At 35.0% G+C, this 120,607-nt stretch overlaps 7 protein-coding genes across 12 annotated transcripts; 4 read left to right on the forward strand and 3 right to left on the reverse strand.

The window, feature by feature from the left end:
* Nucleotides 1-436: 436 nt before the first annotated feature.
* Nucleotides 437-9,631, forward strand: LOC123527959 (solute carrier family 49 member A3-like). The gene is made up of 10 exons (XM_053523987.1): nucleotides 437-859; nucleotides 2,197-2,355; nucleotides 2,818-3,034; nucleotides 3,288-3,364; nucleotides 3,660-3,794; nucleotides 4,926-5,042; nucleotides 5,679-5,831; nucleotides 6,683-6,840; nucleotides 7,300-7,424; nucleotides 8,117-9,631. Exons 1-10 carry the CDS (start codon nucleotides 437-439, stop codon nucleotides 8,293-8,295), a joined length of 1,743 nt encoding a protein of 580 aa, XP_053379962.1. The 3' UTR covers nucleotides 8,296-9,631.
* Nucleotides 9,632-13,751: 4,120 nt separating this feature from the next.
* Nucleotides 13,752-42,018, reverse strand: LOC123527982 (heat shock 70 kDa protein 12A-like). Of its 5 annotated transcripts, XM_053522840.1 has the most exons (6): nucleotides 41,688-42,016; nucleotides 40,399-40,483; nucleotides 37,420-37,710; nucleotides 36,854-37,093; nucleotides 15,692-15,839; nucleotides 13,756-14,922 (listed from the first exon to the last, which is right to left on the reverse strand). In XM_053522840.1, exons 3-6 carry the CDS (start codon nucleotides 37,702-37,704, stop codon nucleotides 14,345-14,347), a joined length of 1,251 nt encoding a protein of 416 aa, XP_053378815.1. In that variant the 5' UTR covers nucleotides 37,705-37,710; nucleotides 40,399-40,483; nucleotides 41,688-42,016; the 3' UTR covers nucleotides 13,756-14,344. The 5 variants fall into 5 exon arrangements, with proteins under 5 accessions (XP_045163661.2, XP_045163660.2, XP_053378816.1 ...); XM_045307726.2 differs by lacking the exons at nucleotides 36,854-37,093; nucleotides 37,420-37,710; nucleotides 40,399-40,483; nucleotides 41,688-42,016 and adding exons at nucleotides 18,342-18,581; nucleotides 18,910-19,200; nucleotides 30,679-30,831 and having other exon boundaries at nucleotides 13,752-14,922; XM_045307725.2 differs by lacking the exons at nucleotides 36,854-37,093; nucleotides 37,420-37,710; nucleotides 40,399-40,483; nucleotides 41,688-42,016 and adding exons at nucleotides 18,342-18,581; nucleotides 18,910-19,200; nucleotides 20,871-21,030 and having other exon boundaries at nucleotides 13,752-14,922.
* Nucleotides 42,019-45,967: 3,949 nt separating this feature from the next.
* Nucleotides 45,968-54,856, reverse strand: LOC123526163 (heat shock 70 kDa protein 12A-like). Its single transcript, XM_045305200.2, has 5 exons — nucleotides 54,726-54,856; nucleotides 49,299-49,589; nucleotides 48,746-48,985; nucleotides 47,892-48,039; nucleotides 45,968-47,325 (listed from the first exon to the last, which is right to left on the reverse strand). The coding sequence occupies exons 2-5, from the start codon at nucleotides 49,581-49,583 to the stop codon at nucleotides 46,274-46,276; spliced, it is 1,725 nt and encodes a 574-aa protein (XP_045161135.2). The 5' UTR covers nucleotides 49,584-49,589; nucleotides 54,726-54,856; the 3' UTR covers nucleotides 45,968-46,273.
* Nucleotides 54,857-58,385: 3,529 nt separating this feature from the next.
* LOC123528173 (translation initiation factor IF-2-like) lies at nucleotides 58,386-63,940 on the reverse strand. Its single transcript, XM_053522729.1, has 4 exons — nucleotides 62,599-63,940; nucleotides 61,237-61,405; nucleotides 59,083-59,195; nucleotides 58,386-58,492 (listed from the first exon to the last, which is right to left on the reverse strand). Exons 1-4 carry the CDS (start codon nucleotides 62,666-62,668, stop codon nucleotides 58,482-58,484), a joined length of 363 nt encoding a protein of 120 aa, XP_053378704.1. The 5' UTR covers nucleotides 62,669-63,940; the 3' UTR covers nucleotides 58,386-58,481.
* Nucleotides 63,941-65,866: 1,926 nt separating this feature from the next.
* On the forward strand, nucleotides 65,867-80,069 carry LOC123526166 (thymidine kinase 2, mitochondrial-like). The gene is made up of 10 exons (XM_045305205.2): nucleotides 65,867-65,979; nucleotides 68,338-68,390; nucleotides 69,671-69,745; nucleotides 70,565-70,618; nucleotides 71,855-71,944; nucleotides 73,763-73,836; nucleotides 75,837-75,925; nucleotides 76,424-76,503; nucleotides 76,808-76,888; nucleotides 78,947-80,069. The coding sequence occupies exons 1-10, from the start codon at nucleotides 65,952-65,954 to the stop codon at nucleotides 79,034-79,036; spliced, it is 714 nt and encodes a 237-aa protein (XP_045161140.1). The 5' UTR covers nucleotides 65,867-65,951; the 3' UTR covers nucleotides 79,037-80,069.
* A 9,162-nt stretch (nucleotides 80,070-89,231) lies between these two features.
* On the forward strand, nucleotides 89,232-98,700 carry LOC123527976 (endoglucanase E-4-like). 2 transcript variants are annotated; one of them, XM_045307718.2, is made up of 13 exons: nucleotides 89,232-89,325; nucleotides 89,712-89,883; nucleotides 90,700-90,856; nucleotides 91,618-91,665; nucleotides 92,688-92,876; nucleotides 93,755-93,942; nucleotides 94,412-94,577; nucleotides 94,946-95,057; nucleotides 95,457-95,607; nucleotides 96,349-96,493; nucleotides 97,230-97,401; nucleotides 97,690-97,871; nucleotides 98,611-98,700. In XM_045307718.2, the coding sequence occupies exons 2-13, from the start codon at nucleotides 89,713-89,715 to the stop codon at nucleotides 98,667-98,669; spliced, it is 1,740 nt and encodes a 579-aa protein (XP_045163653.2). In that variant the 5' UTR covers nucleotides 89,232-89,325; nucleotide 89,712; the 3' UTR covers nucleotides 98,670-98,700. The 2 variants fall into 2 exon arrangements, with proteins under 2 accessions (XP_045163653.2, XP_053378705.1); XM_053522730.1 differs by having other exon boundaries at nucleotides 92,709-92,876.
* Nucleotides 98,701-106,030: 7,330 nt separating this feature from the next.
* Nucleotides 106,031-118,992, forward strand: LOC123526167 (endoglucanase E-4-like). The gene is made up of 13 exons (XM_045305206.2): nucleotides 106,031-106,188; nucleotides 106,694-106,868; nucleotides 107,050-107,203; nucleotides 107,689-107,748; nucleotides 108,488-108,655; nucleotides 108,953-109,140; nucleotides 109,761-109,926; nucleotides 112,349-112,460; nucleotides 114,405-114,555; nucleotides 116,256-116,400; nucleotides 117,193-117,364; nucleotides 118,109-118,290; nucleotides 118,850-118,992. Exons 2-13 carry the CDS (start codon nucleotides 106,698-106,700, stop codon nucleotides 118,906-118,908), a joined length of 1,728 nt encoding a protein of 575 aa, XP_045161141.2. The 5' UTR covers nucleotides 106,031-106,188; nucleotides 106,694-106,697; the 3' UTR covers nucleotides 118,909-118,992.
* The last annotated feature ends 1,615 nt before the right edge of the window (nucleotides 118,993-120,607 follow it).

The following is a 120,607-nucleotide window of genomic DNA, read 5'->3' on the forward strand; positions in this document are numbered from 1 at the left end:
ACATGTACAGTTAGTAGTTATTCACGCATGAAAGACTAATTTCATACAGCAGGTTAAGTTAATTTCCGTGACATCGTGAACTGTTCATCTTTTGATACATCTCTTTCATACGATACAATGCTTATAATCATTATTATGTTTTTCTATTCACAAATGATCGTTCTTTGGACTTAGATATGAACCACATTAGAAATGAAACAAAAGGATGTATTTTCTTTACTTAATTAACCCAATTACCTGTTTTGGTACATGCTTTTTACATGACAATAAGAAAAACAATAGCAAACACAGTTTGTAAAAATTATAAGTGCTAACTACTGAACATAAAAAAAGAAAACGATTCTTAGAATTTCTTGGAGTGTCACCGAGTTCCGACTATCTCAAAGATGCCAGACTATACAAAAGATGGACTTTATATACGTAAATAGCTGAATCGATGGCTGCGGAAAATGGGTCGCCTGCGGTGAAATACCTCAGTACTGACGACGCATACTCGAGGTTTTCATCAGAAAAGATAGACTCCAGACGGAGACACATGGTTGGAGAGGTTGTCCACGAGAATACACAGTCTATAAGGAAGCGGGTTTCCACTGAAGGTTCGATAATTTCGACATTAAATGAGGAGAAATCATACAAGTTGTACCCATCTAGATGGGTCTTACTGTTTATTGCTAGCAGTCTGAACCTGTCAACTTCGATGGCAAGTATTCTTAAACTGTATATTTTTACTCTGATAATTTACAAGGAATGCTTATGTGAGTCCATACTCTATCGGAGTCCAGTCGTACCGAACGAATGCCTAGTACAAGTACGACTGGGAAAATACTCTTCATTATCTGGACTTCATGCAGGAATACCGGTATGAAGAGAAGAACTTGTAAATGGGTAACTTTGCAAGAAATTTTAAATTTTTTAATATTGATAATTGAAGTAAGTGAGAAAATCACATTTTACCTTTTTGTTGTTTTTTTTTTTTTGTTGTGTTTATAACGAAAAATCAAGCAATATAATCGCAGATGGTTTACGTGTAACCATGTCAAAATATATAACTCCTACCCAGGAAACGTTATATATTAGGTTGATATTGGGTCATTGTATGCATCCAGGCCCGTGCCCCCCCCCCCCCCCCCCCCCCCCCCCTCCCCCCGCAGTTGGCTGAGAAGTGACCTATACTCATCAAAAAATCACTTTACTATTTTGGCAAAGGAATATTTTTTCTCAAAATTTTGAGCACCAGAGGCCATCATTTCATACCTGTATTTCAAAATTTCCAGGGGGAGAACCCCTGACCAACCAATCAAGAGGGGAGTAACGCACCCCTACAGTACCTAAAAATTTAGACCTAAAATGCACCAGAGGCCACCATTTCATGCCTGTATTTCGAAAATTTCCAGACAGCCCCCTGACCCCCTAATATGAGGGGAGTACACCCACCAATAAATGCACCTGAGGATACCATTTTATACCTGTATTTCAAAACGATTTCAGGAATCCCTACCCTGAATCTTTTAACATGGGCAAAGGCACTCCCTCCAATACCTTGCTGTGCGCCTCGACGGTGACGTCTTCGTTCAAGACTAGTGCCCCCACCCCCACCCAACGAAAAGAAAAGCCAAACAATTCTGGCTCCAGTATTGTTTCATACAGATAGCGGTTAATTTTGTCATATGCCATCTGTTGAAGGTAAAAGATCTGTGTATGCCATACCAATGTTCGTTGGGCCACGTCCTTGCTACTACAATGAACCTCCAGCTACTATACACTCATACGCGAGTACAAACTACAGAAGCCCGCCCGCTTAGCTCAGTAGGTAGAGCGTCGGTCTACGGATCGCGGGGTCGTGAGTTCGATCCTCGGGCGGGGCGTATGTTCTCCGTGACTATTTGATAAACGACATTGTGCCTGAAATCATTAGTCCTCCACCTCTGATTCATGTGGGGAAGTTGGCAGTTACTTGCGGAGAACAGGTTTGTACTGGTACAGAATCCAGGAACACTGGTTAGGTTAACTGCCCGCCGTTACATGACTGAAATACTGTTGAAAAACGGCGTTAAACCCAAAACAAACAAACAAACAAACAAACAAACTACAGAACCATGTAGAACCATGTTATAATATCTGGTTCCTTCAGCAGAAACATTTTCTAGAAGTTATTTGATTGGGTTACTTACTTATCATGCGTATTATATATTTTAGAACTGGATCACTTTTGCTGCGGCTGCTGACACTTCAGTAGAATTTTACAAAATTTCCACTCTTCAACTGAATCTACTGTCCATGTGTTTTGTGCTTGTTACAATACCATTTGGTCTGACGGCTGCCTGGGTAACGGACACATTTGGGCTTCGGGCAACGGTAAGTCATTTCGAATATTTATACATTAATCGTTTATAGAACATGTACATGTATGGTCTAGATAACATGTGAACTTTTAATGTTTCTTGCATAAATTTTTGTACTGCAGAATTGTAATGATAAAGTATTACGTAATAATTTGAGGTGTCCATAGCCGAATGGTTAATGTCGCTGACTTTGAATCACGTGAACTTTACCGATGTGGGCTGGAAAAGTTGCTTGAGTATAGTATTCTTCAAGTCAGTCCTGGTGGCTTACAGAAGGCCCATAGTTCTAATCGGATGCCCGTACATCTCCGAAACTTTGCGCGGAGGGGCACCTTAGCGTCTTCCTGTACTCGCCCCTCCCCCTCCCCACCCCCAAAGACACTATATGGCATAAATTATGTCAGTTTGACTCTCCTATCTTGAAAAATGTTTAAACGGTTTAACAGCCTTTGATTTGAATAGTTTTCATTTACAGTTTATGATTGCGGCATGGTCAAATGGTGTCGGGTCTCTCCTCAGGAATATCAGCGCAATGGATATAGTGCCACTCGGGTCTAAATATAGCGTGGTTCTGATTGGTCAGATTCTAGTCGCGTGTGGGGAGAAGTTTGTTATAATGATTCCAACAAAACTAGCAGCACTTTGGTTTCCAGAAAACCGAAGAGCACTCGCAAACATGATTGCAGGAATGAGTAAGTGAGGGATTTCTGCATGCTGAGATTAAGGTAGTTAAGTTTGTATGAATTTATTGAATTGTGTGATAAACTTGAAAACTCAGAATTACAGTTTTAGAAATCATATCCCAAACGTCATGAAGATAATGAATTATGCTGAAACTTATGGCTAGTCTTATAAAGAGATCACATTTTCTTTAACTATTTAATGGAAAAGTAACGTTGCTAAATCTTAATTTTGTCTAGCTTGAACATTTTTCTTTATTTATAGCTGATGCGTTGGGTAATATGGTTGCATTTATCGTTGTCCCTCTGATGGTAGAGGTTGAATCAGACATTCCATCAATGGTAAGTCGTTGGTGATGTTTGCACATGGTTTGCTGTCTTGCCTTTGCGTGTTCAGTTAAGAGTAATTTCAGTACCTACCTACCTAACTCCCTTCTCGTAACAGCCTACTAGTCTACATGGATAATGTCTGCACCTACAATTTTTTCTTCTCTGTATTTATTATAGTTACGGTTAATGTCAGTAATCAGTTATTAGAAATGTAATTCACATGTTCATTATTGTCTTCTCCGTGTGTTCTTTTTAATTTTGTGTAATGTCAGCCCATATATGATCATCATCTCTGTGCATTTTTCAGCTATGGGTCATGTCAGCACCTGCATTTCTTCTTGCCTTGATAACGACGTTTTGTGTTAAAAGATCAATACCTCCAACTCCACCATCAGCAAGCGCAGCTAAGATAAGTAAAGCGTTCTTCCCAGGATTAAAAACAGTAAATATTTTCATTCTCTCTGTTTAAGATATACATCATGATTATTATTTTGTTTAAGAAATAATTTATGGCAAAAGAGTGTTTTAATACTTATTTATGAACGATGGGCGGTTATACGTCGGGCATACTAATTTCACGAGGGCGCCCGACATATAACCGCCCGAGTGTATAAATAGTGTTATAATACGGTTTTGGCATAAATTATTTCGATTCTAATATGCCCTTAATTTAAATAGTAGATAAATATAGTAGCGCTCTTTCTTGGCCGCAACAAAAACATTGACGTCACTGCACGTTAACGTGACTTCATTTTAGCGTAAAAGTGTTTTAACAGAGAAAAACATATTAGAATTTCGCTAACACGGACCAAAGGTTCAATTAATGTGGATGGACTGGCATTTCTTGTCCGTCGTCCATGTTTTACTTTATGAATGTACATCAAATTTAAAGTACGCATCACTGCTTTCTTAGAAGTTATACAAAAAGTTAAGCTTGACCGCAGTAAAGGCTGCCAGAGTTTAGAATAGAAATAACCTAAAAAGACTACTTCCAACTTGATGGATTGTCAAATGGTTTCACGTGATTGCTTCCTTCTTGTCTATGTCGGAATGAAAATTCAAGGTCAGATGAACGACGTAGAGCCATGATGACACATTTAAAAAAAAACCCAGACAACACTGCTTATAAGATATTAGTTGTATACCATTTTCTGTTTGCCAGAGAATCCCAAAACTTTCGAAATGAGAATCATTGTTTGTACTTCCTGTAAAGGTGGAAAACATAATCTGATTACGTAATTGTGTCTGACTGTGATACGTCCGTTAGATGCCTTAACATGCCACAGAATGATATGAAAATGGAGCAAAGCTGACATTGTAATATATTTATGTAAAAAAAAATGGCATTTAAGATCCCGGTTTTAAGTTGTATTGCACGTTGGGTAACAAAAAAATAAAAACAGCAAACACACGTTAAAGTAAGAAATAATGTATCATTTTAACTACGTTCATAAGTACAGTGAGTCTGCTTTAAAAGCCGTATTATAAGAATGAATATGTGGTGTTTCGAAAATAGTTTTCTAAAGTTGTAACGACATGCATTAATTGTAATTTCTCACGTTTGTATTTGTAGCTATTTAAAGAAAAGAACTACCTGATTTTAAATTTGACATTTGGCGCTGGGTTTGGAGTTTATATTTCACATCTTGTTTTGCTTGAGCAGTCACTGTGTCCACGAGGATATTCCGATGTAAGTGTTTTGCTTCTTAATGCACTTTTAAATGTTATAAAAGGGATAGAAATATACAAAATTTAACAAAGCAATATTAAAGATATAGAAAGTATTGGGCGACTGCCCTAAGCTTGACATTCCAGCAACTATGTCTGAAAACAATTTTTGAAATAATATTAAATATGAAAAGGGAACCCTTATCCCTTTCCTCTTCTGGAAGCCAACCAAATTATAAAAGAAACACAGCATGAACGTTTTTCCCCCCGTCCTGTTTGTTTCTTTTAATTAACGTCGGCAGTAGTAATCAAAAGTGCAATTTCGTTCGTAAGCTTTTAGTTGGGTTTAACGTCAAATCAACTCAATTATTGGTCATATGGCGACTGTCCAGCTTCGAATAGTGAAGACCCAGGTGCCCCTCTTCAGGCGTAAATGGGCAGTTTGGTAGAACCACCGATATTCCAAAAGCTAGCAGGATACTTTCCTCAAATAAAATAATTCTAAAACCTTAACTTCTCAGCCACAGAGGTCCCAGTTAGCTTTTACAACAGTTGTTTTTATCATTTGATTAAAATAAGTGTCTGCACGTTTCAAATGTAATTTATGAAGTATTGCCCCTTTTTTTGAAAATATACATTGAAACTGTGTTTACTTCAGGAGTTTGCTGGACTGTGCGGAGCTTTGATGATTGTTACAGGTACCGTGTTTGCAGCGCTGGGTTCTATCTATGTAGACAGGACAAAGAAATTTGATGAAGTCCTTAAAATATCTTTCGGCCTAGCTTGTCTGGCAGTAATTGCTTTTACACAGGTATATAAATAGATTTAAATCCGCGTAATGATTACGAGACTAGAACGTGTACTTCGTAAGCATACATGCACGGCTGTCCAAATATAAACTGTTAAACTTTAATTTATTTTTTGTCAACTGGAATATATATTTAATATGTTGATCCCTACACTGTTTTGAAACTAACAAATATATGTAAAATCAGGAACACGTTTGAGTTTATTTAGCCTGAAACGAGATCGTCATAATAATTGAGCCTTACCATGAAAAAACCAACATAGTGCATTTGTGAACAGCATGGATCTATGCTGTTCGCTTTTAAAGCATACTGCAATTAGAGAAACCGTTAGCGAACAGCATGGATCCTGACCAGACTGTGCGGATGCGCAGGCTGGTCTGGATCCATGCTGGTCGCAAATGCACTATGTTGCTTTTCTCATGGTAAGGCTCAATAATATTTGTCGAAATTCTGTGCTAGATGTTTGAATTAGAATTTGTCATTTCACATTCCTGTCATTCTGGTAGATTTTAATAAGTCAAATTATGAAATATAAAGATGGCTTCCTGTCAGATCACGAGCCGACCCCCTATTACTATTTGCCAGATTTGATTAAAGCAATGGATGCCCCAAGACTCAGTAATATTGATACTGAATAATTAACCTTTACCATGCTGAATTTCTAAACTGGACTGGTCCATCATTTAGTTTGGTCAGTACAACCTCCTATTCAAAAGGGTGTTCACAGAAAACTTTACAGACTGAAGTTATTTCGACAAGATATGGATTTCATTAATATCATGTATCCCTAATCTGGTCAATATTAAACCTTGTGATATATCTAGCATTAAAGAAGACTCATTCCTTTACCCAGGTTACACGACAACGTGACCAGCATATCTGGGTGGCCGTTACTTCAGCTTTGTTTGGGGGCTTTGCCCTTGTTATATATCCTGTCAGTCTGGAATTAGCTGTAGAGGTCACGTTTCCAGTAGCAGCGGCAACCAGTTCAGGCCTCTGTATTATCACTGGGTAAGTAGCTGTTTTATTTGTTTTGCCGAAACAATGTTTAGTATATCGGACACAAATGTAGCTAGTTTAGTTAAAATATGAAGTACGTAACCGAGCGACTAAAGCCAGCCTCTGGGCTTTGTCATAATATTCAAATCTCTACGAAGATGAGGCATGGATCGGTTGCTGCTCTCGAAAAGGACATCTGTGAGGTCATATATTTCACTGTATAGCCATTGTCCTGCTCTTATTAGCCTTACGATTTGGTGGCATTTTGCAGTTGCCATTCTGTATTCTATTTACAAGTGTTGAAAATAGAACAATTCAAAATTTCGCGCTCGCCCCACGTACAGAATGCAGAGTCCGGTGTATCCTTGTAACGCCATTCAAGTCAAGTGATAATTATTTAATGGTTGACTTCTTTGCTAGTGTGCACTAGAAGGTGACTCTAAAATGTAATATATTCCCGTATATTTACAGATCTACTCAAGGAATCGGCATAATGTTCGCAATGCAGTTTTTGGCGCGACCTTTGCCTAACTGGGAGCGCAATTTGGAATCAGGTTGTCTACAGGATGGCGCCTTTAACCCACAAGATTTTACATGTGAATCACTTTAATAATATTTTCTTTCGAGTTGTTTCATAAGCTTGTTACAGTAAACTTTCTGTTTCCAGAAACAAATTAAAACACAAGATTAACTTGTAGAAAAAATGAAGATTTAGAGGACGTGTTTCTCTGTTTTATGTCAATGACCGCGTGTCTTTACGCTACATACCGAGAGTTCATTGACATTTTTGTATGTTATCAAATACCGTGCCACTTGTTCAAAATATAATTTGATTAAACTTTACAGAGGATATATTATCTCTCAGGAACAGAGCATTTTCGACAAAGAGAATAAAGGAACCGTGTTGCAGCGATATATCCATACGTCCACCTGATGTATATGACACTAAAATTGCCTTATAAATAACTCCGATACTTTTGTAATAAATAAAAGCTAAATTTCAAGAATTACCATAAACTGCTTCAAGTAAAAAAATGTAAGCAATAAACGGGAAACTTTACTTACCATTGATAACTCATTTTCGCTATGTTCATGAATAGAACTATTTTCTGTAGTTCATGCACTTCTTTTAGATGCTGTGAGGCTTATTTTAAGAATACTTATGTAGCAGGTAAACCCGCCACAACCAGTTACAAACGGACTGTTCGGCGAGATACACGAATTATTGTTACGTAATATTATTTATATTTGAATGATAATAACCTTGTTTTCTGTTTTCTTTTCGCAGATTCTTACCTTTGGATGTCAAATTGTGTGGTAGTTACAGCATTTGTGATACTAGTATTGTTTTTCCGTCCAAAATATAAACGTTTGATGGAGGAGAGAAAAGTGAAAGCAAAAACTGTTGTATACATAATAAATACAGAAAACATTGAAAGCAGTTCCATCCAGATTACAAAACTGTGATCTTAAAAATGAAGGTTACTTTGCACATCCCTAATTTTTTCATGGTTTTCATACTTCTCCACAGGTTTGCATCTAAACAATAATGCTACAATGGTACAAGGTTTAAAATTGAATTTGATTGCTCAGATGTTTTATATATGAATACAAATCAGAAAAATCTATAATAATCAAGGTCAAATATTTTTGTCAGCTCTATACACGGGAAACTCAGGCATGACCGGTATACTTAACCAGTGTTGTAATTGAAAACATTACTTTGCGATTATCCCTGTTGACATTTGACAATAGGTATCCAGTGTTATAACAATTTAAAACATTACTTTGAGATGTTTTCCTTTTGATATTTTACAATTGCAGACCTATATAAGTAGCCAGTGTTGTAACAATTTAAAAACAAGGATGATTATCCAACGGGGAAAGCTACGTTCTAAAAACGCAGCTTCCCCAAACGTAAACCCAGCCCTCGGACGCGCACACGACCAACACACACTCACACAAAAGCAAACACGCAAAGATAAACGAATATATAAAGGAACACAGTGGGGGCAAAGCTTTGGAGCGGTCAGTGGCAAAACCACAACTTGGGAGCTTAAATCAGTTAATGGTGCACCTAGCCTCACCATTACCCCTTCCAAAGTCACAGGAAAGTGTAAATACATTTAAAAGTTACAGGCCAAACCCTAACATATGCAAAGACAACAGAAGGCATGCAATGTAAAACATAAAAATGCTCTTGTATATTTATGCAAATGCAATTCTTAAGAATCCAAAACTCTTGTACTCGATGCCTTTGCAGAAGACAGAGTAACAAGGGAAACACCCTTAAGGGCTTGACGAAACATTACTTTGAGATTCTTCCTATTGAAATTTGACATTTGCTGACCTGTAGAGGTAACTAGTATTGTAACAACTGAAAACATCACTTTGAGATTATCCCATTTGGCAATGACTAACCTGAAAATAGAACCGAAACATTGCTTAGATGTCTATTTATTATGAAGTTAGTCTAACTGGAAACATGTTTGCTTTTAGTATCATGTGACAAGCATTAACCGCAGTATTTGCACCAGGAGAACCTAGCATTAGTAGCAAATTACTTTATTCTGTTTGTAGACAGACATGTATCTTATTTTATCTCGATCTTATAATACCATTTTCTATAAAAAATGTTTAGAAAATGAGTATAAAATATAATTCAATAAATCATCTGTCAAGGGTTATAATGAATTAAGGTCATAAATAACCTTTCCGAAAGTTTTAAGATGTGCTTGATTGAAATAAATAATTGAAACATAGTTCCCTTTTTTGGTCATCTCAAGTAGACGATTTGTGTTGATTCAGGATACTTCATGATATAAATTTTGTTAAATACTGTTGTTATGCTTTCTTCACAAAAAGTCTTTTTACACTCAGTTGTAACATTAAATAAAGATACGTATATACAGTAACTATCTGATTCCACTGGTTTTAGTATGTATGTTGAGAATTGTGAGTATTTAGGATCACAAGTTGTGTATTTGTCAATACCAAATGGTTGTCAGTCCACGTCAGTGATACGTTATCCAAATTTAAGTTATATAAGAAATTACTGTACAAATATATTTCCATTTAAAGGAAACAATAAGTTTTCAATATGTTCTACTTCCCTTTTTAAAATCACTTTAAAAGAAAGTACCAGGGCTGATAGAGCGTGTCTCCTCTTACAGGATTTGAGAAACCTTAAAGTTATTTCACGTAAATTTTGGTGTTTTCCACAAAAACGAGAACATCTTTACCATACTAGTATTTTATTTCATACCCTATGCAATAATAATGGAAAAGTTTAACATGTTTGTAGATGTATGTATTTGCAAATTAATTTACATTGCTGCCACCAGCCATATGCAATTATTTTATTAACCTCCTTCAAGTTTTGCTAATATTAGTTGGTGAAAACATTCTGTTTTTTATCAATAACTAAAGAACACTATGGCCTACCGTAGTCGAACTAAATAGAATGCAGGTCTGAGGTTTGTTGTCTTTACGTTTAGGCAAGAATGACACTGAAACGGTTTAAGATCACATGTTTGTTTCATGCATTCTCTGTTACAAAATTATAAAATTCATGACATTATCTTGAGAAAACTGGGGCCTTAAGTGGTCAAATGTCAAAGGAAGATTGCCGATAGTTACTAGACGACCGTTATTATTTAGGGATAAGGAATCAAGTGTCACGGCTTGAAACGTCCCTCGAGGTGTAGAATTCTAAAATTGGAGGTTAGATGCCCACACATGCCTGAAATATTGTCTTCCTCTACTGTTTAAGGCTGGAAAGTCATTTGACCTAAAATTGCGCTAGCGTGATGTTAAATTGACAAAGTTGTTGCTATTGTTTTAGAGGACAATAGGTCAGCAGTCAAGGTCACAGTGACCTTTAGACAAAACTATTCCTGACCAATAGTTAGAAAATGATAGGGAGAAAATCTATCAAACTTTATAACATGATTATCTAGTGTAAGTAAGTGACATCATTTTTAGCTCGACTATTCGAAGAATAGGGGAGCAATCCTACTTGCCCCGGCGTCGGCGTGAGCGTGAGCGTCACACAAATGTTGTTTGCGTACCACCTCAAATATTTTCAAAGTCCATTGAGATATTGCTTTCATATTTTGCATACTTGTTTACCATCATGACCCCAGTCTGTAAAAAGGAGGAGGCAACTCTATCAAGCATTTTGATTGAATTATGGCCCCTTTTCGACTTAGAATATGCTTATTGTAATGTTAAAGTTTTACTCATAGCTTATATTATGCTATCAAGCACTGAGAATAGTCGAGTGCGCTGTCAACTGACAGCTCTTGTTATTTGTGTCAGGAGGTCGAAGACAAATATTAACTTGCTAGAGAGAAGAATGGTTTATGGGTGGGCCGTTTGTCTAGTAGTAACAAGGTCCGGGGTTCGAATCACGGTCCAGGCACTGGAAATTTCTGAGATGCTATTGAGTTTCTCCCACCTAACTTAGAGGCTTGTACTGGTTCTTCTCAGGAAAGACGGCTTCGCGTGTATATGTGCTATACACCGGACACGTTAAAGAACCTGACTGTCTATTCGCAAAGAGCTTGGCTAAGTTAGCCGGACAAGTCTGTATCTAAAAAGGATTTCTCTCTATCTGCTCTAGGGGTTTAATCTCACTCTGTCCCTCTGGTCGGATCGCTCTGTGTCTGCACTAGTAGAGGATGAATTTTGCGCCCTGTGTGGCTGCGTTTGCTACATGTAAAGCCCCTTTGAATGTATATATCAGGAAAAGGGCGCTATGTAAATCTGGTATAATATATAATGGTTAAGGATCTATAGCTGGAGAACACTTTAGACTGCGATCATCAAATTTAAAAGGCTGATTGTGGATATGCAGTTGAATATCCCTATTGTTTTGGGTTATGCGGTTAAAGGTCAAGTCACAGTATTATTGAGACTAAAAATGACAAACCTAAATAGTTTAAACTAGCCACCATGAGATTTTTTTATAACAAACAGCTCTTGTTTAAACTGGTTTTATACCCAGCAGCTCGTAAAATGTAAACAATGGCGTGACAAATATTGATTGTACCAGTTTTTGCGTTCTTATGGCCAAACAGTTTTTACCTACAGCTATATATTTGTTACGATAGCTCATAGCAGTAATTGGATAACATATTTTCTGTCTAGTGTACAAATTATTTAGAAGAATGGTCACTTATGCCTGGATATTAATCCATCCCAAAAGCCTTTTTAGCTCACCTGAGCACGAAGTGATCGCCCTGTGTCCGTCGTCAGTCGTCCGTCCGTCAGTCTTCAACAATTTGACTGTGGGGTCAAAAACTAGGTCACCAGGTCAAATTAAAGAAAAAGCGTGTTAACACTAGAGGCCACATTTATGACTGTATCTTCATGAAACTTAATCAGAGTGTTAATCATGATGAGCTCAAGGTCCAGTTTGAATCTGGGTCATGAAGGGTCAAAAACTAGGTCACTAGGTCAAATAAAAGGAAAAGCTAGTTAACACTCTAGAGTCCACATTTATGACTGTATCTTCATGAAACTTATATATAGTCCGAATGTTAATCTTGATGATCTTTAGGCCAATTTCGAATCTGGGTTATGTGGGGTCAAAAACTAGGTCACCGGGTCAAATCAAAGGAAATGTTAATTAACACTTTAGAGGCCACATTTATGACCATATCTTAATGAAACTATCTTGATGATCTTTAGGTCAATAGGTCAGGTGAGCGATACAGGGCTTTCATGGCCCTCTTGTTTTTTGTTTACAGGTCTATTTCAAGAATCTCTTCCTGTGCCCATTAGCTTACGATCATCGTTCGAATTAGTTGTTTCAAAGAAGGCTTAAATAAACGGAAATTGTAGTATTTTTGTGAAGAGAAAACTGCTGTCCTACGTACGTTATATCTGCCTCAAACATGTCATCCTTTCCCTCAAAAATGTATTTGACTATTCAAACTGTTTTTGGTAGTAGAAAATAAGAGATCCACTGGAAGCGTAGAACGCAACCAATCAACATAAGCAGATACGGGGAGACTTTTTACAACTGCCAAGCGGCACTTTAACACAACCAAACAATATAATAGCACATTCGCTTTAATTTAGTCTGTTCGTCAGACGTCATGAAATGTGCAACGTCCCTCATGCCTCCTAGCAACGGCTTTAAATTATCCCATTATCCTAAAAGTCAAGAAAATATAACAACATTGACTTCCTGATCTTAAAATATCAACTCACAAGGTCTTCGATTTACCATCTGTATAACGGACAACATTTCAGATTTATATCTTTAATAATTTTAAAATTGTGTACGTTCTGTAAATCAACTAGGGATCGGTAACTGTCCACTAGCATAATTGTGGCATGCAGACAAATATGAATGCAATTAAGATCTTGTTCTCGGACAAGATCCTTTCACCAGATGAAAGTTTCGTCAACATTTTGATTTCTGCATTTTTCGTTTACTAGAACCTTCAATCGGTTGTTATTTACTATCCGTGCTTTTTTTTGGCGAAATTTAACCCATGTACAATTCATTGAAGTGGCCGATTTTGAATTTTGTTCTAAAATTCCGACAGCGCGGACGCGTTAGTCTTGTGTCAATTTTTTTAATAGGACTTTCGTCAGTGATGCCTAAAGTGTTTATGAAAATGTGCATATTGGTGCACGTGCCCTGCACGTGCAAAATATGCTATATTGGTCAAAACGCTTAATGCGGTTACGTTGGCCGTGAGTCGTCCAAAAATAAATCAATAATTAGCTGTAGTACCTATACAAATGTCAGTATGTGATATTTCTTATAAATACGCGCATTATTAACAAAATAGTAACACAATATGAACTGACCGGTTAGGAATTTTATCGAGTGTATTCCTGGTAAGAAAACTAGATCACGATGTTTAGCTGTGAACATGTTCAAATGGGAGACAACTTGGTTTAAACATATTTTTATTTACCAATATGTACATTTTAAATAATAAGGTACAAACATGCATTTTGGATAAGACTGGAATGCACTTGTCTTCTTCTTCAGTTTGGTATGTTTGTATACTTTGTAACATTACATGAAGTCAAAGTGCTTTGTTTCGGACTTTCCCGATTTGACGTGTTTTATCTCGATAGACATGTCGGTATCTTTGATGATAAGCACAGTCTCAACCGCCAAGTCATCGGGAGTCAATCTGGTCCTCACTGTACCGTATTTTTTACATTCTGGTTCGTCAACGTACATTGGGTGTGGCTTGGTGCAAAGGTACATCTCATATGTCATGAAATTATGCTCATCCAGAGGCGGTTGACTCTGTATGGCTACTTCCTGTCCGTTTATCACTGTATCACCCTTTTTCACAAGGATCTGAAAAAGTTTTTCGCACATAGGTTTCCCGTTGATGTTCGTCCGGTACTTCTTTGTGTGTTTACTTACGTCAAAGTCGTCTGTGTACTCCAATCCATATGTAAATTTAGCTATTCTGCTGGCAATGATCTGTGGTTTATGCCCGTATAAAACTGCGCCTTTAAGTACAGCAAGACTTGGCTAAGGAGGAAAGATTAGAAAAACGTCTGTGAAATTCTTTTTCAATGCCTCTCGTACAACAGGTGAATCTGAAAACCCGCCTACGACGAGTATGTGTTCCACGCCTGCTGCTTTTGGGTTGCTCAAAATTTTGCGCATTTTCGTGCACATACCATCAACGGAGTAGGCAAACATTTCCCTTGCTTTGTTTGCATCAATTCTCAGTTTATCCTTTTCAACAGACAGACCTTCGTTTTGGAAAGCTTTGATACTTTTCAGTAAGGAATTCATAAACGCAGACTTATTTGCATCTCGGGAAATGTCACGTAACGATTCCGGCAGGCGAATTTTCAGTTTTCCGTCTAACTTTGGATCTGTTGTTCTCTTAACCATTTCAAACTGACGTAAAAGGTCGAACAAATCTGCCATACATTCTCTCTTGAAACGTTCTACAGCTGCTTTCCCCATTAGACCTTCCAACATACGAAGGAATTCTTCATCAACCTTGGTGCCTCCCCAGTCTCCCCCACTTGCCCAGCACAACTCACGAAGATTTCCATCAGACTGTTTTTCATGGACAGTGATGTCGGCGGTCCCACCTATAATGACATCGAGTGATGGATTCTAAATTATTTTACCAACTTTATTGATATTTCTTTAATATTCCTATGATACAGATACAGACTCAAATGTGAAATGTGGCTTTGTATAGCTATTGGCCAATAGGATATTAAGACAGCTATTACTGTTTTCTTTGATTTCTAACCAAAAGTCACTTCGCACATAGATACCGTGACCATGGCCTTGGAATTTTGACCAAAGCTCTGAAAAGTGCTCTCGGCAATAAAGTAACAACTGCATCCAAACCTGCCAGCTAAGTGGATTTTATCAAGCTGATTATGGCTGAAAAATACTAGAAAGATACGCTCTTTATTCAGTGTCGAGCTCAACGGACACTTATAGTCACGTACACATATGACATATCCATGTAGGCCTAAATATGTCGAGCTTGCCCGCTTAGCTCAGTAGGTAAGAGCGTTGGTCTACGGATCGCGGGGTCGCGAGTTCGATCCTCGGGCGGGGCGTATGTTCTCCGTGACTATTTGATAAACGACATTGTGTCTGGAATCATTAGTCCTCCACCTCTGATAATTCATGTGGGGAAGTTGGCAGTTACTTGCGGAGAACAGGTTTGTACTGGTAGGTTAACTGCCCGCCGTTACATGACTGAAATACTGTTGAAAAACGGTGTTAAACACAAACCAAACAAATAAATATGTCGAATAAAAAATTGGAAAAGGATATCTCCTTATACTCGACCACTAGCGTTAACCAAGAAAACTAGCATGAAGGAATAGAGCGATATACCTCCTATGTCTACGACCATATATTTCGCTCCAATAGTTGACAGGTCGTTATTCTGTCCTTTGCTGACTACAAGAGGAATATTCTGACACCAGATGGATGCCGCTTCAGATTCCAAAGCTAGTCCAAGGTTGGCCTCGGGAATACCTGCCTTTGATTAGAAAAATGAAACAAAAACATGAAATAAAATTATAGACGTCACTCATAATTCGATATAACATGTCTTTAAAATTAACGTAACATTATTCACGTGCTATCTAAGGCCAGTACATACATAACAAAACGATGCAGGGCAAACATTACCAGCTTCCAGCTTAGTTGGTATCAATGACCGTCTAAAACAGTGATGGTTATGGTAACTTATGGAACGCCCTAGCTGTCTTCTGATTTTGATACAGCATTTAATGTTGTACATATATTGGTATATGAAATGCCGCTACCCATATATACAGTATTCATACATGTATATAAAGAGCTTAACACTGTATAGGCGGTGCTTTCATCTGTATTTGTAGTGATTTTAACTGTGTATATGGTTGTTTTATCTGTATATGTGGTGCATTTAATAGTACATGCGATGATTCCATCAGCATTTGTGGTCATTTTAGCTTTATATGCAGTTCTTTCTACTGTATATGTGGTGCATTCAATAATTGTATATGTGGTGCTTTCAACTGCATATGCTGTGTGTATGACTTTGTATCGGAATTCCTTTGTGTGCGGTGTTTCAACTTTCATCTGTATATGAGGCACCTGCAACTGTATGTGCATTTCTTTTAAATTACATGCGATGATTTAAAGTTCAAATGTTGCTCATTGTATCGTACATGTGGTGCTTTTACGTTTTAACTGTATATACGGTTCGTTTAATTGTATATGCTTTACCTTTATATTTATCTCCGGTGCTTTCAACTGTATATGCGGTGCAAATATCATTATGTGCAAACTACATTATGAGATCGGAATATTACGAAAGTTAACGAATATTGCCAAAAACTTCCGACATGGGATATTATTTGAGGACATTCTGCCTCTTCTATACATGGTAGGCATAAAGTGCGAAAGTAAGGTTATCGGTTAAGGTAAGTTGGTAACGAAAGTAACTAAATAAGCTATAATGAACAGCAAATACTTATGATGTGTGCGTCAAAATCGCTAACGAAAATAAATTTTTATATGCAAAAATCAGCTATATACGAGGGAAGGTCAAAAAGTTCGAGAGATAGACTGATGGTTTCGATATTATTTCTAGCTCGACTATTCATAGAATAGAAGAGCTATTGGACTCGTCCGTGCGTCGGCGACTTACCTTAAGTTCATCGACTTTGATTCATTACAAGTCCCTCAACATGATCAATCAAAGCGTCTTAGCCCTCTCGACCAAATGCGTCCACAAAACATATTATTTAAGGTCATTTTATTTGCTAATTCCTGTTTAGCAGACACAACTCTTTCAAGTGATACCAAAAACACATGAGGTCACCATGAATCGAAATATTACCTATTTGTGGATCGGATACCTTAAGTGCGAAAATAAGCCATTTGCTGTTTAATTTCCTATATTTTTTTGCATTTTCTCCTAACTTAAAGACAATGTTGACAAACGTTTATAAATTTTAAAAAAGTACCCTTGTATGAAATCCTATGTCAGATGTTTTCTGCGATGCTCGTTGTTTTTCGTAATAAACTGGATCTCACAATATTGTTTAATCATAATGAAGTTTGCACCGCTTATACTCTTGAAATCACAGCAAATAAAGTTGAAATTACCGAATAGGAAAATCGAACCACTACACGTAATGAAAAGAGGACCAACGAAAGGTGAAAGCATCGCTTATAAAGTCAAAAGCAAAACACGTAAAGTGAAAATCACCGTATATACAGATAAGAGCACCCTGTATACAGTTAAATCCGCATATAGTTAAAAGCACAGTATACATAGTTAAAAACTGTTAAACACAGTACGTGTGTATACAGATAAAAGCGACGCACATAAAGTTGAAAACACCACATAAATAGTTGAAACGATCACATACAAGTTAGATATACCGCACAATCAAATGAAAACATGCATAAGCTCTGCACATACAAGTAGAATCAATCATATACTGATATATATACAGCATAAAGTGCTATATCATCACCAGAAGACAGCTATGGCTTTTCATAGTAATTGCTTAGTTTTTGCTAATGGTAACTTTATTCCTTAACTGTGTTATTATGAAACTAAAATCCTTTTTCTTTGTATTGGTTTACTTGTACATAATCAGGGATGTATCACTACATTGAGTTTATACGATACAACTCGGCCTCTTAATCTAAAAGTGATCAGTGTTTAAGAAAATAAGATAGTTCAAAATTAAATTTGATAGTTGGTCTTTGATAAAAAAACGTTACCAAATACTTATAAGAGCAGTAAATAATAAATTCTATAAAAGCATAAAACGCAACCAAGCAAAATAATAGCAGGTTCGGTTTGGCTAAGTCTGTCCATAAGACATAGGTTTGGCTAAGTCTGTCCATAGGACTTGTAAGTAATTTTCATGAAAAGTGATTACTTACGGATAAGTTACCAAAACCCTAAGACCTGCAATGAGGTTCTAAGATAGTCGTTGTATGGATGACACATTAAATTTTGTTCAGTTATACTTACACGCACAGCGGCTTTTCTCATAAAAAGTCGCGCACTATCATCCCATATTGCAGGAACGGTAAGAATAAAGAAAATATCTGATTCTGTAATATTCTGTCCTTCCTTTCCGGTATTCATTGGATCTTTCACCGTATCAGTTGCATGGTCTTTCAAGAATTTGATAGCCATCGAGAAAATGTCCATTGCCGGCATGTTGACAGTACCTGTGACGTCCCATATTTCTGTGTGCTCTGACAACTCCTGCAAAGGTCCAGGTTCAACGAATATAGAAATGTGTTTATTATATCAGCTTGATCTGAAAGAGTTAAAATGCATTAGACCAGAATTCTTGGCCATGCCCCTTATCAGTATGACATTAAAATGCGCAGGACTACTTGCCATCACAAGCTACTTATGATCTATCGCATTTTACTTGATAAAGAAAAATAAAGGTTATCTAACAAGATCGACAATTAATAGCATATATTGCCGGCAGGGTATAATTCATTTTTCAATAAAACGTACCAAGTGTATTTAATGTAATGTGGAAGATTCCTGAACAGTATTTTACAAGAAAGAAATATGCTACCTTTTCCCTGTATAAGACCATCTTGATTCTTCTAAATAGTGCCCAGTTTTCTGCCTTGTCATCTTCTAACAATTCTGCATAGTGTTCTTCGGCGTCGTATCCGAATGAGTGGAGTTTTCGTTCTGGTGTCAAGAGAATACTTGTAGGTGTTTTTTGGGAGTCTAATTTACTTGGCCATTTGTTAGCCGTTTTAACATTCGTCGTGTCTGATTTCAACGAGTATGCATAACCGCTGTAAGTCGTTCCAAAGTCTATAGCTACAACAAGTGTATTGGACGACGCCATTTTTTACTGCAATATATAACAAGATAGATATAACGTTAGAATACTACAGACAACATTTGGTAAAAGTCAATCAAATGCTTCTTATAAGAAGAAGATTTTATTTTTGTTTACAGCTGTAGTGGCAGTCGAGTTACATTGAGAGACGTCCATGCAAAGATGCTTCAGGCCAAATTTAGTGAAGATCTTTTAAAGTGGTTTATTAAAAGAATTTAATGCTAACGACGATAGATGGACGACGGATCATCCACATATTCTTATAGTTGTGATAAATATGCAAAAGTTGTTCAGATAATACGAAAAACTTTGCAATACTTTGTGTGTATGTCTGATACCGGTAAAGTATCTATTTCAGGAACATGTAAAGTGTCTGTGTCAGGTACGTGTAAAGTAGCTGTGTCAGGTATGTGTAAAGTGTCTATGTCAGGTACCTGTAATATGTCTGTGTCAGGTACATGTAAAGTGTCTGTGCCAGATATGAAAATTGTCTGTGTCAGGTACTTGTAAATTGTCTATTTAGGTACGTGTAAAGTGGCTGTATCAGGTGCGTGTAAGTGCCTGTCGTCAGGTACCTGTAAAATATCTGTGTCAATGTCCCCACCCCCTATTGTCCTATTTCATGGGGTCCCCACCGTCCGAACATCCCCCTGATAGACGAAATGCATAGCTGGTGGGCCAGATATGCGTTGTGTGGGTTAATAATGATAAAAATGCTATTTTACTATACCAGAAACACGTTACTTAGGCTAGAATCTAAAAAAATCGTATGCGTGTATATAGACTTTTATGCTTTTATGTGTCCTCACCGTAACATTTTTGAACGGAACGGCTTAAATGATAGTGATGATGCATAAGTATGAGTATAAATCATATAAGAGAGAAGACGGTTTCTGGTTTAGAGTTAATGAATAAATAACCTATATGAAAATATCTTTGTTTGATGTATGGTGGCCTCCGTGACCGAGTGGTTAAGATCACTTGCCCCTCATCGATGTAGGTTCGAGCCTCACTCTGGGAATTGAATTTTTCATGTGAAGAATCCATCCAAAAGGCTTACGGAAGGTCGTTGGTTCTACCCAGGTGCCCGCTCGTGATGAAATAATGCACGCACGGGGTGGCACCTGGAGTCTACCTCCACCATCAAAGCTGGAAAGTCGCCATATGACCTATAACTGTGTCGGCGCGACGTTAAACCCAACACATTTATATCTACTTTGACAGAATACAATAGCGTAGTAGATAGCAGTGTGGACGGATGACATTTGTAGGCACTTTATGCAAATAATCCGCTATTATTGCATCGCGTTATTTTTTTTTTAACTTAATGTGAACGTTAAAGGAATTCAACTGAATGTTAAAAGAAAGTCAATTTGTATTTTAACGAGGGATAGATTCTACTACGAAATCGGATTGGAAGTCAATCGCCGACTCATGTACTTTTTCACATTCTCACCTTTGTACATACAGAAATGATAAAAGAAGTGGAAACATACATACAACACATCAAAATGGTGAAAGTAAGTGTTTACTTAATTCGAACGCGTTTATTGGTTCTAAATAGTAAACTATTATGTCAAGTAACTGATGTTAATACCATAAAACTTATTAACAATGTAATATAACATACGGTTAGAGACTTTTATAAAGATGGAAAGAAAAAAGAAATAAAATATAATTACCTAATATTTTGTTAACATATCCAAAAGAAAAACGATAAGGTACTGTTCATATTGATCTCCCAGGTTAATAATTTTCTGTTTGTCTTCCAAGAACGCGGAAGTAAATCAAACTGATCAATCTTTGTAACATTTCAAATTTTATAAGTATCTTATCTACGCTACTTAAAGGCTCATAGTACCTTTGTTGATAATGTGGCTGCCACAATTTTTGTTATGAACAGGTATTATATAAATTACTTGTCTTGTTAAATCCTAATGTTGGTAGTTGTTTTCTCCAGTATATGTCAAAGGTTTGAATATTGAGTAATATGGTGAATCTATTGTTTTGGTTATCTCCCTTTAAGGTTACGCCATTTGCAGGAATTAAAGTAGTGCTTTTCTAACCAAGTAATTATGCATAACATCTATGTAGATACCTGATTCATCAGGTTTTAACACGAGATTAAGGTGACCAAAAAGGTTCCTTCTAGCGCATATACAATGATTTGTCTTTAAAGAAAATCTGATTATAGCATCATATTACAGATGTTTAAATATGACAGTGATGCAAGTCTGTTAATTTATTTAATGTTCAACATTAAAATCTTCGAAATTCTGTGCAGAAGTAGCACTACCCCGTATGTTTTCGTCACATGATTAACACAAGTGAGTACCTGCATATCATATACACAAAAAAATTCTCATATTTATTTACGAAAAATTAGAAAGTTATCTAGACAGGTTAGAAAATTAAAAGAAGCATTTGCAAACCTGAACTACAGCATTTGCTAATTGCATAGATATATCTGAAGTTATAAAACATCACAAAATTATTTGGCAGTACTCTATACGTATTATTGTTCCTTGTCAGCCTGCTGTTAATAACATGCATTTCACATTAGATTTACGTAAAGACCTACGAACATACTTTGGCATAGAGGTTTTTTGTAATGAATATGCATGAGTACAAGATGGCGGCGTCCTACTGTCATTCGGATACCTTTGACATTACCCTTGTAATCAAATAAACCTGCTCAGTCAAGTGTGAAATGTTGACCGTAAGTGTTTTCAGTTTTAATAGAAGGAACAATAAACTTAAAGCCTTATGGAACTTTAACTAGTCTACAACCTTTGATAGTGATACTAAAACGTTTACTATTTATGTGTACTTTCCATTTATTAATTTGGTTGCATGCATTTCCACTACCGTCCATGAACAGGCTCAATCAAACCGAGCCTGTGACATTTTCGTTTTTGTCGTGTTGAGCGACCTGTGAAGTTTCCACTTTTCACAGCAGTGTTGTTTGTGCTGTGTGGCGGCCGTAAAAAGCCTCCCCGTACATTCAATCAGGGGTGTTATATTTCGATCTTCTCAGATTGTTCAGCACGACTTTTATTTCGTGTTATTGGTACTGTTTATTTTCTCAGCATGACCATTTCGGCCTGGGTGGTTCCAATACTACAGCTTTCATAGCCTTGGGTATTGTTTAATCACCCCTTGGATATGGTGACTGTTTTTTAATTTTGTCTTTTGACAGTTCCTGTGATACGCAGGCTCCATAACCTCAGATCCCCTTCCTAAATTCCAGTTTTGTTTTAGTTCTGCCCATTGTTTTCTCGTTTGGGGCAAACCCTTTACTTTATCTGGGGACCAAACGCCTCAACACGTGTATCATTGAAGAAATCATTGAAGAATCAATGTTCACCGCCGTTTGAATACATCTGCGGATGTCTCTAAATTGCTTTTTGTACTTATAGCATGTGTAAATGTTGAGTTCTGCTCAACCCGGGAGAGGGTGTGGACGGTAGCATGCATTTCCACTACCGTCCATGAACAGGCTCAATCAAACCGAGCCAGCAACATTTTCGTTTTTTTTTTTGTTGTGTTGAGCGACCTGTGAAGTTTCCACTTTTCTCTATTTTCATAGAGAACTTCAATCAAAGGAATTGATATTTTATAAATTCCTTCTTCAGCTATCTGGAAAGAATTTCGATTTTGCATTTATCTAAGAATAGGTATAAGATCCGATTTTATGATGATTTTGTTTACAAATTTCGTTAAATATTTGGTTGTAGCAATTTCCCTTTTTTCTTAGGAAAAAATGTCAACTTTGCCTTTAAAGAGACTATAACTGTACAATTTTGTGACACTGCATCAATGAAAATTGTTTTCTGTCGCGTTTCTTCTGTCCATTAATGGGTTTCCCTTATTAGTCATTCGCAACTCGTAATTATTTGCATGATCATATTCAGTTTAAACATATTTTTATTCAGAAAATCATGAAATATTTACAATATAACATTCCAGGAATTGGACAGAAAGCTTTATTAGCTTACAGTTGTCCTCTCCTATGATTATATTTGTAGTTTACAAAATAACGGAGATGAGATACTTAAATGCCTCATTTGGCCCGTTGTAACAGTGTGGCGCATTTATTTTCATCTGTTGTACGTAGTAATTGCACGGCCCATCAGGGCCGGGCATATAGAAGTGGTTTTAGAATGTGCAATGGGTTCGGATTTGACAATTTTTTCCCTTCGAGTCTTATTTCTGTTAAATTTTCGTTTGACACTCAGAAAGTGAATATTCTAACGTGTAATCGCAACAATAATGGAATTAATATTATTTAATTTTGTTCCTTCTGGTTTATATTTTGCAATATTTGCAGAATTTGCATTATATTGAATCGGATTTGATCAATTTCAGCCTTTCAAGTTATTCGCGCAGGCCATTCGCGAATGCGCAGTAAATTTATGTCATTCTTGCTGTACATAAAGTGTAGTCAGTGTAACGTCCTTTTTTATTAAAATATTTTGAAGTGGATTTTGTCAAGAACAAGGTAAGTTGTTACCAACAATAATGTTTTTGATAACAATGCATTTTGAGTGCCAATTCACATGCGTTGATCTAAATTTTAGAATAAACCAAACTCATAGCGAGTCACCCTAACTAAGTGATGACCTACTTACACTATCAATAGGAAACATAAATAAATAACATGCTTTAGAAGACTTTTTGCTTAGTTACGCATTTTTATAGGTTTATAGAGGTGAGTTGCAGTCAAAGTATCATTTTTTAATTGCATAAATGTGAAGTTTTTGAAGACGGAATAATGTAAACAATAGGCCACGTGATTTTTGGCGCGATTTTACTACACATACATGTACATATGCTACTTTTGGCAGGTGGCGCTGCGAAGGTTTTTTCCAATTATTAAATGAAGCTATTTATAAACATATCCCAATGTCTGAAACAGTTACTGAAACATTAGGCATTTTAATTTATCAATTTGAGACCGCGTCAGAACTTTCGACTCGGTGTCTTGGAGAGAATTTTCTCTTGTACTGTACATACTTCCTGATAACTGGAACAACTGATACGTATTAGACCTTCCTGCTGATAACAAGAGGCGCGAAGCAGTATGAAGAGATAGGTAGTCGAAATAATCCGATGTGTAAAGAGATAACAGGTCTAGGATTTTGTATGTTCTGTAAAATCATAAATAGAAAAATCTTTGAAATCATGGATGGTCCATATATGTACAGTACAGTATATATTTTAAAACGAAGAAATCCTAGAATAGACCATGTGACTTACGGCGCGAATTTACTACACATGTACATATGTTACACTCGGCAGGTGGCGCTGTTCAAGGTTTTTCCAATTATTAAAGCAAACTATTGTTAAACAATCCAATGTCCTGCACAAGGGGGCATTTCGTCATATTATAAGGTCCAATGATAGTCCAGATAATGGGCGATTTGAGACCTCGTGAAAATTTTTGACTCGCTGTCTTCTGGTACATACATGTATTTCCTGATGATAAATAACAACAACTACTTTTCTGCTAGTTTTGATTACAAGACGAAAATTGTGTTTTGGACTCCGAGTTTGTAAGTGTATGAATGTATTGAATGACAAATCAATGCTTTTGACATAAAATTAAAGTGATAAAGATTTATATAGGTCCTAGATTATGACACTAACACATTTTTCAGTTTTTTTCTGCATGAGTGACAGCAGCTATAATTGCATATTTTGTGCTACATTTATTTGATTTATTTGAAGATATCCCCAGTTTTTAACAACTGCCCTGACCTCCCAGTTATGATCAGAAGTTAATTGTTGAATGTTGGGAGTATTTCCGTAAATGTAGATATGGATTTATAGGGAGATTACGCACCCACTCGATGAAAAATGAAAATGTAATTTTAGTCCCATTCAAATACACTTAGGTGCTTTCACTTTGAAAAACAGTGTATAATTTCCAATCTGCACACTTTCCCGTCTTAAAAATCATATAGTATTTAAGATACCCTTATGACTACAATTTAGGTATACATGTATGTAAGGCAAAAAAATGTTTCCAGTAACGTGCTAAAGAAAAATAGGTAGGTAGCTGGTCAGTAATTTAAAAAAAAAATTCTGGATTTTATTATCAAGTGGGACCTTTTGGAAACTATTTTTAAAAATACGAATAAGGTACGTGTTATTCCTTTAGAGCATCAGTAAAAGGGATATAAACTAGCTATTTTTATTTAGGGGCCAAGACTGTCAAAAACAAATGTTTAACATTAGGTATATAGGCATTTTCTCCAACAATTTAGGGTCCCATCCCAAAATCTAGGAACCATGGGCTACTGGGCCCCTGCTAGGGGTGTAACAATATGCTAGACTCACGATACAATATGTATCGTGATACATATGCAACGATATGGTACATATCGCGATACGAATTGAGTATCGTAAGTAAGCATTTATGTGACAAAATAAAAATTAATCAATTTCTTTAGTTACTATCTTTAACACTGATTGTATGAAAGATATCATGCAATATTTCTAGTTTTCACTTATCGTTTCTGTATTGTGAAACAGACCTATGATTTGATACACGTATCGCCAAACTGATGTATCATGATGTATCATGATAAAATGAATTTCGAAATAATAGGTCTATGATACGATATGCGTATCGCCAAACTGATGCATCATGATAAAATGAATTCCGATGTATCGTTACACCCTTAGCCCCTGCTGACTTTTCCTTGAGTAAGTTGATTTTTAACATCACTGACTATGTTTAAAACATAAAAAGTGCAGTTTTTCAGCTTTTTGTTAAAACATTAAATTAAAAAAAAACTTCTCCGAGGCAATGAAATAGAATTAGGGTCCGGAATTAAGGGTTGATCGGGATACCGGAAACAAACTTTTTTCTAACCTAATTTGTATTTATTTGTGACAATGCTTGTTTTAAATATTTAAAGAGGATTTTAATTAATAATTTTTGAGAGAATTTCAGCAGGCTCAATAGAAAAAAACGGTGGTAAATCAGCTTATATACAGAGTTGACTTGGTAGAAAACTTGAATGATTACTAATATCCCCATTACCATTTTTTCACATTTTCATGCTCCCTTTCAGCTTTAAAAACCGCAGATCGAAACATTTATTGCTAGGATATTGCAGTTTCTCTGGTCAGATAGCTCAACTGGCATAGCAACCCAAAATTGAGGAAATTACGTATGGTAATTTGTGTTTTGGGGAGGTTCAAGGTTCGAATCCTGGTCTGGCTGTGCAGACTGTCGCGTTGTGAAGTTAACTTTTTCCAGTTTTTTATAGACGATCTACAGGTAAAATATAAAAATGCATTTTATTTACTTATACTGCTGTAATACTGTATTTACCTTGAAATAAATTTATTCCCCACTATTTTGTTTACTCTTGGGGGCATATTTGTACTCTTTGGTTTTTTTAACCTCTTGTGATCACTCGATGTCCGGAGTCTGTCGTCTGTCGCCTTTTAGCTTGTGTATGCGATAGAGGCTTTATTTTTCAACTGATCTTCATGAAATTTTGTCAGAATGATTATCTTGATGAAATCCAGGCCAAGTTCGAAAACGGTTTTTCTGGGGTCTAAAACTAGGAAACTATGTCAAATCAAAGAAAAGCCTTGTGTATGTGATAGAGGCTGTATTTTTCAATTGTTCTTCATAAAATTATGTCAGAATGATTGCCTTGTTGAAATCTAGGTCGAGTTTGAATATGGGTCATCTGGGGCCAAAATGTAGGTCATAGGTCAAATCAAAGTAAAACCTTGTGTATGCGATAGAGACAGTACTTTTCAATTGATCTTCATGAAATTTAGTCAGAATTATTGCCTTGATAAAATCTAGGTCAAGTTTTGAATATGGGTCAAACACTTTGTTTTTTGGGCCGTGCGACCATGTATTTGCTTTTTTACTTGTATAAGCTTGATGTATTTCAACAGTTAACGAGTGTATAACGCTAGAAGTCCTTCGGTATTGGACTTCTTTGATGAGTATCGTTGTTTAACTACCAGGTGAACGAGATAGATCATAGACAAAAGTACCTTCACAGATATATGTCCAAATGCAGAAAAGGTTTCTGTCCAAGGCTAAACGAAATGATCAGGCATCAAAATACATCATACATGGTTTAACTCGTTCTTTGGTAATTTTTCTTTGTCGCAATCTTATCAACTCTTTATGTCTGAATATTTATTTCTTTTCAATGAAATTTTGCATAAAATTTCAAGTATTTATGATACCAGATAATAAGTCATTATGTTGAGTGTACATTATACCGAGAATTTAATCTCGCCGTTACATAACTGAAATACTGTTGAAAAACGGCGTTAAACCCAAAAAACAAACAAAACCGAGAATTTAATGTTATTTTCATTTTTCCAGCGCCAGTTATGAGCTAGAAATAAAATTTTGTTCTAATTTTACTAAAAAAAAATTAAAATGTGAACTTCGTTTTGTTTGTTTAGCTAGGATTTAAAACATTCTCAATTAAGTCTGATGACAGCTATCCAAGCTTAGTAGAGATAAAACGTTACTATTTGTTATTTAGAGTACTTTTCCCAAGTTGAAAGCAATAAACACTGTGGCAATTACTTAAAACGGATTTTCTGCAACACTTATGTTTGAACAAAACTACCGACACTTGTCCGTATATAACAAACAAACTTGCTAACTGTTGAGATAGAAATGTACTTAAAATGTCCGTTTATGGGACAAAAGCTGACGAGCCTGCCTCCATAATGATGACGGAAGGGCCTTCTCAAGAGGCGGTAACATCTACCTGCGTACTTCTCACCACGCCAACAGTATCTGAAATCATTCGTTATGTACAAGTCATTCCCCATTATGCTTCATACTACTATTTGTATACCTGACGAGGAGTTCGAGCAAAGGGTTGTGTTCGAATTATCCGAGTTTGAGCTAACGAAATTCAACTGTACCTAAGAGTAAAGTCGAAGTATATACTACCTCACATGAATCTGGAACTTGCATAATGTTTACTGGTCCGCTTGAATGCAGTCTTTGATATAACCACCGGGTTTATTACCTTAACATTAATATTAATTTTCGCGATGAACATGAATAGAGCCATTTTTGTAGCACATGCACTTCTTTTAGATGTTGTTAGGCTTATTAGACTGATACTTTTGTAGCGGGTAAACCCACCACAACTGGTCACAAACGGACTGTTCTGTGAGATACACTACTTATTGTTATATTATAATATTACAAATTTGAATGGCAATAAATAACCTTGTTTTCTGTTTTCTTTTTGCAGGTTCTTTCCTGTGAATGTCAGATTGTGTGGTAGTGACAGCATTTGTGATACTAGTATTGTTTTTCCGTCCAAAATATAAACGTTTGATGGAGGAGAGAAAAGTGAAGTCACAAACTGTTGTATACGTTATGATTACAGAAAAACGCTAAAAACAGTTCAATCCAGGCTACAAAAACTGCGGTCTTAAAACTGAAAGTAATTTATAACTGAGCACATCGCTAGTTTTCATACTTCTTCACCGGATTGCACCTAAATCATAATGCTACAATGGTACAAGGTTTAAGTTTGAATTTGATTGCTCATGTGTTTTATAATTATATGAATACAAATCAGACAAATCTATAGAAATATCAAGGTCAAATATTTTTGCCAGATCTATACAAGGGAAAGTCAGGCATGCCGGTATATTTAACCAGTGTTGTAACTGAAAACATTACCATGCGATTAACCCTGTTGATATTTGACAATTGCTGACCTGTATAGGTAGTCAGTGTTGTAAAAATTTTAAACATTACTTTGAGACAGTCCCTATTGACATTTGACAATTGCTGACCTGTATAGTTAGCAAGTGTTGTAACAATTTTAAAACGTTAAAAGCAGTTCCATTCAGACTACAAAACTGTGATCTTAAAACTAAAAGTAATTTATAATAGTCCAGAGTTATTTATTCATAGTTTTCATACTACTTAACAGGATTGCACCTAAACAATAATGGTAAAAATTTTAGTTTAAATTTGATTGCTCAGGTGTTTTATATAGGAATACAAATAAGGCAACTCTATAGAAATCAAGGTCAAATATTTGGTCCGATCTGAACACGTGAAAGTCAGACATGACTGGTATGCGTAACCAATGTTGCAAAACTAGTAACTAAAAACATTACTTCGATATTTTCCTTATTGACATTGACAACTGCTGACCTGTGTAGGTGGCCAGTGCTGACATTACTTTGGGATTATACCCCTACTGACATTTGACAATATTGCTGACATGTATATGTAGCTAGGTTTGTAATAATAGAAAACATTGCTTTGAGATGATCCCAATTGATATTTGAAAATTGCTTGTCAGTATTATAAAAATTGGAAATATTTCTTTGAGATTATCCCTAATGAAAGTGGCAGACCTGAAATTAGAAACGAGACATTCCCAAGGAGATGTTTATTTACTATAATTTAAAAGGAAGCTAGTCTAATTGGAAAGCAAACGTTTGCTATTTGTATCATGTAACAAGTATTAGGTTCCAATACTCCCGCTATCATAGCCTTGGGTATTATATGATCACCCCTTGGATATGGTGCCTGCTTTTTAATTTTGTCTGTTGACAGTTCATAGCATGCATTTTCACTATCGTCAATGAACAGGCTCAATCAAACCGAGCCTGCAACATTTTCGTGTTGAGCGACATGTGAAGTTTCCACTTTTTCTATTTTAAACGCATATTAGCAACAGGAAAACATGACATCAGCAAGTTATCTAGTTCTATCTCGATTTTTTGATACTTTCTTGTGTTATTTATATATATCTTATGTGTATAAAAAATGTAATTGAATAAATTATCTGTCAAGAGTTGCAATGGTTTAAGGTCATAAATTAACTTTTTTTTGCTAATGTCCGCTAGTATACAGGTAGGGTTTGTTATCAATAACTAAAGAACACTTTGTCCTACCGTACTTCATTGGATACATGTCTGAGGTATGTTTTAAGGAAGAAAAGACACTGAGACTGGAAACGGTTTCCGATCACATGTTTGTCTCAAACATTTTCAGTTTGCAAAATTATATAAATACATGACTGTATCTGGAAAACACTTGGGCCTAAAGTGTTCAAATGTGAAAGGATGATTGTCATTGGTTACTAGATGATCGCCATAATTTAGGGGTAAGAAGATGAAAAGTCAAGGTTACAATGACCTCTCAACTGAAAAACGGTTTCCAATTAGTGCCTTGATAAAGCTTTGTCCTAGTAATGTGAAACATTAAGTTTCTTTTGAGTCAGTAGGTGAAAAGTCAAGTCGTAGTGAATTTAAGGCTGAACCAAGGTGTCTGATCGTTAGATCTACCACTCTCTACATGGCATTATTGTTTACGGTCAGTCACTGGTCTATACTGATTTGAGGGTCAGCAGATTAGAATGATATTGTCATTGAGACTTGCAGAATTTTGTGATAAATAATGAGATAATTCACTAGCATAGAGAGTGTCTAAGTTCAGAGGGTAATTACCTGTGGTCAGTAAATGGCCATTGTAAGTGCTCCGTAATAATGGTTTAGGTCGCTGACTTCGATCCAGTAGTCTATCACCGCTGTCGGCTTGAAACGTCCTTTGAGGTGAACATTTCTTTCATATGAGTGCGCTGACGTACGGAGGATCGGTAATGTTACTAAGATGTCTGTACATGTCTAAAACATTGTCTTCCTCTACTGTTGATAACTGAAAAGCCGACATATAACCTATGATTATGTTGATGTGACGTTAAACTTAATTGCTGCAATTGGTTTAGAGGACAATATGTTAACGATCAAGGTCACAATGATCAATAGATAGAGAATGACTGAGACAAAAGCTATTAAACATAATTGCCCATGGTAAGTAAGTGACATCTTTTGTTATGAATGTGTCAGGAGGTCAAAGCCTAATATTAGAGTTTCTTTGAGAAGTAATTGGTTTACGCCATCCAGCGGGCTTACGGAAGGTTGGTGGTTCTACCCAGGTAACCACCCGTAATGAAATAATGCCCGGAGAGGCATCTGGGATCTTTCTCCGTCATGAAACCTGGAAAGTCACCTTATAGCCTAAACCATGTCGGTGCAACGTTGAACCCAACAAAAATAAAATGGCTTAGGATCTACAGCTAGAGAACGCTCGAGCCTGTGATCATAAGACTTTGAACGGCCGATTGACGATAGTCAGGTGATTACCCCTATTGTTTAAGGGTTATTAGGTCAAAAGTCAAGCTCATAATTTTATTAAGACTGAAAATAGCCATTGCACCCAGCTAGTTCTAACAGGGGCATATGTGTTCTACAAACAGTTTTTGTTTTAAACTGATTAAAAACCCGACATAGTAAGTTTTTGCAAACTTAACAAGGACGTGGCAAACACTAATTATTCCAGTTTTTGCATTCTTGCGACCAGACAGATTTTACCTACAGTTATGTATGTGTTATGATAGCTCATAGCAGTAATTATAAATTATAACTTATTTCCTGTACAACATGTCCAAATTATTTAGAAGAATGATCACTTCAGCCTGGGTTTTAATCCATCCCAAAAGTCTGTTTTTTATTTACAGGCCTATTTCAGGAATCTGCTTATGCCCCTTAGCTTATGATCATCGTTCGAATTAGCTGTTTCGAAGAAGGTTTAAATAAACGGAAATCAAATTATTTTTCGAAGATAAAGCTGCTGTCCTATGCTGTCTATTAGTGAAATAAGATGTCTAACAATCCACTGGAATAATAGAACGCAACCAGTCAACATAAGCAGAGTCGGTTTGGTTGACTCTGTTCATTAGGGGTTATGGAAATCGCAACGTCCCCCACCCCAAGCATCGGCATACATTAAAATGTACCACATACATTAAAATGTACCAGATAGACTTGTGTGGAGGCAGATATTCTCTGGTTGGTTATAGAAAAAGAACGATCTGGGAGTGCAATTTTGTGATAATGACATTTTAAGAATACACGTAAAATACAGAGAAAAAAATAATTCTGAAGTTTGAAGCCATTAGAGAGTTTCGAAGGGTACAGACAACATATAAAGTCTAACCGAATCGGTGTGAGCTAAGGAAAAACTGAACATCAAAATTTCTATTCCATTTATATGAAGTAAACATGAATCAACTTCCTTACAATTACAACAATTTTTTTTTCTCAAAAAAATATTTCAACGTAATGCCTACATATTATGGGTTGGTGCAATCAGGTTTTTTTCTTCACTTATTTTTTTTAGCTCCACTATTCGGAGAATAGGGGGACTATACTACTCGCCCCGGCGTCGGCGTCTGCGTCGGCGTGACCCTTCTTGGTTAAAGTTTTTCGGCAACCTTTGTTTTTCTGTCATATCTTTACTACTATTGCTTATATCTTACTGTAACTTCACATAAACATTGTCCAGTATACAAACAATGTATGTGTAGGGGCTTAGTCCATTATACCCAAGGTCAAGGTCACCAAGCTGTTATACTTAAGTTATTTTTAAGGTTAAAGTTTTTCGGCAACCTTTGTTTTTCTGTCATATCTTTGACAATATTGCTTATATCTTAATGTAACTTCACATAAACATTGTTCAGTATACAAACAATGTATGTGTAGGGGCTTAGTCCATTATACCCAAGGTCAAGATCACCAAGGTGTTATACTTAGGTTATTTCTAAGGTTAAAGTTTTTCGGCAACCTTTGTTTTTCTGTCATAACTTTGTTACTTTTGCTTATATCTTACCGTAAGTTCTCGTAAACATTTGTCCAGTATACAAACATAGTATATGCAGGGGCTGGGTCCATTATACCCAAGGTCAAAGTCACAAAGGAGTTATACTTGGAATTATTTTCATGTTAATTTTTTTCGAAAGCTTTATTAAGAGACCTATCTTTGGTACTTTAAAAGATAATGACTTGAAATTAAAAATATTTGTTTATAATCATCATCTGCATGTGTGGTTACATACCCCATAACTCTAATTGTATTTTTGACAGAATTATGTCCCTTATGTACTTAAACATCTTTTTGCAATCTTCGCTTTCTGGATATTACTTTAATGCAATATAAGACAGAGACTTGCCATCAACTGTATGTGTGGTAACAATCCCCATAACTCTGATTTGTATTTTTGACCAAATTATGCCCCTTGTATACTTAAACTGTTTTCTGGACATACTTTTGGTACTTTATAAGATAATGACTCGAAACTCAAAATATATCTTTACCATCATCATCTGCATTTGTTGTAATAATCCTAATAACTCTAATTTGTGTATTTGATGGAATTATGTCCCTTGGTGTATCTTCCTTTTATAGTAGAGGTCTCTTATTCAGACATATATTCATTTTACTGTCAAATCTCCGAATAGTGGACCGCGATGTCTTACGGACAGCTCTTGCAATTAGTCGTTTCAGGTTAATGAGCGTCAGTCGAATGAATGATATTATATAGTTCGTAAAACATGTAACTGAGCAAGTGACCGGTACATCATTCCTTATTTTTTTTTGATATTGTAACACGAAGGCCATGCTGGAAATATGGTTACATGCCATCATTTGTTATAGACACTTTATATATCACTTTCACTTAAATACAGACTGATTATAATCATTTAAATCTGACAATAATTCTTAAATTCAAGATACATGTATATAGTCTTAACTGTCCGGTTTAACAATGCCTTTGATATTGTATTTTGAGTACATTAGCAGATGTATAAGTAGGTGTTATTACGGAAATTAAGGTAAAACGCACTTTTCAAGAACTGTATCTCTTTTGTGACTGCTACAGGAAAGTCTCTGGTATCAAGCTGCCATTTTCTGTCCACGTTATTTATATTCGAAACAAATTTTGTTGAACTGGCTGCAATATGAGCTATGACGCATCCGATCAAGAAGTATCAGCTAGTTTCAGAGCGAAAATAGTGCAGTGTTACGGTAAACATCAAACAATAATTGTGTCTGCGGATTACTTCTTCAAAACCTATGACAAAAGGTATAAAGCTGATTTTTTAATCAGTTCCTAATATATATCATTACAGTATTACACAAGACAACAACCTATTCTGAGTCGTTACAACATTAACTGTTTCCTGTGGTCTGGCATTAGTTTTCCTGTTCAGTGATGTATTATGTTTATCTTGTATATTCTTCATATTCTTCTATAATGAGTAATACAATTCTAATGTTGCCGTATAAGTTATTCGTGTTATGAAAACTATATCAACTACATCAAGATGCTTAATTGTGTTCAAAAGGAGACATCTTGTCTTCTTCACCAGTTTTGGTACGATTATAAACTTCAAAACATTACATGAAGTCAAAGCGTTCTGTTTGAGACTTTCTCGATTTGACGTGTTTCAGCTCGATAATCATGTCGGTATCTTTGACTATAAGCACAGCCTCAACCTCCATGTCACCGGGAATCAGCTGGGTCCTCACTGCGCCATGTTTTTTGCATTCTGGCTCGTCAACATACATTGGATTCCGTTTGGTGCAAAGGTACAATTTATATGTCAAGACATTATGGTCATCCGGCATTGGCTGGTTCTGTATGGCTACTTTCTGTTTGTTTAGTACTGTATCACCCTTTTTGACAAGGATTTGGAAAAGCTTTTCGCACATAGGTTTCCCGTTGATGCTCCTCCGGTACTTCTTTTTGTGTTTACTTTCGTCAAAATCTTCTTCGTGCTTCAACCCATATGTAAATTTAGCTATTCTGCTGGCAATGATTTGTGGTTTATGTCCGTATAAAACTGCGCCTTTCAGTACAGCAAGACTTGGCTCAGGCGGAAAGATTAGGGAAACGTCTCTGAAGTTCTTTTTCAATGCCTCGCGTACAACAGGTGAATCTGAAAACCCGCCTACGACAAGTATGTGTCTCACGCCCGCTGCTTTTGGGTTGCTCAAAATTTTGCGCATTTTCATGCACATACCATCAACGGAGTAGGCAAACATTTCCCTTGCTTTGTTTGCATCAATTCTTAGTTTATCTTTTTCAACAGACAGACCTTCGTTTTGCAAAGCTTGGATACTTTTCAGTAAGGTATTCATAAAGGCAGACCTATTTGCATTTCGGGAAATGTCACGTAACGATTCCGGCAGGCGAATTTTCAGTTTTCCGTCTAACTTTGGATCTGTCGTTCTTTTAACCGTTTCAAACTGACGTAAAAGGTCGAACAAATCTGCCATACATTCTCTCTTGAAACGTTCTACAGCTGCTTTCCCCATTAGACCTTCCAACATACGAAGGAATTCTTCATCAACCTTGGTGCCTCCCCAGTCTCCCCCACTTGCCCAGCACAATTCACGAAGATTTCCATCAGACTGTTTTTCATGGACAGTGATGCCGGCGGTCCCACCTGTAATGACATTGGATTAATCTCTTCAATGGATTCTTAACTATTTTGCCAGCTTTATTGATATTTTTAATACTCCTATGATACGGATACAGAATCAAATGTGAAATGTGGTTGTGTATAGCTACTGACCAGGATATTAAGATAGTTATTACTGTTTTATTTGATTTCCGACCAAATGTCATTTCACAAAGAGCTGAAAAGTGTCCACGGCAATAAAGTGACAACTGCACCCCAACCTGCCAGCTAAGTGGAGTTTATGATATCGGCTAGAATACTAGAAAGATACACTGTCATGCTAAACGGACACTAATAGTCACGTACACATACGACAGGTCCATGTAGACTTAAATAGGTCGAATGGAAAGTTGGGAAACGGACATCTCCTTATACCAGACCCCTAGCGTCGGACGCAGGTAGAGCCTACAGTAATATATGAGCAACTGCATAATTCCCTTTTCCATATGTCAATTAGCTTAATGTAGATAACTAAAACCAAGGAATAGATTAATATACCTCCTATGTCTACGACCATATATTTCGCTCCAATAGTTGACAGGTCGTTATTCTGTCCTTTGCTGACTACAAGAGGAATGTTCTGACACCAGATGGATGCCGCCTCAGATTCCAAAGCTAGTCCCAGCTTGGCTTCGGGTGTGGTAAGAAAGATGAAAAAATCAACATGAAATAAGATGTATTATAATAAAACGTCACTTTCATAATTCGATATAACATGTCTTTTGAAATTAACGTACCATTATTCACATGCCAGTACTCGCAAAACAAAACAATGCAAGGCAAACTTTGCCAGCTTACTTGGTATCAATGACCGTTTAGAAGCAATGATTGGTATGGTAATTGTTTTGCTTTTGCTAATGGTAATTGTATTAAATATTTGAATGGAGATAATATAAAGCTAAGTCTTCGTATAGGTTTATTTGTACATATTCAGTGATATATGACTACATTGAATTTATACGATACAATTCGACCTCTTAATCTAAATAAACAAATCATGAGTCATAATTTTTTTTAGTAGATGGAAATAAGATACTTCAAGATTAAATTTGATAGTTGGTCTTTTGTACAAAAAAGAGTTACCAAATACTCACATGAGCAGTAAATAATAAATTTTATAAAGAAGATCCTTTGAAAGCCTAGAACGCAACCAAACAAAATAATAGCAAGCTATGTTTGGTTGAGTCTGTCCATCGGACTTGTAATTAATTTTCATGGGAAGTGCTTACTTACTGAAAAGTTACCAAAACTCAAAGACCTGCAATCTAGGTATAAGAAAGTCTTTGCATGGACGGCATATTTGTTCAGTTATACTTACACGCACAGCGGCTTTTCTCATAAAAAGTCGTGCGCTATCATCCCATATTGCAGGAACGGTGAGAATAAAGTAAATGTCTGATTCTGTAAGATTCTTTCCTTCCTTTCCGGTATTTCTTGGATCTTTTATCGCCTCAGTTGCATGGTCTTTCAAGAATTTGATAGCCATCGAGAAAATTTCCATTGCCGGCATGTTGACAGTATCTGTGACGTCCCATATTTCAGTTTGCTCTGACAACTCCTGCAAAGGTCCAGTTTCAACGAATACGGAAATGTGTTTAATATATTAGCTTGATATTAAAAATTTTAATTACTTAAGGCCACTATTCTTGGCCATGTCCCTTATCAGTATGAAATTAATGCACACGAATACTCGCCTTCACAAGCTACTTATGATCTATCGCTTTTTATTTGAATAAGAAAAATAAAGGTTATCTAGCAAGATCAACATTTAATCTTATATATTGCTGGCGGGGTATAATTCATTTTTCGAGAAAGCGTACCAAGTGTATTTAATGCAGTGTGGAAGATACCTGAATAATGTTTTATAAGGAAGTACTTTGCTACCTTTTCCCCGTATAACACCATCTTGATTCTTCTAAATAGTGCCCAGTTTTCTGCCTTGTCATCTTCTAACAATTCTGCATAGTGTTCCTCCGCGTCGTATCCAAATGAGTGAAGTTTTCTCGCTGGAGTCAAAAGAACACTTGTAGGTGTTTTTTGAGAGTCTAGTTTACTTGACCATTTGTTGACCGTTTTAACATTCGTCGTGTCTGATTTAAATGAGTATGCATAACCGCTGTAAGTCGTTCCAAAGTCTATAGCTACAACAAGTGTATTGGACGACGCCATATTTTCCTGCAATATAGAACAAAATGGTCATGATGTTAGATTGCTACAAACAACATCTGGTATAAGTCAATCAAATGGTTCTTACGAAGAAGCCGGTCAAAGATTTTATTTTTGATTTCAGCTGTGGTGGCAGTCGAATGACATTGGGAGGCATCCATGCAACGATGCTTCAGGCCAAATTAAGTGAAGATGATTTAAGTAGTTTAATATAAAAAAAATTAATACTTACGACGTCATAAATTTGCGAAAGATGTTAAGATGATATGAAGTACTTTGCCATAACTTAACGAATAATGTATAATTAATATTTTTAGATTCATATTATTTTGACAGATATGTCAATTTTGAAATTGTCAGTGTCAGAAAAGCGTAAAATATCCGTGTCAGGCATTTGTTAAGTGTTCTGAGGTACCTGTGAAGTGTCTGTGTCATGTACATATAAAGTCTTTGTGTCATTTAAATGTAAAGTATCTATGTCAGGTAACTTTAAAATGTCTATGTCAAGTACCTGTTAAGTGTCTATGTCAAACACATGTTAAATTTCTTTGTCAGGTACCTGTAAAATGTCTGTGTCAGGTACGTGTTAAGTGTACATGTCAGGTACATGTAAAGTGTCTGTGTCATGTATATATAAAGTGTCTATGTCCAGTACATATCAAATGTTTATGTCAGGTACAAGTAAAGTGTCTGTGTCAAATACGTCTAAGTCAGGAATGTGTAAAGTGTCTATATCAGGCATGTGTTAAGTGTCTGTGTCAGGTACCTATAAAAGTGTCTATATCAGGCATGTGTTAAGTGTCTGTGTCAGGTACCTATAAAGTGTCTCTGTCAGATACATATAAAGAGTATATGTCAGGTACATGCAAAATGTATGTCAGGTGCGTGTAAAATGTCTGTGTCAGGAATATGTAAAATGTCTATGTCAAGTACATGTAAAGAGCGTGTAATTTTTCTATGTTTGATACTTGAAAAGTGTCTGTATCAGATAATGTAATGTGTATATTTCAGGTATGTGTTAAGTGTCTATGTCAGATACATGTGAAGTGTCTCTGTCAGGTACATGTAAAATGTCTTTGCCAGGTACATGTAGTGTCTATGTCAGGCCTGTGTAAAGTGTCTCTGTCAGATACCTGTAAAATGTCTGTGTCAGGTATATGTAAACTGTCTTTGTCATGTACGGGTGAAGTGTCTTGTATCAAGTACATGTAAAGTGTTTGTGTCATATACATATAAAGTGTCTGTGTCAGGTACATGTTAAGTGTCTGTGTCAAATACTTCTAAGTCAGGTATGTGTAAAGTGTCTATGTCAGGCATGTGTTAAGTGTCTGTGTCAGGTACCTATAAAGTGTCTCTGTCAGATAAATGTAAAATATATACGCCAGGTGCATGCAACATTTATGTCAGGTACGTGTACAGTTTTTGTTTCAGGAATTTGTAAAGTGTCTGTATAATGTACATGTAAATACGTGTAACGTTTCTACGTCAGGTACTTTCAAAGTGTCTCTGTCAGATACATGTAAAGTGTCTATATCAGATACATGTGAAGTGTCTGTTTCAAGTACATGTTAAGTGCCTATGTCAGGTACGTATAAAATGTCTGTGTCAGGTATATGTAAAGAGTCTCTGTCAAGTACATGTAAAGTGTCTGTGTCAGGTACAAGTCAAATGTCTTCTTCAGATACATCTTAAGTGTCTGTGTCAGGTACATGTAAAGTGTGTAGGTCAAGTACATGTAAAATGTCTATGTCAGATATGTAAAGTGTCTGTGTCATGTACATGTAAAGTGTCTTTTTCAGGTACGCGTTATGTGTCTGTGTCAGGTACGTGTAAAGTGTCTGTGTTAAGTATGTGTAAAGTGTCTATGCTTAGATGACTGTAAAGTGTTTCTGTCAAGTACATATTTTTTATTTTTTTGGGTTTAACGTCACACCGACACTTTTATAGGTCATATGGCCACTTTCCAGCTTTGATGGTGGAGGAAGACCCCCAGGTTCCCCTCCGTGCATTATTCTATCACGAGCGGACACAAGGGTAGAACCACCGACCTTCCGTAAGCCAGCTGGATAGCTTCCTCACATGAAAAATTCAACGTCCCGAGTGAGGCTCGAACCCACATCGATGAGGGGCAAGTCATTTGAAGTCTCCGACCATAACCACTCAGCCCCCCGTCAAGTACATATAAAGTGTCTATTTGGGATACGTGTAAAGTGTCTGTGTCAGGTACCTGTAAAGTGTCTTTGTCAGGTACATGTAACTAGTATGTGTCAGATATTTGTAAAGCGTGGTGTTAAGTACGTGTAAAGTGTCTTTGTCAAGTACCTATAAAGTGTGTTGTAAAGTACCTGTAAAAAAGCTATGTAAGGTACATATAAATCTGTCTGTGTAAGGTACGTGTAAAGTATGGTGTCAAGTACATACATTGTGTCTGTGCCAGATACCTGTAAAGTGGCTGTATCAGGTACATGTATAGTGTCTGTATCAAGTACGTGTATAAAAGGTCAACAATGGCAAGAAATGACAATTTGTTTAGAACCTCAAAGCAATTCGATTTCACATTAAAAAGTTTATAATAATTTTAAAGATAGTTTTAGACAAAAAGATGAATATGAGGTAAAAAGTGTTAAAGGTCCATCCATTTGAAACTACTAAATTATCGTAAATCTATCTTTAGAAGTGTATCATTCAAATACTTACGTTAAAAAGAGATTTATTCCGAAAGTTTAGTCACTTAAAACCGACGACTTGCTGCTAAATGCTGATAACTTTACTGTCTTTACTTCTAAAAAACAGAAAAGGTTAATGTTAATCCTACGAGGAAGAAAATTACGTTTGTCGCGTGAAAAAGCATTAGATATGGTAGGTTAACCTTAGATACAAGGTTGGGTCAAATTATAAAATGTATATATAGAATCAAATTAAGAAGAATTCGTTGATATGTGCAATACTACACCTAAGATGTTTTATTTCGTATGTTGTAATGAAATACTTTTTGACCTTAAACTGAATATTGATATTTTAATATGTAATCTAATACATTAACTTTAAATACTGCAGGAACAATTATACTAAACCAGGATAACAACACTGATAATATAGTAACGCTTTTACATACGTAACAACAACAATATCTTAATGGTGAGCGTATTTGTAAATTCTAGCCATGCTAAAATTATGTTGCTATGTGATACAAGAATTTTGTTTCATTTCAGATAGTGAATATGCATACTCCTTTAATTCAGTAGAGACAACGGATAAAAAGCAGGTAAAGGAGACTCGCACCAGCGCGAAAATTCCATTAATTTTGAAATGACGGACAGGAAAACTAGTACTTGAAGAACGGTTGTGAACATATTATAGAACCCCTTACTTCCGATAGTTTGACATGGAAGTATAAATCCTAAATAAGAGAAGTCGTTGTCTGGTTCAGATTTAATGAATAATTAACGTATATATAAATATCCTTTTCAGGTGCATTGTGTTTTATGTCTATTTATATTTATTTTGATAAAATACAATAGTGCAGTCATCTTTTATATAACTCTGTGGATTGGAATGCTGTATGGGTGCCATTTGTAGGCAGTTTATGTGAATTAGCCGCTGTTATGATAATACACTAGTGTAATAAAGCTTTGACGTCGACGTCGTTAATAGTATGGGAGACGTTGGTCAAATTGACTTGTTTATATGGCAAAAGAAAGTAGAATTTTTGATGTTTCGACAGGATAGGCTAACATGTGATAAAAAGAATATGACATTTGTGACTTTCCACATTTAATTTATTCAACCCGTTTAATAAATTCAACATGAAAAGACACTCATATGATGTCCTCTATATATGAAACACTTCCAAATGGTAAAAATAAAGTGTATACGTAATTCAAACGCATTTATTGATTCTAATATGTGAAATAACTGTTGTTAATACCAAAGACCTATTAACAGTATAATATATAGTTAGATGGAAAGAAATAAGATATAATTACCCACTACTCTGTTAACATATCCAAGAGAAAAGCGATAATTACTGTACTTATTGATCTCCTAGGTTAATAATTTTCTGTTTGTCTTCCAAGAATGCGAAGAAGGAAGTAAATCAAACTTCTCAATCTTTGTAACATTTGAAATTTTATAAATATTTTATCTGCGTTGCCGTTAAAAACATTTGATAGTGATACTAAAACGTTTATTTACGTGTACTTTCCATTTAGTAAGTAGAGAACTTCTATCAACGGAATGACTATTTTGTAAATTCCTTCTTCAGCTATCTGGAAAAAAATTCGATTTTGCAGTAATCTAAAGGTAGGTTTATCACGACCCGATCTTATGGCAATTTTGTTTACAAATTTCGTTATATTTTTGGTTGTGGCAGTTTTGTGGCAATTTTCCTTTTTTTCTTTGGAAAAATTGTCAAATGTATCTTTAATGAGACTATAACCTTACAATATTGTGACACTGAATAAATTAAAATTGTCTTCTGTCGCGTTTCTTCTGTCCATTAATGGGTTTCCGTTGGTTTTCATATTGCACCAAACAATAATGCTACAAGGTTTTAGTTTGAGTTTTATATATGAATACATATAAGACAAATCCATAGTAATATCAAGGTCAAATATTTGTTCATATCCATACAAGGGGAAGTTAGACACGACCGGTATATATATCCAATGTTGTTATAACGGAAAATATTACTTTGAGATTATCCCCATTTTTGTCACATCATGTAACAATTGAAAACATTACTTTAAGGGGACGCATATTGCTACATTCACAGTTCATACAGGAATGCGGAAGGGGTGCATATTCAAGAAATAGATGGTGGGAAAATAAAAAATCATATTCCTAAACTGATATAATACTGATGGACACCTGTAATATTCAGTATTTTGTGGATAAGGATGTGGTACTATGAATGTAATAGGAAAACAGAGGTCTTTGTGAAAGTACATTCAACACAAAATATTAAGCTTTTGTATAAGGAAAAAACAGGTTTTTTACAATAACAGTATTCCAAATAATGTTGAAGGGCTGAGATTTTCTTTCTAACACACCAGGTTTGCTTAAACATGTAAATATTTAACGCCACGTCATTTCAGCTCGGGATGGACGCCATATTTCTCATTGATAAAAATGTAAACAAAAAAAATCAGAGTGGGATTAGCATTGCAAGGGCATAACATCACATTCTACACTATGAATACCTTAGAACAGATATCTAAGATGCTACACAGGTCAGGCGGGTTAAATGCATAATGGCGATCACTTGAAATTCATCTTGAAAAGGTGGTTAATTTCAGTTTGTTTACATGATTTTTAATTTTCCCACGACTTCTCGGCGATTCACTGCAAATGTATTACTGCGCCGGACGAAAGATAACTCTTATAAACAACGGGAGACAACTTAGGTGTCAGCACGTGTACGATTTTTTAAAAAAACATGTCGATGATTATAATTTCTTATCAAATAATAAATCCTAGTCAGATATTCGTCTTTAATATTAGAAAATTATTAATTTCTGTGGACATTTGTCAAAAAATATTACTTACATTGGACTACTTTGCGCATCAAACTGGTTTCCGCTTCAGTTGTGAGGCACTTCCGTTATACTTTTTGACAACAATAACAAAACACAAAATGAATCAATAAAGTCACTTATAAACCGACTGCTACTTAAATCAGTGTAAGTAAAGTTGTTGTTACAACATTATACATGTTCGTTACGTTATGAGATAAAGTTTATCTTGAACTGCATAATCCATTAATTACGTTTAGATGATATTGCATTTACAACTTATTTGACCCCATTTTTTACGTGAATGGCATTCTCGTGCAACTCGTGCAAAAGAGTTATGAAAAGTATGGTGGAGAATTCAAGGACAAATTATAAATGACATTAAAGTGAGGATAACTGTATATTCGTCCAGTTTTGATCATTGACATGCTTGCTGTGTATTAGTAACTTTTGTGAACAAGATTAGAATGTTACTTTTGCACATATACACATTGATTGGACCTCTCAACCAAATTTCATACCTTATTTTAGGAATTTTAAGACAATACATTTTCAAAAGTTTGTTGAATGTGTTTTGATATTTAAGTGCATTGTAGTTCATGAATACCAAGTTAAAAATTAATAATGGCAACATTTCTAGGCCCTTATTGTAAGCCACTAGACTTCTGTAATGATAAATGTTTAATGTATTAATGGGAATATACTCTTTTAGTTTTGGAATATGGCATTCCTTGACCACCGTATCTTTTCTTATGCACTACTTTGTAAACAAACTAAATAATGTGTTTTAGCTTACATATGCGAAATGAAAAGCAAGACAGTGACCATATTTCACATTCTTTCTTTAAATTAGAATCTGTAGGACATTGATAAATGTTTGGACAAGGTGAAGCACTATTATTTTCGCACCAAAAAGTCTTAATTTTTGACTTTGAATGTACACAATAAGTCTTATGTAATTCAACAATAACTTTCTTGTTTCAGTTTTCTCATTTTTATTTTAGTGAGCAATCCTTTGTGTACTTATAACAGTTGAAACAGTATCCATTTCATGTACCAAAACCTTGTACTTTTTTGCAGGTAAATTTTATCATACCCCACCCACTTTTTTCTAATTTCAAAGTATGCGTCCCCTTAAGATTATCTATTGCTTAAACGCATTATAAAATTGAAAACATTACTTTATATTTTAATACTATTTCTTTTTATTTTTGTAATTAACCTTTTAGATTTTTAAAAATATATGTTTAATTGAAGTAAAGAAAACATAATTCCCTGTCGGGGTATCATTTTAGGGTAATTCAAGTTGACGATTCGTGTGTGCAATCCTGTTTTGATTAAGTGAATACATGTAAAAATATACTTCATAACAGTTAAATACAAATGTTCATGCTTTCTTCACACACACACACACACACACACACACACACACAAAATCTTTTCAAACCCAGTTATAACATTAAATAGATACGTATACTAGTAGACAGTACTTTCACTTTCTCCGTTAAATAGATGACAATATCTGGAAAACACTCGGGCTTAAAGTGGTGGAATGTGAAAGAATGATTGCCTTTAGTTACTAGATAATAGCAATTACTTTGGGGTAAAGAGGTCAAAAGTCGACGTCACAGTAACCTGTATACTGAAAACGATCTCCAACCAGTACCAACGGTATACTGGTATTGATAAAGCTTTATGTAAGGAATGTGAAACGTTGTAGGATGATTGCTTGTCATAACAACGTGCCCGAAAGTTGCTGATCGTTACATCTACCGCTCTCTACACAGCATTACTGTAAATAGATAGTTCATATTGTTTTAAAGGTCAGCAGTTCTAAGTGACAGTGACATTGACACTTGCAGTAATTTCTTATCAATAACGAGAGAATTCACTTTCATAGAGACTGTCAAAGTTCAGAGGTTAATTGCCTGAGGCCAGTAAATGGCCATTGTAAGTGTTCCGTAACAATGTTTAAGGCCGTTGACTCTGAAACACTAGTCCATCACCGCTATTGATTTGAAACGTCCCTTGAGTTGTAGAACTCTTTCATGTGAGGAAGCTGGCTTACAGAAGATCGGTAATGTTATTTAGATGCCCGCACGTGCCTTAAATATTGTCGTCCTCTGGCGTTGAAAGCTGGAAAACCGTCATATGACCTATAATTATGTTGATGTGACGTTAAACTAAATTGACGCAATTGTTTAAGAGGACAATAGGTTAACGGCCAAGGTCACAGTGACCTTGAGACAAAATAGTTACAGATCAATAGCTAGAGAATGATTAGGACAAAGGACATCAAATATTATTGTCCATGGTAAGTAAGGGACATCTTTTGTTATGTGTGTGTCAGGAGGTCAAAGGTCAATATCACAGTTTCCTAGAGAATAGAATGGTTTAGGCCATCCAGCTGGCTTACAGAAGGTCGTTGGTGTACATAGGTAACCGCCTGTGATGGAATAATGCACGGAGGGGCACATGGGGTCTTTCTCTACCATCAAAGCTGGAAAGTCGCAATATAGCCTAAACTATGTCGGTGCGACGGTGCGACGTTAACCTTAACAATAATAAAATGGTTTAGGGTCTATAGCTAGTAAATGCTTGAGCCTGCGATCACCAAACTTTAAAAGGTTGATTATCGATAGTCAGTTGATTATCCCTACTTAGGTGTTATTAGATCAAATTTCAAGCTCACAACATTATTGAAACTGAAAGAATAATACACCAAGCTGAGGAACACTACTTCAAAACATATGATAAGTAGTATAACGTTTATTTTGGAATTAGTTCCTAAAACATATCATATGAGTGTTATACAATACATATACAACTAATCTTGAGTCAGTAACACCATGAACTGTGTCCTGTGGTCTGACTTTAGTTTTCCTGTTCAGTGCTGCATTATGGTGACTTTGGATATTCTTGCATGGTGAGTAAAAAAGGCTTGATGTAATCTTGAGAAGTCCTGGTATGATTGCTTAAACACGATGCTTTAACTGTGTTCGAAAGGGAGACAACTTGTCTTTTTCATCAGTTTTGGTACGATTATAAACTTCAAAACATTACATGAAGTCAAAGCGTTCTATTTTGGACTTTTCCGATTTGACGTGTTTCAGCTCGATAAACATATCGGTATCTTTGATTATAAGCACGGCCTTAACCTCCCTGTCACCGGGAATCAGTCGGGTCCTCACTGTCCCATGCTTTTTACATTCTGGTTCGTCAACGTACATCGGGTGTGGTTTGGTGCAAAGGTACATCTCATATGTCATAAAGTTATGTTCATCCAGGGGTGAATGGTTCTCTATGGCTACTCTCTGTCCGTTTATCACTGTTTCACCCTTTTTCACAAGGATTTGGAAAAGGTTTTTGCACATAGGTTTTCCGTTGATGTTCGTCCGGTACTTCTTTTTGTGTTTACTTTCGTCAAAGTCGTCAGTGTGCTTCAAGCCATATGTAAATTTCGCTATTCTGCTGGCAATGATTTGCGGTTTATGACCGTATAAAACTGCGCCTTTCAGTACAGCAAGACTTGGCTCAGGTGGAAAGATTAGAGAAACGTCGCTGAAATTCTTTTTCAGTGCCTCGCGTACAACAGGTGAATCTGAAAACCCGCCTACGACGAGTATGTGTCTCAATCCCGCTGCTTTTGGGTTGCTCAATTTGTTGCGCATTTTCGTGCACATACCATCAACGGAGTAGGCAAACATTTCCCTTGCTTTGTTTGCATCAATTCTTAGTTTATCTTTTTCAACAGACAGGCCTTCGTTTTGCAAAGCTTTGATACTTTTCAGTAAGGAATTCATAAAGGCAGACCTATTTGCATTTCGGGAAATATCACGTAACGATTCCGGCAGGCGTATTTTCAGTTTTCCGTCTAACTTTGGATCTGTCGTTCTCTTAACCATTTCAAACTGACGTAAAAGGTCGAACAAATCTGCCATACATTCTCTCTTGAAACGTTCTACAGCTGCTTTCCCCATGAGGCCTTCCAACATACGAAGGAATTCTTCATCGACCTTGGTGCCTCCCCAGTCTCCCCCACTTGCCCAGCACAATTCACGAAGCTTTCCATCTGACTGTTTTTCATGGACAGTGATGTCGGCAGTCCCACCTGTAATGATATTGGATTAAACTCTTCAAATGATGGATTCTTAAATATTGTGCCAGCTTTACTGATACTAGTATATCATTAATACTCCTATGATGCGGATACAGACTCAGATATATGAAAAGTGGCTGTGTATAGATGTTGACCATGATATTAAGATAGCTATTACTGTATTATTTGATTTCTGACCAAAAGTCACTTCACATACAGGTACTGTGACAATGTTCTTTGAATTTTGACCAAAACTCTGAAAAGTGCTCTCGGCAATAAAGTGACAACTGCACCCTAACCTGCCAGCTAAGTAGATTTTATGATATTGGCTAAAATACTGCAAAGATACACTGCTTATCCAAATGTGTCATGCTAAACAGACACTTATAGTCACGTACACATATGACAGGTCCATGTAGACCTAAATATGTCGGATGAAAAATTGGGAAACGGATATCTCCTTATACCAGACCCCTAGCGTCGGACGCAGATAGAGCCTACAGTAATATAACAGCAGCTTTTTCAGTTGTTAATTAGCTAAATATAGATTATTAACAAGAAGGAATAGACTAATATACCTCCTATGTCTACGACCATATATTTGGCTCCAATAGTTGACAGGTCGTTATTCTGTCCTTTGCTGACTACAAGAGGAATATTCTGACACCAGATAGATGCCGCCTCAGATTCCAAAGCTAGTCCCAGCTTGGCTTCGGGAATACCTGCCTGTGGTTAGATAGATGAAAAAAATCAACATTAAATAAAAATTTTAAAGACGTCACTTTCATAATTCGATATAACATGTCTTTTTAAAATTAACGTACCATTATTCACATGCCAGTACTCGCAAAACAAAACGATGCAAGGCAAACATTGCCAGCTTACTTGGTATCAATGACCGTTTAGAAACAGTGATGGGTATGGTTCATTTATAATTCTTTAGTTTTTGCTAATGGTAATTGTATTCAATATTTGAACTGAGTTAATGTAAAACTACGTTTTCGTATAGATTTAATTGTACATAATCAGGGATATAGCACTAAACTGAGTTTATACGACACAATTTGACCTCTTAATCTAATTAATAAATAAATCACAAGTCATAAATTTGTATTAGTAAATTGATCAGTGTTTAAGAAAATAAGATACTTCAAGATTAAATTTGATAGTTGGTATCTGACATAAAAAAGAGTCACCAAATACTCATATGAGCAGTAAATGATAAATTTGATAAAGAATATCCATTGAAAGCACAGAACGCAACCAAGCAAAATAATAGCAAGCTATGTTTGGCCGAGTCTGTCCATCGGACTTGAAAGTAATTTTCATGTGAAGTGCTTACTTACTGAAATGTTACCAAAAACTCTAAGACCTGCAATGTAGTTCTAAGGAAGTATTTGCATGGACAGCACATTTATTCAGTTATACTTACACGCACAGCGGCTTTCCTCATAAAAAGTCGTGCGCTATCATCCCATATTGCAGGAACGGTGAGAATAAAGTAAATGTCTGATTCTGTGAGATTCTTTCCTTCCTTTCCGGTGTTTCTTGGATTTTTCACCGTCTCAATTGCGTGGTCTTTCAAGAATTTGATAGCCATCGAGAAAATTTCCATTGCCGGCATGTTGACAGTATCTGTGACGTCCCATATTTCAGTTTGCTCTGACAACTCCTGCAAAGGTTCAGTTTCAACGAATATGGAAATGTGTTTATTATATCAACTTGATCTCAAAGATTTAAATTACATAGGACCACAAACCTTGGCCATGCCCTTTATCAGTATGGAATTAAAATGCGCACGAATACTAGCCGTCACATACTTTTTATGTTCTGTCACGTTTTATTTGAATAAGCAAAATAAAGGTTATCTAACAAGATCAACATTTTATAGCATATATTGCCAACCGGGTATAATTAGTAGCAAGTGTATTTAATGTAATGTGGAAGATACTTGAAAAATGTTTTACAAGGAAGGAATATACTACCTTTTTCCCATACAACACCATCTTGATCCTTCTAAATAGTGCCCAGTTTTCTGCCTCGTCATCTTCTAACAAATCTGCATAGTGTTCCTCCGCGTCGTATCCAAATGAGTGGAGTTTTCGCTCTGGTGTCAAAAGAACACTTGTAGGTGTTTTTTGGGAGTCTAGTTTACTTGACCATTTGTTGACCGTTTTAACATTTGTCGTGTCTGATTTAAACGAGTATGCATAACCGCTGTAAGTCGTTCCAAAGTCTATAGCTACAACAAGTGTATTGGACGACGCCATATTTTCCTGCAATTTATAACAAGAGGGCCATGATGTTAAATGGCTACATATAACATTTGGTTAAAGTCAATCAAATGATTCTTAAGAAGTCGGTTAAAGATATTATTTTTGTTTTCAGTTGTGGTGGCAGTCGGATGACATTGAGAGACATCCATGCAACGATGCTTCGGGCCAAATTAAGTGAAGATCATTTAAGTGGTTCATTAAAAGAATTTAATGCTAACGAAGATAGATTGACGCCGGATTATCCACATATTCTTATAGTTGAGATAAATATGCGAAAGCTGTTAAGAAAATATGAAGAACTTTGCCATGACTTAATAACTAATTAATGAAGATATATTTTAATTCATACTATTTTGACAAGTGTGTCAATTTTGAAATTGTCTTTGTCAGGAATGTGTAAAGTGTGTGTGTGTCAAGTACCTGTAGAGTGTCTCTGTCAGACACAAGTAAAATGACTTCGTCAGATACCCGTAAAGTATCTGTGTCAGGTACGTGTAAAGTGTCTATGTCAGGTACATGTAAAGTGTCTGTGTCAGGTACATGTAAAGTTTGTCAAGTACATATAAAGTGTCTTAGTGATGTACATGTAAATTGTCTATGTCAGGGATATATAAAATATCTATGTCAGGTAGATTTATAGTGTCTGTGTCAGATACATGTCAATGTTATGTATGTGTAAAGTGTCTACGTCAGGTATGTGTAAAGTGTCTGTGTCAGCTTCCTATAAAGTGTATGTGTCAGATACATGTAAAGTATATATGTCGGGTACATGCAAAGTGGCTTTGTCAGTTACGTGTAAAGTGTCTATGTCAGGTACGTATAAAGTGTCTGTGTCAGGTATGTGTAAAATGTCTACGTCAGGTTCCTATAAAGTGTCTGTGTCAGATACATGTTAAGTGTATATGTCAGGTACATGCAAAGTGTCTATGTCAGTTACGTGTAAAGTTTGTGTGTCAGGAATGTGTAAAGTGTCTATGTCAGGTACGTGTAAAGTGACTGTGTCAGATACATGTAAAGTGTCTGTTTCAGTTATGTATTCAGTGTCTATGTCAGATACATATAAAGTGTCTGTGTCAGGTACATGTTAACTTCTATGTCAGGTACGTTTAAAATGTCTGTGTCAGGTACGTGTAGTGTATATTTCAGGTCTGTCTAAAGTGCCTGTGTCAGATGCCTGTAATGTGTCTGTGTCAGGTACATGTAAAGTTTCTGTGTCAAGTACATGTAAAGTGTCTATGTCAGGTACGTGTTAAGTATCTGTGTCAGATACATCTAAAATATGTGTGAGGTACGTGTAACGTGTCTATGTCAGGTATGTGTAAAGTGTCTATATCAGATACCTGTAAAGTGTCTGTGTAAGGTACATGTAAAGTGTCTATGTCAGGTACCTGTAAAGTGTCTGGGTCATGAACATGCATAGTGCCTATTGTAGGTACGAGTAAAGTGTCTGTGTAAGGTATGTGTTAAGCATCTATATGAGAAACCTGTAAAGTGTCTGTGTCATGTACATGTTAAATGTCAATGTCAGGTGCGTGAAGTGTGTCTGTGTCAGGTACGTGTGAAGTGTCTGTGTCAGGTATATGTAAAGTGGCTATGCCAGTTAACTGTAAATGATCTGTTTCAAGTACATGTAGTGTGTTAATGTCAGATACGTGTAAAGTGTATTTGTCAAGTATGTGATAAGTGTCTATGTAACATATCTGTAAAGTGTCTTTGTCAGGTACCTGTAAAATGTTGAGTCAGGTATTTGAGTTTATATTTTTCTTATATCAGTTTCCACTTGTTTTGTTACTTGCCAGTGTTAGAACATGCCGTTGGGTAAAACAACGGTACATGTATGTCTCTTTAAAGTTTTGGTTATTTTATTTCATTTTTCCTGTTTATGTCCAGTCTGGTGTTCCATACTTAAGCCAACATACTTCAATACGTCGGTTGTACAATTTTACACAAAAAATAAACCAAATATCTTTGCATATACTAATAAACTTTGATAATGTGGCAGTTGAGTCCAATAAGTCAAGGGGTGTTCAAAGATAATCCGTCATAAAATTATCTTGGGGCTATATTGCGAAGTAGTTATTAGTTACCCGTATTGGAAAATAAACAGTGTCGTTTGTATTGAGGTCAACTGCCACATTATCAAAGTGTATCAATAGTATATGTGTGCATATATATTCAGGTAAATTACGTTTTTGTACTTTGCTATTACATTTCTTGATGTGTCTAAAATATTGTATTGATATCTAACTTATTTGATACATAAATTATGAGTTTAAATTTACTGTGTCGAAAGCGGGAACACCTATTGTAACACGCGTTTGTTTATATTTTTGACAGCTGTCATCTGTCAAATGACGTTTCAATATTTCTTGCTTATGTTTACTATGGGATTATATGGGACACGTCCCGAACAGATGACTTTATTAATAGCGTACAAAATAAATGTGATACTTTTCAAGAAATCAACGATAAATTGTTGAGTGGAGAATATAATATCGATCAATGTATGAAATGTTTTTCAGATACTGTATTTGATATTTCTTATTCGTGCTTTGGTAAAACTTTCAGTAATAGTCCAAAACCAAAGAAGCGGAAGTCGTTATGGTTTAACTATGATTGTAAAATTGCTAAGAATAAATTTTATGATGCTAAACGTCGACTGTCTACTGTAAAATCTGATGAAAACAGATTATATATGCTTGAGTGTAGAAATGAATATTCAAAGGTTAAACGAGATGCTAAATATAAATTCTATAATAAAGAAAAAGCAAATATGGCTTATTTGAGTAAAAAAGCACCACGTAAATTCTGGAAGTATGTTAAAAAGTATAAATCAACTAATAGTCTTGATTCCAGTGTTGGTCTAGAGGAGTTTAAAAATCACTTCGAAAATATATCCAATAAAAATCAGGACCATGTGAATGATGATGTGATAAACAATGTACGTGATGAGCCTGTTAATATTGAATGTCTTGATAGAACTATTTCTATCGAAGAAGTAGAAAAAACTATACGTCTTCTGAATCGTTATAAAAGCTGTGACTTGGATAAAAATGTTTCTGATTTCTTTATAGATGCAAATAGTGTAATATCGCCATTTTTATGTACAATGTTCAGCTACATTTATGATAATTGTATATATCCTGAGGCATGGTCTAAGGGTGTCATCTGTCCAATCTATAAAAAGGGTGATAAAAATAATGTATATGATTTTATTTGCCGACGATATAGTTCTGTTTACCACTGATCCTGGTAGTTTACAAGCTCAGATAGATGCTGTGCATCATTATTCTGAAAAATGGGGACTTAAAATCAATGTGAATAAAACTAAGATTTGTGTTTTTTGAAAAACGAAAACAAAATGTTTATTCAGAATTTTACATAAATAATGAAAAAGTTGATATTGTTTAATAATTTTGTATATCTTGGTGTTAAAGTTACGTACACTGGAAATATGGCAAATGCGGTTAGAGCATTACACGATCAAGCCCTTAGGGCGTACAATAATCTGTTGTGTGTATTTGATAAATTACAACTTGATATTAAAACTAAGCTATCACTTTTTGATTCAATGATCGTTCCTATTTTAACATATGGCTGTGAAGTATGGCGTATTTATAATTACAAAAGATGTTGATAAATTACATATACGTTTTTGTAAATACATTCTTGGTTTTAAAATACCAAACTCCAAACTATGCTGTGTTAGGCGAACTTGGTAGATTTCCTTTGTCTGTTATTTGTAAGGAAAGGGCTATTAAATTTTGGATAAAGATGATGAAAAATAATAACACACTTGTGTATTCAATGTATAATGATTTATGTAATAATGTTACTACTGTTTGCTGGGCAAGTAGATTAAATTCAATTGTTGATCACCTTGGTTTTGCAAATGTTAGACTCAATTTTGATAGAAGTATGAACTATGACAACTTGTTTAAATTAAGGATAAGAGATCAATTTGTCCAAGACTGGAGGGACTGTATTAATTCTATGCCAAAATTAGATTATTATTGTAAATATAAGAATGATTTTTGTTTCGAAAAATATCTCGATGTTGTAGCAAACGATAAATTAAGAAAACAATTAACATTTATACGATTATCTTCACACTCTTTAGAAATTGAAATAGGTAGATACAATAATGTTGACAGACAAAACAGATTATGCAAATTATGTTCACAAAATATGATAGAATCTGAATACCACTTTATCTTATGCTGCCCTCTGTATCATTGTGTCATATTAAAGTATCTAGGTTGATGTTCCTGGCCTAGCATACAAAAATTCGATGCATTAATGTCAACACAAAATAGAACACGGTTGCTAAATATTGCAAGATTTGTGAAAGAAGCGCTATGCTTACGTAAAAATACTCTTGAAAACTGATTTTGATATAGCTGATCGTTAATTGTATTTGTGCGTTTATGTGCTTTTGCTTTTTGTAAATTGTCTTGTGTATATATTTGTTGTCTTTGCCATAAGTTATCACTATTGTAAATGGCCAAAGGCAAATGTTTTTCCGATTGCTACTAAACTTGAAACTTGAAACTTGAACTATTTGTTGTTTTATATTTTCAGATTACTTCTTGGTAGTAAAAACAACATTCTGTTATTCTAGCATTGAACCAGTTATTAAACTGTCTAAATTTTTTGTCATCCGACCCACCCTCAAAGAAAATGCCACATCATGTAGCCAAGTAGTCGGTAAAAAAGCTCAGTCAGAGCTTATGTTGTATTGTTATATGTCTTGACGACTTAAAATATCTTAAATTACCTTATGTTATCTTATCTTATCTTTTATCGTAAGTCGACTTTATATAAGTTACTGCAAAGAACTAAGCTAGTTGAGGCGCAAAGGGTGACAAACAGCAGTTTATGTAACCCGTTCAGCGTACAAAGAAGAACGAAAAAATTGTGAACGAGTTTAATTAAAACGTTATAGGAAAGTCAATATTGGTAAAATGATTTCAAAGAAGTGACCAAAGGAATTTGATTTCATGTTGAAAAAGTCAATAATATAAAGATACGTTTTCGAAAAAATGATAAATGTGAGGTAAAGGTGTAAAATGTCCATCCATTCGAAACCGCCAAAACGTTATAAATCTATTTTAAGTGTCTAATTCATATACTTACATTAAAAAAGAGATTTATTCCGAAAGTTGACGGCTTTCTGCTAAATGCCAATATAATTGTACCGTTTTTCTTCTAAGAACAGATTAAAAGGTTAATCCTACGAGGAAGAAAATTACGTTTGTCGGGTGAATAGGCATCAAGTACAAGGTTGAGGCAAATGATAAAATGTATTTATAGAATCAAATTAAGTAGAATTCGTTGATGTGTGCAATACTACACAAAATCATTCTATTTCGTATATTGTAATGTAATATTTTGTTTTTACTTTTAACCGGATATTGATATTTTCATATGTATTTTAATAGATTCACTTACTACGTCTTTCTTACGGCAGGAGACAATTATTTAACCTTCTATCAGAACAGGATCACATCACTTAGTTACGTTGTTACATAGGTACAAACAAAATTATCATAGGCAGTTTATGCGAATTAGCCGCCATATTTTGTTTCAATTTAATGTAAACGTTTAAGGATAGTCAAATAAATACTACTGTAACAGGATAGTCATGTTGTATTTTAACGAGGGATAGATAGTACTATGAAATCAGACGGGAAGTATACCTTATTCGCCGACTACATGTACTTTTTCACATTCTCACATTTTTATGTCCTTATATACAAGTTTGATATGCAATATCCTTTGTACATACAGAAATAATAAAAGAAGTTGGAACATCTATGAAGCATTTCAAAATGTTATATATAGTAAAATAATAGGCCCTATGTCAAATAACTGATGTTAATAACATACACCTATTGACAATGTAATATAACATACAGTTAAAGATTTCTGCAAAGATGGAAAGAAGTATTATGACTTTATAAGATATATTTCGTTACTATTACCTACCATTTCGTTAACATATCCAAAAGAAAAGCGATAAGATCTGTAGTTTTTGATTTGCCAGATTGCTTATTTTCTGTTTGTCTTCCAAGAACGCGGAAGTAAATCAAACTTCTCAGTCTTTGTAATATTTGAAATTATATGAATATTTTATAGGGTATAGGGAATAGATGATTCCTTTTGTGAAGAAAGCACGAAACTCTGCATATTACTATTTTGAAGTATGCTGAATCCAAAACAAAAAAGACACACACAGTCCGCTAACCTCAATTAGCTTACGATAAGACCCCAAAATGGACCTATGTTTTATTCATTTTAATTAGCAATTTCAAAAAAGTTAATTTATGACCTCAATAAGTAATTATTCTTGACACAGTATTTATTCAGTTATATTTTATTCACATTTAATATATAAGACACAGACAAATGACATACACGAGGCCCTGAAAGGGGAAATTGTTTAGAAAGCTCGATTTGACAGTACTAATACTGTACATGGGTACTGATAGATTTCCTTAAGAATATAATCATTAGGCAAATATATTTAAATTCAAAAGAGATGCTAAATAAGGGTTTATTTTCTCTTTTTCTTGTATTGCAATATCTAACTTAAATCCTTGCAAAACATATTGTATAAAACATAATTTTATATGTTTTCAAGACTATTAATGACTTCAAGCTAAAGCATACTATCATCCTAATGCCTTCTTTATAACAAAAGAAAACGGGATGTGTACTAAATGTATTATTGCATTTATTATTGCTAGTTTATACCATATTTGATAATACTACTTTATTTAAATTTTATTCAGATTTCTAGTTTTAGAATTAATCTAAATCCCGCTTTCTTGAAAAGAGCACTAGTATCGTATGAGAGGTTGACCTTTGTATGGTTTGAACCAACAACCTTCGTGTTGATCTGGCAACACCTTTAGGCCTACCACTACTTCCTCACCCACTGGACCCTTCCACAGATCCCTTGTTTATTATTATACAAGTTTCTTAACTGCAGTGATTTACTGAAGACATCCCAAGAACGCAAATAGTTAGATTCTACATATAAAAACTTGCTACAGATGAATATATATTACATACATAAAAGTAGATTTAGATGAAAATCTTTGAAAGTAAAGATTAATCGATTAGTTTATAAACAATGCCTCCTTAAAGTAACTGATGTTTTCTTAAAATAACTGAGCTACAGTTATCCTATATAAGCCTTTTTTTTTTTTTGGTAAAAAACAAAACAAAAACAAAACGAAACAGTGTACTTTCATCTTAGGTTCCAAATCGACCTATATACTAATATCTTGTCTCTAATAAAGAAATGATCATACAGAGCATTAAACGTGTGGGTCAGAGTTTAATACTCTCTGTAAAGCCGATGGAGGTAAAATGACTTTTGCAGGCCGTCCTAGTCATAGCTGATACGTGCTTTTTGCCCAATATAGTGTTAGGAATACCACTCAGTACCTAGAATAATTGCTTGTTTAGGGTAATGCCCCAAGAATTAGTTTGAATGATAGGTAGGCTTTCTACTATTTTTATGGAACATCAGAAAATCATTTTTACATGTATCAGAAACTAAAGTTGTTATTGGTTTATATTTTGTACTTTCTAGATAGAAAATGAAAGTGATTGTATTGTCAGCTTAAGTGTCCATTTGTTTTTGTTCCCCATTAAATACCATGAACAGCCAACTCTTGACATTATTCATGCATATGTAGGAAGAAATAACGATTTTCTGCAAGCTGAATGACTTAGATCTACCCGTATGAAAGAATTCTACACTTAGCGCGGACCAACAGCAAGTGGTTTGGAGGCCAAAAAGCAGTGCAGAAAAAATGGGTTTGTTGAGAAAAGTTCTGACACGATCTGATTTATTTTCTTATTAAACAAAGAAGACTGGAACTGTATTCTTATGCAACAAAATAACTGTTAGTACGTCACAATTATTACTTCATGACGTCAAAGGTCATTGCGATGCGCTGCGAATTATCGTGATAATTATATAGAAAATCTAGCTCAGATCACAGGAGTCTGAAATTCTATCAATAAGACCATAGAAGTCTATATTTATAAAAAAATACCCCCTATATATAAAAAACTTCTATGGTCTTATTGATAGAATTTCAGACTCCTGTGCTCAGATAGTGGTTTGCTCTTGTTTTTCAAAATTTTGCGTATTATTATATCACCCGTGTTGCGCCCTCGTGCTCACATCTGAACTCAAAACAATGATCATGCATTATTTTTGGGTAAATTGTTTCTTAATGAAAATGCTGCCAAATGGAAACTTGGTGGGACAATAATACATCTTACTTATGTTATTAGTTAGACTTGGTAAGACAGTGTACCCGAAATAACACTCGGCAATGTTCGTGGGATTACGTATTCTCGTTTTGGGATTCGATATTTTTGGACGTAAGTATAGTTCAACGCGCACGTGACTGTCTGTCAAAAAACGGAAATTGCCGAGATTTCATACGGAGAATACGTACTTTGCCGACTGTTGTTACGGGCCGACTACACTAAATCTATAAATGAGCCGCACCATGAGAAAACCAACATAGTGCGTTCGCATCCCCGCAGTCTGGTCAGGATCCATGCTGTTCGCTTTCAAAGCCTATTTCAGTTATAGAAACTGTCAGCGAACAGCATGGATCCTGACCAGACTGCGCGGATGCGCAAGCTGGTCTGGGTACATGCTGGTCGCAAACGCACTATGTTGGTTTTCTCATGGTGCGGCTCATATCGTGTTGCCAGTTACTTTAATGCTTGGATTGGGTTTTTATAAAAAATAACCGAGAATAACAGAAAACTCTCAAACTTTATTATAAAAAACCTGATATTCAACATTATTTCATTTCAAGTGGTGATGAACTGGTCGTTGTTTCGCTGACTTCTTTTTTATCGTCCAACTGAAAAAAAAGCTCAAATATATCAAAATCAATCATTCTTAAATGAAATTATCTGACAGCTTTGTACTCACCTAAGTGGTCGTTTTTATAACAGCATTACCATACAGTTCTTTTTTTCAGAGTTAAAAAGCTTTGCAGTGCTTAGATATTATTTATTTACAACATGCCACATATCTACTAAGGTTATAAGTCGCGTACATATATAGATAAACAAACGAATGAATAAATTAATGAAAATACAAACAAAATCATTCTTCTTCTTCTTCTTAATACTACACTCCCTCATAATAATGAAGATTATGTGTAGGCACTGGTGAATTTAAAATAACTAAAAATATATTCCATGAAACATCCGTAAACTCATTTAAGATATGTCGAATCCAGGTTTTAGGTTACATACTGATATTTCTAAGACTGAAGATATAAAATATTTCTTTTTGTTATTTTAAAACGTTCTTTCCAAAGCTGAAAATAACGCGAACAGTGTGACTATACCGAAAAAGGGACTTTCTGCAACACTTGTATAACTACTGAAACTTGCCCGTATATAACAAACAAGCTTGTGAATTTGGAGATAGAAATGTACTTACAGGGTCCGTATATGGGACAACACCTGACGAGCCTGCGTCTGAAATGGCGACGGAAGGGCCTTCTCCAGGGGCGGTAACATCTACCTGCGTACCTCTCCCCACGCCAACAATACCTTAAACAGATCTAGATCTCATGAAGGCTCAAGTATATTAAGTGTATAGCAATAGATCATAGCTTAAAGATATGCTCAGCTAAACATATTATATTATATAAAGATATGATATATCTCAAAACATCTTTTAATACATTCCAATAAAGGTGCGATATATCATAAGGCATCTTGTAATTCCATCCAGTAATGATATCATTTACCAAAAAACATCTTTTAACACATTCCAATAAAGGTGCGATATATCATAAGGCATATTGTAATACAGTCCAGTAATGATATCATTTACCAAAAAACATCTTTTAATACAGTCCAATAAAGGTGCGATATATCATAAGGCATCTTGTAATACAGTCCAGTAATGATATCATTTACCAAAAAACATCTTTTAAACATTCCAATAAAGGTGCGATATATCATAAGGCATCTTGTAATACAGTCCAGTACTGATATCAATTACCAAAAAAACATCTTTTAATACAGTCCAATAAAGGTGCGATGAATCATAAGGCGTCTTGTAATAAAGTCCAGTACTGATATCATTTACCAAAAAAACATCTTTTAATACATTCCAATAAAGGTGCGATATATCATAAGGCATCTTGTAATAAAGTCCAGTAATGATGTCATTAACCAAAATACATCTTGTAGTACAGTCCAGAAATGATACCATTTACCAAAATACATCTTGTAGTACAGTCCAGTAATGATACCATTTACCAAAATACATCTTGTAGTACAGTCCAGTAATGATGCCATTTACCAAAATACATCTTGTAATACAGTCCAGTAATGATGTCATTTACCAAAATACATCTTGTAATACAGTCCAGTAATGATATCATTTACCAAAATACATCTTGTAATACAGTCCAGTAATGATGTCATTTACCAAAATACATCTTGTAGTACAGTCCAGTAATGATGTCATTTACCAAAATACATCTTGTAGTACAGTAATGATGTCATTTACCAAAATACATCTTGTAGTACAGTCCAGTAATGATATCATTTACCAAAATACATCTTTTAATACAGTCCAGTAATGATGTCATTTACCAAAATACATCTTGTAGTACAGTCCAGTAATGATGTCATTTACCAAAATACATCTTTTAATACAGTCCAGTAATGATGTCATTTACCAAAAAACATCTTGTAATACAGTCCAGTAATGATGTCATTTACCAAAATACATCTTGTAGTACAGTCCAGTAATGATATCATTTACCAAAATACATCTTTTAATACAGTCCAGTAATGATGTCATTTATCAAAATACATCTTGTAGTACAGTCCAGTAATTATGTCATTTACCAAAATGTAATGATATCATTTACCAAAATACATCTTTTAATACAGTCCAGTAATGATGTCATTTACCAAAAAACATCTTGTAATACAGTCCAGTAATGATGTCATTTACCAAAATACATCTTGTAGTACAGTCCAGTAATGATATCATTTACCAAAATACATCTTTTAATACAGTCCAGTAATGATGTCATTTATCAAAATACATCTTGTAGTACAGTCCAGTAATGATGTCATTTACCAAAATACATCTTGTAATACAGTCCAGTAATGATGTCATTTACCAAAATACATCTTGTAGTACAGTCCAGTAATGATATCATTTACCAAAATACATCTTTTAATACAGTCCAGTAATAATGCGATATATCATAATACATATTGTAGTACAGTCCAGTAATGATATCATTTACCAAAATACATCTTTTAATACAGTCCAGTAATGATGTCATTTACCAAAGAGCATCTTGTAATACAGCCCCCCCCCCCATCCCGCCCCCACCCAAAAAAAAGATATGATGCGCAATAAAGCATCGTGTAATAAAGTCCAAAAGAGATAAGATATACTACAAAACATATCATATATTGTGATACATATAGTCCAAAATGATATGATATACCATTTTTAACTTCAGACCACGCCAGAATAAATGGTGCAAAAAAATGATCAGCTTCCGTATTATGGGTGACCAACTTGTCACTAGTGCATGACTATTGACTATATACATACCTGCGACATTGACAGTGACCGCCACCACCGGGATACCCCGGGTATCCACCGCCGCCGGGATACCCTGGGAATCCACCGCCACCGGGATACCCTGGGAATCCACCACCACCGGGGCGACCCGGGAATCCACCGCCATTGGGATAACCACCTCCTATGAAATTACCTTGACCTGCAAAATATGACTCAAGACTTGTATCAATAGAACAAAATCAGTCAAAATATTTCCAGTAACGGGAGTTGTTACGTTTGGCTCAGGAAGACAGGAGTTATACAGTAATATCGTTAGGATCCAAAAGATGTTTAGTTAATCTAACATCATCGGAAGTTAGAAAACGCAGCTAGATCATGACTCAGGAAAATTCAAAGACAAACGTATTAATATCTGTTGAGATATATGCTTTCATAGCAAGAATATATTCCTTCCTCATACAATACGACTTTTATAATACTTAAATTACGATCAGTTACTCTTACTTATATTTATAGAAACATGAATTTTGATATAGGATACATGTTTTCATATCTGCATTCTGTACAATACATGTGATATAAGCAGTGTAAAATATTTAATGCAATAAAATGATATTGCACCGTATTTGACTAGTTACGGTCTGTAATCGTTCATGTGCCAAACAAACAGCAGAAGAGTCTTCATGAAATCAGAAATAGCAATTTTTAGAAAACTATAGAAATAATGTCCACATCATCCTACTAGCTGCCTTCTGTTCTTGATTACCGTAATTTCCTGTAACGGCGCCTTGTTTAATATGATTTAATTAAATCGGCAGATGAAACATATATTAACGTTTGAAATGTATATAATTAAAGTCTCATGTGTACAGAACTTGTCAATATTAAATATATTTTAGTAGGCTCGTGACCAACGCTCAAGACCGCCTTTCACATTGTCTTTCTAGCATTCACCTACTAACTTAAATAAGTCTTTGCTGTACATGTATATCTTATTTTACTCGCTCGTTCTATCTTTCAGGAACATACGTTGTATATCTTTCATTTTTTTTCTTGCCGTACGATTCTTTTATTATAGCGTATACTTCTGTAAAGTACTATTTTTGAAATGTTCCAACAAGTGTACATAATATGTATAATATAAGAATAAGGTCCTCGTTTATACAGGACCAACAGCTGTTCGATCTACGAGACCAACTGTAAGCTTCGAATTTTGTTGAAAGAACCTGAATGATAAAAATGGTGTGTTGTTTTTTTCTCCGCCTAACTCGGCATCATTCACCGACAAAATTCTCTCTTCAAATCTGTCTGTAGCTACTGCGCCTAAAGAAATATACATGTATACATATCTTGTAATAATAGAAGCATTGAAACAAAAATAAGATAACATACCATCAGCAAAATATACAAGTCCCAAAAGAACTGTACAGGTCACAAGTATCGCCCACAATGTCTTGTCCATTTTGTTCGTTAAAAACAATATTTGTCCAGTCAAAACATTGGCTTTATATAGGGAATGGAGAAATTTTTATTTCTGTTGTATTTGTCTTTCATTGCTAGTTAATTGTTAGTGATTGATTAGTGAATACGTCGTTTACACGTGTTTTACACGAATCAAGGGATGTAGCTAATTACGGGAAAAACTGTTTACTTTTCATATATTGCTGACTCACAATGCCTGCAGTTTTTCCAGTCACTCTAGACTAGCATTCAGACAATGACATGTCCTCTTTAAAGATATATTATGCTAAAATTACAAATTTCAGTAAAAACATAAAATGAACATGTTTGTGTAAATACACAATACTGTGTTGAAGTTTTTGAATTCTACACACTAACAAATGCATTAGTAAACATAAAATGACTAAGTAAAGCAGCTATAAAAATGTGTTTTTACTAGATTTAATTTTATTATGGTGACTAGTTGACTACTCCTTATACACGGAACTTTCCTTTAGATATTTACTCAAAATAAATTTGATGAGGATTTTCTAAATTTAAAACAATATCTAATAATAAAAGATGAGCACACTGTCTTTAGTTACAAAGTCGCCATATGACCTATAATTGTGTCAGTGCGACGCTAAACATAACAAAATAAAAATATCTTTGGATACACTTGATTGTTTTTATTTTTCATTTGTTGTTTTTAGTATTAGTGCAACTGCAATTATAATACAGTTTTGCAAACGTTGTTGTAAAAAATATAAATCATCTAGTTTTTTTTTTTTACTCTAAATAAAGTTTTATGGTAAGACGGGCCAATCTTTTCCCGAATGTTATATTATTAGCAGTCTAGTGGCTAGTCTATATTTACTAAGTATGGCATCTCAATAAATAGCCAGTCATCAATTAAATGGACATAAATAATGTACATGGTATGTATTTACAGGGCAATATTACAATAGTTTATGGTCAAAATAAAGAACGGACATGATTTCTGAAAAGTTGTTTTCATGTCTGCACGTTTACGTGTTTTTACACGTAACGCGTTTCCTGTTTGTGAAAAACCGCAGTTTTCGGCGGTACAGAATGTTTAGGTCGTAAGTACATGTAGTATTAGTATAAGAATTTTTATAAACTGTAAGAAATGCGGCCGTTTTATAGTCATTTTCCATTGCGTTAAATTTTATTCAAGTTTGAATAATTTATAAAAAGTGTAGAAAAAAAATCGGAGGCATTTTTTGTAATGAACGATATTATTTATGTTTGTCTGTCGTCCATTGGACGGAATTTTTCGGCAACTGTCAGTGAATATGATGAAATATGTGTTTATTCGGGGTCATCAGTCCAAGTTCTCCTTTGTCTCCAGTAGAATATCTTCAATACTTTCTTCATATTTAAAGTGTTTTAGTGACATTTCAGAAAGTTTGGTCCCAGTCTCGTCCCAAAAGCTTTGATAAAATAGGTTAATAAAATTAATGAGTGAATACTTAACTTATATAATACTGAACTAAAGAGCTAACCCTTGTAAATAGTTTACAAACTACTGAAAGTACATTTCTCAAATTAAGAGCACAATTTCAGTTGTATTAAATTACGCAAACATTTAAGTCTATTAATTTTACAACCAAAGCCTGATTTGGAAATGTCACAAAAATACACATACAAATGAGTGTTTAGAAAATTAATTATACAATTTATAGAAATAAGGAAATGTAGATTTTGATTTTTACTAGGAACTATTTAGATTTCACACACATATTAAATGCTCTTTTACGATAAGGCATGGCAACGCCATTATTTTGTTGTTGTTGTTGTTGTTGTTGTTTAACAAATAATCAAGGCCTTCGAGTGGTTTGTCGTCTAATTTCAGAGTTCAGATGCGCAGGAATTGAACCACGAGGGCGTTAGTCCGAGTGGTTTTATATCTTAAGCATCTGAATGATGAACCGTGATAAATTTGACGTCAAACCAGAAGAAGGCATTGATTGTTTACAGTCTTACATGTTCAATGAAATATTTTGGTAAAAACTATGCTGGGCTTCATTTATTGGAGTAGTAATGAAATAGATGTCATGCGTCATAAATGACGTCGTAATGCTCTCTTACCGGTCCGCGCGTCAACCGTTGTTTGTCATAGATTCTCACATGGCTCGATTTGATTTCCAGTTAAACAACGAAGTAAATCAAGCTCTGTATATTCTGCGATAAACAACGGTTGACGCGCGGACCGATAAGAGAGTATTATGACGTCAATTATGACGTCAAATTGCCGCATGACGTCCGATACATTACATTTCGGGTAAATGAAGTCCGGCATAATATTTATTAAAATATGTCAATGAGCAGAATGAAAACAATCATGGCCTTCTTGTGATTTATCGTCTAATTTACCATGAATCATCGTTCAGAAGGACTCGATTATTTGTTTTAAATATACAGAGCTTGATTTTCTTCATTGTTTAACTGGTAATCAAATCGAGACATTTTAGAATGTCATTGTCTTCCCTTATAACGTTTTTCGCTAGTTTTTAAATTCTAGATGTTTTTGTGTATTTTTTAAAAATGGGTTGAAGTCTCAAAATGAGCGAATTTATATGAGAGCTAATTTGATTTTTTTTTAATCTATCAACAGCATTTTGTTCTAAGAGTAAACTACATCTCAAAATTGTACGCTCAGTATTTTTGAATTACTGGCGAAAGAACTAACGGCCGGTTAGCTGTTTTGTTTAGTAGTATAGTTCAAGTTTTCTAATATTAAAACGTAGAATATCGTTCAAAGACAGTGTCGTTTCCAGATCTGAAAAAGAGAAAGAAACATATAATAAAAGTGCAACTTCAAAGAAGATTTGAATAAATTATTAAAAAAACAAACTCTATCGCTTCATTTCTATATAAAAATATTAGGACTTGATCTGCTAGGTTTAGACTCTAGTAGTGGGCTTTCATGAAAACATAGGGAAATGTAAAGTAGGAGACAAACTGATCAGGTCAGGTCTTTGCATCAAATCTGTCTGTTTTGTTTGAGGCAAAAACAGAAATTGTGATTCCTATAATGCATAAAATGTGTATAATTAAAATGTAAGTTGCTAAAAACACACTGAGCCAGTGCCTCAATGCAGTAACGGCACTGAAGGAGCAATATATCATTTTTGTATGTTGTATATATATTGCCGCAAACTTTTCTATTATGCCGCAGTATACACATTCATGAGAAATAGCGCGGGAAATATAAGCGCAAACTTTCCCGCAACGCAGCGACAGTAAACAATAGAATTTACCGTTTCTTGCCACGTTTGAAGATGTTGAGCGTGAAAAGCCTCTCTGTTGGTGAGTGAAAGATTAACTGATTGATCAGACACGTGTCTTGTGCCGAAAGTTTGAGTAAAGGTAACGCTAGTGTGTGATTGATAGGATTTTTGTAAGTGAATGAATTTCGGATAAAGTTTTTATTTGACATTGAAAAGGCGGTGGCTACGATTACGGTACCGTAATCCTAGCCTCCGATTCTAGGATTACGGAAGTTCCGTATTCCTAGACACCTATGAGGATAGGCTAGGATTACGGATATACTTAAGAGGCATCAAATGTATGTTAGGATGTTATTGTAAACTTACTTATTTCACTTCAAATAGCGGGGTGTTTTTTTTATGCCTGCCCTATTATTTCGTGTTATCAATCAGCCATTTCGGGTTAGTATAATCGGGCGCGTAGCCAGGACCTTATTCACAGTACGCAGGGTGGGGGTATAGGGGTATCCTTCCCCGGAAATGTTTTAAAGTGAGATCAGCAAATGACGAATTTTGGTATACATTTGAAGTATAAAATACACTGCTTAAACCTTGTTCTTTTTTAAAATAAATTTCATATAAAGTGTATTATTTTAGTAAACTTAAGACGCATGTGAAAATAAATGCAGATCTGCATGTAGACCTAAAAGACATTTTTATTATAGATAAGTTATAGATGTTAACTCTTAACAACAGAGCGAATCCTCTATCCTTTTTTCAATGCAAATTGAATGATCACTTGAACAAAGTAAATGGTCACATCTCTTAATACATCGGTTGTTAAATACACTTAAACTTTTTGTCATAACTTCAAAATTAATCATCAAATATATCGAGGGACGATATCGAAAATGTTGTAAGTGTTTCTTTATTTTATATTCTCTTAAATTTCTCTCACCCTGACCCCTCGAAGTTTGAAAAATACGGTATTTGCTATGCCAAAGCTGGCACACTGATACCTGGTATGTTTTATTTTTTATCAATGTTTAAGGGTTTTATTTTAAACACATTCCAGCCAAGGACAGTAACGTCTTCATGACGTCCAACTTTTCAACTAAAACATGATTTTAGTCTGCAATATTTTCTTGTTGAAAACATATTACCTTTTGAAAAATCAGAACTTTAATTTTCAGTAAGATATCCTAGTCTGTTGACGCAAAAATGTATTTAATTCACTACTATTTTAACGTTAGAAATTTAGCTCTAGAAATCATAAAAAAGGTCATATTTATTGTAGTGTATATTGCCGGAATAATAAATGGTTACGTTCAAATTCTCGATAGATCTAAAATAACCCTCGTTGTTTTCACTAGTTAGGTAATTTCTGCGCATCCTTTTATGGTTTGCTCAGATTTACGATATAAAGAACGAATGGGTTTAACTTTCCGTAGACATCACTTGAATATTCCAAAATAGAATTGCAGACTTGTTGCGATGTCCTGTTGCATATATTGTGATTTGTTCTAATTTAAGACGTTACTGAGTTATTATGGCTAATTTTTGAACAACCGGAATTTACTGTGCTTGTGCAACCACGTGTAACATCAGATGATGAAAATTACAACTCAGAGGCATGCATTCACATGATGCATAGTCCTGAAGAATCTCTAAGAGGAAGCCTTGACATCAGCACACGTACAAAGACAAAGACGCATAATTTTTTATCTAGATGAAAATCCTGTCACATTCAGACACCCAATTGATCAATTTTTGCTAACATTTTCCGTTATATGATATAACAAAATAGATACAATGCTCCAGATTAACCAGTTTAATTGTGCATTCTTGCCAGATTTTCATTACGCAGCTGCGTATCTGCGTATAGGCAGCTACGCACCTGATAATCTGAAAGAAACCGGTGAAATCAACACCCGTATACATATGTTTTTCTTTCCAAAATCACACTAAATAAATAATATTTTTTGAAAATTGGCAGACAGACGAAGAATTATATATTATATATTTTTAATAACAAACTCAAAAATATTTTTAAAAATATTCATAACTTAAAATTATGATCTGACTTTGCCTGTCACTTTAGATTTCCGCGCATATAGAATCGGACGAAATGAACACCCGTATACATTTTTGTATTTCGTTTCGCTATTTTATGTGAAAAAAAGTAAGTTTACAACATCATTTATGCATGTCTTAACATATGTTTGATGCCTCTTAAATACTTCCGTATCCTAGCCAACCTCAAAGGTGTGTCTAGGAATATGGAACTTCTGTAATCCTAGAATCGGAGGCTAGGATTATGCAATACGGTACCGTAATTGTAGCCACTGCCCATTGAAAAATGCTGGATTGTTTGAGCAGATCTTTTCTACCATAGGATTATAACACAATGCATACATTATACAAAAACACTGTATTTTTTATCTGTTTTTATTTGTAGAAAATGTGCAACCAACACAGAAAAGGCAGCCAAGAGCTAAGAAGCCATACACTGTAAGTATATATAACAGCCAACAGAACCTATAGACCCGGAGTCTAGAGGTCGCATTACAGGATCTCTAGATAACCCGTGTAGGGATGCCTAGAGGTCCGGTAATCAATATGAATAATTGATGGTATTTGCTGTGAGGAAACTTTCATCTAAAAAAAACATGCAGGTGATGATTTTAGAAAATTTACTCTGTTTTTTTTTGTGGTTTTAGATATATCGCAAGTGGTGGGAAACGGAAGTATTTATAGTCCATTAACCCCCCAAAAAAACATGATCTTGAATTTGATAAATTGTAGATAGTAATTAGTCATTTGTGTGTGTAACAGTTCTTGTATCAGCCAAAATGGGGTGGCCTTGGTATCTCAGTTGGTAGAGCGTTGGCACGGTAAGCTGAAGGTCCGTGGTTCCAGTCCCGGTCGAGGCAGTTCATTTTTCCTGAGACAGTTACATTTGGAGGTTCTGCCGAGATGTTCACCCTTCGAGCCCATGCTGGGTGAAGCAGTTTGGCTGGGGTGTGCATCTAAATTCGGTTAACAGTCTGTGGCAGACATTGGCCAGGAGTGCCAATGTCTCGCACTAAGAGGGAAGTAGTGTAGCGGTTCTCATATCGGATGGCCTCAGTAGCTCAGTTGATAGAGCGTTGGCACGGTAAGCCAAAGGTCCGAGGTTCGCGTCCCGGTCGAGGCTGTTCATCTTTCCTGAGACTGTTACAGTGTGAAGTAATTGAATATTTCATCAATTTCATGGTTTTCTCTGGATTGAAGGATTAAGATAATAAACTTTTGCTTTTCTATTGTGTTTTAGAATTAGATTGTGCTCGTAGATTGCCAAATTCATTTAATACAGATAAAGTAAATAACAGTGACTAACGGAAATCTCAGGTAAATTTATATTCAATATGACTCCTCAGCCTGAGTGAGAGCTAAAGGAATTTGTGTTATTGTTTTCTTGGTGACTAGAGGATTATAAAGTCATTTGCAATATAATTCAAACTACCAAACACTAGCGCAAATTTTGAAATGGTCTCCAGTTTTTTATACATAAATGATAGTCTCCTCTTTTGAAATACCATTTTCTTTTCAGCATTCATATCGATTACCGGACCTCTAGACTGCTCTACAGATATGAGTTGTCTAGAAGTCTGGTAATAGGACCTCTAGATTCTGGGTTTTAAAGGTCCAGTGACTGGATCCCAGCCACTGTCTATTAAAATTGTGAAAAATTTATGCATACTTGAACAAAACAAATGTATTTTGAGATGTAATAGTACTTTTAACTACAGGTTGCAGTAGAAGGAAATATAGGAAGTGGAAAATCTACATGTCTGGAGTATTTCAGGAAGCAGAAACAGGTTGAGGTAAGTCCTTTAGTTACCATTGTTTATAGTCCTTCAGTACAGAGGCTGTTGGTTTTATACATGTTGTTGTCACGACTATCTTTTTGTGACACAATTTTTTGGCCGTTTTTAGGTTTGAATTTCAGCCCCATTTCCCTGTCCAAAAAGTATGTTGTTTTCCTCTATTTCTGAAAATAGTTTCCCCACAAAAAGAAAAAAAAATAGTACAATTTTTTTTTTTTAACAAGCCCCAACAAAACCCTTTCTAGATGTGCATGATGATGTAAACTGTATCATTTAAAACTTGACAGTGTGCCTTTAAATTGTTTATTGTTTAATATATTTATGAAAAATATTGTTTTTATCATGACACAATTTTTTCTCCTATACAAGTGATTACGACACAATTTTCCCCATCTTATGGGTCCCGTCAGCATTCCCCTAAAAGCAAAGACTGGTACAAGGAGTGGACATCAAATTAACAGATGCCAGTAAACTATCATTCATTGCCAGATACCCACAGGCATCGAGAAAAAAATGGGTTACAAAAATCTTATTGTGCCTTCTAGCCATAATTGCACTCCTAAATTCATAATGACTCTTGGGGCAGTTTTGACACTAAGCATGCCATTAGAAGGTACAACCAACAAACCATATATATTAACCTCTTGACAATTATGAGATCTTTATTATTTGAAAATGAGGTATGTGCTTCAAAAGAAAGAAGGGAATTATTTGCCTATGAAACTGAGGCTGTTTGGGCAATACATTGTATGGTTATAAATGTTGTATATGAATGTTATACATGTATATAATGGCTGTACATGTGTATATCTTCAGGTAATCCCAGAGCCAGTATTTAAATGGAAGGATGTGAAAGGATACAACACGTTGGTAAGTTATCTGCTCACAAAGTAAACTGTTGTAATGAAAAAAAAACAACAATTTATTTGTACAGATTTCTTTGTGCATTTGCAAAATTTAGAGCGTAGTTATATTACAGATTTACCGGTTTACGCTTGCCAGTGCTTACCAATTCTTCACATTAGATTCAAAGTTTTAAGGTAATAGGGAATCAATCACATCAATCCCTGTACGGTAACATGCGAGAAACCAAATGAGAAAATGATGCACCTGTCAATATTTTGCCCGCCCGGGGGAGCGGCGGGCATACAGGGGACTTAAGACAGAAGACCATTCCCGACAGGCGGGAATTTGAGAAACATTTGATGTACCGACCAGGCTCTAGGGTGGGATTTAGACAAAAAAGGTTGTCTCTAGGGTGGGGATTTAGACAACAAAATTTTTGAAATGTCAAATTCCCTTGGGTCAGCCCGCAAACCCCCCCCCCCCCCCCCCCCCCCCCCCCCCCCCCCCCCCCCCCCCCCCCCCCCCCCGCCCAACAGGCAAAATATTGACAGGTGCATGAGTGAACTGAGATCTCAGCTGGTGAATAAATAAACTTGTAAAATGAGTTGTCTGGTTGGTAGGTAGAAAAGTTAGCAATCCAGTCCTAAAAACAATGAAGGGACCACAAGGTGGACAGTTTATTCATGGAGACTGAAGATTTGCAACTTTGTGAAGAATTCAGGTTTTGCACAGTTTTAAATTGAAAGTTTTTGAATTTGAGGCTGTTCCTTAAAAGTCATAAAAATGTGAAAATATTATGAAAAATACTTAAATTCATTACTGACTAAGAAAACAGTGCTTATAATGTCCTAAAAAGATTCCTAATGAAGTTTTGTAATTGCCTAATGCATAAAAAAAAGACGACAAGAAGAAAGTGGTGAATATGGTGACCATAAACGTATAAGGGAAATCTGTTTATTTGTATAGTGGTCCAACCAGTAGGAGGCTAATGTACGGGTACTAGCTTCAACCATGCTTGAAGTTTGCATCCAGCTTCCATGTTTCCGATAAGCTGGTCCAGATTGTTCATGAGATGTGAAAAATGCTTGAAATGAGTGGGTTTTTTTTACATCTGTATGAGTACATGTAGATAGGTAGTTAGAAGACCAAAATATATTTTCCATCAATATTGTGCGTATAAACATTAGTAAGGGGTTAGAATATCCCTTTAATGATTTAATGTCCATTACAGAGTTTTTTCTGTTACAATGTACATTTCAGGAACTGATGTATAAAGATGCTTCACGCTGGAGTTTAGCTTTCCAATCATACGTGCAACTTACCATGGCTGAAGTTCATAGGAAAGAAACGGTTGGTGTTAACATCTCGTACTGTTGAATTGTCCCCATAAAATAGCTGTTTTAGTCGGTTTAGAAATTTTATTCGCACAAAATTAAATGATTGAACAATATTATAGGCTAAACGCATGTTTTTTCGTGTTAAAACATCTGCAGAATCTTGATTGGTTGGTGCACGAGCCTATAGGGGAGTGCACCAACATAGCCCTAGGGATTCTGCAGATGCTGCTTAACGAAAGAAACATGTTATTTCTATTCTTGCATGAAACAAACATTCAAAGTGCTGAAAAATAGCGAAAATACAAGACAATTAAGCTGACTTAAATCAATCAAGGTTTGCTGTTTCACATTTTTATGGGCACATGTTTTATTAATGCCTTTCCGGGGCCTACAGTATATTTTGTATACTTGAAACATGTTGCAATATTTATGAATGTAGCATTTCTTGACGTGGTATTTATGTTTCCCACTGCACAGTGGTGTGGGAGACCTGTTGATTTACTCCTGTCTGTGTGTCTGTCACCAATCTTGTCTGCACTCTTTAGTTGAAAATTTCTCATCCAATCTTCACCAAACTTTCACAAAATATGTTTGCCAATAAGTCCTCTGCCATTTTGGATAACTAACCAAAGCTGCCTCGGCACTTCAGAATTATGGCCCTTGAAACTTGTTTTTAGCTGGACTATTCGAAGCATGTATTTTGGGCAAATTATGCCCCCTTTTGGACTTTGAAAATTCTGGTTGAAGTTTTACATGCGAGTTACTATCTCCAAAACTAATGCAGATATTGAATTGAAACTTCACATGTGCCTTAGGGGTTATAAAACTAGTTGATAGCAGCAAGTCCCATAACTGATATGCATTTTGGTCAAATTATTCCCCCTTTTGAACTTAAAACTCTTTTGATATTTAACCTTTTTAGGTAATATTTTCCTGCCTCTGGGACAATATTTCGAATAGTCGAGCTTGGCTGTCTTACGGACAGCTCTTGTTTATAAACAAAGCACTCGGAGTCTGATAAGGCAGTTGAGGCCTTAGTGCATGGTTGACTCATATACTACTATTCAGATTATTAGGCAGCTGTGGGAAACATGCGCTTTTCTCAAAAGCAGCTAGTTTCTTTAAAATATATGTAAAATAAGTGTGACTCCTGCGTTCTTCGATATAATCAGTATATAATGAAAAGTTTAGTTTTACTCGGCACAACGGCATCGTGCATTTACACAACATACAGGTGCCGAGTTGTGCTGACTCGGTGACTGGCCATGATTCTGCGTGGTTCATTCTAGGTCTAAGGTCAAGGTCACACTTTGAGGTCAAAGGTCAAATTCAAGAATTACTTTGTCCAGAGCATTTCTTCTTAATGCATGGAGGGATTTTGATGTAACTTGGCACAAATTTCACCACTATGAGAGGGTGTGTCACGTGCAAGAACCAGGTTTTAGAATTACGTCCCTTTGTTATTACTATAAATAACTTATATTATAACTTTCTTTATTGGCCATACGGAAAAAAATCGAGACCACTTTTCTGTGGTACAAAATGCATGTTACAGGCGCTAGTGTAAAGAAATTTGCTATGACAGGCTTATATTGTGACATTCTGGCACTCTTGTTATTTTGCTTTGGACCCCGTCCAATCGCAATTAAATTTTGAAAAACACAAAAATTAGAATTTTCCAGTTATGTTATCAACTCTGATTGGATTTGTAAACCTAAACATGGTTGGTGACATCTACAAATAAATTGAAAAATATCAAATAAATACCTCCTGTCCATCAATGTTCAATAATGATGGAATAATCCTACAAACATACTGTTCTACATTACAGGATTGTCCCGTGAAGATGATAGAGAGATCACTGTATAGTGCCAGATACTGCTTTGTGGAGAACTTGTTTAAAGGGTAAATACTGAATTTTTGGAATTCTTTCCATGTTTTTCTGATAGTAAATTTGTAACAGCACAAAAAAACCTGGAAAAAAGAGTTTAGCACGGAACAGTGATCTTACAGTGATCCCTTGGTCAGTCTGTTAAAAAAAGTTCTTGATTTAAACTACTTTCACAGTTTTAAAGTAATTCCAGTAAAACTTTCACATGTTTACTTTGATGTGTAGATATGTGTGAAATATTTTTTTCAGAGGGATGGTGTTGAGATCAGCAACCTTGCTGCACTCATAATACTGTCAGTTACTACAGCTTATCTGTTGATTTTATAATAATCACTTGGGAAACCTCTTAGGAATATTAATCACATTTAGTGATAGCTCTAATTAAATATCAACTTTACTTGCAATTTTGTTAAAAATATACATAAATACCAAGTTTTTATGCCCCCAACGGGAGGCATATTAGTTTTAACTGTCCATCTGTAAGTTAGTTTGTTCGTTGTTAGTCACAAAGTTAACTTTTTGCATAAAGGCACTTGACCCGCGAACCACTGCACCCAGGACCTTCAAACTTCACATGCTGATAGTACTTATTGAGTACATCAACCCTACTGACTTTGGGGTCACCAGGTCAAAGGTCAAGGTCACAGGGGCCAACGTTAACTTTTTGTATGAAGGCACTTTACTCCAAACCACTGCAACCAGGACCTTCAAACTTCACATGCTGATAGTACTTATTGAGTACACCAATCCTACTGACTTTGGGGTCACCAGGTCAAAGGTCAAGGTCACAGGGGCCAACGTTAACTTTTTGCATGAAGGCACTTTACTCGCGAACCACTGCAACCAGGACCTTCAAACTTCACATGCTGATAGTACTTATTAAGTACACCACCCCTACTGATTTTGGGGTCACCAGGTCAAAGGTCAAGGTCACAGGGGCCAACGTTAATTTTTTGCATGAAGGCACTTTTCTTGCGAGCCACTTCACCCAGGACCTTCAAACTTTGCATGATGATAGTACTTTATGAGTACACTAAGACTAACCCTACTGATTTTGGGGTCACCAGGTCAAAGGTCAAAGTGCTGCGGAGGCATTTGCACCATTGGTGACGGCTCTTGTTTTCTTTACTTTTGGCAGAGTAGTAAGAAATTTGACTGTATGTCAGGAATTTTAAATATTACATATGCAAACCAGTCTATGCAGTATGCAGGTTATGTAAAAATGTCATCAGTTGATGCATGCTCAAGTGTGGAATTCCAGCTTGTCCGATTTGGAACTTTATGCTGGCCGACAAGTGCATTTTTTCACTCTGTTTTAAACATATGAAACCCATATTTTACTTGTCAAGGGCCTCTTGATGACTGTACTTTTGGAAAATCCTTACTCTTGCATCAAAACCTTTATCATTATTTTCCATGTTCTATATTTCTCGTTGTCATTGTCTGGCATGATTTTGCGCACAGTAACTTGATGACTAGAAACCAGAAATGTAAAAATTCTCGCCAGGTTTGGACAAATTTGTTGTAAGAACTTCGACTGCTGACAAAAACTTGAGTAAAGTGTCGAGCTAAAATGAACACCAAAAGCACAAAGACATCGCGAGTATGATTCAGAACCAGTCAGAATGTTTTCAGAATCTTAATTTTCTGAGTTCAGCTGGCTTTGCACGGGCAATGTTTTTGGGTGTGGCATTTTGTTATATTGTATTTGTTGAATCTTCCAGTCTTCCGTACCTGTCTTCAGCCTTGTGTACAGGCAAATGCTGATAACTTTTTTTTTTTCACTGTGATACACTGTTTTATGTTTGCTTTTGTTTCTGCCTGTAGATCATTGCCCAGAATAAAGAATTATTGGCATTTTCCTGCAGGTTAAAAATTGTGACAAGAGAATTTTGACTGGTCTTCGCAGACAAGTGGATTTTTAAGTCTTACTTACCTGTGGACAAGTGAAAGCTATTGTGATGTCCACACCTCAGATGCTGGTATTTAATGTTAGCATGTATTAATGTTTCAGAGGGTTAATGCCAGATGTTGACTACGCCATTCTGTCAGAGTGGTACAACTGGATACAGGAGAATGAAGACATGCATATTGATCTGATAGGTATATAATCATTGTTCTCTTATACACCTTAAAAAATAAGTTCCTAGGCTATCATTAAAAAAACATTGGTTTGCAGTAAAAAGACCTACCCTTGAAAATTGCTGCCACCCAACTTTTTTTCTGGCCAGTCAGATGAAATTATTTCCCCCATAAATTATGATTACATGAATATGCAAAAAAAATCCCTTATTACCTACCTGCAACAAAACAACAATGTTTGGCCGCGTTACCGCAAACAAACACTTCTAATTACGGCCCTATGGTCAACCATACCATCTCAAATAACACCAGTACTGGTTTTTCCAAAAAGCTTACTAGACAGTAATTCAAATAATCTGCATGCTTTCATGGCAGTCAAGCTAAAATAAATTAGTATAAATTCAGTGATGATTTTAGAGCCATCATGGCCCTCTTGTTTCATTAGTACCCTTCAAAATAAAACAAAATGTGTGAAATAAGATTTATATATTAAATCTTGCAGTATTTCTATTTAAACAGTTTACCTCCAAGCTAAACCTGAAACTTGTCAGGAACGAATTAAGATGCGTAACAGACATGAAGAACAAAGTGTACCATTAGTAAGTACTTCAATTTAAAGCTTTTTCAGTTTATTTTAAATATTGTTGATACATAATTATTGTGTTTATAAGGAAGGAAATGTTTTTCGCAGTATTAAGACCAATTCTCTGTAAGAACCAAAAAATTAATGAAGGGGTTGGAAACTCGTAGTCTCAGAATTACTTCATATTTGCACCCTTTTTAGTATTCAAGCCATATATGAAGAATTAAGTGTGAAAAGATATGAATCAGCTCTGGTTACCGTGGAAACGGGAATATTATACTTTTTGCGAAACATACATAATTGATGGTTGATACTTGCAGGAGTATTTACAGTCATTAACTAATCTTCATGAAGACTGGTTGATAAAGGGGACAAAGTTCAAGGCACCTTGTCCAGTACTGGTAAGTAGAGAAGTGTTTATTGGTCATAACATTGAAGGCACCTTGTCCAGTACTGGTAAGTAGAGAAGTCTTTATTGGTCATGACATTGAAGGCACCTTGTCCAGTACTGGTAAGTAGAGAAGTCTTTATCCAAGGGATTCTGAAGATGTTATAATTCAAAACATAATATGCATTTAAGCACTATTCTAGCATGTAATGGATGTGAAATAGTCAGGAAGATCAGTATTGTCTGCTCCCTTTTATCATTTGCAAGGCCATAATACACAATCGAAACTCGGTATCTCGAATTTTAAGGGACCATGCTTTACAGTTCGAGATAACCAAAATTCGAGTTGTGAGGAGGGACGTATATGGACGAAATGATGAAAATAGAAGTTTGTTCCAACACCTTTAATCTCCTGCTATTTGGCACACTTTAGATATAATATACCTTGCAATAAATCTTTCATAACATAACACAAAATCATTATAAATTTAAAGTCTTTTATTTCCATGTAAACATAATCAGAAATACACAATATATACATACATGTATGTCAAGTAACATTTCCGCGATATGCGCATCACTCATCATAAAAACGTCACACAACAATATTCAATAATACAGTCTCATCGTGATTACCTCTAATTAATCCATATTGAAGATCCCAACTGTTCATTAGTTTAAATTAAGAGCAATTTTCATAATGTCTCAAAAAAACAAATGGCCGCTGATTAAAGAGATCCAATGTTTACAGCAAACAGTCACATTATGGCACGTGCAAACGGGTATGACATCATCTCACTTAGATAATCCCCGTACCTTTGATATGTCGGCATCACGGCTTACCGGTACTGATTAGGCAACAACATGCACGTGTTAAAAACCAACCACATTCACAATGATGTGTGAAATTTAATTGCATATTTTTCGCACTTCGACTTAACAAGTTTACAATGCACTTGAATTTTATTGACGGGACTGAAAATCCCTTTCGACACATCCGGAGTCTTAGTAAGTCAAATTTTGACGTAACTGGAATTGAATTACATATATAAAGAAGGAAATTTGACGGGACTAGAATTTTCTTCGACTTAAGTTGAATTTTGAGGTAAGCGAGTTTGAGATACCGAGTTTCGACTGTATTTACGTCTTGATGGAATAAGCATATATAAAAAGGTCTGTTTACAGCATGTTTAGTGCAAAGACCTCTGTTAAGACATTTTAAATGTCTTACTAAAACAGCTTCTAAAAATGACCAAAATGGCATTTTTATGCTAGAAGAAATGGTTCATGCAGTGATAGTTGACGAAAAGTTATAGTGAAGGCATTCTCACATACCCTCAAATATTTCATTATAAAATTTTACAGTTGAAAATGTTGTCATTCTTACTTGTTGATGAGCATATAGAACGATTTCTTATTCGATATTATTGTGAAAATTTTAGTATCCATCAGCATTATGTATAAAGTCAACGAAATACCAGAAAATATTTGTTGTTCAGATCTAAACATTTAGCTGTTATGGGAGTATTGACCATTTATATATATTATGTTAGTTAAACCATGATTAATCAACATTTAGACCATTTTTTTTACTAATTAATCAATATGGAGATGTCTGATTCCCAACACTAGTGGTTAAATTGTACAGTTTCTCTCAGCCATTGGGAGCGTCTGTATCTTGCACTGCCCTCAAAGATTGTAAATGAGTGATATTCTCCTGAAAGAGTCACAAGCAGTATTGACTTGATATACATAGACAGACATCAGGGACAGCGGGGTCTCCCTGGTGAAGTGGTTGCTTTTTTAGACTCGCTTCCTATTCACCTCTGTTTGTTTAAGTCTCTTTCGGGTTGTTTGGTGAGGAAGCTATTCAGCTGGTTTGTGGAGGATAGGCAGTTCTATGCAGTTACCCACAGTGCCTGAAATAAAGCTGGAGTGACAACATCCATTCTTGACAGTCGCCAAATGTCATGAACTGGGCTGCACAGCTCGATTCCTTTGGATGTTTCAATGTACATAGTCACCAATATTTGAATTGTTATTTGATATTTGACTTTTTATGTGCTTTTAGGTTATAAACACAGATTGTGGGTTACAAGAAATGTATAGAAAATTTGATCTGCACAGAGATGAAATCCTGCAAATAAATAAAGAAAACTAGAACTAGTGCTATATCTTGCAGTAGTATACATGACACTTACACTAAAGGGTATTGTAAGCCGGAAGAAGAAATGTGACTGACAGAAGAAACTTTTGACAGAAAGAGGGAATTTTAACAGAGTGCAGATGATGAGTCATTGTTTTAATGTTATAGATGATCTCAGCTAACATGAAGGGAATGTTGTTCTTGTAATTGTTAAGAAATTTCTATGTTTTTAAATTATAAAATGAATTGGTGTATGTTTTAAAAGCATTGTGTTAGATTTTAAAACTCATTTTTACAGGCATATGTCATCATATTACCAGACCTCTATTTTATTTTTAAAATACTTAAAACATTTTTCTTTTATTGCAATATTTTTTATTTGTGTACCTTAAAAACCATTTGAAGATGTATTAAGATGCATTTTGTTTAACACAACTAGTTGATTGCATTCTAATTTCTTTTTTCTTATGACAAAAAAGTCAGCATATTTATTCATTTTATTTAATAGATTTAAAACAATTTTGATTAAGTATTTTATTTCTTAGATAAAATCTGGAAATGCTTCATTGAAATTTTGGTGCTGTTTATGTTTGGAAATATTAACATACAAGTAATTAAATATTCATTGTTAATTTTTTAATTATATATATATATATATATATATATATATATATAAAAGAATGCTTTGAAGTACTGTCAAATCATGACATTTAATTAAAACAGATTGTGCTTTGACTAACTGAAACTGCGTTGTTTATATTCAGGATTTTGTTCAGACACCATTTTGTGTTCAGTACGATTGTTTACAATACCATTGTGTTCAGACACCATTTTGTGTTAGTACAATTGTGTGTGAACAGACACCATTTTGTGTTCAATACGATTGTTTCAGTACAAATGTGTACAATATGATTGTGTTCAATAAGATTGTTTCCAGTGTGAATATGTTTAGACACCATTTCGTGTCCAGTACAATTGTGTTAAAGTGTAATTGTCTCAATACCATATTGTTTTCAGTTTGAATTTGTTCAAATGACAAACTCGACATCATTTTTGTTCAGTATGAATGTTTTTTTGTTGTTTTGTTTTTTTAAATATAATTTGCTCAACACCGTTTTGTGTTCAGTACGATGTCCTCAGTACCTCAGTACCAATGTGTTCAATATGTTTGGCTGGATATCCGTATGCGTTCAGTACCAGTGTTTAAAATGTAAGTGGTAAATACCACTTATGCGTTTTGTAAGACATATAACTGGTGTTCTGTAAGAGCCCCATGTGGTTCTGGAACGATCTGTGTATGAAAAGAATTGGAACCACTGCTTCACCCTTGCATGATTGTAAGAGGCGACTAATAGGGTCTTAATACTTGGTTTTGCTGTAACTCTGTGATTCCAGCAGGTATGCAAATTTTGATTCCAAACCTCGTGCTTTTATTTGATGTAAATGAGATGTTAAAACAAAAAGTCCTGTTTGGAGCCATATAACCTATACTGTGTTGGTGTGCAGTAAAACCCAAATAAATAAATAAATAAATTGTTCTGTAAGAGTGTGTAAAACTTGATATGCTGATTGAAGCTTTAACTGCCTGGATCTGTGAAAAATAAAAGGATATGAAAGCTGAACATGGATTTAAATAAAGTTAAATAATGTTTAATAAAATACATGAATAGGACAGAGTTTAGGAGTAAATTCATTTTAATGTTGAATGAATGATGTCTTTTAATTTTAATTTTTACATCTCTTTTAATACAAGTTTCTTATAATGATATTCTTTATGTGTTACATATACTAGTGATGTCTTATATAGTGTAGAAAGATTTGTGTTTTACTTGATACATCATGCTATTTTAAATTGATTTTAACCTAATAAATATTTTAATGTATATTTCACTTGTGAAATATCCATGTGCTATTTAAGACTATGTGAGTTTATGTGCTCTATTTAATGACAATAAAATGACTGTAAAACTATACTTGTAGTGTTTGTTACTTGCAGCAAAATGAAAATATATATATTTATTTTTAGCTCATCTGATTTTTTGGGGATGGCGGGGGGGGGGGGGAGGATAATAAGTTATTGTCCTCACTTAATCAGGTGTCGGCATTGCCTGGTTAAGTTTTATGTTTAGGTTAGCTTTTCTCCTAAAATATCAAAGCTATTGTTTTAAAACTTGCAATACTGTTTTACCATCAATAGCTGACTCTGTACAACAAGAAACATAACTCCATCCTGCTTTTTGCAAGAATTATGGCCCCTTTTGGACTTAGAAAATATCAGATTTCTTAGTGTTTTGCATTTAGGTCAAATTATCTCCTTAACGGTCAAAGCTATTGCTTTAAAACTTGGAACAGTTATTCGCCATTAAAAGCAGACTTTGCACAGCAAGTACCGTAATTGCTTTTTACAAGAATTATGACTCCTTTTGGACTTAGAAAATCAGATTTCTTGGTTACGTTTTGTGTTTAGGTCAACTTCTCCTAAACTATCGAAGCTATTGTTTTAAAACTTGCAACACTTGTTAACCATCAAAAGCTGACTGCACATCAAATAACATAACTCTATCCTGATTTTTGCTAGAATTACGGCCCCTTAAAAAGTACAAAAAAACAAGGGTAATACACTATTTCTATTTTACAGAGACAAAAAAATAACAAAAACAGATGAGCGTCTGCACCCACAAGGCGGTGCATTTGTTTCTAAGCTAGAATCACATAGAATATTATCCCCCTTGACCGAATTAAAGACTTATCTGCATGATTTGTTAAAAATCGTTTGTCTTGGAAACACGTTGATGGATTTTCATGAAACTTAACACGAATAAAGATCGCTATAGGGTACTGATGCACGCACAACTTTCATCGGGACCATTTTAGTCGCTACAGAGTTATTTCCCTTGTTTTACTATTCATAAAATCACTCCTGACAAAGTAATCAATTGATAAATCTTCAAGAAATCTTCAAGAAGTAGATCACTATAAGGCGGTGGTGTATGCACATCTTTTCATAAGGACCTCTTCAGTAACTCCACTAAGCATGGGAGCATTAATATTTGCCGCAATGTGACAGTGTCACGGTCAAATCCAAGATGTCGATCATAAAGGTTAAGGTCACACTTTAGGTCAGATATGATTTTAGAGCTTTTCCAGGCAGTAGCAGTAGCTTTATATGTACCTTAAGCGTTTGCCTTAGTGAGATGGAGTGTCACACACTAAGCCCAAACCTCGGTCCCAAAGATTAAGGTCACACTTTAGGGTAAGAGGTCACACTTGTGGGTAAAAGGTAAACTGTGTGAAACCAAAATTTGTAGTCCTTTTTGGCGCCATATAACCTATACTGTGTTGGTGCGCCGTAAAACCCAAATGAAATCAACGGCAAAGTGAGATTGCTTTGACATGTATTGAGCAATTTGTATATATGGCAGAGATAGTAACTTCTATTAAGCGTGTTGCCAGAGGACACTGAACTTAATTTAAAAGGTCAAGGTTACACTAAGGGTCAAAGGTCACGTCAGATCTTATTGCTAATCATAAGCTGTAAATCTTTGTTTGATTTTAAGGCACTGGTCGTAAGGTCGTATAACAAAAAAAAAAAAAAAGAGAATTTAAGGAAGCTTTGTGACTTAATTACTGACAGACTATATGTTATGGAAATTAGTTGTTTTTGCTAATTTTTATACTGAAAATAAGTTGAAAAGCGTTTATAACGCTTTACTCTAGATTAACTGTCTTAAGGTAGTTCGGCACGTTTGGATCAAACTTTTTCTACAATGTAGAATTTGATTAAACTCTGATTTTTCAATCATTCAGAATTTACCTAAAAAAATTCAGCAAATAAAAAAGATAGGGTCGTGTGCTTGATTTTTTGCTAAACTGATTTGAAAAATTTGGACCTCATGCAGTATTTCATAATGGGAGTCTATGGGAAAATCATGTCTTTCATAACATTTTCGCGATAGAATTTTTTTACAGTGTAGATTTTGATGAAACTACCCGCGGTTGTTAATAAATATATGGACTATAATTTGGTGAAAAAAAATGTATAGGTCCGTGTGCTTATTTTTGTGATAGTTGACGATGATTAAAGTGAACCGGATATTTCACGCTAATTTTGACATATTATTTTGGATTTTTCAACGTGCCGTATATTTTAATATCATATTTCGACTTAAGAAATATAGCAACAGTGCCACTGTAATGACTTTACTCAGGTTTCAATTAATTCATAAATTGATTTTCATTTCCGTACGCCGAATCCAGGCTTTATGCTACGTTTTCCGGATAAATAACGTTACGCCATCACTTCCGGGTTTTCAAACGTGCGGAACAACCTTAATTAATTATAAATATCTATATTTAACACTCGTTAAATACAGATGCCTCCGAGATGTATTGGTAAAGACTAGGACAACGGGAAAGGCGGCAGTGGTTCAATTTACCGACATTGGCATCTGTTTCCTTGATTTGGTATTTTAAAGATAGTTAAGAAACAAAAACTCATTCTGACCAAGCTTTAATAATAAAGTAAGATCATTTTAGCCAAAATTTGGAGGTCAGACCTTTAATGGCGTTTACAGGAATTTTCAAGTCTCTGACATGAGGACGTTTGGACCAGGAAGTAATGATACATGCCACAATGTGATAATTCCTTGATGATAACTGTGTTCTTTCAGAAGGAATATTAAATTTCTTTTTATCTAATCTTAAACTACCTATATATGATGGACCACATAGCTTGAACAAATTTGGTAGCTAATGTTTCAGTTAAATATCTTTCGTCCGAGCAGTCTGTGCTCTTAGGTAGGTAGAATATAGCTCACCAGAGCACACGTGTTTCGTCCTTGTGCATAGTTTTATTAGTTTATCTGAACCAAAGATTAGAGTTGGCTGTTATAACAGGTTGATGATATGTCGTCAAAGATCCCCAGTTTGATCATTAACCTTGTAGAGGTCACATACTTTACCCGATTATAATTAAACTATGCAAGTACATTACTCTTAAAACAAATCTCGAGGGTCCTGAAATTATAATTTCAAGGATCAAGAAAAAAGGTCACTTGGTCCTATCAGAAAATCCTTGTTTTCACATTAGATGCTAAATGTTCTACTTGATCTGGAGGAAACCCGGTCAGAATATTTGTCTTAAATATTACCGAGGTAAATTTTGAAACAGGTACATTTTGGATAAAAAGCGAGACCACCTTCACGGGGGAGGAACTGTTACACGAGACTCGGTTGTGGAGGATATCATCTTACAGATTTAGGATGCTTCTGTTATAGCATTCGGAGGATAATAATAGCTGTCGGTATTTTGTTTGCCAAAGATGTGGTAAAGATTTATCTCTTTTTCCAAAAATAAAAATTGTTTTTCTAGATCAGTGATATGCACGTCTGTTGAGGCATGGCTTAACCTGCGAAACACAGTGTATTGATGTCAATAAAGCGTTTTATGAAAAAACTCGAAATTTTGATAGAAAAATGTCTAAAAGAAATTGATTAAAAGATATTCCAATCGTATTTCACGCAATTTGCATTGATTAAAACCCTCTTCAAGCATGGATTTATAATACGAGGTAGAAAAGTAAGATCTTCTGTTGATCTAATATTTCGTGGTTTAATGTTGCAGTTTAACAGGATATGTTACAGTTGTGGGGTGCTGCTTCTGAATGTGTTACAGATTTAGGATGATACTTTTTCCTTCTTCAGGATTCTGCTGTTAGATGTAAATACTGCTAAACAACATTTATTTTGTCATTTGAGGCAGTCAGACATGTACTAGAGTGGTGTTGCTGTAACGACGTTTAAAACACAGGAAAGTCCACCTATCGGAAGAAGATGTCGGTTGTGATATGTCAAGAATCACATATGATGAACAGTTGATGATACAAGTTATGCAGAGCAAATCTCCCATCCCTTTTCCATGCAAATTGACCGATCGTTTGAACAATCTCTAAATACATCGGTTGTTAAATGTTTTTCATAACCTCTAAATAAATCACCAAAGATATCGCGGAGCGAAATCGAAAAGTGTTTTAAGTGTGTATTTATTTATATTCACATAGATTAATTACTTTCGTTCAAGTCTAAAAAGAGAGTGAGTTACTATGTTTATAAGGTAACTCCTAATTTTGAACAACCCGAATTTAATGACTGCTCGTGCTCGCGTTTACGCAATGCCTACAGTCCTGAGACATGCCTTCTAATGGCGCACATTCCTGAAAAGCCCTTGACACCGTCATACACACAAAGACAAAGACGCATATACTGTCAGATGAAAATCCTGAAACATTATACATTTTAACTATGAATTGCGTATAAAATCCTCTGTTAAATGATTTAGGCTCTTAACTGTGACCAAACAGATTCAATGCCTCAAATTAGCCTATTTGATTGTGCATATCTGCTTGTAGGCAGCTACGAGCCTGCAGGCAGACTATGATTCGATGATTGTTCCAACAGTAAACACGTATACATGTTTAACAAAAAAGAATCTTTTGTTATTTGAAATAAAGTTTTATTGCACTTGTGCGAGTTGTCGTGAGAAAAGCCAATTAGTTTCTTAAGTTCTCCATTACCGATTCCGAAAGGATATTTTCTTTTAAGCTTATTAGTAATTGAAATCGTTGACAAAGACACGCATTGCCAAGCTCTTCTGAAGGTAGGGCACATCGTTTGCTAGCTTAATACATGTAGCATAAACAGGTACTATTTATGAAAGAACAGCTTATTAAAGTGCAAACGACGATTCAATGCGAATTGGTGATTATGGTATCATATACATTATACTAGCTTTCCATTGAAAATGTTTATATATCATTTTATTATATATAGCTGTTGAATCAGATTCAGAATTTCGAAATTAGAAAAAAATGCACTTGGTATAATTTATTTGTTACATCTTACAAAAAATCCCGCATAATTCATGATATCTAAATTTTATTTGCTATCCTGGTATTGTATATTGTCAAAATGTATTCCAAAAAGTATCATCCTAAATCTGTAACACAACCAGAAGAAGCACCCCACAACTGTAACATTCTATAAAACCACGAAAAATTAGACCAACATTGATTTTTCTACCTCGTATTATAACTGCATGCCTAAAGAGGGTCTTTATCGATGCAAATGAGCATAAAATATGGTTGAAACATATTTTAATCAACTTCTTTTAGATAATTCTCTATCAAAATTTCGGATTTTGTCATTAAACGCTTGATAGACATCAATATACTGTGTTTCACGTGTTAAACCATGTCTCAGCAGACGTACATACCACTGATCTAGAAAAACAATTTTTACTTTTGCAAAAAAGAGATAAATATTTACTATTTTTTTGGCAAACAAAACACCGACAGTGATTTTTATCCTCCGAATGCTGTAACAGTAGCATCCTAAATCTGTAACATGATATCCTCCACAACCGATTCTCGTGTAACAGTTCCTCCCCCGTGACCTTGTCAAATGAGGGGTCACAGATTTGTTCAACGGTACAAGATACAGAAAACATTGATACTCGAGACATTATTTACTACCTGTTCTGAACGAAACTTGGCCAGAATATTTGTGTAAAATCTAGGTCAAATTCGAAACGGTGTTAGTTTGGATTAAAAACTAGGTCACTAAGTCCAATCGTAGAAAATCCTGATAAGGTACTATTTTAAGCTGATTTGTATAAACCTAGATAGAATGTTTGTCTTTGTGAAATCTTGGCCGAGTTCGAAGCTGAAGAGACTTTTTCTACTGAAAGTATGGATTTCGCAATTTATTTTTAGATAAATTTTCATTCGTTGATGTATTTAAGAGACTTTATTTTCTACTTGATATATAATAAACTTGCCAAGTTTCAATCTGGGTCATCCGGTGTATACAAGTAGGTCACTGTGTGTCAAATTATAACACCTTAACTGAAGATGCAACTATAAATTTATGACAAATGTTTCTTTTGCGAAGCTTGTATGCAAATATTCTGATACACATTTATTATCATTCGTTAAACCCGCTCTATTACAGTGACTTTACCTGTACAAAGAATAATTAAAATCTGACATGGTGTTATCATAACAATTTAGAAAGTAAAACTATATCAGCATTCAATATGACTGAAAAACTATACATGTCTTACTTTTCATGTTTTTTGCTATGCTAGTTAAACTATACATGCCTTACTTTTCATGTTTTTTGCTATGCTAGTTAAACTACTGATACATGTCTTACTTTTCATGTTTTTGCTATGCTAGTTAAACTATACATGTCTTACTTTTCATGTTTTTGCTAGGCAAGTTTACTTTTACAAATGGAACAGCCTTTCCTTATACCCTTTTTTATTATTAGCTCACCTGTCACATAGTGACAAGGTGAGCTTTTGTGATCACCCTTCGTCCGTCGTCCGTCGCCAGTCCGTCCGTCCGTGCGTCCGTCAACAATTTCTTGTCCGCACGATAGTGGTTTCATTTATGATTTTATTTTAACTAAACTTGCACACAACTTGTATCACCATAAGATCACGGTTCTTTTCTTGAACTGGCCAGATCCCACTATGGGTCCCAGAGTTATGGCTCCTGAAAGGGCCAAAATTAGCTATTTTGACCTTGTCTGCACAATAGCAGCTTTATTTATGATTTGATTTTTACCAAACTGGCACACAACTTGTATCACCATGAGATATTGGTTCCTTTCTTCAACTGGCCAGATTCCATTATGCGTTCCAGAGTTATGGCCCCTGAAAGGGCCAGAATTAGCTATTTTGACCTTGTCTGCAGAATAGCAGCTTCATTTATGACTTTATTTTAACCAAACTTGCATACAACTTGTATCACCATAAGATCTCGGTTCCTTTCTTGAACTGGCGAGATTCCATTATGGGTTCCAGAGTGATGGCCCCTGAAAGGGCCAGAATTAGCTATTTTGACATTATCTGCACAATAGCAGCTTCATTTATGATTTGAATTTAATCAAACTTGCACAAAACTTGTGTCACCATAAGATCTCAGTTCCTTTCTTGAACCGGCCAGATCCCATAATGGGTTCCAGAGTTATGGCCCCTGAAAGGGCCAAAATTAGCTATTTTGACCTTGTCTGCACAATAGCAGCTTCATTTATGATTTGATTTTAACCAAACTTGCACACAACTTGTATCACCACAAGATCTTGCTTCCTTTCTTCAACTGGCCAGATTCCATCATGGGTTCCAGAGTTATGGCCCCTTAAAGGTCCAAAATTGGCTATTTTGGCTTTTGCAGCCATATAGAGACTTCATTTATGGTTTTATTTGACACAAACTTCCAAAATATCTTCAACAACAATAAATCTTGGATTCCATGACAAATCAGATCCAATCATAGGTTCCAGAGTTATTTTATATCTGATTACCTCCCCTGATTGGAATCAAAATGGATTTATATCAGTAAGTACTTACAGGACTTATTTGAAATTTCATTATTGTTATTAGTTGGACTGAGACAAGCAGGGTAGATAACTATGGACTGGTTTTATGTCAAATTACCTCCCTTTATTTCAAATTAAAATTGTTATATCTCCATAACTACTGAAGATACTGATCTGAAATTTCATTTATGTCAACAGATTTATTTGGCAGATCCTTCTTTTGTCCACTTACAATATTTTTTTTATTACTTCGTTTTTACTTTACTATAATTAGCTTATTTTTAGTAACTTTTTTATTATTGGCCGTAGGGAAAACAAGAGACCAGTTTTCGGTGGTACAGCATGAATGGTACCTCCAACTTTTAGGTGTATCTCAACATATCTATACCTTGTAAGATTTTTTTTTCTTTTAGGTTAAATTTCTTCCCGTTGTTGTTCCTGTCTTTTGGACTTAGATATTTTTTCTGAGGACCTTCTTGTCCTCAAGTGCAGTGATATCAGGTGAGCGATATAGGGCCATCATGGCCCTCTTGTATAATACTTATTGTTCTTGCAACCGCTTTGCCGTATGAATAATGAAGGTGCATGCCCAAATCCACGAACAAAATATGTGCCCCAAGGCACAGACACACGTCGACACATGCATCAATAGATGCCGTGATATTTGCATGCTGGTATGCTATATATATATATATATATATATGTTGTATATAAATTGAAGAGTATGACAAAGGACCTGCTAATATATTTATATAGCTATGAACTTATCACGTATATATGTATGGTAGTCTACTAGTTTTTGAACAGTTAACGATTCATCAAGGAAGTTTTTATCAGTGGTCACAGAGTACGTCTCTGAAGGAAAATGTATATATCGTACGAACAAAATTAACGGTCTCCTTGCAGTAGCGCTGTTAAGTCAGGTAATATGAAAATAATTTGGAATAAATTACTGCCGTATTTCACATTTTATATATTTTACAATTGATGTGATCTACAGCTTAAATGATTGTGAGGATTTCTTTTAGAATTAAACCGCGGAGTGACACTATAGATTCTAAAACCTCTTCTTCTCTTCGTATTGAAAAAAGGTTGTGTAGTTTCTAAATAAATTGTTTTCTAGAGGAAACATTGGTTAAAAGTGTAAAAGGAGACTGTTTCGAATATCGGGTAAAGAAACTAATTGGCATTAACACAACTCAATTCTGATACTTTCTGCAGGCTTCAGGTGACACATTATTCTAATCGGCAGTATGACGTGAAGATTTTAGATTTTAAACCACGTTTTAAATGTTGTTCTAAATTTCAGCATGTTTGTTGCCATATTATTCACCTGTATTGGTGTGCTACATGCAGAGCCGTTCACTATCATAAATGAGTTCCCAGGCGGCACGGAAGCCTCGTTCACTGTGCATGCAGACCATGCTATACACGGATGGCAAGTCCGCCTTGTGTTTGATAGACCAATATATCAACTAAAAGTAAACACTTTTTTTTAAAAAAAATAATTCTGATAAGGGAATGCTATGTGTCTTTTCACATAGTATGTGTTAGTTTCAAATGCAATTACTTAAAAGACGATTTCTTCAATCGAACTGACTATTTACGCGGCAGCCGTGCGAATTATTTCTTTTGGTCACGACAGCCGTGCGAAAAATTTCTTAGTGACATGGCAATCTTAGTCGGTTGTTCCATATCGCCGTACCGTAAATCGTACCAAAAAAAAATGAATAAATAATGCCACTCAAATCTTATACTGAGCAGGATGGATTATATGATATTTTCTTCAAAATTCCGGGCCTTAAATACATCAACGAATGAAAATTTATCTAAAAATAAATTGCGAAATCCATACTTTCAGTAGAAAAAATCCTTTCCATAGGTCTCTCCAGTGGTCCCTTACAATTGCTGTCGTGCGAATAATTTCTAAGGGACACATCTGCCGTGTGAATAACGAAGTAGGGGCACGGTAGCCATGTCCGTAATATATTATTCGCACGGCAGCCGTGTGTATAGCCTCGACATTCTTCAGTGATAAAAGAAAAAATGAATAAAACAAACCTGGTTTTATATGACAATAGGAATTTATTTTAGTGCATTTCATAGAGGTACATATCAGCTATTAATTAAAGGGCATTGCAGTGTAATCTACTTGTACAGTTTCGAATCAAACTATTGTAGGAGGATGCTTTTTATCAAGAAAATATTGACGGAAGGACATAGTAATGTCACATGATCGCATAGGTTTTCTATGCTTTCATTTGGAGTGCGTCTTTAAAATGTGTTTTTATTTACAGATATGGGTTGCAGACATTGTATCACATACACCAACGGAATGGGTTGTTCGAAACAAGGAATATAATCGTGACGTCTCACCAGGCAATGACGTTACTGTTGAATTTCAGTACTTTTACTCAGGGGATCAGGTGCCACATGGAACATATACAATACAAGGTCGATAATTTTTCTTATTTAAATACGTCTCTTTTCACATGTTTGACGTCATGAGAGTATACAAATAAAGCCATGTCTTGGACAGGTATTACACTAGTTTCAGCGGTAAAAGCTAAAATATGATAAAAAGATGTGTCGTTCCGAAATGAAATTATTTATTTTTTAACTTAATGCTAAAATGTTCGATAGAGTCTCTTTTTTAATTGTATGTAAATATATTCACGTAATATCCTCTATTTAAGGAATCACACAGCTAATTTGTCAAACTAGTATTAGGAAAGAAGGTTTTGTTGTACGGGATCACTTCGACTTTTCCCTCAATAAGTTGTCCTGATCAGAAACTTGTTGTGTTACAAATTCTAGTCACGGTTATGTATCTAAATTCAGAATACTTATCACAAACAGACCTAGCTTCTACTCCCATTACTTATTTTGGAAATGAATATGATTTTACTAAGTAATATGTAAAAGGCTATGTATAGAACGATAAATTATGTAATACTGACAAAATCCTTTCGGAGAACATATTCTCCTCCCACCCCCTTGCTCTATTCGACCAAGGTCGACAAAATCCCTATTTTATTGTTCCATTCATATCTAAATGTTCACTTTATGCCGTTCAGAATAAATAATAATCAATTTATTTATTTTTTTTTTTTCATTTCTGTTCATTTTCGTTTAATTGTACATTTATAATCTAAAAACTATTAAAGGCTGTGGATTTTTTGCTACATTTTTAATTGGTAATTCCCTTTCTGTAGGTTTTGAACTAACTGGATATGGCACTACATTTGCAAGTAATACGGCTTGTAAGTTGTTATTTTACGTCATACGAATTTTCCATTGCACGTTACTATATCTTACAGAAAAAATTGATACTGGATATTTCAAGAATATATGTTAAAGCAGTATCTAATCAAATGATTATAGCGTCTTTTCTTTCATATCTCGCAACGTAGTACCAGTTGTGATATTGTTACAAAACGTGTACGTGTAACATGCACATTTTTAAAACTGAAAGTGAGCGTAGGGCTGCTACTGCTGCTTTGTTTCAAATAAGATACAAATTTATATGATTTTGTACCCTCATTCCATTCCTTAGGTCAGTGTATTTGAATAACAACTACAATCCCCTTCGTAAAAAGAATCTTTGAAAAATGTTTTTGATGCACTTTGCGAATAGCTTGTCCATAGACAGACAACAGGTCATGCTTCAGCAGCCTCTCGAGAAACCCAGTGCCTCTTTTTCAGAACAAGAAATATATATATAAATGAGCCGCGTCATGAGAAAACAAACATAATGGCTTTGCGACCAGCATGGATCCAGACCAGCCTGCGCATTGGTCAGGATCCATAATGTTCGCTTTCAAACCCTATTGCAATTAGAGAAACCGTTAGCGAACAGCATGGATCCTGACCAGACTGCGCGAATGCGCAGGCTCAAATTATGAATGGGATTTCTCATGAATATTCATATGCTAAATTCGAATTCGAATACTTGTAAAATATTTATTTGCGTTTCTCCTATAATTTGGTAACTTCAGCTTTATTAGATGTTCAATGGTAAGAAAATCAGAACGGGTTCTTTCAGTAAAAATTTAACATATTTGTTCCGATATGTGTATTGATAGCAAGTGTGCGACTTGCAGATTCTTTAACACATTTTTTAATACATTGTAGTTGATAAGATGTGATTATTATTTTGCAGTTAAAAATAAATATCTACTGTAGATGTAACTGGCACAAAGGCTCAGTGACGTAACTCAAATAAAAATAAAAATAATGAGCACGGAATATATAGTACATGTATATGATAAATCACTTATTGCAGATTCGTATCTTTCTGCAACAGCATCCAGCATGAGATACAACTACAGTGAGGCTCTTGGTTTATCAATATTATTCTATGATGCACAGAGGTCCGGCAAACTTCCGACCGACAATCCTATACCTTGGCGTGGTGACTCCGCCCTTAGTGACGCAGACAATAGACATGATCTGAGTGGTGGATGGTATGATGGTAAATTCTTTTCTCCATTCTTTAACAAAACTGAATCAAGAGTCCGAGATTATAAAACTGAAATTTGAAGCATCTTATTTTGCTGATATGGAATTTAGTCTTTTAACTGAAAATGTGAGTTGTACTTCTGAGGTTGGACTACAGACTCAGTGTTATAAACCACATTGAAACGTCTGACAAATCGATGATTGCGCTAGAAATATCTTCCTTAGCTCTGTAAATTGTAAAACGTTCCAGATATAAATAACTATTACATGACCCTTCTTATCATTAAATTGCCCGTCAATATTTTTTTTTGTTTTTGTTTTTGTTGGGGTTAACGTCGCATAGACACAGTTATAGGTGATATGGCGACTCTCCAATTTTGGTGGTGGAGGAAGACCAGAGGTGTCCCTCCATGCATTATTTCATCACGGGTGGGCAACTGGGTAGAACCCCACTGACCTGCCGGCTGGATGGCTTCCTCACATGAAGAATTCAACGCCCCAAGTGAGGCTCGAGCGCACGTCGATGAGGGGCAAGTGATTTGAAGTCAGAGACCTTAACCACTCGGTCACGGAGGCCACTGTCCATAGTTCCTGCTTTATGGCCAGTCTATATTCAAGTAATAAGTAAAATAATTAAAATAAATGAGTGAAAATTAATTTCTGAAATCATGTTATAGATTAAACATTTGATGAATGACTTGTTGGTCAATAGTCACTGACTCTTTGACAAGTTAATGATAAGTATGTAATGCTTTTCCTTTCTTTCTTTTTTTAAGAGACAGCTTTTATATCTAGCCTTGTAGAAGTTAAGTGTTTATCATTTATGATTATGATAAATAAGTTACCACTAATTTTTCAAATTAAAACAACTATATTTGATAATTTTTGAAGCCGGCAAACATATAAAGTACAACTTTCCGATGGCTTTCTCGACCTGGGTGCTAGAATGGGGTATGTTAAAGTTTGCGGATGGATACAAGACGGCTGGACAAGTCAATATGGCGTGTGACATGATAAGATGGCCTCTGGAATACTTTCTTAAAAGTTGGATCCCGGAAAAAAATATTCTCTACGTCCAGGTAAACAACTAATCATAAAATTGATTTGTAAGGAATTAATTAAGGAGTAAAGTATGAAATCATTATCTTGTTCAAGTATTGACTTCTGTTGTCGAAATGTTCACTTTGGAACACGGCAGTGGTTAAGAGTAGGTTGGGTGTGTATCATTCACCGGTTTAAACTTCCTAGTGAAGTTCGTTCAAATACTTCTCAGTGATATCCGTTCCAGCGCTTCTCGGAGATATTCGTCTGATGTTCCCTAGTGATGTTGGTTCCAATGCTCCGCAGTCATGTTTATACATGTTAATTTTGTTCAAAGATCCAGCTTCGTGGTTACATGGTAAATTCTTTCTTCCATTACCTTGTAAAGAACCGGAAATCAGTCACCAATGCAGGCATACCAACTGTCTTTTAACAAACAGTAAACTGGTACAGGATTTAGCCAAATCATTTGAAGTATGTTTCAAATCATCCGCTGTTCAAATGCAGGTCGGGGACCCTGATTTTGAAGACATTTACTGGGGTCGGGCAGAAAATATGAACATGTCACGTCCTGCATACAAAGTGACAGAAAGCTGTAAAGGTAGTGATGTTGCTGGTGACACCGTGTCAGCTTTTGCCGCCGGATATCTCGTCTTCAAGCACATGTGCTCAGGTAATTATAAACAGTTCTGGAAAGAATTTATTCCATTATGGAGAGGTGATAGCTGTAAAAAGCTTGTATCAAGTTATTTTTATACGTGATCGTTGTATATACATAAGTATATATTTTAAATTTATTCTGTCAGTCAGAAAATGTTTCATGTTTTCTTGTTTGTACCACTTTAATGTCTAAAGCTAGGCTAACCATGCTGGACACGATTAATTCTGCCTTTGCGGCCAGTGTAGGTTATGATTAGCCTGCACATTCGTGCAGTCTGATCTTGATCTGCATTGTTCGCCATTCAGTCAGTATCATTTGGTAAGCACCATTTTCAACAGTTATTAAGCCAAATTGTATTACTAGTATTCATAATTAATCAGATGCAGTCTTTGCTGATAAGTTACTAACTGCGGCGAAAAGTTTATATACCTTCACAGTCAACAATCGTGGACGTTATACTGATTGCCTGACAAAAACTAAAACCGCTTATGGGTACGTATCTTCATACACTTATGGCCTCGTCTCACGTGAAGTAAATATATACATACCATTTCCTAAATATATTTGAAATTCGTATTTTTTACGAAAGATCTTTTGGTCCAAAATGAAATCCAGCAACATTATCATCAATGACAAGAAATATATTATTTATGTTAGCAGTGAAAATAATACTTAATATGATGATGATAATGATGACGATGTCGTCTTCGGGGTCGTTGAGCCTACTGCAACTGATAATAAGGGGCTAACACAAATGACTGTGTGCATTTTATAGCAAATACGTACGTTCTCCAGGGTTGTCATAAATATAGAATTTAGACAAAATGCCCGAGAAGTCCAGTGTTGAGCTAAGCCGGGTTGAACGTTAGATTTATACTCTTTTGAATACAGGTCAAGTTTTGAAAATGATGAAGTAGCCCTGGCAGCAGTTTGGATGTACAAGGCCACACGTGACAATACATACCTGTCATATGCAAGAGGACATTATCCCGGAGGTACATCTTGGACGTTCTCATGGGATGATGTCAACCCAGCGGTGGCTGTAGGTTTTTTTTTCTTAGTTTGATCTAATTATCCCCATAATAAAAGAAGAACCAATCAGAAAACAGTGTCATATTCAATGTCACGATGTTACAATTTTCAAAACGAGGTCATGAAGTACCGTATACTTAACCCCATTCAGCACAAGGATATTTTTTATTAAAAATGGTAATGTTTTTTGCAAAATAAATTCTGAATTGAAAATCATAGATAATAGATAGATATTTTATATGAACTATATCTATGGATGGTCCCGGTGTAACGTAAAAAGGTTGAACTAAGCCCACTCTGGCTGATTTAAGGGTTTGATTATTGACATTGAAATAAAAGTTAATTAATGACTAGTCTCTTTATCTTATAATGCTCTAGCTGCAGTGTTGAAAATATTTACCATGATATTTAGCTAATAAGGTCCTTTTGTAATTTCAGAGTCTTCTTTGGAGAGAAAATTGTTAATTTTGTGTATTATTACACTTGTTCTGCAAAACAATACCGTAATATTGAATGTGTAAGTGTCGTAAAACTAAATTTCAAAATGCTAATAGCATTTGTCATTCGACTATTTTTTTTATCTGATCTTCAAATTTCACTCTGTAGCCCGTTTAGGTGTCCATATCTAGCCAGTTCTTAGCTGTTGAGCGTTTATTTTTAAACTTGAAGTGAAGATGATAAAAGAATTTAAAAGTATTCCTGCGTACTGACACATTACAGATATATTGATGTTAACATTCATCTGTTTCAGTTATTGCTGTACGAAGAAACTAGACACAGTGTTTATAAAAGAGATATTGAATCCTTTATAAGAGACTTTTTACCTGGTGGGAAAAGGTATTATACACCCTGTGGCCTTGTCTGGGTGGCTGAATGGGGAACCAGTCGATATGCAGGTCAGTACGGTATAATGTTTTAAGTATAACAAATAAGAAGAAAATATTCTGCATTCCTGGGGGTCTTATACCAGTTATTATTTATTCAAGATTAATATATATTGTCATTCAGTATCATCAACAGAATATTATCATTAACGTAAATTTAGTCCGATATTCAATAACAAGATACTGATGTAAATTTGCAATTTATGTCATTCGTTTGTAAAAAAAACCCATCACACTCATTTCTTCAGAAATTTTCACCATTGTCTTTATATTATGGATCTGTTATGACAATCCGCAAATTCCGTTCGATTTCTTATTCTGGTCTGTTATTTCGGCATTCGTCGGTTAAAAAATAGCCCATAAGAGCAATGGCTTCCGTAAAAGCCGGAGAATGCCGAAATCAAACACGGAGAATGCCGAAATCACACACGGAGATTGCCGAAATCACATACGGATAATGCCGAAATCACACACTGAGAATGCCGAAATCAAATACGGAGATTGCCGAAATCACATACGGATAATGCCGAAATCACACACGGAGATTGACAAAATCACACACGGAGAATGCCGAAATCAAATATGAAGAAAAACGTGATCGAACGGAAATTACCGATTGTCATAATGGGTCCACTACCTTAAGGACAACACCGGCTTGGTCCGAACTAACTACTTCAAATAGAGAATATAGCAATGTTACCACTTTTTCAATGCGCCATTTTATGAGTGTGTACATATATTTGAACAGCAAACGTTGCGCTGATTGCTCTCATGGCAGCGGAAGAAGGAATCCAGCCTGACACCTACAAAAAGTGGGCATTGTCACAGATAAACTACATTCTAGGCGATAACAAACTACATATCAGTTACATGATAGGCTTTGGTAACGCTTTCCCACTTCACCCACACCATAAGGGAAGGTAATATATCTAATATTTTATAAATCAAATTAATGTTTATCAATTCTGACATTAAATTCGGTCTTCATTTTGTTCCTACATACTGATAACTCTAAAAGAGTCAAACTGTAGCTATTATATCTAAATATTTTCTTTTCTGTGGTTGATCTAGATCTAGATTAAGTAACGCACCAAAGGTGTGATCTCACTTCCTAGTTATACGTAAGGTCATTTTGTGCTGCTTAGCAACCATTTGCAATACGAATGACGTTACCATGATAAAACATCTTTTTAGAATTAAATTATCAGTGCATGTCCAACAAACGTTGACTGGTGTTTTGAAAACGCAAGTGGTCCTAATCCAAACATATTGTACGGAGGACTAGTGGGAGGACCTGATCGCAAAGACAACTACAGTGACAAACGGGAAGACGAAAAACAAAACTCGGCAACATGTGATGGCAATGCTGCCTTTCAATCAGCACTGGCTGGTACGTTAGTAACATCGATCATAAATGAATAGATTTTCGAAATGCTAATTTGGAATACTCATATGTTATATAAGTGTTTAGTGAACTTTGATTTCTTATGCAAAACGAACTTAGAAAAACATTTATCGCAGGATTTGGAATACATGTCTACTTGAAGGTATTTTCCAGTTTACATGGAACTATATATATCTTGTAACACTGGCACAATTCTAATTTTGAAAAAAAATGTTAATTACTTTGTCAGTCCTGATCTTTTTGAATGATTTATTTTTCAATCTTCGTTATACGTGAAAATATTTAAATAATATGCAAATTACTTTGAATGCAAATACTCATTTCATGCGATCTAATATCTCACGATATGTCTAAATTCGGTTTTCGGCAATTGATAATCTGATTTCGCGTTCTGTCAGTATAAATATATTATGTTCTTGTTTCTTTCTATAGTCACATAAGCAACTCTTTAAAGGTATGGCGTTTTTGTTTTTGAAATACCGTCGTCAGTAAGAACGACTAATAAACAGGTAATGTTATTTCAATCTGTCTTTTCTTGGACTGAGCGTTGTTTTTGTTTCTTATTCTTTGGGACCAGACAAAAATAGCCAGAGTAATATTATATAACATTTTCCGCTAGGGTCTCGAGGGGTGTGGCATGACCTCTCTTTAAAATACTTAAATCAAACTAAGTCGACTATCATTTCTGTTCTCACAAATGGGCATTTTCTCGTTTATTTTTCAGGTTTGGTTCACCTGGCAGTTAGAGATAGTTTACCAAGAGCTCCAGATTCACGCTGTTAATATATTTTAAAGAAATAAAGATTGATGCATAGTATTGTCTTTTTCTTCTTTTTCTTGGCAAGCAAATTAGTCGATTTCAAAACAGATTAGTTGACAAGAAAAACAAATCTTGCGAAATTTTCTAAGTTTGCTTCAATTGTGTTGATTGTAAACGAGCTCTTCTTGAAAGTATAACCTAGCAAGTAACAGAAAAATTCTCTACAGCAACAGTAAATTCAGTATTTCAGTCGTCTCAACTTGTTACCACTTACTTAGATAATTAGACATGTCTTTGTGAAGATTTGTTAAATGTAAGTAGACAGATAAAATGTAGACAAAGACCGAAAAGCAACAGTCGTGTTCTGAAGACTAAGTCCTATGTAAATCTTCAAACTGAATTCTGCAACAATACATTACGGATATTGTAAACAATAGACAAGCACACACATCTATATAAGAAATATAAAAGATATAGACAAAGGGAAAACAATTAAAGTAACTCATTGAAACTTCACCACTGGGACCACTGGGACTTTTCAAATAGTTGATTGTATGCAAAACATTACCCGTGATCCTACCTAGTATTTTATTAGTCCCCTACTGGTTGAAAACCAGTTTCGGTGACTATAGGAATGCGCTTTTCCGTCATTCCGTCATTCTGTCATTCCGTCATTCCGTCCGTCCGCAATTTCGTGTCCGGTCCATAACTCTTTTATCCATGAAGGGATTTTATTATTACTTGGCACCAATGTTCCCCATGATGAGACGACGTGTCATGTGCAAAACCCGGACCCCTACCTTAAAGGTCAAGGTTACAATTGGAGGTCAAAGGTCAACAGGGCTTTTTTCCTGTCCGGTCCATAACTCTCCCATCCATGAAGGGATTTTAATATCACTTAGCACAATTGTACCTCATAATAAGACGATGTGTCATGCTCAACTTTCAGACCTCTGGCTCAAAGGTCAAGGTCACACTTAGTAGTCAAATGTTAACATGGCATGAACAGGGTCTGTTTCGTGTCCGGTCCATAACTCTTTCATCCACGAAGGGATTTTATTATTACTTGACACAAATGTTCCCCATGATGTGACGACGTGTCATGCGCAAAACCCGCACCCCTAACTCAAAGGTCAAGGTCACAATTGGAGGTCGAAGGTCAACAGGGCTTTTTTCCTGTCCGGTCCATAACTCTCTCATCCATGAAGGGAATTTAATATCAGTTAGTAAAAATTTACGTCATAATATGACGATGTGTCACGCACAACTTTCAGACCCCTAGCTCAAAGGTCAAGGTCACACTTAGTAGTCAAATGTTAACATGGCATGAACAGGATCTGTATCGTGTCCGGTCCATAACTCTGTCATTCATTAAGGGATTTCAATATTACTTGGCGCAGATGTTCTCCATGATGAGACAACGTGTCATGCACAAATCCCGGAGCCCTTGCTCAAAGGTCAAGGTTATACTTAGAGGTCAAAGGTCTAATTCAAGAATGACTTTGTCTGGAGCATTTCTTCTTTATGCATAGAAGGATTTTAATGTAACTTGGCACAAATGTTCACCACCATGAGGCAAATTGTCTTGCGCCAGAACCAGGTCGCTAGGTCTAAGGTCAAGGTCATACTTAGAGGTCAAAGGTCAAATTCAAGAATGACTTTGTCCGGGGCATTTCTTCTTCATGCATGGAGAGATTTTGATGTAACTTGGCACAAATGTTCACCACCATGAGGCACACTTTTTTAGAATTACTTCCCTTTGTTGTTACTATAAATAGATTACATTGTAACTTTTTTATTACTGGCCGTAGGGAAAAATCGAGACCACTTTTCTGTGGTACAACATGCATGTTATATCCAATATTTAGGTGTATTTTGATCTATCTCTACCTAGTAAAGATTTTCTTGTGGACTTACATTTTATATTTTTTTTTTTTTTAGGATTAATTTCTCTTTGTTGTTACTATAAATAACTTTTATAATAACTTTTTATATATTGGCCAAAAAAAATCCAAAATGAAAACAACTGTACGTTTTTATATATGCAAATTTTAATGCAAGTGCTTTGTTATATTATATTGTATATATAGTACAATATTGTTTATACATCATTGACAGATATCAGTTCATTATGTTATACTGCAGTAGAGAAAATTAGGCGCCTTCCAGTAGGGGACTTTGTATTGCATGGCAGTACTTCATTCACTTGTTTTACATTATTTCATTTTAAATAAAAGTTATTCCCTTCCCGCCAGGTGAATCCTTAATACAAGGTATAGTGTCAATGATCACGATCTGAAAAATGCCGAGATGCTCATGTAAGTATTACTAAAAAAAACAACAACCACAAAGGATCCTTTTGATAGCGTCGGAAACAATAAATCATACCAGTCTTGGTGGTTACTTTTAACTTGGAATATTATATTACTATATTTTCCTTCCGCACACATTTCTCAAAAAAGTGTGCAATAAGTGAACATTCTTTTTATAGTCAGTGCAAAGCTTAAATTCAAATCTTATTGAAATGCAAGGAACGCATTTACCGTGTCACTTAGACTAGCCACTCGACTGATAATAATATATCTCTACATTTTTCCTTATTTTGACGAATTTAATTATATAGAGGCAAAACAAGGGGCAGGACGTGAAGTGGTTGCACACTTGGTTCAAGCGAGCGAAAAGGTTGCAAACTTACAAAATGGCGTGTTCGCTTGTTTTTTATCAGGTAAGTGGGTTTCTTTGGTATTTTGAACTCTATGGATATGTGCAGGCATCAGTTCTATGTCTACGTCACACTTGGTTTTGCGTTTCAGGGTTGTAGATCTCGAATTCTCAAAGTTATTGAAGTTATAAAATGGTCATGTTCATGTTTTGATATTTGAATTGCGTCGTTTCTAGCCGTTTTTTTTTCATTCTGATGATCAAACTAGCCTGTTTTGGGGCCCTTAAACGAGACAAAACAACTAATTATGAAGAATTCTATAAACGTTTGATTCTGCATGTTTTCGGGATAGTGCTATACCCAAATAAAGCTTGTTCAAGCACGTTTTTGTTGCAAATTTGTACTTCAAGCAATTTCTGTTGCAAACTTTTTCTGAAAAATAGTGTCCAACTCTCAGAGAATGTTTATTGTGCAACTCGATACATTTCTTTTCTGTTTGGGGTCGTACATTTTTATAGCATCAAAAGGCCCTTTGATATTTTAATATACTGTTGATAAAAAAACCTTATCATGTTTTCATGAAACCTGGTAGGATTAGGGTTAGTGTTCATACATAATTTTAACATCTTTCCTGTTTATAGATTCAGCTGTCTAGATTGCAAGCAGAAATACAATTAAACTTTCGGAGACATTGTGTATAGGTAAATTTTGTCTTTTTGATCTTGTCCATCTATACACACTACACAGACAACGACTTTAACATGCAGTTGTTTTCTTTCAGATCTTTTCAGGTCTAGATGCTATGAATATCAGACGCTATTATGACCCGAGAGCATGAACATGAATCTTCATTAGTTGAACAAACTACGCTAACACGTATATCAGAAATAACCGTTAGGTAAGTGTTATTGGTATCAAAGACAGTTTATAAAATTTTGTAAGCCAATTCTTATTCTCTATTCATATTCTGAACCAACAATTTTAGCAACCTAAAGTCAGATACATTTTTTGCGTAATATTATCGTTGTAATGTAACAGATTTGAAAGGTTCGGAATATTGTATATTATATAAATCATTGTTTAATATGTTACGGAGAAAGATGATAAACTGTTATACTTGAATCTAAAAAGAAAATATTTTAAGTTTGCTGAATTATCAAACCTGTCACAAAACATGTAGCCCAAGGGTTAAACAGGTATACTTAGTTGTTTATATCATTTACTTCCGGGATCAAAGTTAGATATGTTTAAGGAAAAAGGCACGACGAATTGCGTAATTTTACATAGCGGCTAGACTGCTTAATTAAATATATATGTTGAAACATAACTATCTAGTTAGTTAGATTTAGAGTTAGAGAGAAAGATGGGTTAGAAATGCTAGATTGATAAGGTCACCTTCACTTGATAATATCTAGCTAAAATGTTATGTTTAAATATTAAAGACTATTGCTATGTTAAATAAAACTGGTTAAAAGGTTATGTTTGTTGTATTAAATGGCCACGCAACGTTACATCGTACACACAAGCAATGTTGGTTACCAACCAGTGATGAAAAGTAAATTAATTGCAGTGCCATAATAGAGAAGACATATAAGAAATGAAATGGTAAGAACAAACATTGAAATGCCGTTTACTTGCAAAATTTATTTTAATTGTTAGAAACAAAACAAAAGCGTCAAGTGCACCAGTGTATAATGTTGAATGTTCAGTTCTTTATACTATATATTGTTAATTTTGCATTACATTGCAATATATTACACAAATTACCAGTGTTATTTTTATTGCAGAGATCACGAGTTTAACCGAGGGAAAGGAAGCGTACCAATGTATGGAACATTAAGAAAAATGAATGATATATCAAGAGATGTTCGACCAGTTAAGTCACACTACGGAGTTGATGAGTCCACTAAGACTATATTTCGAGCAAACTCACAAATTAAACAGTTACGCTGTGTACAGTGGATTGAAATTGATAAAATATAACAAGGAAATGTTCGGCTGCGATTAAATCCGTCTTCTCTGAAAATAAACAACCATAATTATGATGTTTTCTGTTGATTGCATCCACAAATTTAAATGCCGACTCTACTGTTTTTAATTTTGCCTTAATAAAGTTGCTTGTGTCCAAGATTACATCTTTTTGGATACCGTGCAACTTGGGTTTTGCCTTTTCCGAAGTTGTTTATGGTACTTCTTCTTTCTGTTTAAAACCATTCAATTTTCCAATCATAAACTTTAAACGACAAAATTAACCACGTGATAAAATGATGGGAGCTACATTCATGTTTCAGCAGATGTTACACTGTAACATATAGACGGGTTAAACATTTTATCTCAGTTTTACTCTCATTGTACATCGTCCATGTGTTTTAGTGTTAGTATCAAATTATTTATTGTTTATTGTTTTAATATTTCTTTTATGCAAAATAGCTTTAACAGATTTGCTGTCAATTATAAATACAGGTCAATGGAGATGGAAATTTAGAATATGGATTAAGAATTGAGACGAGAACTTGTCAGATTACCCGGTTTGCATTAAGTAATTTCTTGGGCAAGATACACACAAGGCTAGTGCACACCATAGCAAAACATCGACCATATTATTTCACTGATCTTCAAAAATCACAAAAAGCTAAAAATAAGTCTCTATTTTGTGCCCAAACGTCGTTATACGTGATTAGAAATAGAATTATGAAATTTCGTGCTATCTGCAGAAACTTTGAATAAAATTTATGATTTGCCTCTTCAACCAGTTGCACAATAAACATTCTCTGAGAGTTAGACACTATTTTTTCAAAAAAAAGTTTGCAACAGAAATTGCTTGAAGTACAAGTTTGCAACAAAAACTAGCTTGAACAAGATTTGTTTGGGTACAGCACTATCCCGAAAACATGCAGAACCAAACGTTTATAGAATTCTTCACAATTAGTTGTTCTGTCTCGTTTTAGGGCCCCAAAACAGGCTAGTTTGATCATTAAAATGTTAAAAACGGCAGGAAACGACGCAATTCAAATGTCAAATCATAGACATGACCATTTTATAACTTCAATAACTTCGAGAATTCGAAATCTACAACCTGGAAACGCAAAACCAAGTGTGACGTAGACATAGAACTGATGCATGCACATATCCATAGAGTTCAAAGTACCATAGAAACCCACTTACCTGATAAAAAACAAGCGAACACGCGATGATTTCAGAAAATATCCGCCATTTTGTATCGCTCGCTTGAACCAAGTGTGCAACCTTTCACGTCCTGCCCCTTGCAAAAGCCAGTCTATTTTAGAGATTTTCACAGAGGAATGATGTTTAAATTATCGATATTGGACATAGGATATAGACTGGCTCAAGTCACTATATTAATCATAAAAATGTAAAAAAGATATATCGTAGTCTAGGAGCTAGTCTACGTGTCACTTTATAATCATACACGTTGGAAGTACGTTCGGATTAACCTTTAACCTGTCTGTGACCTTGAAATGACTCTTGGATGCGACAGTATGAAAAACATTTTTGCAGTTGACCCATATATAAAGATTAGCATATATATCAAGCATTTACTCACTTTTTTCCAGATAAAAAGACAGACTATAATTAATGAACCGCACCATGAGAAAACAACACTGCATTTGCGACCAGTATGGATTCAGACCAGCCTGCGCATCCGCGCAGTCTGGTCAGGATCCATGCTGTTCGCTTTCGAAGCCTACTGCAATTAGAGAAACCGTTAGCGAACAGCACGGATCCTGACCAGACTGCGCGGATGCGCAAGCTGGTCTGGATCCATGCTGGTCGCAAATGCACTATGTTGGTTTTCTCATGGTGCGGCTCAAATATGTCACTATGCATAGAAATAATTTTCTTGATATTTTTATCAATTTTATTAATGAAATACTTAAAGACCTGCTCCAGTCCTACCTTTTAACCTTAGATTGTCACTGAAAAAGCATGAAAATCCTGACTATGAACTATGAAATAAAGTGTGACGAGTGGCCGTTAACTGTTACCTATTGTAATCATGGGTTGCATACACACAATAGAATTTGAATAGCCGTGACGGCGTTGAGAAATAATATATTAACCAAGTTATCGGTTAGATAAAAAATAAAACGAGTGCACAGCGGCAAAGTTTATTTGTAAATGCACTCATTTAACCTTTGACCCAATAATACTGTAATGACAAACCTAGAAGGCGACAACACCTTTTAAATTTCATGTTTGATCCTAAAGACCACTTTTATACTAATAATCCGAGCATTAACAAGAAATTAATGTCACCAGCAGTCACAATTTCCTCAGATATTGACACACTACGAGTATAAAGTCTGAGTATACGTAAGTACATGTTGTCAGTAACCTTGGCATTATGGTATACGAACAACTTGAAGCTATTATGATACCCTATATACTCCTAATTGTTATGTTTCGTCAATACGGGCATTGTCAAGCGCACAAGCGTTGAAAAATGAAATGTTATTTAGTGTGTGCACATATTTTGAAATAACACTGTACGTTTTGCATGCATAAATATGCAAAATCTGCAGTTTAGGTCAAGTAACAATGGTTCGTAGACGTCTGTCTTGATACAGCATCATTCGACAACTCTTTGTAGATGTACTAGTTTTTGTTACCAATCAACAGGATCTTATCATTGTCCTTGTAAACTATTTAGAGGATCAACATATATCTGTGATATAAAAACGTTTCCCTGTTCTATAGATAATACGTCGCCGAAACTATCTGGTCACCTCGGCTTTTATGCTTACAATAGATAGTGTATATTGAAATACTCGATTTTTGTTTAGTAAACACATACCTTGTAATTGTCACGCCGTGCCGATGTTTTGAATTGTTCTAGTTTACACAGAGTCTTTTACATGGTAAGTGAATAATTAAAATACTTTTTAACAGTCAACAATGCTGCAAAAACTTAAATGTGTTCTCCTGATTGTTCTACTTTTGATTTATATACGTATTTATGTGAACGGTGACCCTGATGAAAATATGTCTTTTATAGGACAGTCTTTTTGAAAAGAAACAAAGTTAACAGAATCAACCATTACAAACTCATGCTGTCACTAACATAGAATGATTAAGTAATATGATGTAAAGCCTAAATACTTACCGGTTGCCATTGAAAGTATCCCTTTTTTTAACCCTTATCCTGCAGGACACGATTGATTCTGCCTTTGCGACCAGTGTAGATGATGATCAATCTGTACATCCGTGAAGTCTGATCATAATCTGCACTGATCGCCATACAGTCAGTATATTTTTAGTAAACAGCCCATTTTCACAGTAAAGGGTTTTGTCCAAACTGAAAGATTGAAAAGTTCATTATAGAAATTTAGCAGGGTGATGGTTAAAAAAAACATATTTTCACAGGAAGATGAAGTTGGTTGTAATGGTATGCTGTATAAGCTATGTGTTGGCAACACCGCTGAAAATAAACAGTGTTTGGGCAGGTGGATGCGAAGGCCAGTTCATTGTGCAGGCAAATCAAAATGTTCACGGATGGAGAGCTACTCTCCACTTTAATAGACCGATATCAGTTTTAAAAGTAGGTATACATCTCGTTAATATTAGGTTAACAATTTGTGTAACTATCTGATAGCACTTCTTTCTTTAGTTTGACACCAATTTAGTTTTTTATATTACGAATCTTTCGTTCAAGGCTCAGCTCGTTTTATTTTCAGAAGTACCGTTGACCTTTTATGTAACATACGAAGTTTTATTTTTAGCCGACGCTTGCTAGGGTCGTGTCCCACAACAGTACAGTATGGACAGTTGAAGGCTGGGCAACGATCGCCGAACATGTAACCCTCCATGTGGTATTTGTATGTTTTTATAGTGGAAACCAGGCACCTAGTGGAACATACCGTATTGAAGGATCAAGTATTTTTCATTAATTCACATCATTTGTCGCTGTCTAACATAATTAAGGGTTTCTAGTAGGAGAAAATGTAAAGTATGGAAGTTACAGAATATAATAGCTTCTATGAGATAACAACTCTGTGAGATGTATTTTATATCGCATTAATAAAGGTCGGATCCATTTGATTCCATAATGTCGCCATCTTTCATACACTCCTTCCTGGGGAAAATTAGACCTAGTGATATTTTATAGATATTAATTTTTCGTGTTCGGGATACAGTCAGTTCGATCACGTGACTACCAGAGCAAATAATTGTATTGTCTGCAAAGGTCGATCATTCACAACAACAGGCTACTGAAAATGTCTGTAGATACTTTACTTGATATCAATGCAAATGATAAACAATGTAATTGATTTATACACGTATACATAATTGTAATGTGACAAGAACATGGCGTACACAATAATGTAATGCATGTCATAATTATTATTACATTGAAACAGATACTGATATGCAAGTGCTATCCACAGCATTACCTGTAGATAAAAACAGTATTTTTCAAGGTAAAACATAGTACAGAACTATTTCATACTTAATATATTGAACTCTGCTCTTCAGCATGAGTCATACAGCAAAAAAAACCAATGCATTTATGTTAAAAAAGATAATATAACTGTAGTTAAAAATTTTTTTATTCACGTTATTCATTAATATAAATTGATACTGAGCCCACAGGGACAACAACATAACATTATTTTGAAAACTGACAGGTAACATGTTACTGGGACATGTGCTAATATCACTTCAGCAAGTTAAATGGTATTTGTGTAATTTTGAAGCAAATTGTCACATTTCGGGGGTGTTTTAACAGGAGAGAAAATGTGTGTTAACAGAGAGATTCTCGCGCTCACGTGCTGTTATAACACCTTTTTATATATGCGAGTTCCGTGGCAAAGCGTAAACGTCATTCGGCCCCAAAACGGATAATTCAAAACGAAATGACGTCAACGTAAAAAACAGCTCAGACATTCCCGCGCATTTCATGGAAATTTAAAGACGTTGAGGTAGGATGTATTCATTTATTAGTATTTTTCCGCGTTTTATGCTAGAATAGCGTTAGCGCATGTTCATTTCGTGTTATAACATCTGCAGAATCCCTCAGGATACGTTGGTACCCTCGCCCTACGGGCTCGGGCACCAACCAATCCCTCGGGATTCTGCAGACGTTATAACACGAAAAAACATGCGTTATCCCTACAATATAAACCACCATTCTGAAACATATGCTTTGGCTATTTTTAGTCTCAGCAACTAAGTATAACTACAGCGAAGCCCTCGGTCTTTCCATTTTGTTCTATGAGGCTCAGCGGTCTGGCAAACTTCCAGCAAATAATCGCATTCCATGGCGGGGGGACTCGGCGCTCAATGACAGTGATAATGGACACGACCTGACGGGAGGCTGGTATGACGGTAAGTAAGACTAAGTTCCGTCATGTTACTGCAGCTTCAGAACAAGCGATTCCTCAGTACATGTCTGTATTATTGTTAAGGTTAACAACATACAGTGTTGTGATCTTAGTAAAATCAGTGATGTCTAAACAAGCTAATATTGTAATGAAATGTTAATTTTATTGTATGCTCACACTATATTACGGTTATATCGTATGAATATTTTCAGAACAGCGTAGAGGAGGGATAATGCAGCACCGCATCAGCTTTCGCTCGTGTTTATAATAACTTGCATGCACCCAACACTTTACTTTGCAGCTGGAGACCATGTTAAATTCAATATGCCAATGGCCTTTTCCACGTGGGTTTTGGGATGGGGCATGTTGAAGTTCAAGGTTGGCTATGAGGCCGCTGGTCAACTGGACATGGCATGTGATATGTTAAAATGGCCTCTGGAATATTTCCTGAAATGCTGGGTTCCCAATGAAAACACTTTATATGTACAAGTAAGTAGAAAATGATGAACAGATATCTGCATGAGTGGTAACAATCCCCATAACTCTGATTTGTATTTTGACCAAATTATGCCCCTTTCATACTTAAGTTCTTTGACAATCTTCGTTTTCTGGACATAACTTTGATACTATGTAAGAAGATTATGACTTGAAACTCAAAATATATTTTTACCATCATCATCCGCATGTGTGGTAACAATCCTAATAACTCTAGTTTGTGTTCTTGACAGAATTATGCCCCTTGTTGTATCTTCCTTTTAAAGATGAGGTCTCTTATTGAGACATATAATTATTCATTTTACTGTCAACACGCCGAATAGTGGAGCGCGCTGTCTTACGGGCAGCTCTTGTTTAAAATTTCAATTTCTGTTACTCAAGCCCCTGGTAGTTAGCGAATATCTAGATGTGTACACAAATTTACGAAGAAGCCAGGTACGAGAAAACTCATATTAATCACACACCTGTTTATAACAGAAATATATATTATACCAGATTTATGTAAATTCCATGTATGGACATTTCATTAAATTTTTATATCATACTTCATCTCTGAACAATGCTCTATTTATCTGTTACATTTTACACAATATATACAATTTCCATGTTGTCAGGTTGGAGACCTCGAAAAAGATCATAGGTATTGGGGGCGGGCTGAAAACATGAATATGTCACGCCCAGTGTACAAGGTAACGCCTTCTTGCGCGGGTAGTGATGTAGGCGGGGCAACCGTGTCAAGTTTAGCTGCTGGATATCTTGTCTTCAAGGACGTTTGCCCAGGTATTTACTGCAACGTTTTCTAGATATTTGTTTCATTTTTGACAGAATAGCAGATATTTACATAATTCAGTTATTCTGGACTATGTTGCCGTAATATTCAAATTGAGAAAAAAGTTCCATGTTTGTGAATCCTCTTTATGAATAGCACAAACAATCAACTAGAAATTGTTACATACCCGTACATAACAGTACATTTTCTTAGTATATATATAAATGTATACATAGTACCTTTTTGTTATATAAATTACCTTTTTCTTACACACAGTATCTTTTCCAACAGTTTCAATTAAATTTGTATTATGCTGTAATACAAATGTATAAACGTTATAATAATTGCACTGATATCATAGATATACCTTTTGCCTGTACATTTATAAATGAATATTTGGACTTTATAGTATATGTTAAACTACAGGGAAAGTCGATTGTTTTATGTAACAGTATTAACACAACAAGGACTATTGACAGTATATGTAAAACAAGAATATCTATTGACAGTTTATGAAAAACAGCAAGGATAATTGACTGTAAATGTTAAACATCAATGTATATTGTCAGTATTATGTAAAACGACAGGGACTATTGACAATATATGTGCAACAACAAGGATTATTGACAGTATATGTGAAACCGCATGGACTACTGGTCAACAGTATATTTGAAACAACAATTGCTATTTACAGTATATATTAAAACATCAGTAGGTATAGGCAGTATATGTAAAAGGTCAATGTCAATTAACAGTATTACGTAAAGAAACAAGGGCTATTGACAGTATATGTAATTGAATATAGACTATCGACAGTGTGTGTAAACAATTTAGACTGTGAACAGTACTTAATGCCGAAAGGTACCATAACCTTCTTTAAATACCAGCATTTGGTACCTTTTGGCATTAACTCTACAGTATGTAAATCAGCATAGACTCCTGGTAATATATGTAACCTAACAAGCAGTATTGAAGGTGAATGTAAAACAACAAGACTTTTGACAGTTTAATAACACAATAAGGACATTTGATAGTACATTTTGTAAATATAAAAACAACATGGACTATTGACAGTATTTGTAAAAACATCAAGAACTATTGACAGTACATGTGAAAGAACAAGGACTATTGATACTAAATATATAACAACTCAAACTATTGACAATATAACAGTTGTAACGAAACAAGCATTATAGAAGGTCAATATAAAACAACAAGGACTATTGACTGTTTATGTAACGCATCAAGGACTTTTGACTGTGTATTGACTGTGTATGAAAACAACAAGGCAAATTGACAGTTTGTACAAGGCCTATTGATAGTAAATAGAAAACAACATGGATCATTGAAAATATTTTTAAACCAGCAAGGACTATAGATAGTAAATGTAAAACTACATGAACCATTGAAAATATGTGTAAATCAACAAGGACTATTGACACTATCTTACGAAAACGATGACTATTGACAGTATGCTTAAAAGAACATGGACCACTGATAGCATATATAATGGACAGTATATTAACACAACAAGAACTGTTGACAGTATGTGTAAAATAAACTGAACTATTGACAAGATCATGGACTGTTGACTGTATTATGTTAAATAACGTGAACTATTAACTGTATATGTAACACAATACAGACTTTGGACAGTATGTAGACACCGTGTGTATACTAGCAAGGACTGTTCGATTGGACTTATTACGTAAAATACGTAGAATATTGACATTTGTTCGCAAAACAACATTGAATATTGACAATTTTATTTAAAACGAATGGAATATTGATAGTTTTATATATTAAAAAACATGAAATATTGACAGTTTTATGTAAAACAACATGGAATATTGACAGTTTTATGCAAATTAACATGGAATGTTGATAGTTGTATATAAAACAACACGGCATATTGACAGTTTTATGTAAAACAACATTGAATATTGACAATTTTATATAAAACAACATTGAATATTGATATTTTTATGTAAAAATAACATGTAATATTGATAGTTTAATGTAAAACAACATGGAATATTGACAGTTTTATGTAAAACAAGATTGAATATTGACAGTTTTATGTAACAAATGGAATATTGACAGTATTTTGTAAAACAACATGGAATATTGACAGTGTTATGGGAAACAACATTGAATATTGACAGTTTTATTTAAAACAACATGGAATATTAAAACAACATTGAATATGGACAGTTTTATGTAAACAACATGGAATATTAAAACAACATTGAATATTGACAGTTTTATGTAAACAACATGAAATATTGACGTTTTTATGTAAAACAACATGGAATATTGACAATTTTATATATAAAAAAAACAAGCACAAAATTCCAGTAGGAATAGTCTCGTTTTCAAATGAAGAAATTATACTGTAATGCATGCTCCCTTTTTAATTTCTTTTCTTTCTAGATATACAGTTTGCGAACAGACTACTTTCAGCAGCTAACAGTTTATACACGTTTACGTTCAATAATCGAGGAATCTACACACGCTGTGTAAAGAATTCAGCACAGTCATATCTGTATGTTACACATTTTTTTCATTGTCTGAAGCTACACGATATGATTTAAGTCTGATTTTACATGTTATGACAAAAACAATTTTATAAAGAATTATAGCTCCAGTTATGTATTTTATTATTATAAGATTGACGAAACAGAATGATTAGAGGGAATTTGATAAAGGTTTACTTAAGAAACATTGATGTGAAATTATTTCACAATCGGGCCAGCAGTTCGAGAGGAAAATGCTTTCAAACTTTTCTAAGCAGACATACAGGGAAAACTAGCCCCATTCCACAGACGCCATTCTTTTATACAAAATAGGATGACTTGAAGGAATTTTTAAAGTGTTTCCTTTCGGTTGCCATGCCAACCATAATTTTACATGAACTAGCCAGATTTGAAAGAAACTGAAAGAAGATCATCAAAAGAACATTCCGGTGAAGTTTGGCTGAAATTGGTTTGGTCGTTAATGTGGCAACGTTTTTAAAGTAATTATGGATGAGGACAGACGATAGACATTCAATGATCCTGAAAGCTCAGCTAAAAAGGTAGACTGGCTCCCGTCCCTATGTTTGTTCTACATATATATGTTTATCATAGAGAAAACTCAGCAGTTGTTTCTTCATGCTTTTTATTGCCTGGCTCCGAAATAGATGGTTCACCATCAGAAAAATGGCATTTAGAGGCTAAAGATTTTCTTATTTTGCTTGGAGTATTTATATAAAAAAAATTAACCATGCAGCCAGGGAGCCAGGCTACTAAAAAGGGAGCATGTCTAAAATTTGCAGGAAACCAAAAAAATCAGTATTATCACAAGAGATTCTAAAATGAAAGTTGTCTAACCGACAGTGCTATCAATAGCACAGATGATCATGACAAATACAATACAGTATGATTATTATAATAGTAGCTTGATCTGAGATGCTGTATTCGGCTTGAGTGGATTTTGACAGGTCGAAACACACGAGGCTCGAAAGCCGGATACAAAATCCCGCATCAAGCTACTGTTATAATGACTCTTTTCTTATATACCTCCACCTTCTTGTTTGTTGTTTTGTTATCGACTTAATGTAGTTTTCTTTGAGCTGTTTATAGAACTGTGTCAGGTCATGCATATCAATTGAAGTAATCTGGCAACATACAATACAAAAGGTACATTACGGATTTTCTTCCTGCCTGTTCGTATTTGCTTGTGAAATACAAGCCGTATTTTTGACAGAATTTATATAGGTAGATCTATATAATATAAAGAGTATGACTAAGCCTGACACATGAAACAGTGTACCAATCCGTCTATTATATTGGATATAATGTCACCGTTCCTGGACTCAGGTTTAGGTTTTTGAGCCCAACCTTGGCGGATTCAAGGGATGAGGGGCGTACCTTTCACAAACAGACTGAACCAAGTCTTCTATTATTTTGCTTTATTGTATTCTATGCATCGCATGCTTTAAAATGATCTTATAGATTTGATTATGAGGAAACCATCATGGAATATTAGACTTGAGTTTTGGCTGCACACTCAAATAATAAAGCGTAACCTTGACTGAGGGATCAGTAAGCAACGTATGCAATGCGTTTGAAGATTCGTATTTGCAGTGCCCTTTTATAGTTAATAGTTTGTCCTTGGTATCTGTAGATTTTTTAAGTATTTAAATGTCATATCTATAATAATAAAGTATTTAATTGAAGCGTCAGATTGTAGAAGATAGAATCTCGTATATGTTTTAATATAATTTATGATAATCAGACATCGTTAACGTTGTAACGGAAAATATTTCCGAAGCATAGAATACTAACAAGTAAGTTAATAGCAAACTCGGTTTGATCGAGTCTGTTCGTGAAAGGTCATAAATTGCGCGACACCACTCGTTCCCCTAACATCGTCTTCAGCAGAGCTCTATTATATTCATCTTATTCAAAACAAATTTTGATAAATCAAGTCGTCGTTTATATAATAGCTCAAGTCAAGAGCGAGACGAGGTAGCAGTTGCGTCTGCGTGGATGTACAAAGCAACAGGTGAAGATAAATATCTCAAAAATGCCAAAGATCTTTACCCAGCCGGGCGACCATGGTCATTTGACTGGAATAATGAACAAACTGGAGCAGCGGTATGTACTATTTGAAAAGCATAGACTATCGTGTACACTGAATTCATGCCAGTCTCGTAACCTTATTTTTGTACTCCTATTTTATATGACTTTCAAGGATCGAAGGTAACAATGGCTGAATGAGGAAGTCAGGAATCGAACCAGCATTGTCTGGACGACAATGCATTGCAATAACACTAATTACAGTTTTATCGGGCGGCACTGCACGCATTCAGCAATGCGCAAGTAACGTATATTGTTTTATTACGGTTGAACATACTAATAGCAGCAAAATTAACAGGAAACGGTAAAAAGAGGTTCAGTTGTAATCACTTTCTTCTCAAAGCTGTGTTTTCGAATGTAGACGAAGCCGTCCAGCTGGCTTTCGAAAGGTCGATAGTCCTACACAGGTGTTCACCCGTACCTGTAATTAATCAAGGAGGGATGGTAAATCTACATGAAACCTTAAACAAAACAGATATGAACTTACATAAACGTAAAAATCTAGAGTCGTGCATGTGCTTATAGTAATGTAATCCATTGTAAACTAAATAAGATCATGGGTATATCAGTTACGATGCATCTATCAATAACTATAGGATATATAGACAAAATAACTTCAAAGTTGATAAAACTCTTATTCGGCCACCTGACTCAATATTACTTCAAAATAAAGTTCTATCGTATGATAATCTACTTAAATGTACCATAAGTCGGTAGATATTCGAGGGGTTGTGATTTCAAACGCGCAGGGGTACGGTTACTGGGTCGCTACAACTTTTAAGTTTCAGTTTCACATGAATTTGCTTGCGGTGCTACATACTTCTACAACTTACTATAAATGATCAACACGTCATGTCATAGGGTCCTCCGTGGCCGAGTTGTTAAAGTCGCTAACTTTGAATCACTTGCCCCTTACTGATTTTGGTACGAGTCTAACTCGGGGCGTTGAATTTTTCATATGTGTAAATCATCAAGCTGCCTCACGGAAGGTCGGGGATTCTACTTAGGGGCCCGTCTGAGATGAAATAATACACAAAGGGGCATCTTGGTAGTCTTCCTCCGTCATCAAAGCTGGAAAGCCGCCATATGAGCTGTGATTATGTCAGTGCGTGTGACGTTAAACCAAACAAAAACTAGCAAACATCATATCTTTTTGCCCAGAAAACATTTATTATGTTACTTTTTAAACAGAAACAGATTTTTTTTTCTTACAAGAAAATACGATTGATACGTTTCACTTTGGTTGTAAAGAAAGTTTGAAACATAACACATCTTCGATTATTAATGTGTTGCCTTTCTCGGAAAGTATCCCCGAAGGCCCCTCTACTTGTTATATTTTCTGGTTCTGGGATCAAAGGGTCTATTAAATGTTTCTAACAACATATTTTTGCTTGAAGTATTGCTAGGGTGTGTGAGGGGTGATGCACATTGACCGAGTCTGCTATTACTTTGCTTGGTTGCGCTGTATGCTTTCAAATGATCTTTACACAGAATTTGTTGAACCAATTGCTGTTTGATTAACAAGATGTTAAAACAGACAGACAGACCATTTCGGACTTAAAGACAGAATGTCGAGTGGAATGACTGTCGAACTAACTTGAAGATGAATTTCGTACCATGTGTACTTGCGTTTGTATGTAAAATACATTTGAGCTTGTTTATAATAGGGGTGTTAAAACACTTTGGTACAATTAGAATTTCTGGTTTTTCCCATACAGCTACTTTTATACGAAGCTACTCAAGATCCGATTTACAAAGGGGAAATTGAAACTATGTTACGCTACTATTTACCAGGAGGAGGGGCATTGTACACACCATGTGGGCTTATGTGGCAAATGGAGTGGGGAACTAACAGATATGCCGGTAAGAAAATCTCAATTTTATTTTTGTTGGACGCCTGCTTTCTCTTGGTGATTTAATTACTGCTACATATTTTGTTATATACTGAATAAATAGTTAATAAAATCTGTAAAAAGATCCTCTGGAAGCAAAGAATGCAACCAAGAAGAATAATAGCAGACTCGGTTTGATTGAGTCCGTTCATGAGAGGTAATGGAAAGTGCAACACCCATTACGCCCTCTAGCACCGGCTTAAACGGAACTCTATTACACATGTTGAATGATCCCAAAGGGCCAGAAAATATAACAACACTGAATCCAAGTACGGGGAGACTTTTTACAGCCGCTACACGGCACTTACAGATTGCTGTTGTGATAGTTAATAAAATCTGTATAAAGAACCTCTGGAAGCAAAGAATGCAACCAAGAAGAATAATAACAGACTCGGTTTGATTGAGTCTGTTCATGAGAAATCCTATTTTAGATAATCTTATGTCAGATGCTGTTCTGATAATTTAGAGAATCCCATGTTTTTATTCTGATGTTTTGACTGCTATTAACAATTTCAAATTCTTTCCAAGTTTGGAAAGAGAAAACTGTAATATATGTTATTTTATTTAAGCCTTGAAAACGTGTGCTATGTTAGGTCCTGTTGGATCAGCAGAACATTGAATAGTTAATTTTTTTTTCAGAGTTGAAACAAACTTATGTACGAACATGCAATATACTGCAAAGAGACCTTACTGTGAAATGAAACAGATTTGTTTATTGCTTTCATGTAATAGATATACATTATGATAATTGCATTTTTTGTAGCAAATACAGCGTTTATTGCGCTGATGGCTGCAGAAGAGGGAATATATTCTGACACGTACAAAAGATGGGCTATATCCCAGATCAACTATCTACTTGGTGATAACAAACTGAAGATTAGCTATGAGATTGGTTTTGGTGATGTGTACCCTCTACATCCTCATCATAGAGGGAGGTAATAACTCTCTTTAATACCATCGGATATATTTGCATAAGTTTTCACAACGTGCTATGAAAAAGCAGTTACTTATTCATATTGACTCAAAAACATTTAGTAATCAGTCATAATTGTTAACATAGTATATGCTCTTCTGTTCTAATTTCTTTGGAATAACCCTGGAAACTGGTAAATATAAAAGTCCAAGTAGTTCACCATGTCGGCACTGAGTCTTTATGTACAAAGCATTTAGTACGTAGGTCGTGGTGAAATATTTGTATATTTTTACAGAAATATCTTTGCAATACGTACACGTCTTACCATGTTTGCAAATGTAACCTTATGCTTTTATTTGAAAGATTGGCGGCCAGTTAAGTATAATCCTTAACCGTTAAATGTTATTTACTCTGGAAACGATTAAAAACTGATTTAAATTATTTCAGCTAAATGGTATTTAGTCCTGTTTTCATTTCATAGCAGTATTTGGTACTTAATACATATATAAGTGGATGCGTCGTATGTAATTTCAATACATACTCGGTGTTTTAACATCTTGACTGGATACTCGTACGTAACTTGAATACTTAATATGTAATTTGAATACATAGTATGTAATTGAGATATTTTTAATTGAATGCATCGCATAAAATTGAATAATGAATTAAATATATTGTATGAAATTGAATAATTAATTGAATCGTATGCAATTTAGTGGGTCTGTTATACATCTTTGTTAAATTTAATACATCTAAATTTTCCTAGTGCTTGTCCGACAAACGTGGACTGGTGTCTAGAGGACGCCAGTGGACCAAATCCCAACCTTCTACAAGGAGCTTTGGTAGGCGGACCAGACCAGTGGGATAATTATGCTGACAGAAGAGGTGATGCTCGGGCAAATGAAGTTGCCTGTGACTATAATGCCGGTTTTCAGTCTGCTCTGGCAGGTAGTATAACCCCTCTCCTTTTGCACACTGCTGTATTTTAAGTGTTCCCTCTACATACAGTAATGCTTAGAATGCTTAAAATATTTTTGTTTGTTTTTGTTTGTAGTCAATGACTAAACGTGGGCAATCAAATATGTCTTTATAATTTTTCGCTAGAAAATGTTTTAGTTTACAAATCTAAACCAAACAGACTTTATTAATTCATTCTACAACTCAACTTACTGTCTAATATATCTGAGTTCAGTAACATGATAGTACTGTTAATGTGCGGCATTATATATTTGTAGTGTTTAGCTAGGAAGACAGAATAATGTATTTAGTGACTTTTCTCGAAGGTACCATTCAGCTAAAAAGAAAAAAACTGTCTGTTGCGCTCCATTACACGGCAGATTGTTCGGTTTTACAGTCATCTTGGTAAGAAACGTGGACATGTGTTTGGCATTTTTTTACACTTAATTAAAGTGTAAGTCAGACTTGTACATATAAAATATCTGAGTAAACATCTTAGTTTTAGTACATTAAAAATATATCTAGTTTGAATATTTTTATTTCCTTTCAGGATTATTACACTTTGCCCAGAATGGTAGCCTACCAGCAGCTCCAGACGCAAAATGTTGATGGAAAAAAGCTTGTTTGTAATGTATGGATTGTAACATTTTGATAATAAAAGTTTGTTATATAAAACTTTTATCATTGTTAAACGGAGAAACGTAGCTGAAACAGTGTTGATCTAGGTTTAGTATAAATACAGGTTCTGTATGTTCTTAAATCAAAATGATTTCTGCATATAAACAGACGTTTCAATCAATCGTAAGCTCGAATCTGTTTTAATTAGGAACTTACATCCATCGTTTAACATTTGTTTGAATACTGCATTACAGTGATTACAGCTCAAGACTGGAGGTCTTTTTGTTTTCCCGTCGCAATTTTATCTTTAATAATTTCATGGTCACATAATAAACTCATAAACATCTCTAATTTAAGTAGAAGAAAACATGTAGCATGATGTAGTCATTTTGTGTGTGTGCAAAACAAAAGCGATCACATAGTATACAGATGTTACTATATTATACCAGCAGTAAAAATTACATGAACCTTGTACATATCTTATATATTATACGACATCACATACAAACTTATAAATCTTTCAAAAACAACTTATACGTGCATTAATAATAACAATCTAGTGAGTTGCACTATGGATATATCAAATATTGCAACTACGATACCAATTATAGCAACTCGTGTCTTTTTATGCTGGCTAGACTAATGTATTTTCCGAAATTTGTAAATTTGTTTAAGTTTGTATTAGATACTTTGATATCAAAATTGCGTTTGATGGTTTTCCTTGTTTGACATCATTTGCATTTTGGCGCAAATTTCCTTGAAATAAACAGGTCTAACACAAACAATAAATGGTTTGTGTATTTTAACAACATTTGAAAAGAGCAATTTTGATTGCTTTATATAAGGTTACATTATAAAATATCTGTAAATATATATCTTGATTGTGTATGAATAATATAAGAAGAAAACAGTCAGTTAACACATGTAGAATCTATCGTTTTAATCTGCTGATTGTAGAAGTTAAGGAGTGTCGATGGAAGATTGACAGTATCTGGTCTTTGTCTAGCTAAAATGTTACACAATATTTCTTTTTTTAAAACAAATGCTCTTCATACATATTGCAAATGTTTCCAATGGTGGATATATATCATTGTTCTTAAACTTCAGTACTTTTGTATAAGTGGCGTAGCTTATAAAACACGGTAAAATCCTATGTAACTAAGGGACCGTAAGCATTATGATCTGCCTGACCTAATGAACTTCTGTTGCATCAAAACATGTACACAATACTTATCTATTGTAAATTGTTATAGAAACCAACAAATTTCAAAGGGCAGTAAGTACAAAAGCGTGCCTGTATACACAACGGGTGAGCAGCACTAAAACATGGTGCAGCTACCATCTTGTCTAAAATTTATAATTATGTAAGCATATATTATGAAAGATGATATTTTTTATTGTGCTATTGAATGATACTGTCTAACACTTGAATTTGAGGAGATCATGCATACATATGTGAATGTGTAAACGAATATTGTGATAATGCCAACAGAGTCTTGTACTCCATTCCACAAGTTTTTAAACAACTATATGTTCAGCCTAACAAATTTGTTCTATAAATAATTTACAAATGATAAGTATAGGTCTTTATATAAATAAAAGGAATGTGTGAACATTTGCAGACATTTTTGAAATATTTGCATCAGCCAAATGAGCTTATTGAACATTATTGAAAATAAATTAAAGTTTT

The sequence above is a fragment of the Mercenaria mercenaria genome, chromosome 14 (genome assembly GCF_021730395.1).
Source record: "Mercenaria mercenaria strain notata chromosome 14, MADL_Memer_1, whole genome shotgun sequence".
Classification (NCBI taxonomy): Eukaryota; Metazoa; Mollusca; class Bivalvia; order Venerida; family Veneridae; genus Mercenaria; species Mercenaria mercenaria.

Excerpts from the sequence above, each read along its gene's own strand:
- LOC123527959 (XM_053523987.1), top strand. The coding sequence starts at position 437 with ATGGCTGCGGAAAATGGGTCGCCTGCGGTGAAATACCTCAGTACTGAC. Across the intron at positions 3,035-3,287 it reads AAACATGATTGCAGGAATGA|CTGATGCGTTGGGTAATATG; the intron begins GTAAGTGAGGGA and ends CTTTATTTATAG. Across the intron at positions 5,043-5,678 it reads GTCCACGAGGATATTCCGAT|GAGTTTGCTGGACTGTGCGG; the intron begins GTAAGTGTTTTG and ends TGTTTACTTCAG.
- LOC123527982 (XM_045307726.2), bottom strand. The coding sequence starts at position 19,194 with ATGGCGTCGTCCAATACACTTGTTGTAGCTATAGACTTTGGAACGACT. Across the intron at positions 18,582-18,909 it reads TGGTCTTATACAGGGAAAAG|GAGTTGTCAGAGCACACAGA; the intron begins GTAGCATATTTC and ends GGACCTTTGCAG. Across the intron at positions 14,923-15,691 it reads TATGGTCGTAGACATAGGAG|GTGGGACCGCCGACATCACT; the intron begins GTATATCGCTCT and ends ATGTCATTATAG.
- LOC123526163 (XM_045305200.2), bottom strand. The coding sequence starts at position 49,583 with ATGGCGTCGTCCAATACACTTGTTGTAGCTATAGACTTTGGAACGACT. Across the intron at positions 48,040-48,745 it reads TGAGGAAAGCCGCTGTGCGT|GCAGGTATTCCCGAAGCCAA; the intron begins GTAAGTATAACT and ends ATCTAACCACAG. Across the intron at positions 47,326-47,891 it reads TATGGTCGTAGACATAGGAG|GTGGGACTGCCGACATCACT; the intron begins GTATATTAGTCT and ends ATATCATTACAG.
- LOC123528173 (XM_053522729.1), bottom strand. The coding sequence starts at position 62,668 with ATGGACAAGACATTGTGGGCGATACTTGTGACCTGTACAGTTCTTTTG. Across the intron at positions 61,406-62,598 it reads ACTTGTATATTTTGCTGATG|GTCAAGGTAATTTCATAGGA; the intron begins GTATGTTATCTT and ends CATATTTTGCAG. Across the intron at positions 59,196-61,236 it reads GGTCACTGTCAATGTCGCAG|GTATTGTTGGCGTGGGGAGA; the intron begins GTATGTATATAG and ends GATCTGTTTAAG.
- LOC123526166 (XM_045305205.2), top strand. The coding sequence starts at position 65,952 with ATGTTGAGCGTGAAAAGCCTCTCTGTTG. Across the intron at positions 65,980-68,337 it reads CGTGAAAAGCCTCTCTGTTG|AAAATGTGCAACCAACACAG; the intron begins GTGAGTGAAAGA and ends TTTTATTTGTAG. Across the intron at positions 68,391-69,670 it reads GAGCTAAGAAGCCATACACT|GTTGCAGTAGAAGGAAATAT; the intron begins GTAAGTATATAT and ends TTTTAACTACAG.
- LOC123527976 (XM_045307718.2), top strand. The coding sequence starts at position 89,713 with ATGTTTGTTGCCATATTATTCACCTGTATTGGTGTGCTACATGCAGAG. Across the intron at positions 89,884-90,699 it reads GACCAATATATCAACTAAAA|ATATGGGTTGCAGACATTGT; the intron begins GTAAACACTTTT and ends TTTTATTTACAG. Across the intron at positions 95,608-96,348 it reads ATGTCAACCCAGCGGTGGCT|TTATTGCTGTACGAAGAAAC; the intron begins GTAGGTTTTTTT and ends CATCTGTTTCAG.
- LOC123526167 (XM_045305206.2), top strand. The coding sequence starts at position 106,698 with ATGAAGTTGGTTGTAATGGTATGCTGTATAAGCTATGTGTTGGCAACA. Across the intron at positions 108,656-108,952 it reads GACGGGAGGCTGGTATGACG|CTGGAGACCATGTTAAATTC; the intron begins GTAAGTAAGACT and ends TTTACTTTGCAG. Across the intron at positions 112,461-114,404 it reads AATTCAGCACAGTCATATCT|CTCAAGTCAAGAGCGAGACG; the intron begins GTATGTTACACA and ends TTTATATAATAG.